Source organism: Salvelinus fontinalis, chromosome 3 (genome assembly GCF_029448725.1).
Source record: "Salvelinus fontinalis isolate EN_2023a chromosome 3, ASM2944872v1, whole genome shotgun sequence".
NCBI classification, from domain to species: Eukaryota; Metazoa; Chordata; class Actinopteri; order Salmoniformes; family Salmonidae; genus Salvelinus; species Salvelinus fontinalis.
Genome location: NC_074667.1, coordinates 16,684,368 through 16,828,546, shown reverse-complemented (window position 1 = coordinate 16,828,546; position 144,179 = coordinate 16,684,368). Strand labels below are relative to the sequence as shown.

General features: G+C 42.2%; 3 protein-coding genes and 1 non-coding gene across 6 annotated transcripts in view; 3 read left to right on the top strand and 1 right to left on the bottom strand.

Moving 5' to 3' along the window:
• The first annotated feature begins 47,591 nt into the window (after nt 1–47,591).
• angpt4 (angiopoietin 4) lies at nt 47,592–100,420 on the top strand. 2 transcript variants are annotated; one of them, XM_055907855.1, is made up of 9 exons: nt 47,592–48,355; nt 87,300–87,455; nt 88,878–88,999; nt 92,349–92,581; nt 93,684–93,796; nt 93,986–94,087; nt 94,382–94,548; nt 96,239–96,369; nt 99,405–100,420. In XM_055907855.1, exons 1-9 carry the CDS (start codon nt 48,038–48,040, stop codon nt 99,563–99,565), a joined length of 1,503 nt encoding a protein of 500 aa, XP_055763830.1. In that variant the 5' UTR covers nt 47,592–48,037; the 3' UTR covers nt 99,566–100,420. The 2 variants fall into 2 exon arrangements, with proteins under 2 accessions (XP_055763830.1, XP_055763831.1); XM_055907856.1 differs by lacking the exon at nt 47,592–48,355 and adding an exon at nt 82,485–82,915.
• trnaa-ugc (transfer RNA alanine (anticodon UGC)) lies at nt 57,591–57,666 on the bottom strand. Its single transcript has one exon. It is a non-coding gene; the product is annotated as a tRNA-Ala (tRNA).
• Nucleotides 100,421–126,311: 25,891 nt separating the features above from the next.
• Nucleotides 126,312–129,349, top strand: LOC129834449 (polyadenylate-binding protein 1A-like). Of its 2 annotated transcripts, none has more exons than XM_055899441.1 (4): nt 126,312–126,549; nt 128,028–128,268; nt 128,475–128,571; nt 128,717–129,349. In XM_055899441.1, the coding sequence occupies exons 2-4, from the start codon at nt 128,059–128,061 to the stop codon at nt 128,752–128,754; spliced, it is 345 nt and encodes a 114-aa protein (XP_055755416.1). In that variant the 5' UTR covers nt 126,312–126,549; nt 128,028–128,058; the 3' UTR covers nt 128,755–129,349. The 2 variants fall into 2 exon arrangements, with proteins under 2 accessions (XP_055755416.1, XP_055755424.1); XM_055899449.1 differs by having other exon boundaries at nt 128,684–129,349.
• An 8,349-nt stretch (nt 129,350–137,698) lies between these two features.
• LOC129840106 (14-3-3 protein beta/alpha-1) overlaps nt 137,699–144,179 on the top strand; it is a 9,593-nt gene continuing 3,112 nt past the window's right edge. The window contains exons 1-4 of the mRNA XM_055907853.1: nt 137,699–137,826; nt 142,369–142,669; nt 142,997–143,120; nt 143,572–143,735. Coding sequence (XP_055763828.1) covers nt 142,376–142,669; nt 142,997–143,120; nt 143,572–143,735 — 582 coding nt within the window. The 5' untranslated portion in view covers nt 137,699–137,826; nt 142,369–142,375. The remainder of the gene's footprint in view (nt 137,827–142,368; nt 142,670–142,996; nt 143,121–143,571; nt 143,736–144,179) is intronic.

The window sequence follows — 144,179 nt, the reverse complement described above, 5'->3', positions numbered from 1 at the left end:
AGCAGAGAGTTGTGATCAGGCGCACACTTTATTTGGCAGAAGCAACAGACGAACGCAACTGCGTCAAAAAACCTCCGGCCAATGGCAAAAGTGAAAAATGTCCTTCATGGAATTATCAGAATTGTACGGAAAGGTCTGCTCAATCCAAGATTAACCAATTGATTATAGATTTACCCCAAAAATGGAGGAGGCGGGTGCAGCAGGAAGAGGTAGGGAACTGGTCTGTCTGCCCAATATAAAGGATCAAAACTGTCGGAGGAATAAAAATAGCATAAATAGGAAAGTATACCAGTTTAATTTGAGGACCATGATTTTGACAACTGTGCCGTACAGATTGCAAAATAGTTGGGAAGAGATTTTTGATGTACCGATTCCATGGTACAGGGTATATGAGTTGAAATATAAAACAACGCAAGATTCAAGACTTTTCAGGTAAAGTTATTATATCGAATTCTTGCCACCAACAAAATGTTGAATATTCGGGGCATAAAATCATCGAAGCTCTGCAGATTTTGTTGTGAGGATACAGAATCAATAGACCATTTATTTTGGTATTGCCCTCAGGTAGCCTGTTTCTGGTCTTAGGTTCAGGAATGGCTGAAAATGCATAGCAATGATCTAAAATTGACCCTAGAAATAGTACTGTTAGGAGATCTAGAGAGACCGGGTCAGTCAATTACTAATAAACTAATACTCTTAGTAAATTTATTTGTCTTCAACTTGCAATCTGTGGATTCTATTCAATTAGATAGATTGAAATTGCACGTTAAACATCAAAGCATAGTTGAAAGATGTGTTGCGCAGAAACCCGAAGTGGGTGGCCAGCAGAGAGAGATGGGATGGGCTGAGGGAAGCTAAGGGTTGGTATGTGGAATTGGAGAAAAGTGGGAGTGGAGTTTCTGTGTGAGAGATAGACTGATGGTCAAAGATTTAAAAAAATTATAATAAATAAATAAAATGATAAAAAAGTACATTTGAATGACACAGAGTGGCAGTGGTTTTACAACTAATGCCGGGTTGCCTGAGGCTGATGCCATGCAGATGTTTGTACACACACACACACACACTCTCATTCAAATAAACACATACACACACACATAGTGCCAGACATGCACACAAACATATACAGTTGGCATTGCTGTTATGATTTTAGTTGTCCTTGATGTCCTTTGTTTTAAATGTATTTATTAAAAACAAAATGCATTGTTTGCTGTTTTCTTCTGTCTTTTCCTTTTTTCTCTTTAGTTCATTCTCTTGGTTGTTGGTTGGGGGGGTTCTTGGGCGGTTCTTGTGGTGGGGAATGGAATTAATTGTATTTTTTATTTATTTTTTATCCTGGGGAGGGACTGTGGGAGGGGTCTCAAATGGTTGAGGGACAGCAATTGAGGAACTGTGGGGGGGATCTTGGAGGGTTCAGGTTCACGTTTTTTGGCCTGGTGGTAGATCGGTCAACATGCCCTTGGGCAGGGCATTGACCCTGGATGCTTCTGTGTATCGCTCTGAATGGGAATCTGTTGGATAACTGGTGTGATGTATTGAGCGGCTTCACTGCAAGTATATTGTATGTTTCGAATATTAAAAAATAAAAAATAAAATATTCTCTGTTCTTATGAAACCAAGATTGAATACTTTGGCCTGAATGCCAAGCATCACATCTGGAGGAAACCTGGCACCATCCCTACGGTGAAGCTTGGTGGTGGCAGCATCATCCTGTGGGGATGTTTTTCAGTGGCAGGGACACGGAGACTAGTCAGGATCGAGGGAAAGATGAACGGCGCAAAGAACAGTGAGATACTTGATGAAAACCTTGTCCAGAGTGCTCAGGACCTCAAACTGGAGCTACGGTTCACCTTCAAACAGGACAACGACACTAAGAACACAGCCAAGACAACGCAGAAGTGGCTTCAGTATATCTCTGAATTGAGGCTGTAATCGCTGCCAAAGGCGCTTCACCAAAGTACTGAGTAAAGGGTCTGAATACTTATGTAAAAGTCATATTTCCCATTTTTTCATACATTTGCAAAAATGTCAAAAACAGTTTTTGTTTTGTTATTATGGGGTATTGTGTGTAGATTGACTAGGGAAAAAACAATTTAATCCATTTTAGAATAAGGCTGTAACGTAACAAAATGTGGAAAAAGTAAGGGTCTGAATATTTTCCAAATGCACTGTACATTTTACGGACACAGTATATTTTGTTATCTTCTTAGTTTTAGTCCCAGCGTTCAGCTCCACTCAACTCCTCCCATCTATCTCTAAACACCATCCAGTTTTGATCCAGTTTCTATTTGCCATATATTTTTCAACTGTACTGTGATTTTTCACCAAAGTTCTGAACCTTTCTTTCCTCATAGTTTCTAAAGATTTTAAATTAAAGATGCCATTTTTTGCTAAGAGTATTATTATATTATTGATCGACTATGACTTTTCAAATCACCCAGCAGTGTTATTTGCAGAGTTAGCTCCAGGTTAATGTTAAAATTCTTCAGCCATTCTTGAACCTGCGACCAAAAGCAAGCTTCATAGCTTCAGCTTCATGATTCTGTCTCTTTGTAGCAAAATATGCAGAGCTGGAATGAGTTTGTTTTAATTGACTGTTTTGTATCTTAATGTGTATTTAATATGTACAGTATATTGTCATTATTTATGATTACGTATACTTCCCTGTTGTATATGCTTGTTTTTGTATTGTGCATGGCTCATTTGTAGAAGAGACTCATCTCAATATGACTTCCCTGTTGAAATAAAGGTAAATAATAATGATAGAGCGCCCTTGCTTCGTTCATTCAACACATTCAAACACTCTTTTCCTTGCTACCCGTCAAACTTCCAGGTCATCAAACACGTACAGATTTGAATTTGCACCAAACTACTATGCAAACGTAGCCTCTGATGATACTGCTTAACAAATATATCATCCACATACAGTATTCATGTTGTGATGAGAATTGACCACTGGGATGCAGCATGCCAGTGCAAAAAAAAAAGGATGTTTAGAGGCCTTTTTGGGATACTGTGCATAGCTGTGTGTAACCATTGCTCGGCAGAAAACTACTTTAACCACCACAACCTCTACAACCCAGGGAATGTGGAGAGTAGGAATCGTATATTTTGTATCCCAAAACCTTTGTCTTAGGTTGAGGCATAAATATAAGTAACCCTCACGGTTTGCTGCAACTAAATGTATGGCATCCATATTAGGATATCTATGGGACAAGTATTTTTAATCTCCATCTCTAAGGACTGGTGTCCCAGACAGAGATTAAGCCTAGTCCTGGACTATAAAGCAATTAATATTTTCCATTGAGCATGTTTAATAGTCTAGAACTAGGCTTATTATGGGTCCAGGAAACCACCCCTAAATCATATATAGGGTCCCTCGCAGTACCAGTTATGTATAGTGACTTTGTTGGTCTGATTGAAAATTCCTAAACCCATTTCCTGTCCAACCGGCCCCAGGAAAGATTGCTTAAACGGCAGATCTGATCTCTGAGCCACAGTTCTGATTGGATGAGGGTCAATATAGGCAGCAAAGAGTCACTAAGAAGTCACCAAAACAAAAGCAAAAGCTGCTGCTTCTGGTGACTGACTGCTCTTAACAAACTAGTTCTACTTTTAAGGCTTACAAAAAGGTTTGGTGTCGAAATACACTGTCTGTATAGAAACTAAAGGTAAAATAACTTAACTTTTAAGCTATTAATAGATTTTTTATAAGGCATGTGTTAATGATTTGCTGAACATTTGCAAGTTATTTTACACACACATTCATTTCTCTAAAGTAGCTGCTGCCCACAGTCCACCCCCCATTCACGTTTCCCTCTTTACTCACCCTCTTCTGAACCATGATGATGTAGCCTATGTTTCCGCCTCATTTTTCTGAACAGCTGAAATAAAAACCCTGCAGCGATTTGAACAACCAATCCAAAACATACAGAATATGTTCTGTATGTTACATATAGTAACATTCAATTGCTAATTAGACTGCATGTCTGTATCTAGCTGCGTCCCACCTCTGGGTAGCCGAAAGTTCTAGGCAGCCGAGTGTGTATCCGGACCTGTAAAAAGAGTGACAATGGACACGTTCTTTTTGCATCACACGGTTTTATAGTTCTGCGATATACAGTGCATTCGGAAAGTATTCAGACCCCTTAGCTTTTTACTAATTTTGTTACATTACAGCCTTATTCTTTAAAAAAAAATCCCTCATCAATTTGCACACAATACCCTATAATGACAAAGCAAAAACAGGTTTTAGAAATGTTTGCAAATTTATTAAAACTTAAATGGAAATATCACATTCACAAAACTAAACTACTCAGTACATTGTTGAAGCACCTTTGGCAGCCTCAAGTCTTGGGTATGATGTTACAAGCTTGGCACACCTATATTTGGAGAGTTTTTCCCATTCTTGAGATCCTCTGAAGCTCTGTCAGGTTGGATGGGGAGCGTCACTGCACAGCTATTTTCAGGTCTTTCCAGAGATGTTAGATCGGGTTCAAGTCCGGGCTCTGGCTGTGCCACTCAAGGACATTTAGAGACTTGTCCTGAAGCCACTCCTGCATTCTCTTGGCTGTGTTCTTAGGGTTGTTGTCCTGTTGGAAGATGAACCTTTGCCCCAGTGTGAGGTCCTGAGCACTCTGGAGCGGCTTTTCATCAAAGATCTCTCTGTACATTGCTCCGTCCATCTTTGTCAATCCTGACTACTCTCCCAGTCCTTGCCACTGAAAAACATCCCCACAGCATGATGCTGCCACTACCATGCTTCACCGTAGGGATGGTGCCAGGTTTCCTCCAGACGTGACGCTTGGCATTCAGGCCAAAGAGGTCAATCTTGGTTTCATCAGGCCATACAATCTTGTGTCTCATGGTCTGGGTGTCCTTTAGGTGCCTTTTGGCAAACTGCAAGCGGGCTGTCATGTGCCTTTTACTGAGAAGTGGCTTCTGTCTTGCCTGATTGGTGGAGTGCTGCATAGATGGTAGTCCTTTTGAAAGGTTCTCCCATCTCCACAGAGGAACTCTGTCAGAGTGACCATCGGGTTCTTGGACACCTCCCGACCAAGGCCCTTCTCCCCCTAATACTCTGTTTGGCCAGGCGGCCAGCTCTAGGAAGAGTCTTGGTGGTTATAAAGTTCTTCCATTTAAGAATGATGGAGGCCATTGTGTTCTTGGGGACCTTCAATGCTGCAGAAATGTTTTGGTACTCTTCCCAGATCTGTACCTTGACACAATCCTGTCTCGGAGCTCTCCGGACAATTCCTTTGACCTCACAGCTAGGTTTTTGCTTTGATATGCACTTATACAGACAGGTGTGTGCCTTTCCAAATCATGTCCAATCAATTGAATTTACCCCAGGTGGACTCCAATCAAGTTGTAGAAACATCTTAAGGATGATCAATGGAAACCGGATGCACGTGACCTCAATTTCGAGTTTCATAGAAAAAAGTATTCAGACCCTTTGCTATTTAATAGAGTTGCAGATATTTCTAAAAACCTGTTTTTGTTTTGTCATTATAGGTTATTGTGTGTAGATTAATGAGGATATTTAAAAAAAAAAAAATACATTTTAGAAAAAGGCTGTAACGTAACAAGATGTGGAAAAGGGAATGGGCCTGAATACTTTCCAAATGCACTGTATGCTAATATCGTAGCAAGAGTAAATAGCTGCATGTAACTCAGCAGCTAAGCAGAACATGAAATCGCTAGACTGCCATTTTCTGTTGTGCTTATGTTTGTAATACTGACAACAAAGTATGAACATGCCGATAATGCATTTTGTGTAAAACGTAAAAATAACATGAAATCAAGCTTATGCTAACTGAGGCATGCAATGCAATAGTTCAAACAGTTGTGTACAACATGAAGTTTGTAGGCTACACTAGTTACCAGACAAAGGCGATCAAGGAGGGGGGAGTGGAGGTGGAGCAATCAGCACAGCAGCTAAGTAAGCAGCAGAGTGGGCAGTGGTGATTTTAGCACGTAAATCTTGGTGGGGCAAAAAAACAAACAAATGCATGCCAGCAAAGCCACTACAAAACAATACATTATTTGCACTATAACGGTGACAAACGGTGCCCACAAACTGTTAGGGTCTACATAAAGCTGTTTCAAACAGCAGAGTCCCAACACCTTACCACTGCTACACCTGGCTATCATCAGAGCCTGGTCTGGCACCAAAATAGTTCATTCAGCCTCATTTAATGCCTTTAAAAAAAACATAGGAGATATGGCTGACTTGCTGAAACAAATGTGGTTTCTACTGAAAATGAAGATGTTCAAACTATGGCATAAGGGAACAATAAGTGGATGAGAGGCAATCCTTCATTTCTATTAAGACATTAATGAGCGAGCTAGCACGGATGTAGTCCATATAACTACTTGTTCCGCACTTTTGAAATATACAGTGACAGAATTCCGAACATGGGCCGTTCTTACAGTATTCTCCCTGTACAACAAGTCAGAACTGTACGATAAATAAATGGGGCATATGAACAGCCAATATTCAATGATCACATTTCTCTAAAACAGGCTATAGGCTACATGTGCACCAACAGCAAACAGCTTACTACACAACACACACGTAGTATTACTTTCTTAGTTACAGTATACATATCTCCCTGGCGTATTACATCATTTATGCAGCAGCATACAAGACATTTTTGGACTCACCTTGTTGAGCGGTGCTCACTTGAACAGGAAGGTGGCGCGGCGGTCCTTCGTGGGCAAATTTTGTCAAACGTTGTCAAAGTCTGACATTCTCTGGATTTATGGTGCTTTCAAGACAAATGGTAATTCTGAAAAAAAAAGCTGAATCATGATGACATCAGTGATCTTCAGGTCGGAGCTCTAGAAAGAGGCTTGAGTTCCCGACTTGCAATTCCGAGTTGAGTTGAGTTGGATAACTGTTCAAAACGTATTTTCCCAATCGGAGCAAATTTTTTGGGGGAAGTTCCCAGTTGTCTTGAATGTGGCAGAAGTCATGCTGTATTGACAGCATGGCCAATGTTGAATGTTTATCCTTTTAAGCTTTAAAAGATACCTTTTAACCCAAACTTGGGACCACACACCCACTCCATTGAATAACAGGCTAGTGATTGCTTTGCAATGCTTGCAGTTAGACACCGATTCCTTCAAACTCATTGTTGAATTTGCAATTTCCAACTTATTGTGTAATGTTTATGTCCAATGGCCGATGAGCATCGATATGTTTTATCTATAATTTATCTTTATTTCTGTTCATATGACAAGGATTGATAATAATTTGCCAGTAGATTGTCGACTTGATTCATAATGGTGCGGGGGCGGCAGGGTAGCCTAGTGGTTAGAGCGTTGGGCTAGTAACTGAAAGGTTGCAAGTTCAAATCCCCGAGCTGACAAGGTACAAATCTGTCGTTCTGCCCCTGAACAAGGCAGTTAACCCACTGTTCCTAGGCCGTCATTGAAAATAAGAGTTTGTTCTTAACTGACTTGCCTAGTTAAATAAAAAAAGGTTAAATGTAAGTCGCTCTGGATAAGAGCGTCTGCTAAATGACTTAAATGTAAATGTAATAATGATGATGACTACTAGCTTGCTAGCTAAGATTTTGAAAGTATGATGTTGACATGATCAGTCCAATCAAAGCTACGGTAGATATGTCATTTGACTTAGTTTTATCTGTGGCCAATGACCTTGAGCCTTCTTGGATGGGCACTTCTGATGTAACTCTATGGCAGCACCCAAGGTGCTTGAATGTTTTAGCTCTACCCTTACATTGAGGTGACGTAGTGTCCTCATGAGTGAGAACACGAAGCCAATCACGGCGCAACTAGAGAACATTGCCAACCCCTACGCTCTGTATTTCCCAGCAAGCACTGAGCTTGGCTGAAACACCTGCATTTTGGAGCTGCCTTACTCAAAGCAAAAAAAAGACCAAGTTTGTATGCGACTTTGAAAAAATGTACATTGTTTGCAAACTGATGTGACACGCATTATTGCCAAAATAACATGCAAAACAGGCAACAAAAATAGGGTGGGCTCTGCCCCACCTGCCCAGAATGACGGATCGCCACTGGGAGTGGGCACTCAGCTATGTCAAAAAATTGGGATACAACAAGTGTAGACCTTCCTGGGAGGGGGAGGGGGGGGGGGGGGGTCAATGTAAATAGTCCAGTAGCCATTTGATTAATTGTTCAGCAGTCACATGGCTTGGGGGTAGAAGCTGTTAAGGAGCCTTTTGGTCCTAGACCTTGCGCTCCGGTACCGCCTGCTGTGCGGTAGCAGAGAAAACAGTCTATGACTTGGGTGACTGGAGTCTGACAATTTTTGGGGCTTTCCTCTGTCCATCATCGAGAAATGCCACAGTTCTAAATTCATTTCCAAACACATTTCTACAAGAGTAATCTATTTATGGATGTATAGGAATTATACATTGGCCAATTTCACTCCCCTTCATTAACCAGCCCACTGGGCATAAACTGGTAGAATCAATGTTGTTTCCACATCATTTCAACCAGATGTTGAGTCAAGGTGGAAAACTGATTGGATTTTGAGGGCATTTAAGGGCATTTAGGTTTTTTTCAACAAACTTTTAACCTAAATCGAATAACATGTTGATTTCATGTTGAATTCACGTTAGTTGACAACTCAAACAAATGTTAATCAAAACTAGACGTTGAACTGACAGCTGTGCCTAGTGGGAGGTTTCCATCCTACCTTTTTATACGCGTTAGAGCCAATTTATGCTTCATCTGAAAATGTGGTCGGAGGCGCCATATGGATGGTGTAGCGCAATTACAGAGCCTCTCGAGGCACGCAGAGGCCAAATTGAGCTCCGTTGCGGGGGCTCCGTATAGCTCCGCATTGATATGTTTGGTTGATGGTAGGTGGGGGCGGGAGGTCCAGTATAAACACAAACTCCCTTCCTTGATGATTCCCTTGACAACAGCTCTGCTCAGTGAAGCGCAAGAAGTATAAATGCCCCGACAGGCCTGATGGAAACAGCTCATTTATTGGTAAACGCTCCAAATGTCGACAAAACTATATACGCCAGACAAGGTGGGACCTTTGTGTCAGTAAAATGAATTATGCGAGAAATACCTGGTGGAAATGCCTTAATGCTCAACTATTAATAAAATAACCATCATTTCGAGGTGCACTTGGAGTTGCACGATGACACGTTGTGTGGTCCTCCCACTATGACTAGGGAAAGCACACTGTTTATTAGGCTACAGATCAAAATAAGTTATGATGAACTTCACAGGGTGGTGAAAGATCACGGTGATGAGCTTTATGCTCTTCTCCAGTAAATATTGAGGGTCTTATTCCGGTGACATGATCGATGTTTGGCTGCCGTTTGACAAATACAAATAATCGTGCTTTTATCCATAACAATCATGTAGCCTGGCCTACCCACACTGTATCTGCGAGGTGGTCGAGTTGTTGGCTAGAATGCACGTGCCAAGACCAGGGGCGTATTTATTATGGAAGCCGTATACCGTTTTAACCAAAAGGAAGCGAACAGAGCAAAATGAGAGTTTCTATAGGACATTCAGGTACGTCCCTACCCATTTCTTTCAGTTCACTTTTGTTTAAGAAACATTTTGCAACAGAATCGGTGGAATGAATACACCCCTGAGTGGGCACAGTTTGTGACCAAACTATCGGTAGAGTTGAAAATGCGATGGGAAAAAAATACTTTCATATGCACTACGTCATCACGCATTACTTTTTATCCCCAACAAGTCAGTTTGGTGGAAACACACCACAGGTGGGAATATGTGCATATTTTCTTTATGCGGATTTGAGAATATTTGCATGAAAATCTGTCGCCAATTGGATGAAAACCTAGCTATTGAGTAGCTAAATTCTTTTGACCCTACAGGGAAAGTTTTGTCCTCAAATTGATGGAGAATTTGTGGAGAGTTGATGGAGAGTTTGAGATTTCATAGATATGACGGGAACATGGTAGGTAAACGATGTCTATGTCAAAATAAACAATGTTGGGCCTCCCGGGTGGCGCAGTGGTCTAGGGCACTGCATCGCAGTGCTAGCTGCGCCACCAGAGTCTCTGGGTTCGCGCCCAGGCTCTGTCGCAGCCGGCCGCGACCAGGAGGTCCGTGGGGCAACGCACAATTGGGCTAGCGTCGTCCAGGTTAGGGAGGGTTTGGCCGGAAGGGATATCCTTGTCTCATCGCGCTCCAGCGACTCCTGTGGCGGGCCGGGCGCAGTGCGCGCTAACCAAGGGGGCCAGGTGCACGGCGTTTCCTCCGACACATTGGTGCGGCTGGCTTCCGGATTGGAGGCACGCTGTGTTAAGCAGTGCGGCTTGGTTGGGTTGTGCTTCGGAGGACGCGTGGCTTTCGACCTTCGTCTCTCCCGAGCCCGTACGGGAGTTGTAGCGAATAGACAAGATAGTAATTACTAGCGATTGGATACCACGAAAAATTGGGGAGAAAAGGAGATAAAAAAAATAAAAATAAAAATAAACAATGTTGTGAGACTTGGAGTCAGTGGTGGGGCATTGGTTTTCAAAAGGGGCATGGGGATGGAATAATCTCCCATGTCCCTTGTGGTGCAGCAGGACCAAGCTGGCTAGGAGAAAAAGCAACAGCTGAACACTGTTCGTATAACATCCCTATAATTGATTGCCTGAAGACTTAAAAAGGTGTGCAGCTCTCACTCTGCTGGAAAGAGCATTCTTGGAGATGGTTGCGAAATACTGGGAGTGACTTGAGCAGAGGTGGACGGAAAAGTAGGAGGGTTAGGAGTTGAGGAAGATGGCATGGAGTGTAGATGTGGGGGGGAAATGTGGAGGAAGAGTAGTGGAAGTAAAGGCTAAGAAGAAGACCAATGAGCCTTTGCAGGTCTCAGAGGAGAGCAGTGATGAGGGAATGTTGTACAGAGAGAAGTGGAGTTCAAAGTGTTGGAGAAATTTAAGGACAAGGGTGGAGTCACGGCTGTGAGTTCGATCACGTTGACTGGGGATTTGGAGAGTAAAGTAGGAGAGGTTGTGTCTGCTGAAGTTCTTTGTGATGGAAGTTTGGTGGTGATGTGTTTCGAAGCTAAACAGCTCGGGAAGGCTCTCAAACACAAGCGGGTATGTAAACGTGTGTTTGATAGTAGCCTGGGTGAAGGGAGTTATTACAGGAGTTCCAGAAATTGCTAACATGAAATAAATAAAGGGCCACTGGAAGGGTTCACTTATTGAGGCAAAGCGCCTCCAGATGACACAAGATGGGAAGAAAGTGGATAGCCTGTCAGTGCTACTAAGCTTTGAGGATCCGTTACTGCCAGAAGTTAGGATTGGGTATATGATCCGAAACCACCGCTGATCCCAAACCATTGCGTTGCTATATGGTATGTAAAGGAAAAATGAGGTGTGGGGGAGAACATGCATATAGGTAATGTGGAGACGGGGTCCAGTTAATGTGCAGTAACAGTGGGGGTGCCCATAGTGTGTCATATGGGGGCTGTGCAGTGATGAAAAGACAAGTGGAAATGCACCAGGTGAGGAGTGAGTGTAAAATCTCGTATGCAGAAGCAGAGAAGGTAGTTCATGCCTAAACAAGTGGGGCACCTAGAAGAGCAGGTATTCCAGGGCAGATCGGGATGCAGGTTGGCCGTGATGTAGGGAGCAGAATGGGGGAGAACACAAAGAGTGGTAGTAAACATGAGGAATGTTGTTACGTTTGTAACAGCAGCAATCAATTGCACAGAACAATTACAATCAAAGACTCGGAAGATGCAGCCAAAAGTGGATCAGGCAGTGAAGTAGCTTGGGAGTACAGAACTGATAGGAAAATGTGCAGGATGACCTCAATAAGATTGAGAATCAGTCCAGCTAGAAATCATGTATCAGGAATCTGCAAGGGGTAGTGATCGCTATCCTATAATGTGTACTGTAGGAATGAGGGTGGAAGATTCAGCAAGAAATTGATTGAGGAGATGGATATTTGGGAGTGGTGTCAGTTTCAGGCGTTGAGTGAACAGGAGCCGTCTCAGGTTGATCTCAGTTCAGATATAAACTCAGCAAAAAATAAACGTCCTCTCACTGTCAGCTGTGTTTATTTTCAGCAAACTTAATTAACATGTGTAAATATTTGTATGAACATAACAAGATTCAACAACTGAGTCATAAACTGAACAAGTTCCACAGACATGTGACTAACAGAAATGGAATAATGTGTCCCTGAACAAAGGGGGGGGGGGGTCAAAATCAAAAGTAACAGTCGGTATCTGGTGTGGCTACCAGCTGCATTAAGTACTGCAGTGCATCTCCTCCTCATGGACTGCACCAGATTTGCCAGTTCTTGCTGTGAGATGTTACCCCACTCTTCCAACAAGGTACCTGCAAGTTCCCGGACATTTCTGGGGGGAATGGCCCTAGGCTTCACCCTCCGATCCAACAGGTCCCAGACATGCTCAATGGGATTGAGATCCGTGCTCGTCGCTGGCCATGGCAGAACACTGACATTCCTGTCTTGCAGGAAATAACGCACAGAACGAGCAGTATGGCTGGTGGCATTGTCATGCTGGAGGGTCATGTCAGGATGAGCCTGTGGGAAGGGTACCACATGAGGGAGGAGGATGTCTTCCCTGTAATGCACAGCGTTGAGATTGCCTGCAACGACAACAAGCTCAGTCCGAGGATGCTGAGACACTGCCCCAGACCATGACAGACCCTCCACCTCCAAATCAATCCCGCTCCAGAGTACAGGCCTCAGTGTAACGCTCATTCCTTCGACGATAAACGCGAATCCGACCATCACCCCTAGTGAGACAACTCGTCAGTGAAAAGCAAACCCAGCGACGGTGGGTTTGTGCCTATAGGTGACGTCTGGTGAGGACCTGCCTTACAACAGGCCTACAAGCCCTCAGTCCAGCCTCTCAGCCTATTGCGGACAGTCTGAGCACTGATGGAGGGATTGTGCGTTCCTAGTGTAACTCGGGCAGTTGTTGCCATCCTGTACCTGTCCCGCAAGTGTGATGTTCAGATGTACCGATCCTGTGCAGGTGTTGTTACACGTGGTCTGCCACTGCGAGGGCGATCAGCTGTCCGTCCTGTCTCCCTGTAGCTCTGTCTTAGGCGTCTCACAGTATGGACATTGCAATTTATTGCCCTGGCCACTTCTGCAGTCCTCATGCCTCCTTGCAGCATGCCTAAGGCACGTTCACGCAGATGAGCAGGGACCCTGGGCATCTTTCTTTTGGTGTTTTTCAGAGTCAGTAGAAAGGCCTCTTTTAGTGTCCTAAGTTTTCAGAACTGTGAACTTAATTGCCTACCGTCTGTAAGCTGTTAGTGTCTTAACGACCGTTCCACAGGTGCATGTTCATTAATTGTTTATGGTTCATTGAACAAGTATGGGAAACAATGTTTAAACCCTTTACAATGAAGATCTGTGAAGTTACTTGGATTTTTACTAAATATCTTTGAAAGACAGGGTCCTGAAAAAGGGACATTTAGAAACAGTGAGTGATTGAGTAAGAGGAGCAATAGTAGTGGCTGCAAGACAGGTGATACCTTATGGTACAGAGGGGAGAAAGAGCAATGCAGTTCCCTGGTGGACTTAGGTGTAGAGAAGCTGTGAAAAGTAGGAACAGGGCTTTCAGAATTTTGAAAAGGTCTTATAATTACCAGCGCTTGATACAGTATAAACAAGCACAATCAGTAGTAAGGAGAACCATTAGGACAGCTAAGAGGGATTATTGGTGCCAGTTCTGTGGAAACATAGGCAGCACACTCCTGTGGGAGAGGTATGGGGAATGATTAAGAGGAAAAGTGGGGAAACTGTTGCAGTGAGAGACATGGAGAAGGCAGAGGTGTTAGCCCAGGCATTTGTGAAGCTGCATTACTCAAATAATCTGACAGAAGAGAGGCAGCGTGGAAGAGAGAGCGGGTCAGAGTCGACCATCCGAAGGTGCTGGATCAGAGAGAGATAGTGGGGATGCATTGAATGCCCTTTTACGTTGACTAAGATAAAGAGAGCATTAGCTAAAGCTGGGGTAACGTTTCCTGGCAAGGATGAGGTGTTACATCATGATGGCTCATCTCAGTGACACTGCAATGGGGAAAGTTTTGGGCCTTTACAATAAGGTGTGGCAGGAATGGAAACTGCCTGAAAGTTGGAAGCAAGCTGTATTGGTGCTGATACAGAATCCAGCATTGACATCTCATGTATGTAAACTTATGGAAAGGATGACAACGGAAAGGCTGACTTACTTTCTGGAGAGCAGAGGCCTAATGTCACCAGATCAAAGTGGGTTCAGAATAGACAGAGGAACGATTGATCCTGTAGTGTTCCTTGAGTCAGTCATGTGAAAGGCACAGGCAAATATGGAGGTGGTGGTAGCCGTTTTCTTCGATTTAGAGAAGGCCTATGATATGTGGATGGAATGCCTACTTATCAAACTGGATATCATGGTGGTTGGAGGAAGGGTTTTTAACTGGATAAAGGATTTTATTTTTGTATGATCAATACAAGTCAGGGTGGGGAGCTCTGTCAGAAAGTTAGAGGGAGGAAGGTTGGGGAGGAAATATACCTAAAAGCTGTACGGAAGGAGTCTGGAGAGGGTGGACGTTTAGGATCCTGGGGATTTGGTTTTACACTCCAATGACATTGGCGGAGCATGTTAACAGAGTAGTTGTCAAAGGGGGTCATTGAAAATGCATGTATACACACACACTACCGTTGAAAAGTTTGGGGACACTTAGAAATGTCCTTGTTTTTGAAAGAAATGCACATTTCTTGCCCATTAAAATATTATAAAATTGATCAGAAATACAGTGTATACATTGTTTATGTTGTAAATGACCATTGTAGCTGGAAGCGGCTGATATTATTATGGAGTATCTACATAGGCGTACAGAGGCCCATTATCAGCAACCATCACTCCTGTGTTCCAATGGCACGTTGTGTTAGCTAATCCAAGTTTATCATTTCAAAAGGCTAATTGATCATTAGAAAACCCTTTTGCAATTATGTTAGCACAGCTGGAAACTTTTGTCCTGATTAAAAAAAGCAATAAAACTGTCCTTCTTTAGACTAGTTGAGTGTCTGGAGCATCAGCATTTGTGGGTCCGATTACAGGCTCAAAATGGACAGAAACAAAGACCTTTCTTCTGAAACTCGTCAGTCTATTATTTTTCCTAGAAATGAAGGCTATTCCATGCGAGAAATTGCCAAGAAACTGAAGATCTCGTACAACACTGTACTACTCCCTTCACAGAACAGCGCAAACTGTCAATAACCAGAATAGAAAGAGTAGGAGGCACCGGTGCATAACTGAGCAAGAGAACAAGTACATTACATTGTCTAGTTTGAGAAACAGACACCTCACAAGTCCTCAACTGGCAGCTTCAATAAACAGTAACCGCAAAACACCAGTCTCAACGTCAACAGTGAAGAGGCAACTCCGGGATGCTGGCCTTCTAGGCAGAGTTGCAAAGAAAAAGCCATATCTCAGACTGGCCAATAAAAAGAAAAGATTAAGATGGGCAAAAGAACAGACACTGGACAGAGTAATCTGCCTAGAAGGCTAGCATCCTGGAGTCGCCTCTTCACTGTTGACGTTGAGACTGGACTTTTCAGTAGCTGGACAAAAATCTAATGTAAATAGAAAGGGAGAATGTCCACTCACCATTATACTGCTCCCTATAGGCCTATGTTTTCTGAACATCCTCTGAACCATTTTACAGATCAGATTGCATTCACACATGTCCAGAAGTTGTCACCAAAAACCAAAAAGGTGAATATCTCCAAGTTTGCTTGTTTATTTCATTTAATTTATTACAACCAATTGTTTTTTTACAACAAAGAATACATGTGAAATGTAATGATATCATAAAATCGGCAGGATAATAAAAGATAAGCATTGCTGCTGCCTTTGCATAAGCAACCAGCCTTTGTTATAGTAGGCCTAAGGTAAGGCTTGGGGTTTGAACATAAAAAAAAAAAAGGAAAACAAGCCATTTTTACAGGTTACAGATAACTTCTAAGTATGAGGTTCACAGATATTCACATAGGTTCTTATCTCTCGTTTCATGATGGGCATGGACACATAGCCTACATTATGCGCACTTCCAAAACGGGACCTGCATGCCTAAAATAATGTGGCCCTGCCTATAATGCATAGATAAAAAGGGAATGTCAGCTCACTGTTTTACTCCTCTCAAACTTGATATTTTAATAAAGCTTTGGTGATTAAGATTTATTACCAAGCGGTCTCAGGAGCAAAACTCTTTATCAGTCTTGACCACTTTGCGATTGCATTGAGCAAATAACACCTTGGATCATATTTTTAAGGAGACACGTCAAATATTTCCACCCAGCCCATCTGAGCGAAAGCATGCTGATATAAGACAGGAAAATTGCCGAACCTTGCGTTAGGGCTGGAAAATGCCAGTGCACCAGCTTTGACATGACGAAATTGCAAACTAATGTGCGTTTGACACTAGCGCCCCCTTAAGGCTTAAGAGGGTCAGAGCTGATAAGGAGTAAATTCAATTGAAGTGAACATTTTAAGAACACAATACTATGCTTTCTTGAATACAGTGCCTTGCAAAAGTATTCATCCCCCTTGGTGTTTCCTATTTTGTTGCACTAGAACCTGTAATTGATCTTTATTTGGCTTTCATGTAAGGGACATACACAAAATAGTCCAAATTGGTGAAGTGAAATTTTAAATATAACTTGTTTAAAAAAAATTGCTAAGAAAAAAATGGAAAAGTGGTGCGTGCATATATATTCACCCCCTTTGCTATGACGCCCCTAAATAAGATCTGGTGCAACCAATTACATTCAGAAGTCACAATTTGTTAAATAAAGTCCACCTGTGTGCAATCTAAGTGTCACATGATCTCAGTATATACACACACAACTGTTCTGAAAGGCCCCAGAGTCAGAAACACCACTAAGCAAGCGGCACCATGAAGACCAAGGAGCTCTCCAAACAGGTCAGGGGCAAAGTTGGAGAAGTAGGGGTTATAAAAAAAGATCAAACTTTGAACATCCCACAGAGCACCATTAAATCCAATATTAAAAAATGGAAAGAATATGGAACCACAACAACCTGCCAAGAAAGGGCCACCCACCAAAACTCATAGACCAGGCAAGGAGGGCATTAGTCAGAGGCAACAAAGAGATCAAAGATAACCCTGAAGGAGCTGCAGAGCTCCACAGCGGAGATTGGAGTATCTGTCCATAGGACCACTTTAAGCCGTACACTCTACAGAGCTGGGCTTTACGGAAGGGTGGCCAGAATAAGCCATTGCTTAAAGAAACAAATAAGCAAACAATTTTGGTGTTCGCCAAAAGGCATGTGGGAGACTCACCAAGCATATGGAAGAAGGTACTCTGGTCAGATGAGACAAATGTAGCTTTTTGGCCATCAAGGAAAACGCTATGTCTGGTGCAAACCCAACACCCCTCATCACCCGATAACACCATCCCCAGTGAAGCATGGTGGTGGGAGCATCATGCTGTGGGGATGTTTTTCCTCGGCAGGGACTGGGAATCTGGTAAGACTTGAAGGAGTGATGGATGGCGCTAAATACAGTGAAATTCCTGAGGGAAACCTGTTTCAGTCTTCCAGAGATTTGAGACTGGGACGGAGGTTCACCTTCCAGCAGGTCAATGACCCTAAGCATTCTGCTAAAGCAACACTCAAGTGGTTTAAGGGGAAATTTGCAGCTGTAATTGCCAAAAGGTGTCTCTACAAAGTATTGACTTTGGGGGGGTTGAATAGTTATGCACGCTCAAGTTGTTGTTTTGTCTTATTTCTTGTTTGTTTCACAATAAAAAATATTTTGCATCTTCAAAGTGGTAGGTATGTGTAAATCAAATGATACAAACTCCCAAAAATCAATTTTAATTCCAGGTTGTAAGGCAACAAAATAGGGAAAATGCAAGGGGGTGAATAAATTCACAAGTCACTGTATATTCACAGATGGATCTAAGGACCCTTAAACAGGGACAGGTGGAGCTTTGAGTGTTCCTGAGTTTAAGGTGGCAGTGAAAAAAGAGAAATTGATCATTTATCTGTTTACACAATGGAGTTGCCGGCCATACTCTTGGCTGAGTGGATGGAGGCCAGACAGGGTAGTCATCTGCTCTGTCTCCCATGCAGCACTGATGAGCAAAAATCCATTTGTGTCTCAAAGCAGACAGGATGTATTGTATGAGGTTTTGCAGTGCTGTGGTAGCATTTTCCAGTCATCTGGTGATTCTCATTAACTATACTGTTCTCTTTGAAAAAGAAAGAATAATCAATATAAGTTTAAATATTAGACATGTGTAAGCAGAATGAAGGCTGAAGCCCATGTGAGTATACCAAGCTGGATCAATATCAAATTGACCATTGGACATGTAAAAACAGAATGTAAGCAGAATGTTACACAGAATGTAAGCCCCCCCCCCCCCCCCCCCAGTTCATGTGGGATTAGAGGGCAATAAGGAGGTGTTTGTTCTCGCCAAACAGGCTCTCAAACATCCTAATGTTGAAATGGAATTGTCAATCAGTAAAGCAGAAGCCAAGGAGTTGATAAGAACAGTGGTTAAAAACAAGCAACAAGCAAGAGTTGTGGAACAGGGAGGGAAAGGTAAGACACCTGTATAAGTTTCAGGAAAGGGTGGGGCCAGGGAGGTTCTCAGGTCGAGAGAAAGGGGAGGAAAAATGTCAGAAGGCTGAGATACACAAGGCTCAACAGTACAGTGGTTCGTCCTTTAAAAATTGCAGCGTACTGTGGCGCAGCTTGCATTTTGTCGCAGAATTCTATGGCACGTTATTTAAGTGTGATCCACTGGTACCATTAATGTTAGTTAGGGCTAGTTTGACCACCAGAGGGCATCTTAAAGAAGCATTTGAGTGGTTGTACTATAGAATTTAAACCCTTTTTTTGTAAGAACATGGTATATGGGACGGATTTTAAGAAATGTTGCTTAACCTCACTAGGGTACACTAGCGTCCCACCTGGCCAACATCCAGTGAAATTGCAGAGCGCCAAATTAAAAAACAGAAATACTCATTATAAAAATTCATAAAACATACAAGTGTTATACATCGGTTTAAAGATTAACTTCTTGTTAATCCAACCACGGTGTCAGATTTCAAAAAGGCTTTACGGCGAAAGCATACCATTCGATTATCTGAGAACAGCGCTCAGCAGACAAATCATTACAAACAGTAGCCAAGTAGAGGAATAACACAAGTCAGAAATAGTGATAAAATTAATCACTTACCTTTGATGATCTTCATATGGTTGCACTCACAAGACTCCCATTTACTCAATAAATGTTTGTTTTGTTCGATAAAGTCCATGTTCATATCCAAAAACCTCCGTTTTGTTCGCGCGTTTTGTTCAGTAATCCACAGGCTCAAACGCAGTCACAACAGGCAGACGAAAAATCCAAATAGTATCCGTAAAGTTCTTAGAAACATGTCAAACGATGTTTATAATCAATCCTCAGGATGTTTAGTCATAATAATCAATAATATTTCAACCGGACAATAACGTCGTCAATATAAAAGGTAAACAAGAAAGGCGCGCTCTCGAGCGTGCGCATGAAAAAGCTCTGGGACACTGTAGGGTCCACTCATTCAGACTGCTCTTACTTCCTCATTTTTCAGAATACAAGCCTGAAACAATTTCTAAAGACTGTTGACATCTAGTGGAAGCCATAGGAAGTGCAATTTGAGTCCTAAGTCAAAACTACAAACATTTAAAAAATCCCACTTCCTGGATGGATTTCTCAGGTTTGCCTGCCAAATCAGTTCTGTTATACTCAGTGTCACGGGCGTTGAAAGAAGAGGACCAAGGTGCAGCGTAGTGAGCGTACATTTTCTTTATTTATATGGAAAGACGGCGAACAAAAATAAACATTACAAAACAAACCGTGAAGCTAAACGCCATTAACAAAGTCAACTTCCCACAAAGACAGGTGGGAAAAAGGGCTACCTAAGTATGGTTCTCAATCAGAGACAACGATAGACAGCTGTCCCTGATTGAGAACCATACCCGTGTAACGGATGTGAATGGCTAGCTAGTTAGCGGTGATGCGCGCTAATAGCGTTTCAATCAGTTACGTCACTCGCTCTGAAACCTTGAAGTAGTGGTTCCCCTTGCGCTGCGATGCTTCGTGGGTGACTGTTGTTGATGTGTGCAGGGTCCCTGGTTCGCGGTCGCGGCGAGGAGACGGACGTAAAGTTAAACTGTTACACCCGGACAAAACATAGAAATAGAAATAATAGAACACAGAATACCCACCCCAACTCACACCCTGACCAAACCAAAATAGAGACATAAAAAGGATCTCTAAGGTCAGGGCGTGACAGTACCTACTCCCAAAGGTGCGGACTCCGGCCGCAAAACCTAAACCTATAGGGAAGGGTCTGGGTGGGCATCTATCCACGGTGGCGGCTCAGGTGCGGGACGCAGACCCCGCTCCACCACTGGCTCACCCCACTTTGGTGGCACCTCTGGTGTGAGGGGTCCCTCGTCGCGGGCCCCGGACTGGAGACCGCCGCTGGAGGCCCCGGACTGGAGACCGCCGCTGGAGGCTTCGTGCCAATGGATCGTCGCTTGATGGCTTCGTGCCAATGGATCGTCGCTTGATGGCTTCGTGCCAATGGATCGTCGCTTGATGGCTTCGTGCCAATGGATCGTCGCTTGATGGCTTCGTGCCAATGGATCGTCGCTTGATGGCTTCGTGCCAATGGATCGTCGCTTGATGGCTTCGTGCCAATGGATCGTCGCTTGATGGCTTCGTGCCAATGGATCGTCGCTTGATGGCTTCGTGCCAATGGATCGTCGCTTGATGGCTTCGTGCCAATGGATCGTCGCTTGATGGCTTCGTGCCAATGGATCGTCGCTTGATGGCTTCGTGCCAATGGATCGTCGCTTGATGGCTTCGTGCCAATGGATCGTCGCTTGATGGCTTCGTGCCAATGGATCGTCGCTTGATGGCTTCGTGCCAATGGATCGTCGCTTGATGGCTTCGTGCCAATGGATCGTCGCTTGATGGCTTCGTGCCAATGGATCGTCGCTTGATGGCTTCGTGCCAATGGATCGTCGCTTGATGGCTTCGTGCCAATGGATCGTCACTTGATGGCTTCGTGCCAATGGATCGTCACTTGATGGCTTCGTGCCAATGGATCGTCACTGGAGGCTTCGTGCCAATGGATCATCACTGGAGGCTTCGTGCCATGGATCATCACTGGAGGCTTCGTGCCATGGATCATCACTGGAGTGAGGAGACGTATGGTCAGTCTGGTACACGGAGCTGCCACAGGGCTCACCAGGCTGGGGAGACATACAGGCGGATTAGTTCTGGGTGCAGGCACAGGACTCACCAGGCTGGAGAGACATACAGGAGGCCCTGTCCTTGGCAGAGGCACCGGATACACTGGGCCGTGGAGGCGCACCGGAGGACTCGAGCTTGGAGCCTGCACAACCCGTCCTGGCTGGGTGGTTATCTTCACCCTGCTGGAGGTCATTTTGCAGGGCTCTGGCAGTGCACCTCCTTGCACAAAAGCGGAGGTAGTGGTCCTGCTGCTGGGTTGTTGCCCTCCTACGGCCTCCTCCACGTCTCCTGATGTACTGGCCTGTCTCCTGGTAGGGCCTCCATGCTCTGGACACTACGCTGACAGACACAGCAAACCTTTTTGCCACAGTTCGCATTGATGTGCCATCCTGGATGAACTGCACTACCTGAGCCACTTGTGGGTTGTAGACTCCGTCTCATGCTACCACTAGAGTGAGAGCACCGCCAGCATTCAAAAGTGACCAAAACATCAGCCAGGAAGCATAGGAACTGAGAAGTGGTCTGTGGTCACCACCTGCAGAATCACTCCTGTTTTGGGGGGTGTCTTGCTAATTGCCTATAATTTCCGCCTTTTGTCTATTCCATTTGCACAACAGCATGTGAAATTTATTGTCAATCAGTGTTGCTTCCTAAGTGGACAGTTTGATTTCACAGAAGTGTGATTGACTTGGAGTTACATTGTGTTGTTTAAGTGTTCCCTTTATTTTTTTGAGCAGTATATATATATATGAGGTCGACAGAGATGGTGACGGAATCCAACCGGCATTGCTTTTCCCAGTCTGCAAGACGACGGTAAATAGTCTTTATTCTCGAATGTGGGGGGTATGATGTAAGTTATCTTTGAATTGAAGTTCTAAACGTGTTTAGAATATATCAATAATAGTAGCTTCGCTATTCCAAATATATTGTGGTTTACTTGTATGACCAAAATACAAGATGCATGTAACAGGTCCGAAAAGACCTGGGTAGGTGCATTACCGAAATAAAATATTGGCCTTAATGATCCGGGCCTTGCAAGCCGTGAGGGTTATTAACTTCTACTTCCTCCCAATCTCGGGTCCGGGAGCACCCCCATCAGTAATAAAGCTGACTAGCTTCTTGAGAATACAGGGGGTGCTGTTTCGCATTAGCATAATTGCCTCTACAGATTAAACTGCCTCTTATTCAATTATTGCTTTTACTATATGCATATAACCATATACCATTGGATAGAAAACAAGCTATGGTTTCTAAAACCGTTCCAATTTCGTCTCTGAGTGAAACACAGGTCATTTCACAGCACTTTCCCTGAGCCAGAAGAAGATTGCAAGATGTGTATGCTCGCTTCAACGCTCTGCCTATATATGGTCATGCCACCTATGACCCGAAACACACTTCATTCTTCTTCCTCTGGGTGTCAGGAAGTTGTCAGAGGAGAAATTTTTTGTTTATCTTGTACTGACGTGAAATAAGACCTATTTCTTTAGCGTGACCGACAACTTCCGGTTTCTGAAATGCGCGTTGTAGAGGTGCCATTGTCTTTTGTTATGCTGACGTTACGGATGAAAACTATCTCCGTCTCGAAGTTTGTTTGATACATGTGACCATATCACCGTAATGTATGTTTTTTCAATATAGTTTAATCAGATTATTAGAATTTTTTCGGGAGTTTTGCCGTGTTCCGTTCTTTGAGTTTTTTAACTTTGGACAGGGACCGTGCCAGTCGACCAGTACCCAGGCTAAATGAAGAGGGGAAGTTGCCATTGTGAATGGATTGAACGACTCATCAGGACTAAGGACACCTTGATCAACATTCTGATGAAAGATCAGCAATAGTAAGACCCAATTTACGATGTTATTTCATATATCTGTCGTGCATGTGAACTGGTCGGGCGCGTCCAGCTGGTTCTGGCTGGCCTAGTTATGCTAATTTAGCGCTACATTTTGTTTTCGCTATAAAACATTTAAAAAATCTGAAATATTGTTTGGATTCACCAGATGTTGGGCTTTCAATGTCTGTACGCTGTGTATTTTTTCTGAAATGTTTTAAGACAAGTAATTAGTTATATAACGTTGGTCTCTGTAATTGTTCTAGCTGCATCAGCACTATATCAGATTGCAGCTGCAATGTAGAACTGTGATTTATACCTGAAAAATGCACATTTAAAAAAAAAAAACTATGCTATACCATAAATATGTTATCAGACTGTCATCTTATGAATTTGTTTGTTGGTTAGTGGCTATCAATATCTTAGTTTAGCCGAATTGGTGATAGCACCTGATGGAGTAAGAAACTGTTGGAGTAAGAAAATGGTGTCTTTTGCTAACGTGTTTAGCTAATAGATTTACATATTGTGTCTTCCCTGTAAAACATTTAAAAAATCTGAAATGGTGGTTTTATTCACAAGATCTGTGTCTTTCATTGGGTGTCTTGGACTTGTGATTTAATGATATTTAGATGCTACTATTTAATTGTGACGCTATGCTAGCGATGCTAATCAGTGTGGGTGGGGTGGGGGGTGCTCCCGGATCCGGGTTAGGTACTCTGTAGAGGCTAGCATAGCGCCACAAGTAAATACTAGCATCTAAATATCATTAAATCACAAGTCCAAAACACCAGATGAAAGATACACATCTTGTGAATCCAGCCATCATTTCTGATTTTTAAAATGTTTTACAGGGAAGATACAATATGTAAATCTATTAGCTAACCACGATAGCAAAAGACACAACTTTTTTTCCCACCACTCTTTTCCTGCATAGGTAGCTATCACAATTTCGACTAAATAAAGATATAAATAGCCACTAACCAAGAAACTTCATCAGATGATAGTCTGATAACATATGCTATACAATAAATGTTTTGTTAGAAAAATGTGCATATTTCAGGTATAAAATCATAGTTTACCATTGCAGCCACCATCACAACTCTCACCAAAGCAACTAGAATAACTACAGAGACCATCGTGTATTACCTAAATACTCATCATAAAACATTTCTGAAAAATACACAGCGTACAGCAAATGAAAGACAAACATCTTGTGAATCCAGCCAATATTTCAGATTTTTTTAAGTGTTTTACAGCAAAAACACAATATAGCATTATATTAGCTTACTACAATAGCCAACCACACAACAGCATTGATTCAGGCCAACAATAGCGATACCGAATAAACTTGTCTCTTTGATTAATGCCCTCCTTACCCGGTCTGTGAGTTTTGGTGGGCGGCCCTCTCTTGGCAGGTTTGTTTTGGTGCCATATTTCAATTTTTGAATAATGGATTTAATGGTGCTCCGTGGTATGTTCAAAGTTTCAGATATTTTTTTATAACCCAACCCTGATCTGTATTTCTCCACAACTTTGTCCCTGACCTGTTTGGCGAACTCCTTGGTCTTCATGGTGCCGCTTGCTTAGTGGTGTTGCTGACTCTGGGGCCTTTCAGAACAGTTGTATATATATTGAGATCATGTGACAGATCATGTGACACTAAGATTGCACACAAGTGGACTTTATTTAACTAATTATGTGACCTCTGAAGGTAATTGGTTGCACCAGATCTTATTTAGGGGTTTCATAGCAAAGGCGGTGAATATATATGCATGCACCACTTTTTTTCTTTTCTTTTCACTTCACCAATTTGGACTATTTTGTGTATGTCCATTACATGAAATCCAAATAAAAATCTATTTAAATTACAGGTTGTAATGCAACAAAATAGGAAAAAAGCCAAGGGGGATGAATACTTTTTCAAGGCACTGTATGCATTAACCAAATGTTGACGTCACTTGGGAGGTATTTATTTATTTTATTTAACCAGGTAAGTTGACTGAGAACACGTTCTCATTTGCAGCAACGACCTGGGGAATAGTTACAGGGGAGAGGAGGGGGATGAATGAGCCAATTGTAAACTGGGGATTATTAGGTGACCATGATGGTTTGAAGGCCAGATTGGGAATTTAGCCAGGACACCGGGGTTAACACCCATACTCTTACGATAAGTGCCATGGGATCTTTAATGACCTCAGAGAGTCAGGACACCCGTTTAACGTCCCCCTATACAGGACAGTGTCCCCAATCACTGCCCTGGGGCATTGGGATATTTTTTAGACCAGAGGAAAGAGTGCCTCCTACTGGCCCTCCAACACCACTTCCAGCAGCATCTGGTCTCCCATCCAGGGACTGACCAGGACCAACCCTGCTTAGCTTCAGAAGCAAGCCCACAGTGGTATGCAGGGTGGTATGCTGCTGGCTTAGAGGCGATAGAGGCGATGTGGGGCATGCTCTCGTCTGTAGTGGCTGATTTGGGGTTGGAAGGACTCAATGTGTTGCAGGATTGGATTCATGATCAATTTTCTCGCTGAAGCTTTCTTTCCCCTCTGATCCTTTGGTGGAATCAGTTTAGTGGTGATTGACTTGCCCATCATCATGACAATCAACTTGTCATTTTTGGGGTGGTAGCCCAATGTTGTCAGAAAAAACACTTTTCACACCTGTTGTGCAGAACTGCTCTGGTTTGGAAGATGGTACACAAACGACCTGCTGTGTCGACTCTCAGTGCCAACAGTGACATTTTTCTTAGATTGCTGTGCCACCATGTGGAAGATGCATGTCCTCTTCTCCTTGTACTTCATCTCCCAATACTTTTCCCATATTTCCTTTTGCCTACCCTCTGAAATATTCTGAGTACATTGCCTCTGTCATTTGGGACCACATGGCTTACCCATTGGTAGAATCTTGGATTTCTTGTTTGATAGTACATCTGGAGTTTGTTACCACGGGTTCAGCTGCCACTTGTGCTGAAACATCCAACTCTGAAGGTGGATGATAATCCTCATTATCATCATTGGCAATTGATTTCTCATCTAGTAGACTGATGTCTAAGGAGTCAGAGACCACCCACTGGTTCTCTATTTCTTCAAATAGTGTTGACACTGTGACTTCAGTTGAAGGGGGTAGATCAGGAATCTTTGCTGGAATATGGCCCTCAAACTCAACTGAAATAAATAGAGCAACAAATCAGGGACATGCATCCTAATGATTATATTCTGTCATGGATGATAATAATTAATACTGACATTTTGTGGTGTGCAAACACATGATCATAATCCTTTTCAGTTATTCTATAATATAGGATTTAATCAATGTTGATTTTATCTTGTGCAAACATTATCATGATAATTTTCACTGTCTTAAGTCATCTATTCATTTCATACCTGCTCCCAAAAAGGCTCTAAAATTTGCATCTTTATTTACAAATAAAAAGAAATTGCATGGATGGCAGTGACAGGAAAAAAAACTAATATTGATGTGGTTGTACTGTCCTAATGCACCCTCACATGGCAACTTTAATCTGCATAGATACTAATCACCTAGGCCACAGGGATTGGTTGAAGTCATTTTGGCAAAACAGTTTTTTCCACATTCATGTAATGATGGCACTGAAGCAGACACATTGAGCACACATATTTGGCATGCCAAAGCTTGTTGTACTAATTATATATGCCAACAACAAAGGTGATGGATACAATTTGGGATTTTAACTTTCCTAAACCGGGACAGTTCCGCAACACTGGAATATAAAAGATGCACGTCCAACTGACCGTCAGCTGGCTAGAGATCGTGTGTGTGTGGTGTAACGTTACTGATTCACATAACTCATGGAATGTCAGAATATAGGGATTATATTAATTCTAGGTATAATAGATTGAAGCTATTATAAACTGCTGATCACCTCTTATGAAAGCATGTAGCACAAATCTATTGCTTCATGCTAATGCTAGCTAGGTATGTTTTGATATTTTGGTAGGGGCGTGTCAGTTTTAGCTAGGTAGCTGTTATTGGCTAGAAATCGTGTATGTTGTACTGATTCAAAGAAACCATCACATGAAGTGTCAGAAGAATAATCAATTGTAGGGCTAATAGATTGAAGTTAATATCAATTGCAGATCTCTTATGAGATAGTTAGTCTATGCTCACTAGCTAGTTAGTTAGCTTAGCTTGCTAGCTAGCTAATTAATTTTGAACTCAGATCTACTTAGCTAGCTAGTTCTTACCAGTGTCTGGATGTCGGTGTTTCAGAGTAAGTTCAACAATTATTTTCCCCCGAGAATGCTGTGCCATGAAGTTGTCCCTAGATAAGCAATGTATGTGTGTGTAGCTGTCAGTAAGCGTCATACAGGTTCGATTGCATCACTATCAGAATAAAATGATATGATACCAAGGTAAAACGCAGTAACTACAGCCAAGGGCAGGTTGAAACCAAGCTAAAAGGCAGTAAGTTCAGTTACCGCCATGTACCTTGGTTTCACAGTAACTTTTTGCAGTTACTGCTAATATGACCCCCATTTTCTCCAAACCACAATACAATAGAGACAGGATACTTGTACACATGATTAAGCATGTATTTATTGTAGCAAAAATGACATTAACAAATTTTCAACCAAATGAGCAGTTACTGCCTATTTGCTTGGAATGCAGAATAGTCAATCAGGTTTGATGATTGAATGTGATGAGATATCGTAATATCTGCTTGAGTCAGATTCTGTACCAAGAGGTGTCGAAAGATCTTTTCCCCAAGGGGTACTATCAAGAGATGCTCCTTGTGGATGACTGTGTCACAGTCAGCGTTAGGAGAAGCCAGTGTGGTCAGTGGCCACAATTGGTTGTTTTCCTAATCCATTAGTGGGACCAAACGACCCATCAAGTCTGCTCCGAGTAGCAGATGTTCAGTTTCGAGGCTGGTAACATACACAGGGTGAGCAAGCAATACGTCTTGGAAGTGTAGTTTCAGCATGAGTTGCATTGTGAGAGGCGAGGTAGTCTGAGTGAAACCTCGAAGTTCAGTGTCACATCATTCTGTTTTTAACCAACGTTTATCTGGGTTCAAAGCCCTTTTGATATCATTGAACAATGTTTGAGAGATGAGCGATATTGTCGAGCCTGAATCAATTAGCGCATCACAAGTTAAGCAGTCCTCCAGGACTGTTTTGATGTATGGCCTCTGAGTTGCGCTTTGTGGTCATATTCCCCACAAAGTGGAGTGAATGTTTACGAAGGCGTGATGTGTCATTTGTGTACGTGGTTAAAACATATCACTCATCGGAGTTTGAGTGGAATTGACTATTGCAATGTTTACCTGGTGCATCACAACATTTGAATCCTAGTCTGTAGTCAAAGCCCGTGGGCTTGTTTCTTGATTGAGCGGGCCCTGGATAGGGTTTCGATTGAGAGAGGGAGTAATTTGATTGTTTACGTTCTCACCAATGGAGTTAATTTCAGCGGACCTGTTGTCCGGCAAATCCATGCCTAGTCATGGTGACTTATCTTTTTCCATTTTCTCAAAATGTTGGCGCTTTTGTACTTCTCTTAGCAGAGCTTCTAGAGAGTATTGGTCTATGCGTCGGTCATTGAACCTTTTGTCACCCTTGTTACCCTTGTGCCTTGACACTTTGTGTGGGTTGGGTGCAAGAACGTAGCGATCAGATTGATTGTAGCGGTAGTCATTGCGCTGGCGACGTACTTTATATCTATTTTGTGGTAGATACCTTTGTTGTGCGTCATCTTTCAATGCTCCTATCCCTGTTAACGCACCCTCTAACTGGAGTGAGTGCTCCAGTTCAATCTTTAAACCCGAGATGTCAGGGCTCTTAGCGTGGCTCACTTTTGATGCCTCAAAAGCTGTGCTCGCAAGTTCTCTGAGTTGTAAGGTTGGCAGACCATCGTAAGCTGTGGGGCCCAAGTAGTTAATGAAGCGGGGATACATGTTCGACAGAAACATTTGTTTGAATGGCAATAGCTCTTCCATTCCTGTTTCAGTGAGTAGGCCAAAGTACGCTGAAAGAAGCCTATGATAATATGCTTGTGGGTGTTCCTTCCGAGCTTGTTTGACAATGTTAGCCAGCGAGCTGTTGTGTTTGCGAGTTGCCGAACCACTGAATTCTATTTTCAAAGCTGTGGCAAGTTTCACGTAGTCGTTTTGCATGTGTTGCTGTTGTAGACGGATGAACCTTGTCACTTGTCTATAAAGCCTGTTTGTACCCGTAGCCATCCAAGGAGCCTTCTATGTCTGCTAAGAAAGTATCAGTATCGTTTGGTTTCCATGGAACGGGGTCAAAAGTGCAGAAGTTTTAGACGATTTTGTCAAGGCGTTCCGTGCCAAATGCGCAGAGAGGGTTGTCTTCATCTTGTGGGGAAATTGGGTCCGAAAGGCCAAGAGGAGAAACCAAGCTTTGGCTTTGTTGGCGAGGAGGCTCCATATTACTCTGTGCCGATTGGCCAAGAGGAGAATACTGAGGGACACCTGAGAGAGGCAAAGTCTGAAACCTTTTTCCGTCTTCACTCCTTTGTATACTGAGCTCCGGTTGCTTGGTTGGGTAGTCACGCTGTAGCGCGTGACCGTTCTAGAATTCCTCCAGAAGGTACCTAAGGGTGGTATTCTGCTGCATAGCATTGTCCACTTATGCGCGTAGAGTACCTATTTTAGACACGTGAGTGTCGCACTGGCTCTGTTCGGCCTCATATTTATCTGCCATGGTTTACAGGTAAAGGTCTTGAGGGTGGCGTAAGAGAGTCAGTGATGAGATTTCCTCCGCTTGCTTGGAGATACATTTTTCCATTTTCTCACCTGGGTTCTCTCATCAATCATTTGATCAACGACTTCCGCTGAGTTCCGCTGTTTTTTCATCCAACTTGGTCATTGTGTTCATAAATTCATTCTAATTGATCGTGCTTGGTCTGCAGCATTTGGACTAGAATTACTGCTCATGCATGTTATCAAGTTGCGTGTTCCTTTTTGTAGATAATTGGTCAGATTTATCTAGTTTCCTGGTTCTCTCTACCTGTCCCTTCATGTCAACCGTTTCTTGCTCATGCTTCTGCTGCGGACTGCGGTACTGGACCGATGTCAATCTCTGCTGGAGGCCACACATCAGGGCTAAACTAGAGAGAACCTTTACAAGGCCTGTGCCTGATGGTTTATTTTGGAGGGTGTCTGATGCAATTTCTGCTGTTTTCATGCTTATGGCATAGTTTGGGTTTATATTGCGGCTGAGGTCAGCGATCAATCCTTCTACGGGTGAGGATTCACTAATTAGGGGGGGAATGGGGACCACCCCCTCTGATAGCTTGCACAATTATTTTTATATTTTTTTAAAGTTGGGTTTTGAGTCGTTGGAAGCTACAAAAATGATTTTAATCTATTTATAGACTGTCAGAAGGTGAGTGTAGCTGGTTCATGAAGTCAGGCGCAGGAGAGCAAAATGAGTGAGCAACTTACTTTACTCAAAAAATAAAGGCACAAGGTAAACACATACACTTGACCAAAAAACCAACTGTAAATATTACTCACGGGTGAACACAGCACCCGTTGAAAAACTAGCTATCATGAATCGAACTGAACATAGAAATAATCACGCACAACAAACATGGGGAAAACAGAGGGTTAAATACATGAACATGTAATTGGATAATGAAAACCAGGTGTGTAGAAAATAAAGACAAATCCAATGGAAAATTAAAGATGGATCACCGATGGCTAGAAGACCGGTGACGTCAAACGCCGAACACCGCCCGTACAAGGAGAGGGACCAACCTCGGCGGAAGTCGTGACATAGACGGTAATGATTCATCAATAATGGATCAGTAATGTGGGAGTTGGACTTCAATGAATTTGCAAAAGCAAATTATTTTTTCTTTTATTTTACCCCCTTTTTCACCCCAATTTCGTGGTATCCAATTGTTAGTAATTACTATCTTGTCTCATCGCTACAACTCCAGTACTGGCTAGGGAGAGACGAAGGTCGAAAACCATGCGTCCTCCGAAACACAACCCAACCAAGCCGCACTGCTTCTTAACACAGCGCGCATCCAACCCGGAAGCCAGCCGCACCAATGTGTCGGAGGAAACACCGTGCACCTGGCAACCTTGGCTAGCGCGCACTGCGCCCGGCCCGCCACAGGAATCGCTGGTGCGCTATGGGACAAGGATATCCCTACCGGCCAAACCCTCCCTAACCCGGACGACGCCAGGCCAATTGTGCGTCGCCCCACGGACCTCCCGGTCGCGGCCGGCTGCGACAGAGCCTGGGCGCAAACCCAGAATCTCTGGTGGCACAGCTAGCGCTGCAATGCAGTGCCCTAGACCGCTGCGCCACCCGGGAGGCTTGCAAAAGCAATTTTAATTGATTAAGCAATGTTAATGTTAAATCGAATGAGACAATAATATCTAATCAATTGAGATTGGTTGGATATTATTAATAAAGTGTATCCAGTTGTTACAAATGTGAGGAGACGTTGTCCCTCACAACGGATACATTGTTTTTTACAAAAAAATGACTGTCAATTCTTCACCACAAGGGGTCACTTACCCCTGAAAGCTGAAATCACACGGGACTCCCGCAATCATGGGATTTTGCCGTGAACAAAGGAAAATGGCTGCTCTTTCTTTGTTTGCTTAGCATCAAATGCAGAGCTAGCGGTTGTTGTACAGGAATCTTAACTTCCAAGCACACATACAGGGTCCCCTTCAATACACGACCAGTGGTTTACTAACAAAGTCTCGCGTTCAACCCAATAGGTGTTTTTTCTAGCGATGTTACCATAACACGCGGTAAAGAAATACTCGCCGTGGTCTACTCACGCTCCTGAAACGCGAGAGACAGTGATAGAACTTTGCTTTGGCCAAACAAATCTATTTCTCAAATTTCTTGAATCGGCTGGTACATATGGCCTAGCTCTTAGAAATTTTGTAATTCTCCCTACAACGGAGGGGAATCACACACAATCACTCTCAAAAATAATCCTGCCTACAGCGCTTATTGGTGTATAACTTTATCTGCTACACACTTCATATAGACTGAATTCAACAGCAAGGCCTAATTCTGTCTTAGATTCCTCGCACGGGGGCTCCAATATGTCATAACTTTACTTTCATTAATCTGATAAATGTTATTTATTTAATCCACTAACTATGTTTAATTGTTACCCAGATTTAAATGAATAATTTAACAATTAACTCATTAGGATTTGGGGCACCACGGAATAAGTTGTTTAGAGTGTTACCATCTCCCGAATTAAACTCTAATAAGGTCTTTACCTATAACATCGATAAACAGTCATCTTATTAATCATTATCAAACACTCCTTCTGAACAATCGTAACCTTCTTGGATCTGCAAAAACCCCAGCCTTGCGCATTATTCAGTACTACACAAATTGGTTTACTAATTTATTTACTAGCTAAATAAATAATAACACAGAATATACACACACACACTTACATGAGACAAAGGTCCCTAGTGGACTGACACGATATGACAGTTTGTTACAACATAGATGGAGAGGGGGTAGGGGGGAAGAGAGAGAAAAAGGGACACATTGTCACGCCCTGACCTTAGTTATCTATGTTTTCTTTATTATTCTGGTTAGGTCAGGGTGTGACGAGGGTGGGTATTCTTGTTTTGTATTGTCTAGGGTTGTTTGTAAGTCTAGGCATATGTAGGTCTATGGTGGCCTGAATTGGTTACCAATCCGAGACAGCTGTTTATCTCTGTTTGGGGATTCATATTTAGGTTTCCATTTTCCCTTGGGTATTTGTGGGTTCTTATGCTATGTTTAATTGCCTGTTTGCACTAGCCATATTAGCTTCACGGTTCGTTTGTTATTTTGTTCGTTTTGTTCAGTGTTCATTCTTTAAATAAAGAAGAATGTACGTTTATCACGCTGCGCCTTGGTCTCCTCCCTACGACGTCCGTGACAGAAGAACCCACCATAAAAGGACCAAGCAGCGTGAAAAGGAGGAGCAGCGTTTGATGGAGCAGACAGCATGGACATGAGACGAAATCCTGGACGGTAAAGGATCCTGCACGTGGAAGGAAATATTGTCAGGAGAGGATCGCCTACCATGGAAGCAGGTGGAGATAGCACGGGATGAACGGCGACGATATGAGGGGACACGTTTAGCACGGAAGCCGGAGAGGCAGCCCCAATAATTTTGTTGGGGGGCGCACACGAGGAGATTGGCTGAGTCATGTTGGAGACCTGAGCCAACTCCTCGTGCTTACCGTGGGGAGGGTGTGACTGGTCAGGCACCATGTTTTGCAGAAATGCGCACGGTGTCTCCAGTTCGCATTCATAGCACGGTGTGATCTATTCCAGCTCCTCGCATTTGCCGGGCTAGAATGGGCATCCATCCAGGACGTCTCCACGGCCCAGTGTATCCTGTTCCTGCTCCCCGCACTCGCCCTGAGGTGCGTGTCCCCAGCCCGGTACCACCAATACCTGCACCGTGCACCAGACATCCAGTGCGCCTCCAGAGTCCAGTACGTCCTGTTCCTCCTCCCCGCACTCGCCCTGAGGTGCGTGTCCTCAGTCCGGTACCACCAGTTCCGGCACCACGCATCAGGCCTCCAGTGCGCTTCCACAGTCCAGTACGGCCTGTGCCTCTTCCCCGCACTTGCCCTGAGGTGCGTGTCCTCAGCCCGGTACCACCAGTTCCGGCACCACGCATCAGGCCTCCAGTGCGCTTCCACAGTCCAGTACGGCCTGTGCCTCTTCCCCGCACTTGCCCTGAGGTGCGTGTCCTCAGCCCGGTACCACCAGTTCCGGCACCACGCATCAGGCCTCCAGTGCGCTTCCACAGTCCAGTACGGCCTGTGCCTCTTCCCCGCACTTGCCCTGAGGTGCGTGCCCTCAGCCCGGTACCAACAGTTCTGGCACCACGCATCAGGTTTCCAGTGTGCTTCCATAGTCCAGAGCTTCCGGCGACAGTACCCAGTCCAGAGGTTCCGGCGACAGTACCCAGTCCAGAGCTTCCGGCGACAGTACCCAGTCCAGAGCTTCTGGCGACAGTATCCAGTCCAGAGCATCCGGCGACAGTACCCAGTCCAGAGCTTCCGGCGACGTTTCACAGTCCGGAACCTCCAACGACGGGCCACAGTCCGGAACCTCCAACGACGGGCCACAGTCCGGAACCTCCAACGACGGGCCACAGTCCGGAACCTCCAACGACGGGCCACAGCCCGGAACCTCCAACGACGGGCCACAGCCCGGAACCTCCAACGACGGGCCACAGTCCGGGGCCTCCAGCGACGATCCCCAGCCCGGGGTCTCCAGCGAAGATCCCCGGCCCGGGGTTTCCAGCGACGGTCCCCAGGCCGGGATCTCCAGCGACGGTCCCTAGTCCAGGGTTTCCAGCGACGGTCCCCAGGCCGGGGTCTCCAGCGAAGGTCCCCAGCCCGGGGTCTCCAGCGACGGTCTCCAGTTCGGGGCCTCCGGCGATGATCCACAGTCCAGAGCCTCCGGCGATGATCCACAGTCCAGAGCCTCCGGCGATGATCCACAGTCCGGATCTACAAAGGCGGAGGGATCAGTGTAAAGATGGGGGGGGCGGCGTCCAGAACAAGAGCCGCCACTGATGGTAGATGCCCACCCGGACTCTCCCCTATAAATGCAGGTTTGCGGTCGGGAGTCTGCCCCTTTTGGGGGGGGGGGGGTACTGTCACACCCTGACCTTAGTTATCTATGTTTTCTTTATTATTTTGGTTAGGTCAGGGTGTGACGAGGGTGTGTATTCTTGTTTTGTATTGTCTAGGGTTGTGATGGTGACCTGAATTGGTTCCCAATCAGAGGCAGCTGTTTATCGTTGTCTCTGATTGGGGATATTTAGGTTGCCATTTTAGGTTGCAATTTTCCCTTGGGTATTTGTGGGTTCTTATTCTATGTTTAGTTGCCTGTCTGCACTAGCCATATTAGCTTCACGGTTCGTTTTGTTAGTTTTGTTCAGTGTTCATTCTTTAAATAAAGAACAATGTACGCTTATCACGCTGCGCCTTGGTCTCCTCCCTACGACGGCCGTGACACACATTCTATAACTATTGTCCCATTAACCATATTGTACACAAACCGCCACCCGCTTGGAATAAGAATGTATTTACGTGTGAAATGCCTTTGTTCGTCATTTGTCTTGGTCGGAACCAAACCTTCTCGGAAAGTTGTTGGCGTTCCAGCTGTATGGCTCTGATTGTCCGAAAGGGGTCTCCCCTTTCCCGTCTTCTACTGGTGTTCACTCTGGAAGATAACCAGCCATGTCGATGGTTCCCATTGGTGATGAGCGTAGTAGAAAAGTCTCCACTTAATTTCGCTTTTCTTGAAATCTGACTTAAGACAGCTAATCAGCTGTACCAGTGATTGTCTGAAGTGAGCTTCTCGACATGAGCTGCAGCTCTTCTAATGGAAGTTAAGTTCATTTCTTCAGCTCGTGTTGAGGTTCAAAGTTTCAACCATTTCCCCCATGCTTTTACCTGTAGAACCCCCCCCCCCCCCCCCCTGCCCCCACACACAGAAACTGACGCACAGGCACGCATTCAACACCCAAACGCACACAGACACACGCACACACGTACAAACACACACACACACACACACACCTTCAACATCTCAGGTGGGTCTTAGTTACACTCAATGCAATGTCATGTCGTCACCGTAACGATAAACTATAAAACCTTACCCACAAACCCCCAGCTAGGCCCAACGAGGAACAACCAATTTTACCCCTCATTGGGTTAATACATTTTAGGAGACGCTATTCATGGCCCAATTGCACTGAGTCCCATAAATGTGCATTCCCTAGAGGGAAGGCGTTGTTAGCAACACGAAGTAGAATATATGTCAGAGGATTAGTTGCCATAGGTTTAACACTAGACAGGCCTTGAGTATTATAGACTCTGTATGGAAGCAAATTCTTTCAGTGGATCAAACTCATGGCCATGTATAGTAAATTACATTTTTTTGGAGGAAATATGATATTGTTTCAGTGATGTGTATTGTGTGCAATGTACAGCTTGAAACACATGCAGGACCCTTGAAGCGATGTATCCGTTCTTGTCATGATTTTGATGGTTGTATTTATCATATGGTTGCAGGACTTGACTCTCTCACTTGCTATCTTTTTCTCTATCTACTCTCTTTCTATTCTTCTTTCTCATTGTCTCTATTCTCTCTGTGTCTCTCGCTCTGTGTGTCTCGCTCTCTCTCTCGCTCTGTGTGTGTGTGTCTCGCTCTCTCTCTCGCTCTGTGTGTGTGTCTCGCTCTCTCTCTCGCTCTGTGTGTGTGTGTGTCGCTCTCTCTCTCGCTCTGTGTGTGTGTCTCGCTCTCTCTCTCGCTCTGTGTGTGTGTGTCTCGCTCTCTCTCTCGCTCTGTATGTGTGTCTCGCTCTGTGTGTCTCTCTCTCTCTCTCTCTCCCACTCTCTCTCTCACTCTCTGTGTGTGTGTGTGTGTGTCTCGCTCTCTCTCTCGCTCTGTGTGTGTGTGTCTCGCTCTCTCTCGCTCTGTGTGTGTGTGTGTGTCTCGCTCTCTCTCTCGCCCTGTGTGTGTGTGTCTCTCTCTCGCTCTGTGTGTGTGTCTCTCTCTCACTCTCGCTCGGTGTGTGTCTCTCTCTCTCTCTCTCTCTGTCTCTCTCTGTCTCTCTCTCTCTCTCTCTGGACTTCCACTTACTTCCTGTCCCCACATAGATTGTGGCAGCAGGGACACATACACACCGACACACACTAGTCCAGTCTGTATTCTTCTCTGGACCTGCTTTTCATTATAGTGAGAAAGTATTTAAAAAGCCAAATTTTACTGGGAACAAACCAGAATTTGCTTCTCTGTCCCTATGTGTTTAGCAGCCCGACCTTGGGAATAGTGCCCTGCTTCTCATCCAGAGAAGTTTTCCTCTGGTGGTGCTATTGAGTCAAAAGGGGTCCCCTTAAATGGACAGACATTATTGTCCTGAAATTACCTCATTAAACAAAAAGGGCCAAACCTCCCCACACCCATGAGCAAGATAATATATTGTTTTCCTAAAACTAAGTTTTTGTGGGGTTTTATGAGATAAGAAATTGATTAATGTATGGGAACCTTACAGAAAACATTAAAGCAAAAATGTGACATAAATATTAGCAATTAAATATCCTAAATGTATCTTGTACAAACTAATAATATGATTTCCCTCTATGATCAGTCCTCGTGAAATTCTTCGGTGTAATGTCTGTACAACATCAGCTGATTCCAAACCCTAATAATAGTTATTTTTAATGAAATTGCACATTTTGTCTTGGGAGGGGTGTCCTTTTATTTTACAAACATGAATGTTATCTGGCAGGGCTTTGTATTGGAAAACATACGTGGGGTGTGCAAGAAACAATGGTAAATGTGTTCATTACTGTGGCTGATATCAGAGAAATAGGCTCCAATCTGGTAAGAAAAACAGAGATAAGATAGGATTTACGCAGGGCTGGATTTTCTATCCAGGAGTACATATGGCAACATTCTGTGGCAATTTAAGAAACCACCCCTTCATTTATTTAAGAGGAGCCCTGGGAGCTCTTTAGAACAACATGTTGATTGCTTGTTTAAAGACGCTAGTTGTTGGGATTTGTAATCAAGTACCTGTGGTCGATAAAAAGGTTAATCAAACAGCAAGAAATCCAGAAACACAATCACTATGAGACAAATATTTGATAGAAGGCGGTAAAAGCTGTCCTGGAGGGTGGGAGGTTTTACTTTAAAGCTTTAGGACCATAAAGCTGTCAGTTACCGCTGGCAACCGGGTTACCTCCTGTAGTCTGTACTGTTAAAATGTCAGAAACGTGTCTAGTGATCCTTCTGGTCTCTTCTTAGCAGCTGATTGGTCACCCAACAGGATGACCGATTTTTCTGATTGGTCAAGAGTGAGTTTGATGGCATAAATAAAACTTCAATGACATGTTGGTTATACAGTTGAAGTCGGAAGTTTACATACACTTAGGTTGGAGTCATTAAAACTCATTTTTCAACCACTCCACAAATTTCTTTTTAACAAACTATAGTATTGGCAAGTTGGTTCGGACATCTAGTTTGGCATGACACAAGTACTTTTTCCAACAATTGTTTACAGACAGATTATTTCACTGATAATTCACTGTATCACAATTCCAATGGGTCAGAAGATTACATACTTAACTGTGCTTAGAAAATTCCAGAAAATGATGTCATGGCTTTAGAAACTTCTGATAGGCTAATTGGCATAATTTGAGTCAATTGGAGGTGTACCTGTGGATGTACAGTCGTGGCCAAAAGTTTTGAGAACGACACAAATATTAATTTTCACAACGTCTGCTGCCTCAGTTTGTATGATGGCAATTTGCATATACTCCAGAATGTTATGAAGAGTGATCAAATGAATTGCAAAGTCCCTCTTTGCCATGCAAATGAACTGAATCTCCCAAAAACATTTCCACTGCATTTCAGCACTGCTACAAAAGGACCAGCTGACATCATGTCAGTGATTCTCTCGTTAACACAGGTGTGAGTGTTGACGAGGACGAGGCTGGAGATCACTCTGTCATGCAGATTGAGTTTGAATGTCACGGCCGTTGGAAAAAGAGGACCAAGGTGCAGCGTGGTGAGCGTACATTTTCTCTATTGATAAAAATGACGCCGACAAAACAACAAACACTACAAAAACTAACCATGAAGCTACAGGCTGTGCCCTAAACAAAAGTCAACTTCCCACAAACACAGGTGGAAAAAAGAGCTACCTAAGTATGGTTCTCAATCAGAGACAACGGTAGACAGCTGTCCCTGCTTGAGAACCATACCCGGCCAAAACATAGAAATAGAAAATCATAGAAACACAAAACATAGAATGCCCACGCCAACTCACGCCCTGACCAAACCAAAATTGAGACATAAAAATGATCTCTAAGGTCAGGGCGTGACAGTGGAGGCCGTCGCTGGAGGCTCCGGACTGGAGGCCGTCGCTGGAAGCTCCGGACTGGAGAACGTCGCTGGAGGCTCCGGACTGGAGAACGTCGCTGGAGGCTCCGGACTGGAGGCTGTCGCTGGAGGCTCCGGACTGGTTGCTCTTCATAATGTCATTAAATCCCACATGGACAACGATAAAATAGATTTCCATATCCTGGCGTAGAATATTTAGAAGCAGCTTAGTAATGTCATATACTCGAGCTCTGTTTCCTCCTATGGAGCTGCCCAAAATCACGTCTGGCGAGAAGGATGAGGAAATCCGCCCACTCCCTCGCTTCACTGGATTTGAAGAACCCTTTAAGGATGGGCAAGAGGCAGGATAACTTGATTCCATAGCTCCCAGCACCTTGTGCAGGCATCCTAGAGATGGGGAAGCTCCGCTCGATCCAGGGCAGCGATAGAAGGTTGTCGATATCGAGTTCGAAATTTTAGGGGAAGGAGTGGGCACAGCGGCCGCAGACACAGGTACCCCCAGCGACGAAGGTGCGGGAAGATCAGGCTCCAGGGCTGCGAAACTATTCGTTGTTTGCATCCGCTCCGGGCCTCTCATTGCGAATGTAGCCTGCTTTACGAGAGACCGCTGTCTTTGGCTTCCACGGCTCGTGATATGCGACCATCATTCATTGGCATGCTCTTTCGACTCCGCTATCAGATGTGGGAGGAAAGGCAGTCGAAGGCTTCGCTGGCGAACGAACTACGGGCAATACCGACCAGTCGGTCAACGACAAACGCCAAGGCAGAGATGCATCCAACAAGCGATAATGTCGCCCAGGCACCGGCGTGGAAAAGGTAAACATTCCAGTCTACGTTTTCCCCAGTTTCCTACATAGGCTGGCGACCTGCTTGTTAAAGGAAGCCACTTCAATTCTATAATCCTCAGCAAGCAAACAATTGCCGCGTTGGAACTCTGAGTGATCCAGTTTGTCCCGAAACAAAGCTTAGCAGATACAGCTCCTACAGCACTAAAACCGTTCATTTACTTTTCCAGACAAAAAGGGCTCCATTGCAATACTCATCGGGGACTAGCTTCGTTAGCTTGATGGCAAGCAGCTTAGCTAGCAGATTAGCTAGCTAAGGTTAGCGGCTCTGTCAAGCAGGCTTCAACCTGTCTGTTAAGCGGGATTCCAGGACATGAACGAGCGGTGCTAACTGTTAACTTCTCTGCGCTACGGATCCCTTTTACGGGATCATTTTCCTAAACAACCGCTGAATTGCAGGGCGCAAAATATTACAAAAAATATTTATAATCATGCAATCACAAGTAAAATATACCAAAACACAGCTTAGCTTGTTGTTAATCCACCTATCGTGTCAGATTTTGAAAATATGCTTTACAGAGAAAGAAATCCAAGCTTTTGTGAGTGTATCAATCAATGCTAGAACAGCTAGCCCCAAATTAGCATGGTCACAAAAGTCAGAAAAGCAGTAAAATTAATCGCTTACCTTTGATAATCTTCGGATGTTTGCACTCACAAGACTCCCAGTTACACAACAAATGTTATTTTTGTTCGATAAATATTACTTTTATAACAAAAAAACGCCATTTGGGTTGCGCGTTATGTTCAGAAAACCAAAGCCTTGTTCCATTCGACGAAAATTCCAAAAAGTATTTCGTAATGGTCGTAGAAACATGTTAAATGTTTTTTATAGTCAATCCTCAGGTTGTTTTTAACAAACATAATCGATAATATTTCAACCGGACCGTAACCTACTCAATAAGAGAGAAAAAGAAAATGGAGCGCTACCCTCTCGTGCGCAGGACCTAATCTGAGGACACATGACTACTTTTGAAAAATCTCGCTCATTTTTCCAAATAAAAGCCTGAAACTATGTCTAAAGCCTGGTCACAGCCTGAGGAAGCCATTGGAAAGTTTTGGAAACTTTGGAGTGTTTTCCATCCCAATCTGTGAATTATATGCATTTTCTACGATCTGGACCTGAGAAATAGTCCGTTTACCTTGGAAACGTTATTTAAGGGCTGCAAGCCCGAAATCGGCCGAAAATGACAACAGCTGCAGGGCGCGAAATTCAAAATCTATTTTTTTTAAATATTTAACTTTTACACATTAACAAGTCCAATACAGCATTTGAAAGATAAACATCTTGTCAATCCAGCCAACATGTCCGATTTTTTAAATGTTTTACAGAGAAAACACCACATATATTTATGTTAGCTCACCACCAAATACAAAAGTGGACAGACACGTATGGATATGATTATGAAGTATGAATTATGATTGAAGTAGCATGCACAAGCCAACCGAAATAAACTAAAACCAACCTAAAGAGCCCAGAAAAAACTACCTCAGATGACAGTCAAATAACATGTTACACAATAAATCTATGTTTTGTTCATAAAAAGTGCATATTTTAGCTATAAATCAGTTTTACATTGATGCTACCCAAAAATGCTAACACATAACTAGAGTCTGAATCCAGCCGGGAGTAGCCAGAGAAAATACATACACCAACGTCGGCTACTAATTACACCTCATAAAACATTTCAGAAAAACATATGGTGGATAACTAATGAAAGACAGATATCGTGTGAATAAAGCCAACATTTCCGATTTTTGAAGTGTTTTACAGCGAAAACACAATATATCGTTATATTAGCTAACAACATAAGCTAGCATAAGTCAGCACTAGGATTGGTCAAGCGCTAGCCTAGCACAGTTAGCCCACTTAGCACAACACAGCTCAACAGATATATGAAAAAGCATCCCAAATTGGGTCTTATCTTTCTTGATATTCCATCAGAATGTTGTAACGGGGTCCAATGTCCAGTAGAGTCTTTAGTTGGGTTCCAGAACGAATTATTTCCCTCTTTGGTTAGCTAGCACAATAGCATTGCGGCGCTACACAGCGTTTCTTCAAAAAATTCTTCCGTCGTAACACATCTAAAGTCCAGAATAAATTGCAATAATATAATTAAAGTATATTGAAAAAACATACTTTAGGATGATTTTGTGACATGTATCAAATAATATCGTAGTCAGGCATCATATTCAACGTTATCTAGCTTGTTCCAGAAGCCGAGACCAAATTATCCTTCGCGCCCGGATTTTTTTTTTAACTGCGCAGGTCTCACAAGAAGGTGTGTTATTCAGTCCATGGACGAGATATTCGACTCCTTTCAAATCTCACTTCCGCATTACAGCCTGAGGAAGGCGTGTGAAGTGTCCCTATGGTCCTAAGTCAAAGGGCCTTTTATAGAGAAGGTCTTAAAGAGACACATCGCATTTTGAAAATCTCAATTCGGCTGGGAAAATGGCTGTAAAAATATTTCTGTTCGACTTAGAGAAACAATTCAAACCTTTTTAGAAACTACAGACTGTTATCTATCCAACAGTAGTAAATATATGCATATTGGAAAATAAAAAGTTTCTTAGGAGGCCGTTTGAAAATGTGCACACATTTTCCAGTTTTTTCAATATTCAGCTTGCAGCCCAAACAGGTTAAAAAATAAATAACAAACCTAGCGTCAAGAGGTTAAAAGCTAACCATGTCACAGAATCGAACCAAAAACATGTTCACTATTTATATCTTACGAAGATTTGTTATTTTTTGTCAAAAACAACAAACCAAGTGTTTCTGGCATGCAGTGTTCAGCTTCGCACTCTGTGTGTGAGTATATGGTTAACGTGTAGAGAATGTGGACTGCCTTTACCCATGAGTGCTGTACAGCAACGCTGTACCCCATAATGACAAGTGAAAACATATTTTTAGAAATGTATTTAAAATTAAATACAGAAATATCTCATTTACATAATTATTCACACCCCTGAGTCAATACTTTGGGAGTCTTTGGAAGTCTCTAAGAGCTTTCCACACCTGGAAAGTGCAACATTTGCCCATTATTCAAGCTCTGTCTAATTAGTTGTTGATCATTACTAGATTTTCAAGTAGATTTAAGTCAAAACTGTAACTCGGCCACTCAGGAACATTCACTGTCTTCTTGGTTAGCAACTCCAGTGTAGATTTGGCCTTGTGTTTTAGGTTATTGTCCTGCTGAAAGTTGAATTAATCTCCCAGTGTCTGGTGGAAAGCAGACTGAACCAAGTTTTCCTCTAGGATTTTGCCTGTGCTTAGCTCCATTCCATTTCTTTTTTATACTGGAAAACTCCCCAGTCCCTAACAATTACAAGCATACCCATAACATGATGCAGCCACCACTATACTTGAAAATATGGAGAATGTTACTCATTGATGTGTTGTATTGGATTTGCCAACACACAAGACTTTGTATTTTGGACAAAAAGTTAATTGCTTTGCCACATTTTTGCAGTATTACTTAAGTGCCTTGTGGCAAACAGTGTACATGTATTCTGTACAAGCTTCCTTCTTTTCACTCTGTCAATTAGGTTAGAATTGTGGAATAACTACAATGTTGTTGATCCATCCTCAGTTTTCTCCTATCACAGCCATTAAACTCTGTAACTGTTTTAGTCACCATTGGCCTCTGGGTGAAATCCCTGAGCAGTTTCCTTTTTCTGGCAACTGAGTTAGGCAGGACGCCTGTATCTTTGTAGTGACTGGGTGTATTGATACACCATCCAACGTGTAATTAATAACTTCACCATGCTTCTTTGTGAGGTATTGGAAAACCTCCCTGATCTTTGTGGTTGAATCTGTGTTTAATATTCACTGCTCGACTGAGGGAAGTTACAGATAATTGTATGTGTGGGGTAAAGAGATGAGGTAGTCATTTAAAAAATCATGTTTAACACTACTATGGCACACAGAGTGAGTTCATGCAACTTATTGTGACTTGTTAAGCAACATTTTACTCCTGAAATTATTTAGGCTTGCCAAACAAAATATTTGACGTCAGAAAAATCTAAATGTTGCACTTCTGAACATTTCATTAGATATCACCATATATGATCATTGCCATGTGCAGTATTTTGCCATGGAGCGACAAAAAGTAAATGTCATATATTGCAGATTGACTACGAAATTACCAAGCTGTCGAGGTACCCCACCCTATAGTAAATTTTTTCTCTCATGTCTATAAATGCTACTGATTCATAAGAGCTGAGACCTAAAACGGGAAAATAAATCAGCCTTATCATCACACTCAGACAATCAAAACAGTGAGGATGTCATGCAGCTAGGCCATTTATATTATGGTACCCTCTCAAGTTACTGCCAGTCTGTGGTGAGTCTTTCCCCCCAGTGGTGAATGTGCAGGCGGAGAGCATTACGAATTGTAAGGCAGGTTATGACCCAGCCATTCACAATCCTTAAAGAATGGTAGAATCACAAGAGACACCACCTGGTGAAGTAAGTTTAGTTTTTTTCAAGAGGCCATCTTATCTTCTATTGTACCTCTACCTCAGAGGAGGCTGGTGGGAGGAGCTATAGTAAGACAGGCTCATTGTAATTGCTGGAATGGAATGAGTGGAATGAAGTCAAAACGTGGTTTCCATATGTTTTATGTGTTTGATACCGGTCCATTAATTCCATTCCAGCCATTATAATATGCCCATCCTCCCATAGCTCTCCCAACAACCTCATCTGAGGTACAGTTACAGTAGAAGATAAGATGGCTGCTTGAAAAAGACTAAACTTACTTCACCAGGTGGTGTCTCTTGTGATTCAGCCAAACGGGCCAAATGAGCTGTATCTAGCTACAAACCAAATGGAAAAAACACACTGCCGTGAAGCGTTCATCCATTTATATGGGTAAGAGTCTAGCTACATTTTCAGATATTAAACGTTTCTAAAGTCATTTTCATTGCAATTTAAAGTGTACTGCTAGCTAACGTTAGCTTCCTGGCTCACTAGCTAATGTTATGTGTATGATCTGTGTAGTAATATTATTCGTATCACAGAAATACTTTGCATTGCTGGTTATAGCCTAATGTTAGCTAGCTAGCTAATATTGAACCTAGTAGGTAAGCTTTAGCTACCTACAGATTCATACCACAGCATTTCATGCATAGTGGCTAGCTATGACAATCAGTTTGTACTGTAGCTATGGGTTGGGATTATTGTTCAATGTTTAGCTAGCTAGCTACATGTCTAAACAAAAGACTACACTTCGCCAGATGATTACATGACCCATCAAGTTAGTCAGGTGTGTCTGGGGTTGATTACTGCCATCTATTGTATTTCATGAACATGTGTACAATAGTCTAGACAATAGTGACCCATCCACTTAGCTAGAGGTGACTGGGGGATGGTTATAGCATTTCTTTTACATGACCCATCATTTTAGACACGTGTGTCTGGGTAAGCATCCTCTAATAATTAGAAAATATTATAATCTCTGGTTAAAACACACTATATCAAACAAAATCAAAGTTTACTTGTCACATGCACAGGATACAGAAGGTGTAAACGGTACAGTGAAATGGTTACTTGCATATTTGCATAGTAGCAATATCCAGATAAAATTGTGAAGAACAACATGACCTGAACCAAAGAGAGTACGATATAGGCTAAGGACTAGATAAAGTGTATTTTTACCTGGAGTTAAAAATATTGTAGGCTACTACTTTTATCACTTTTGGTCTTGAAATCTTTGGTTGTTTACTACACTACCTTACTCACTCTGTTTAGCACATGGCTTCACATGTGAATCCTTAAAGAGATGGTGGAGATAAGGCTTAAGAGGTGGTGAACGATGCTGAATAGGTGTAGACAAAGAAGACTTCTCCAGTAGGTGTAACAAAACATTCAAGGGCCATTTTCTCAAAATTAGGGTTACAAGTTTATCACCTTTCAAAGCAGAATTATTTTCCCATTGTTCCTCAACTGCAGTGTATGATACACAATTTTGTAGTGCTGAGTCTACACTTGTATCCAGTGTAAAAAACACTATTCCAAAAGACCGAATCGAGGCGGTCGGCCACATATGTAATATTATTGAGATTTAGGGTTACCAGGCATTACCAACCAACAAAATGAAAGGAATTTATTTTGAAAAGATGAAATTATCAAATTTATAATACAAACTTTGACAGATGCTGACCTACAGTCCACAACAGTAGTGGGAAAAGTATGAAATTGTCATACTTGAGTAAAAGTAGTGAACATCAGACAGTAAAATTCTACTTGAGTAAAAGTCTAAAAGTATTTGGATTAGAATATACTTAAGTATCGAAAGTAAAAGTATAAATCACTTAAAATTCCTTATATTAAGCAAAGCAGACGGCACCATTTTCTTGTTTTTACAATTTACAGATAGCCAGGAGCACACTCCAACTCTCAGACATTATTTACAAAAGATGCATTTGTGTTTAGTGAGTCCGCCAGGCCAGAGGCAGTAGGGATGACCACGTAATAGTAAAATAAATCACACTACTACTCCACAATCCCAAACAGAAAACCTGTGATTTATTTGGCAGATCTTGTCTTACTACCAGGGAGAGTTTGAACTGACAAAATGGTCAGTTGAAACAGTCAGACAGGAAGTCATATTGTGAAGGTGTTAACCTTTCACTCCATGTCTCAATCTGTTGCTATGAATGTGTCCTTTGGGTGTGATATAGAGACTCTGCTCTGCTCCCCAGACAGCAATCAAGGCAATAGAAATCCTACCTCCTCCTCCTTCACCTTCTCCTCCACATCCTACCACGATTCAGGCCACTGAAGATTGACTTGGAGTCAGCGCTGTCGGAGTGTGATTTGAAATAAGGGCTATGACTTCGCTGTAAAACAACCAAGTAAAAATCAACATAAAAAGACACCAAACAGCATGATGACCACCACATGCAAGAGTTGAAAAAGAATGCAGAATAAAATATATCACTAATGTTCCCACAGGAAAGGTGAAAGGGATAGTTTATGATTTTCACTTGCTGAAAGTCCTGATTTCAGTCAAAATAGAATATTTAAGAACCTTCACCAGGCTTCTCTCCCAGTTCTCATGAGAATCATTTTAGGCAGGGCAAAAAGTCACTCCGTGTGACCTCTCTCCCTAAGGACTGCAACAGCCGCAACATAAGATACAAGACAAACTATGCCAAAAATAAGGATCATGTAGAAAATAAATAAAGGGCAAAGAGGTGCATTATACGAAAAATGGTTTCACCAATGAGCTACATGCTATAGTATATTTGCTGACTACAGTAGAACTGGATGAGGGTGTATACTCTATTACAACTGATGTTGTGTAAGTTCAAGCTTCAACAAGTTAAACGTTTTATTCAGGAAATTGCAAAATTACAAATTTTAATTTAGCTGACTGATAAGCATATGCTAATTTGGCTTGCTCTCAAAAGTTTAGATGTATGTGAATTAATCAATACTTCAGAAAACAGTGAAAAGTGACCAAAAGTGCCTTAGGAAAAAAAAAACAACAAGCCCTGCTTCATGTGGATTTACTTTTACTTATGTATGTTTCCTAACCTGTGCTGAATCGGGGAGAGACCATACATGGCATCTTTAGCCCCAGAGTGGACAGAGCGGATTAGTGGAGCAGAGAGACGGGGTGTTCTAATAGACCTCCCTCAGCTCTCCCCCTCCCCCCAACCCTCAGATAAGAGGGGGCAGAACTATTTCCCTTTGGCCATTTCTGAAACTCGACCCACTGGAGTGGGATGGGAGGAAAGCATTTCTCCCTTTTTTTGGACATTGAAGATTGAGACTCATTTGGAGCTACTCCCTCACTCTCTCTCTCACTCTCTTGTTCTCTTTCTGTCTCTCTCCCCCTCCCTGACTCTTTCTCTGTGGCTATTTAGGGGTCAATGTTTGTGTCTGTTCACTTACGTAGCACAGGGGCCAGGGAAAGTTTAGAGGAAATAGGGACTCATTTGCTGTTGCAGGGACCTGCAGGGAGAAAAACAGGACTTTATCAAGAATAATAAGAACCAAAGCACAGTCAAAATACATCTAAATTAAGAAGAAGAGAACACAAGGGCTTCCTCTCCTTTTTCTGCTTGGAACCATGTGCATCCATATCTCAAGTGAGTGAGTGAGTGAAGTGGGGGGGAGGGGACACTTGTATCACACCTCGGCACAGGTGCTACTACCATGAGGAAAATCCTGTTGGGTTGGGGGCTGATGCTGGCGGCTGGGGTAATGGGGGCTAGCGTAGTGGGTGCTAGTGGAGGTAGAGGGCAGAGGCGCAGAGGAGAAAAGCGCAGGGGGCTCCATCGTGTCCAGCACGGCCACTGCAGCTACACCTTCATCCTACCAGAGATGGAGCGCTGTCAGGCCAGCCCGGACCAATACGGCAGCACCGACATGGTTCAAAGAGACACACCACCCCCTGGAGAGAGTGACTGGTCTGCACAGAAATTGCAGCACCTGGAGACGGCCATGGAGAACAACACGCAGTGGCTGCAGAAGGTAAGAGCAGATACCTGTACTTTTTATTTTATTTAACTAGGCAAGTCAGTTAAGAACAAATTCTTATTTACAATGACGGCCTACCCCAGCCAACACTGGGCTCTATGGGACTCCCTATCACAGCCGGATGTGATATAGCCTGGATTTGAACCAGGGACTGTAGTGACACCCTCTTGCACTGAGATGCAGTGCCTTAGACCGCTGCGCCAATCGGGAGCCAAATATATGATTCTGATATTGTGAGTTGAGAAAGAGGACCAAGAGCAAAGCAAAGTGCAGTGGGCCTCAGTGAGCAATGGTGAATGTAGACCACACGCAAGTTTCCCTTATTTTGATCACATAAAACATTAGCTTACAACTGGTGTTTTGGCTGAATCTCCCTGTGCTTGCTTCCAATTAATGAAATAACCAACAACAAAAGTTAAAATGGAATCCGTATAGAGGAGAGTGGGGTAAGTTGAGCCAAAGTGGTAAGTTGAGAGACCCTTGTTTCAAGGAAACCATACACAAAATGTATAATTTGACCAAATATTTTAGGTCTGTGAAGAAAAAAAACACATGGGAAAAGTGGTAAACAAGTTAGGTTAGAAAAACTGATTTTCAGCCAGTCAAATGGATTTATTGTGTCCGAGGTTTCATTACGCTTCTATCTAAACCAAAGTAAATCATTTAAACATTGCTCTATACATCAGTTGGGGTCTCTATAAGCTTAAGTAGGAGGTCCTAAACCTAGCATGAAAGTGCATCCTTGTAGTTGTGTTTGCCTTGGGGTAAGTTGAGCCAATGGTGGAACCATTGTGGCAAATTGAGTAAATGGCAAATTGAGCAAATTGAAGTATTTTCTTCCCAGGCGTAATGCAAGACATTATCGCTGGGAAATGAAGTAACAACAGGGCCTAGCTTATGTTAAAAAGGTTAAAAAGTATGAAGTGTATGTTAAGCCTGTGTTAAAATATGTTTAAAATGATTAAAAGACAAAAAAGTGATTGTGTGATTGTGTTGAATTGTGTTTGAGAAATAAATATAAACATGGTTTTACAAAGGTAGTGGTAATATTTCATTTAATACAGAAATGTATAGGCGGCTTAACTTAACCTGTCCCTTGGCTCAACTAGAGACCACTTTTGTTGTACAAGCTATGTTTTCAAAACTGTAATGTTTACATGAATTTTGATTATTTCCAGCTATACACAACATCATGAAATTTACAGTGCATTCTAAAGGATGGCATTCAGGCCATACTCCACTTTAGAATAAGGCTGTAACGTTACAAAATGTGGAAAAAGTCAAGGGGTCTGAATACTTTCCAAATGCACTGTATGTAGATATCTTTGTAAAAATAATATTATATTTCCCTTGACGGAGTGATGCTTAAAGTAAAAAAGGCTCAACTTACCCCACTCTCCCCTACGGTCTACATTCATCATCATTACAATGCTGCACAAGAGTAACAACGGTAATCAAGCATGAACAATGTGCACATTTTTTGTTACTGTGCTGCTTTTGAAAATCATATCTCAGGAGAATTACTTTAATGAACCAAATGAACGTTTCATTATTTCCACTATAATTGGCCCTATAAGTAAATTATAACTGTGCTCAACCAATGAGAAACCGACCCAGAAGAAGAAATGGAAATGAATTGCTTTGAAATAACTCAGTTCTAATCTATATTCTGCATTCTGGAGTGTGAACACCAGTTCAATTGGATTAATTGGGATTATGCTTATGGGGATCCATCGAACAAATTATGAAAAGAAGAATAAAGTACTGTGTGTGTGTGTATGTGAGTGAGTTTGAGCATGTGCAAATCGACTGTGTGCGTTGTACCTCCCACTTCGATAAAAACATGCAAAGGGTCAAATAAAAGAGCTCAAGACTGCCTCACCTCAACGGGAGAGAGGAGGATGACTCTTGACTTTCTGGGTTCACCATATCAAATCACTGCAGAAAATGGAGGTATTTTACCCAACCTTCAACAAAAATTTTACAGTTGTATTTGACTTTTTCCTACTGAATATCCTAACGCTCTCAATGCATCAGTGTTTGTGGAGAATAATATTTAATTTACATGTTTCCTTGTAAACACCAGTAAGTGAGGTAGTTAACAGCAGGTTGTTTAGCTTGCTGCCAAATGACTGACTTCAAATGAGGCTCCCATTCGTGGGACCCAGCCTGGTATGGACAGAGTGGAGTCTCCCTTTGATGTGGCAGAGTGCTCTTTCCCTGATAGCCAGCACGAATCACTGGCTACAGAAAGTGTAGATCGGCTCCAAAGAATGGGGAGAGAGAGAATGGAGAAGGCAGAAGCCATTTGAAGTTTCAGCTTTTTTTATGGCTGTGGTCCAAAGGCTTCTCTGGAAAAGAGCTCTGCCACCATCAAAGACACAGGGATCGGTGATTGTATGTCCTATTTGAAAGAGCTTGAGATATGGTCGGGCCCCAGGTTGTACTGAGTGAAGATTCTGCCACTTGCCAAGAGGGGAAATCACATTTACGATGTGCAAGCCCTCACAGTTAGAAAATAAATACAAATATTTAACTAGGCAAGTCAGTTAAGAACTAATTCTTATTTACAATGACGGCCTACACCAGCCAAACCCGAACGACACTGGGCCAATTGTGCACGGCCCTACAGACGGTTGTGATACAGCCTGGATTCGAACCATCTAGCACTGAGATGCAGTGCCTTAGACTGTTGCGCCACTCTGGATTCCCACCACCTCATAAGATGAGGGCTTTCTAGTGACATACTGTAATGGAACCATAAACTTTCAATATGAACATGTAACGTTCATGGATTGGACCAAAATGCAGCTTGGGTAGAATACATGTTTGATTTATTAACGAAAGACGAAGACGGAAAAACTCTTAACAAACGACGTAAACAGACCTGAACATGAGAACTTACAGACAACGAAGAACGCACGAACAGGAACAAACTAACAAACGAAACAGTCCCGTGTGGCACAAACACTGACACAGGAACAATCACCCACAACCAAACAGTGAGAACAGCCTACCTAAATATTGTTCTCAATCAGAGGAAACGTAAAACACCTGCCCCTGATTGAGAACCATATCAGGCTAATTGAACATGAACCCAACATAGAAACACATAACATAGAATGCCCACCCAGCTCACGTCCTGACCAACTAAACAAATACAAAACAAAGGAAATAAGGTCAGGAACGTGACAGAACATGGATATGCTTGCTACTTTGCACCTGCTGATTTCCCTGTCCTTCATTATAAATTACAATGCTCTTTAGAGTGTTGGGCCAGTAACCGAAAGGTTGCTAGATCGAATCCCCGAGCTGAAAATGTACAAATCTGTTGTTCTGCCCCTGAACAAGGCAGTTAAACCACTGTTCCTAGGCCATCATTGTAAATAAGAATTTATTCGTAACTGACTTGCCTAGTAAAATAAAGGTTAACATTTTTTTACTGGGACCACACACCATGCTATTTTAGACATTCTCTAATGTTTTCACAAAACAAGAAAGTCCTTATTTAACCAGTTGTGCTGACAGCCCTGTTTCGCAATGGCTTTAGTCATCAATCTAGCAAGAGGGCAATATTTTATTAATGTAGTAGTCCCCCCCCCCCTAGAAAAATATGACCTTTGGCTTTCACCTGGAATTGTTTATTTACAGTGCATTCGGAAAATATTCAGACCCCTTGACTTTTTCAACATTTTGTTACGTTGCAGCCTTGTTCTAAAATGTATTGAAATATTTTTTACCCTCATCAATCTACACACAATACCCCATAAAAACTGATTTTAGTATTTGTTTGCAAATGTTTATTTATTTATTTTTTATTTTATTTCACCTTTATTTAACCAGGTAGGCAAATTGAGAACACGTTCTCATTTACAATTGCGACCTGGCCAAGATAAAGCAAAGCAGTTCGACACATACAACAACACATAGTTACACATGGAGTAAAACAAACATACAGTCAATAATACAGTGAAAAATAAGTCTATATACAATATGAGCAAGTGAGGCGAGATAAGGGAGGTGAAGGCAAACAAAAAATATATATAAATAAATAAAAATATAAAAAGGCCATGGTGGCGAAGTAAATAAAATATAGCAAGTAAAAAAAAACACTGGAATGGTTGGTTTGCAGTGGAAGAAGGTGCAAAGTAGAGATAGAAATAATGGGGTGCAAAGGAGCAAAATGAATAAATACAGTAGGTAAAGAGGTAGTTGTTTGGGCTAAATTATAGATGGGCTATGTACAGGTGCAGTAATCTATGAGCTGCTCTGAAAGCTGGTGCTTAAAGCTAGTGAGGGAGATAAGTGTTTCCAGTTTCAGAGATTTTTGTAGTTCGTTCCAGTCATTGGCAGCAGAGAACTGGAAGGAGAGGCGGCCAAAGGAAGAATTGGTTTTGGGGGTGACCAGAGAGATATACCTGCTGGAGCGCGTGCTACGGGTGGGCGTTGCTATGGTGACCAGCGAGCTGAGATAAGGGGGGACTTTACCTAGCAGGGTCTTGTAGATGACCTGGAGCCAGTGGGTTTGGCGACGAGTGTGAAGCGAGGGCCAGCCAACGAGAGCGTACAGGTCGCAGTGGTGGGTAGTATATGGGGCTTTGGTGACAAAACGGATGGCACTGTGATAGACTGCATCCAATTTATTGAGTAGGGTTTTGGAGGCTATTTTGTAAATGACATCACCGAAGTCGAGGATTGGTAGGATGGTCAGTTTTACAAGGGTATGTTTGGCAGCATGAGTGAAGGATGCTTTGTTGCGGAATAGGAAGCCGATTCTAGATTTAACTTTGGATTGGAGATGCTTGATGTGAGTCTGGAAGGAGAGTTTACAGTCTAACCAGACACCTAGGTATTTGTAGTTGTCCACATATTCTAAGTCAGAGCCGTCCAGAGTAGTGATGTTGGACAGGCGGGCAGGTGCAGGCAGCGATCGGTTGAAGAGCATGCATTTAGTTTTACTTGTATTTAAGAGCAATTGGAGGCCATGGAAGGAGAGTTGTATGGCATTGAAGCTCGCCTGGAGGGTTGTTAACACAGTGTCAAAAGAAGGGCCAGAAGTATACAGAATAGTGTCGTCTGCGTAGAGGTGGATCAGAGACTCACCAGCAGCAAGAGCGACATCATTGATGTATACAGAGAAGAGAGTCGGTCCAAGAATTGAACCCTGTGGCACCCCCATAGAGACTGCCAGAGGTCCGGACAACAGACCCTCCGATTTGACACACTGAACTCGATCAGAGAAGTAGTTGGTGAACCAGGCGAGGCAATCATTAGAGAAACCAAGGCTGTCGAGTCTGCCGATGAGGATGTGGTGATTGACAGAGTCAAAAGCCTTGGCCAGGTCAATGAATATGGCTGCACAGTACTGTTTCCTATCGATAGCGGTTAAGATATCGTTTATGACCTTGAGTGTGGCTGAGGTGCACCCATGACCAGCTCTGAAACCAGATTGCATAGCGGAGAAGGTATGGTGGGATTCGAGATGGTCGGTAATCTGTTTGTTGACTTGGCTTTCGAAGACCTTAGAAAGGCAGGGTAGGATAGATATAGGTCTGTAGCAGTTTGGGTCTAGAGTGTCTCCCCCTTTGAAGAGGGGGATAACTGCAGCTGCTTTCCAATCTCTGGGAATCTCAGACGACACGAAAGAGAGGTTGAAAAGGCTGGTAATAAGGGTGGCAACAATTTCAGCAGATAGTTTTAGAAAGAAAGGGTCCAGATTATCTAGCCCGGCTGATTTGTAAGGGTCCAGATTTTGCAGCTCTTTCAGAACATCAGCTGACTGTATTTGGGAGAAAGAGAAGTGGGGAAGGCTTGGGCGAGTAGCAGAGGGGAGGGCAGTGCTGTTGACCGGGGTAGGGGCAGCCAGGTGGAAAGCATGGCCAGCCGTAGAAAAATGCTTATTGAAATTCTCAATTATAGTGTATTTGTCGGTGGTGACAGTATTTCCTATCTTCAGTGCAGTTGGAAGCTGGGAGGAGGTGTTCTTATTCTCCATGGACTTTACAGTGTCCCAGAACTTTTTTGAGTTTGTGTTGCAGGAAGCAAATTTATGCTTGAAAAAGCTAGCCTTGGCTTTTCTAACTGCCTGTGTATACTGGTTTCTAGCTTCCCTGAAAAGTTGCATATCACGGGGGCTGTTCGATGCTAATGCAGAACGCCATAGGATGTTTTTCTGTTGGTTAAGGGCAGTCAGGTCAGGAGAGAACCAAGGGCTATATCTGTTCCTGGTTCTAAATTTCTTGAATGGGGCATGCTTATTCAAGATGGTGAGGAAGGCATTTAAAAAAAATATCCAGGCATCCTCTACTGACGGGATGAGATCAATATCAATATCTAAATTTATTAAAAATACAAACCTGAAATATCAAGCTTGGCACACCTGTATTTGGGGAGTTACTCACATCCTTCTCTGTAGATGGGGAGCGTCGCTGCACAGCTATTTTCAGGTCTCTCCAGAGATGTTAGATTGAGTTCAAGTCCGGGCTCTGGCTGGGCCACTCAAGGATATTCAGAGACTTGTCCTTGAGTGGCCCGAAGCCACTCCTGCGCTGTCTTGGCTGTGTGCTTAGTGTCGTTGTCCTGTCTGAGGTACTGAGCGCTCTGGGGCAGGTTTTCATCAAAGATCTCTCTGTAATTTGCTCCGTTCATCTTTCCCTCGATCCTGACCAGTCTCCCAGTCCCTGCCGCTGAAAAACATCCACGCATCATAATGCTGCCACCACAATGCTTCACCGTAGGGGTGATGCCTGTTTTCCTCCAGTTGTGAATTTTGGCATTCAGGCCAAAGAGTTAAATCTTGGTTTCATCAAACGAGAGAATCTTGTTTCTCATGATCTGAGTCCTTTTGGCAACGTCTCAGCGGGCTGTCATGTGCCTTTTACTGAGGAGTGGCTTCTGCATGGCCACTCGTCCATAGAGGCCTGATTGGTGGAGTCCTATAGAGATGGTTGTCCTTCTGGAAGGTTCCCCCATCCCCACAGAGGAACTCTGGGAACATCGGGTTCTTGGTCACCTCCCTCAGTTTGGCCGGGTGGACTGCTCTAGGAAGAGTCTTGGTGGTTCCAAACTTTTAAGAATGATGGAGGCCACTGTGTTCTTGGGGACCTTTGTACCCTTCCGCAGATCTGTGCCTCGACACAATCCTGTCTCTGAGCTCTACGGACAATACCTTCGACCTCATGGCTTGCTTTTTCTCTGACATGCACTGTCAACTGTGGGATCTTATATAGACAGGTGTGTGCCTTTCCAAATCATGTCCAATACACTGAATTTACCACAGGTGGACCCAATCAAGTTGTAGAAACATCTCAAGGAGGATCAATTGAAACAGGATGCACCTGAGCTAAATTTTGAGTCTCATAGCAAAGGGTCTGAATACTTATATAAATAAGCTATTTCTGTATTTAAATTTTCATACATTTGCAAAAATGTCTAAAAACCTGTTTCCGCTTTGCTATTATGGAGTATTGTGTGTAGATTGATGAGGGAAGAAATCGATTTAATCCATTTTCAGAGTAATGCTGTAACGTAACAAAATGTGGAAAAGGTGAAGGGGTCTGAATACTTTTTGAATGCACTGTATAGTTATCTGGTTTAGGAACATCCACTCAAAATAATACACCTTCTTTACTATTTACCAAACATATCATGACATTAGTGATAGTCAAAATCTGTTAAATTAGTGAATGTCTAAATCAACATTTGGGCCATTTAAATAGTGTGCATCACTATTTGCCACGAAGCAGTCGAGCTGGATAAATGTTTTTCTAAGGGCCGCCCCTTTGACGTAAAGCTGCAGTGAAGTGATAGAAACGGATGGAGTGATGCAGCCAACCTTCAGAGGGAGGCAAAAACAAGTTAATTCGACATAGGACATTTACATGGTCCTAGGAAGGTCTGGATTGCTGTCTTCTGACTTATAACATTGTGGGAAATCAATCAAAAAAGTAATGTAAAGATACACACTACCAGTTAAAAGTTTGGGCACACCTACTCCTTCAAGGGTTTTTCTTTATTTGTACTATTTTCTACATTGTAGAATAATAGTGAAGACATCAAAATTATTAACATTAACAACACAAATTAACAACACAAATTAACATTTGTTAAACAAATCAAAATATATGTTATATTTGAGATTCTTCAAAGTAGCCACCCTTTGCCTTGATGACACTCTTGGCATTCTCTCAAACAGCTTCACCTGGAATGCTTTTCCAACAGTCTTGAAGGAGTTCCCACATATGCTGAGCACTTGTTGGCTGCTTTTTCTTGACTCTGCGGTCCAATTCATCCCAAACCATCTCAAATGTGTTGAGGTCGGGTGCTTGTGGAGGCCAGGTCATCTGATGCACCCCTTATCCCTCTCCATCTTGGTCAAATTGCCCTTACACAGCCTGGAGGTGTGTTGGGTCATTGTCCTGTTGAAAAACAAATTATATTTTCACTAAGCGCAAACCAGATGGGATGGCGTATCGCTGCAGAATACTGTGGTAGCCATGCTGGTTAAGTGTGCCTTGAAATCTAAATAAATCACAGACAGTGTCACCAGCAAAGACACCCCCACACCATCACATCTCCTCCTCCATGCTTCACGGTGGGAACCATTCGAGATTATCCGTGCACCTGCTCTACGTCTCACAAAGGCACATTGCATATTTGGATTCTTTAGACCAAAGGACAGATTTCCACCGGTCTAATGTCCATTGCTTGTGTTTCTTGGCCCAAGCAAGTCTCTTCTTCTTATTGGTGTCCTTTAGTAGTGCTTTCTTTGCAGCAATTCCATGAAGGCCTGATTCATACAGTCTCCTCTAAACAGTTGATGTTGAGATGTGTCTGCTACTTAAACTCTGTGAAGCATTTATTTGGGCTGCAATCTGAGGTGCAGTTAACTCTAATGAACTTATCCTCTGCAGTAAAGGTAACTCTGGGTCTTCCTTTCCTGTGGCGGTCCTCATGAGAGCCAGTTTCATCACAGCGCTTGATGGTTTTTGCGACTGCACAAATTTTCTACATTGACTGACCTTCATGTCTTAAAATAATGATGGACTGTCGATTCTCTTTGCTTATTTGAGCTGTTCTTGCCATAATATGGACTTGGTCTTTTACCAAATAGGGCTATCTTCTGTATACCACCCCTACCTTGTCACAATACATTTACATTTAAGTCATTTAGCAGGCGCTCTTATCCAGAGCAACTTACAAGTACATAATTCATACTTTTTTTTTGTACTGGCCCCCCGTGGGAATCGAACCCACAACCCTGGCGTTGCAAGCGCCATGCTCTACCAACTGAGCCACACGGGGCCAATACTTATAATTGGCTCAAACGTATTAAGAAGGAAGGAAATTCCACAAATGAATTTAAATGCATTCCAGGTGACTACCTCATGAAGCTGGTTGAGAGAATGCCAAGAGTGTGCAAAGCTGTCATCAAGGCAACGGGTGGCTACTTTGAAGAATCTAAAATCTATTTTGATTTGCTTAAAGCTTTTTTGGTTACTACATGATTCCACGTGTGATATTTCATAGTTTTAATGTCTTCACTATTATTCTACAATTTAGAAAATAGTAAAAATATAGAAAAACCCTTGAATGAGTAGGTGTGTCCAAACTTTTGACTGGTACGTATTTTTAAAAGTAATTATAGTGCCCAATTGCAGGTACTGACAGCATAAAGTTAATTTCTTTACACAAATCTTATGGGTTGGAGTTTGTTGGCAACCCCTAGAGTCTGAACGATCTCGCTCTCTTTCCATCTTGCCTTTGGAGAAGAGCACCCACAAACTTTGAAGCAGAAAGAAATGTAGAAACCAACTAGAAACCAAAGTTGTAAAGTATATAATTACTACTACAGAAGAATCAAGTGCTTAGATAATCAGTGTGCTGAACCAGAAGATAATTGGGAGTCTTTTCCTTTGATGGTGTGAACAAAGAATCATGGTGAGTTAGCTAGCTTTATGCTAGCTAAGTTCTATACCTGTCTTGATGAATAACTAAGGTGTACATAATATTTAGGATCTAAACCAGTAAAGATATTTACATAAGCATGAATGCTTTTGATATTGATGATCATTTTACAGAGGCTCGTCATCTGCAGCTTCTACAATCCTCATCATCACCTTATCTCTAGAGGGACATTTGACTGGTACATCGTGGTAGGAACTGAACTGAACTGAGAAAATTGAGTGCACTCACATTTCATTTTTATTTGTTACCCAGTTTATTATTTTGTATTATCATTTTGGAGAAAACCATGAATTGCGTCTGTGATACTTTGTTGTGCATTGAACTTTGAACATATGAAAACAGCAAAAACAAACTATTTCAATAATAGATCAACTTCAACTTCAAACGTATATCACTGAGTCCTTGTAGTATTCTTCCTTCACAGATTATCTGTTTGAGTATACTTTGCCAACGTCCCAGCGCTGTCATTCTTTATAGTGTACTTCAAACAGATTCTACCAATCTCTATATGACAGCTCTAATAATACTTAATAGCAATGATTCTTTGAATACGCAGAGTTTCTCCTCCTATAATAGTCCATTAACTAGTCCCTGAAGCCTTAGTTAATAGATTTTCTCTCGGTTCTCGTTGGTTTCATTTCCCTGCAGGGAGTGAATTGGAGTGATTATTGAAAATGGGAGGAAATGTTGGCAATAGTTTGAGAATGTTTTCACTGCAGGCTGTGGAGTTTATGGAGAGGGGAGTGCATTTGCAGTGTCTTTAATGACCTCGTAAAGGCCTTTGTTACGGGACTCCCCTCTAACGCCAGATCTCAGATCAGCCTCCGCTGATTACCAGCTTATCAATCGGAAGGATCTGACTTCTGCAGAAACACATCAAAAGCTCTTACAGCTTTAATTTGCCACATGTTGATGACGAGAACCCTTGTTCAAAGCCCCATACGTAATGCCATGCCCTTAACAATATGTGGAGTTCATTCTGGGAAAAGAATGAAGTCTTAGAGGGATTCTGCTGTAGTTTGTGTAATTTGTACAGTTTGAGAGGCTGAAAGATCCTACAGTAACATGTCTCATAATGGAAATTCAATCCCAGAGTAAAAGTTTAGAAGCTTGCTTTCCATGTGGCATTGTCAGACAACATTAAAGAAAGAGTGAGCAGATGGTGAAATACATATGATACATAACAATACGCCAACATTGTACAGCATTTGACTTTAAAAGTCTGCCCTTGTGGTTTGTTTGAATCCTAGCCTTAATCCAGTGTTTGCCAACGTCAGTCACAACCAGACGTTGGCTGAATTTCGACAGGCAGCCCAATTCTGATATTTTTTTCACTAATTGGTCTTTTGGCCAATCAGATCAGCTCTGAGAAATATCTGATGTGAAAAGATCTGATGTGATTGGTCAAAAGACCAATTAGTGTAAAAAAGATCAGAATTGGGCTGCCTGTTGCTGCCTGTTTGTGTTCATTGGGTTGGCTCAGATCAGTGGAGGAGGCCTCCATGTGCTAAATAAACATTTCTCCCATGATTATCATTCTTGAGGAAGTGTCTCGGAAATCTCCAAGACCGTGATGGTCGAGGGGGACTGCACTACCCGAGTGGTCGCCTGCAACGACATCAGTCAACATTGGAGTGGAAGGAACCATCCCCCTATCAGTCTCCCAGACAGTGATAAGGACGTCTCTTAACTCCCTCGTAAATCGTTGGCTTGAGTGTTGCTTCTGTCTCCGTTCCAACTGGTTTATGTTCGAACCATGACCGACAGAGTCAGGCTGGAGCTTCTATGGTTGTCTCTAAAGTCAGATAGATGTTAATGCATATGTGACTGTATCAATGATAATACTATAAAATGGTGATACAATACTGTCTGTAATATCTGATATTCATTGCTCAAAACTAAACTGTATCTTCTGTTTGTCATTGTACGCTGGCAAGAATGAGGGTTTATACACGCTGTCTGGTCTTGCCTTATGTCTTTCTGCTTTGTAAAGTCCTTTAGCTTTTAAACAATGCTAAAATAGCCAAATACATTAGCAACCCCTGTGTACACTGGTTCACTAATCAACCAACAGATTTCCCATTGTACAAACATAATTCATTTGCCTTTTCTATAGAAACGTTATTGAAGGAAGCAGTTGGCCGAAACAGAAACATATTCAGGACAAAAAACATAACTTTCCCATTATTTCCTTGACAGCATCGTCGAGGACTTGGAAGCAGACAAGGCCTGACATTGCTCTACCAGAATCCGATCTGAAATCAGATATATTAGCTCTTAATCAAGCACGTAATCTGGAGTCTATGCCTGTAATGCCTGGAGATCACATGTAAATAATGTAATGCAAGAGGCCTATGTCTCTGTGCAGGCTGGGTACCATAAGGATGGATTGGAACAGAGCATAAGGTAGGCCTATCAGTATGTTTGATGATGCTAGCTCCCTACACAGACACAAACTTGGTTTGTTGCTTGGATTTAAAAGTTAGACTTTGGTCAGTGTGTAGTTTACCTGCTATTACTTATTCCCTTTTAGAGAGGCTGAGGTTGGTAGACACAAACTGTGTTTTCTGCTTGGATTTAAAAGTTAGACGCTGCTCAGAGTATAGTTTAACTGGTATTTCTTAATGCCTGTTTGATGGTGCCAAGTGACACCCCCTCCAAATTACTCTGACACCAACTCCAAGTGACTCTGACACGACTTCCAAGGATGTGTGACGTACATGTGGGGGTTGGTAGCCCAAAGGCAGACAGTGTAAACTGTAAATAATCCTGTGTCATGTTAATAGGTGTCATGCTAATGGATCTGACACCATGGCTGCATCCCAAATGGAACCCTATTCTTTAATAGTGCACTACTTTTGATCAGAGCCCATCTAAGTGCACTATGTAGGGAATAGGGTGCCATTTGTGCCATTTGGGACGCATCCCATGACTCAGAATAAAATTTGTGAAGATTCAACTACCAGCAAACAGTGCGTCTGCCAAACAGTGAGGGTCTGGCATCCAATCAGACTTTGACAACGATACTAATATTTAATCATTCATTAGAGTAATGCAAACGCACTTGCTCTTGGATAGATTCTCGTTTCGTTTCATGAAGACAATCTATCAACAACTGCTTTGCCTTCCCCACTTGCCAGGTACAATAAATACAAATGGTATTATGTTAGTGTCGTTTTTTTTATTTTATTTTACAGTATGATCCATTGTTGGTGAAAGACCATCAGCAAGCCTATTCCCTACTGGAAACTCCTATACTAGGAGGCTCTGGCCAAAGGGAACAACTGTAGTTGTTTTCTGTTAATGTATTTCTCCAGTGTATCCCTGCTTGTGATTTTATGGATGGTGTACTGCAATTTTGATTTTGAGAATGCGTTTTAGGAGACATTTCTGAATTCCAAATGACTCTATTGAGAGTTCAAACTGCACATTACTGTGATATTATGAAGCATTAGATGGATTCAAATAGCTGTTTTTACAAGACATGACACTCTGGTTGAAGAAAAGTAAAGAACACAGGAACTGAACACCATCATTTGGCCATTACTGTAGCAGAACATTCTTCCAGGGCTTTAAATAACAGATATGCTATAAACTAAGTGGCCAGTTAATTAGGTACACCACCCCATTCACAAAAAATGGTTAGCTCCTACAGACATTGAGTCAGGTGGCCACGTGAGGCATCGAGGCATTCAGTTACTGTTCGATTGAACGTTAGAATGGACAAAACTGTCACGCCCTGGCCTTAGTATTCTTTGTTTTCTTTATTATTTTAGTTAGGTCAGGGTGTGACATGGGGAATGTTTGTGTTTTGTTGGTTTTGGGTGTTTTTTTATGGTAAAGGGGTTGTTGGGTATAGTATATGGGTTTGTGTGGAGTACATGTGTCTAGTGTTGTCTATGTATGTTTAGTTGTCTAGGAGAGTCTATGGTTACCTGAATGAGTTCCCAATTAGAGACAGCTGATTTCGGTTGTCTCTGATTGGGAGCCTTATTTAGGGTCTATGTAGAACGTTTGTAGCCTGTGTGTGTATGTGCACGACGTTTATTAGCTTCACGATCGTTTGTTGTTTTTGTTAGTTTGTATTAAGTGTTTCGTGTTTATTTTTCGTCATCTTGAAAAATAAAAGAAGATGGCTTATTTTCCTAAAGCTGCGTTTTGGTCCATCAATCCTCCACACGATCGTGACAGAATTACCCACCATCGGACCAAGCAGCGGAAAACAAAGCAACAGCAGCAATGTCAAGACTCCTGGACGTGGGAGGAAATTCTAGACGGGAGAGGACCCTGGTCACAGCCAGGGGAATATCACTGCCCCAAGGCAGAGATGGAGGCAGCACGGCGACACGGGAGGAAGCCCAAGAGACAGCACAAATTTTTTTTTGGAGGGGGGCACTTGGAGCAGTCGGCGAAGTTGAGGGGTGAGTCTGAGTGTGTCGAGGAGTTATTGGACAGATTGGAGGAGAGTGAACGAAGGGGAGATTATGAGACATTCGAAGAGTTGTTGACGAAATTGGAGGAGAGTGAAGAGAGAGAGCTGTTGGTTTGGCAGAGTATGCAATGCATTCTTCCTGAGGAGCGTATTAGCTGTCCGATGCCACCTGTGTCAGTTCCTCGTACTCAGCCTGAAACTTGTGTTAAAGTTCCGGAAGATTTGATGCCGGCTATACACACCAGGTCTCCAGTACACCTTCACAACCCGGTGTGTCCTGTTCCTACTTTTTGCACTCATCCTGAGATGCATGTCCCCAGCCCTGTACCACTAGTTCCGGCACCAAGCACTAGGTCTAAGGTGCGTCTCCAGAGCCCTTTACGCACTGTACCTGCTCCCCGCACTAGCTTTGAGGTGCGTGTTTCCAGCCCATTACCACCAGTGCCTTCACCACGCATCAAGCTTCCTGGGTGTCTCCAGAGCCCTGTTCTTCCTCCACGTACTAGCCCTGTGGTGCGTGTCTCCAGCACATTACCACCAGTGCCTACACCACGCACTAAGCCCTCTGTGTGTCTCCAGAGTCCTGTACGCACTGTTCCTTCTCCCCGTACTCGCCCTGATGTGCGGGTCCTCAGCCCGGTACCACCAGTACCGGTACCACGCACAAGGCCTATAGTACGCCTTGAGAGTCCAGTGTGCCCTGTTGTTGCTCCCCGCACTAGCCTTGAGATGCGTGTCCCTAGCCCGGTACCACCAGTTCCGGCACCACGCACTAGGCCTAATGTGCGTCTCCAGGGTCCAGTATGCCCTGTTCCTTCTCCCCGCACTAGCCCTGAGATGCGTGTTCCCAGCCCGATACCACCAGTGCCGGCACCACGCACTAGGCCTAATGTGCGTCTCCAGGGTCCAGTATGCCCTGTTCCTTCTCCCCGCACTAGCCCTGAGATGCGTGTCCCCAGCCCGGTGCTACCAGTCCCGGCACCACGCACCAGGCCTACAGTGCGCCTCAGCCGGCAGGAGTCTGCCGTCTGCACAGCGATGACTGAACTGCCCGTCTGCCAAGCGCCATCTGAGCCATCCGTCTCCCCAGCGCCATCTGAGCCATCCGTCTCCCCAGCGCCATCTGAGCCATCCGTCTGCAATGAGCCTGCAAAGCCGCCCGTCTGCCATGAGCCTGCAAAGCCGCCCGTCTGCCATGAGCCCACTGAGCCGTCCGCCAGACAGGAGCCGCTAGAGCCGTCCGCCAGACAGGAGCCGCTAGAGCCGCCAGCCAGACAGGAGCCGCTAGAGCCGCCAACCAGACAGGATCTGCCAGAGCCGCCAATCAGACAGGAGCAGCCAAATCAGTCAGCCAGCCATGAGCAGCCAGATCCGTCAGCCAGCCATGAGCAGCCAGATCCGTCAGCTAGCCATGAGCAGCCAGATCCGTCAGCTAGCCATGATCAGCCAGATCCGTCAGCTAGCCATGAGCAGCCAGATCCGTCAGCTAGCCATAAGCAGCCAGATCCGTCAGCTAGCCATGAGCAGCCAGATCCGTCAGCTAGCCATGAGCAGCCAGATCCGTCAGCTAGCCATGAGCAGCCAGATCCGTCAGCTAGCCATGAGCAGCCAGATCCGTCAGCTAGCCATGAGCAGCCAGATCCGTCAGCCAGCCATGAGCAGCCAGATCCGTCAGCCAGCCATGAGCAGCCAGATCCGTCAGCCAGCCATGAGCAGCCAGATCCGTCAGCCAGCCATGAGCAGCCAGATCCGTCAGCCAGCCATGAGCAGCCAGATCCGTTAGCCAGCCATGAGCAGCCAGATCCGTTAGCCAGCCATGAGCAGCCAGATCTGTCAGCCAGCCATGGGCCGTCCCTCAGTCCGGAGCTGCAGTCCCTCAGTCCGGAGCTGCCATTCCTCAGTCCGGAGCTGCCATTCCTCAGTCCGGAGCTGCCATTCCTCAGTCCGGAGCTGCCCCTTACCCTGGTGCTGCCCCTGACCCTGGTGCTGCCCCTGACCCTGGTACTGCCCCTGACCCTGGTACTGCCCCTGACCCTGGTACTGCCCCTGACCCTGGTACTGCCCCTGACCCTGGTACTGCCCCTTAGTCCGGAGCTGCCCCTTAGTCCGGAACTGCCCCTTAATGCAATGGGGTTAATGTGGAGGGGGGTCATTTGGAGGAAGCCTAGGAGGTGGTTAGGGACTGTGGTGACGTGGGGACCACAACCAGAGCCGGAGCCGCCACCGTGGATGGAAGCCCACCCAGACCCTCCCCTAGACTGTGTAATGGTGCGCCCGGAGTTCGCACCTTAAGGGGGGGGTTATGTCACGCCCTGGCCTTAGTATTCTTTGTTTTCTTTATTATTTTAGTTAGGTCAGGGTGTGACATGGGGAATGTTTGTGTTTTGTTGGTTTTGGGTGTTTTTTTATGGTAAAGGGGTTGTTGGGTATAGTATATGGGTTTGTGTGGAGTACATGTGTCTAGTGTTGTCTATGTATGTTTAGTTGTCTAGGAGAGTCTATGGTTACCTGAATGAGTTCCCAATTAGAGACAGCTGATTTCGGTTGTCTCTGATTGGGAGCCTTATTTAGGGTAGCCATAGGCTCTCATTGGTTGTGGGTAATTGTCTATGTAGAACGTTTGTAGCCTGTGTGTGTATGTGCACGACGTTTATTAGCTTCACGATCGTTTGTTGTTTTTGTTAGTTTGTATTAAGTGTTTCGTGTTTATTTTTCGTCATCTTGAAAAATAAAAGAAGATGGCTTATTTTCCTAAAGCTGCGTTTTGGTCCATCAATCCTCCACACGATCGTGACAAAAACGAGTGACCTAATCGACTTTGATCGTCTGTGCCAGGCGCACCGGTTCCAGTATCTCTGAAATGGTCGGCCTCCTGGGCTTTTCACACACAACAGTGTCTGGGGTTTACAGAGAATGGTGCGACAAACAAAAAACGTCCAGTCAGTGGCAGTCCTGTAGACAAAAACAGCTTGTGATGAGCGGTCAAAGGAGAATGGCAAGAACTGTGCAAGCTAACAGGCGGCTCAAAACAGTGGTGTGCAGAACGGCATGTCGGAACACACAACTCGCCGGTCCTTGTCACGTATGGGCTATTGCATCAGACGACCACACCGTGTTCCACTCCTATCAGCTAAGAACAAGAAGAAGCGGCTCCAGTGGGCACGCGATCACCAACACTGGACAATTGAGGAGTGGAAAAAATATATATTGCCTGTTCTGACGAATCATGGTTCCTGTTGCGTCATGCTGATGGCAGAGTCAGGATTTGCCGCCCCATGCTCCCTGTGTCAACGGTACAGGCTGGTGGCAGTGGTGTAATGGTGTGTGGAATGTTTTCCTGGCACACGTTAGGTCCCTTGATAACAATTGAGCAACAGTTCCATGCCCCAAATAATTCAGGTTGTTCTGGAGGCAAAGGGGCATCCGACACGGTACTAGATACCTAATAAACTGTACACGGAGTGTATATCCATTTTCAGAAATGTTGGTAAATTAGCTTTTATTGTTAAAAGAACTAATGAAAAAGATTGGTTTGTTTTGTCACTAAATTTCACATGCTGTTGTGCAAATGGAATAGACAAAAGGTGGAAATTATATCCAATTAGCAAGACACCCCCAATAAAGGAATGGTTCTGCAGGTGGTGACCACAGACCACTTCTCAGTTCCTATGCTTCCTGGCTGATGTTTTGGTCACTTTTGAATGCTGGCGGTACTTTCACTCTAGTGGTAGCATGAGACGGAGTCTACAACCCACACAAGTGGCTCAGGTAGTGCAGTTCATCCAGGATGGCACATCAATGCGAGCTGTGGCAAAAAGGTTTGCTGTGTCTGTCAGCGTAGTGTCCAGAGCATGGAGGCGCTAACAGGAGACAGGCCAGTACATCAGGAGACGTGGAGGAGGCCGTAGGAGGGCAACAACCCAGCAGCAGGACCGCCACCTCCGCCTTTGTGCAAGGAGGTGCACTGCCAGAGCCCTGCAAAATGACCTCCAGCAGGCCACAAATTCAAAAGTGACCATTCAAAAGTGACCAAAACATCAGCCAGGAAGCATAGGAACTGAGAAGTGGTCTGTGGTCACCACCTGCAGAACCATTCCTTTATTGGGGGTGTCTTGCTAATTGCCTATAATTTCCACATTTTGTCTATTCCATTTGCACAACAGCATGTGAAATTTATTGTCAATCAGTGTTGCTTCCTAAGTGGACAGTTTGATTTCACAGAAGTGTGATTGACTTGGAGTTACATTGTGTTGTTTAAGTATTCCCTTTATTTTTTTGAGCAGTGTATTTTAGATTTTATATTGTTCAAAGTAGCCACCCTTTGCCTTGATGACAGCTTAGAACACTCTTGGCATTCTCTCAACCAGCTTCACCTGGAATGCTTTTCCAACAGTCCTGAAGGAGTTCCCACATATGCTGAGCACTTCTTGGCTGCTTTTCCTTCACTCTCCGGTCCAACTCATCCCTAACGGTTGAGGTCGGGTGATTGTGGAGGCCAGATCATCTGATCAATCAATCAATCAACCAATCAATCAATCAATCAAATGTATTCATAAAGTCCTTTTACATCAGCACATGTCAAAGTGCTATACAGAAACCCAGCCTAAAACCCCAAACAGCAAGCAATGCAGATGTAGAAGCATGGTGGCTAGGAAAAACTCCCTAGAAAGGCAGGAACCTAGGAAGAAACCTAGAGAGGAACCAGGCTCTGAGGGGTGGCCAGATTTCTTCTGACTGTGCTGGGTGGAGATTATAAGAGTACATGGCCATTTAAGGCCAGATTGTTCTTTGAGATGTTCAAACGTTCATAGATAACCAGCAGGGTCATAACCAGCAGGGTCAAATAATAAAAACAGTGGTTGTAAAGGGTGCAACAGGTCAGTACCTCAGAAGTAAATTTCATTTGGCGTTTCATAGCCGAGGATTCAAAGGTCGAGACAGCAGGTGCAATAGAGAGAGAGAGAGTCGAAAACAGCAGGTTCGGGACAAGGTAGCACATCCGGTGAACAGGTCAGGGTTCCCTAGCCACAGGCAGAAGAGTTCAAACTGGAGCAGTACGACCCGGTGGACTGGGGACAGCCAGGAGTCATCAGGCCAAGTATTCCTGAGGCATGATCCTATGGCTCAGGTCCTCCGGGAGGGAAGGGAAGGGAGAGTGGGAGAGAGAGAGAATTAGAGGGAGCATATTTAAATTCACACAGGACACCAGATAAGACAGAAGTATTATATCAAGTATAACAGACTGACCCTAGCCCCCCGGCTTATAGACTATTGCAGCATAGATACTGGAGACTGGAGATTGAGACCGGGGTTGGGTCGGGGGACACTGTGGCCCTGCCCTGACGATACCCCCAGACAGGGCCAACCAAGCAGGATATAACCCCACCCACTTTGCCAAAGCACAGGCCCCACACCACTAGAGCGATATCAACAGACCACCAACTTACTACCCTGAGACAAGGCTGAGTATAGCCCATGAATATCTCCTCCACCGCACGAGCCCGAGGGGGCGCAAAACCGGATAGGAAGATCATGTCTGTGACTCAACCCACTCAAGTGACGCACCCCTCCTAGGGACGGCATGGAAGAGCACTAGTAAGCCATTGACTCAGCCCCCGTAATAGGGTCAGAGGCAGAGAATCCCAGTGGAGAGAGGGGAGCCGGCCTGGCAGAGACAGCAAGGGCAGTTCGTCACTCCAGTGCCTTGCCATTCACCTTCGCACCCCTGGGCCAGACTACACTCATAGGACCTACTGAAGAGATGGGTCTTCAATAAAGACTTGAAGGTTGAGACCGAGTCTACGTCTCTCACATGGATAGGCAGACCATTCCATAAAAATTGAGCTCTATAGGAGAAAGGCCTGCCTCCAGCTGTTTGATTAGAAATTCTAGGGACAATAAGGAGGCCTGCATCTTGTGACTGTAGCGTACGTGTAGGTATGTATGGCAGGACCAAATCGGAGAGATAGGTTGGAGAAAGCCCATGTAATGCTTTGTAGGTTAGCAGTAAAACCTTGAAATCAGCCTTTGCCTCAACAGGAAGCCAATGTAGAGAGGCTAGCACTGGAGTAATGTGATCCCATTTTTTGGGTTCTAGGCGTGTTTAGCACTAGCTGAAGTTTATTTAGTGCTTTATCTGAGTAGCCGGGGAGTAGAGCATTGCGGTAGTCTAATCTAGAAATGACAGATTCGTTTTTCTGCATCATTTTTGGACAAAATGTTTCTGATTTTCGCAATGTTATGGAGATGGAAAAAAGCTGTCCTTGAAATATTCTTGATATTGTGGCGTACAGCAGGTCAGCCACCAGGGGGAGACTCATCGAGGCCTGGTAACAGACGGAGTATACATCACGAGGCGATGGCTCCATCTGCTGGACGTGCCAGGTCTCGACGGGCTCTCCGGCCAGGACTAATTGGGGCTGATTGGGGATTGGTGAGTAATCAAGGGCTGATTGCTCACCAGCTGTACAACTCCCATGAAGCTGCCAGAAAGGAAGCACATGGGGGAGAGACTGGGGGAGGAAAGGACTCCCGTATAGTTGGGGATGGTACCAGAGGTAACAGGAGGGAGTTCATTTTTTGATTGCCACAGGATTCAGCAAGACCCGGAGCCCATAAGACGGTAGGTATCCCATAGAGGGTCTCTTGGGGAGACCTATTTTCTTTTGGACTATTATTTTAATAAACACCTTTGAAACTGAGCTAATCCTACTCTGTCCATGTCTGATCTGTGTAAACGTTTTGACCCAACCCCCTGGTCTGCCACAATATGTTTGTCAAAAGAGAGATCAGGGTCCAGAGTAACGCCGAGGTCCTTCACAGTTATATTTGAGACGACTCTACAAGAATCAAGATTAATTGTCAGATCAAACAGCAGCTCTCTTTGTTTATTGGGACCTAGAACTAGCATCTCTGTTTTTTCTGAGTTTAAAAGTAAAACATTTGCAACCATCCCTTCCTTATGTCTGAAACACAGGCTTCCAGGGGGTTGAGGTCAGGTGATTGTGGAGGCCAGGTCATCTGATGCACCACTACATCACTCTCCTTCTTGGTCAAATAGCCCGTACACAGCCTGGAGGTGTGTTTTGGTTCATTGTCCTGTTGAAAGACAAATGATAGTTCCACTATGTGTAAACCAGATGGGATGGCGTATCGTTGCAGAATGCTGTAGTACCATGCTGGTTAAGTCTTTCTTGAATTCTAAATAAATCACTGACAGTGTCACCAGCAAAGCACCCCCACACCATCACACCTCCTTCTCAATGCATCACGGTGGGAACCACACATGCGAAGATCATCCGTTCACCTACTCTGCGTCTCACAAGAATGCCAAGAGTGTGCAAAGCTGTCAAGGCAAAGGGTGGCTCCTTTGAAGAATCTCAATTTTGATTTGGTTACTATATCATTCCATATGTGTTATTTCATAGTGTTGATGTCTTCACTAATATTCTACAATGTAGAAATGTCACGGCCTGACCATAGAGAGGCTTTTATTCTCTATTTTGGTTAGGCCAGGGTGTGACTAGGGTGGGCATTCTAGTTTCTTTATTTCTATGTTTGTGTGGTTCCCAATCAGGGGCAGCTGTCAGGCGTTACAGAACTACCCACCACCAAAGGACCAAGCAGCGTGGTAAAAAGGATGAGTGGACATGGGAGGAGATCCTGGACGGAAAAGGACCCTGGACGCAGGTCGGGGAGTATCGCCGTCCGAAGGAGGAAATAGAAGCAACAAAAGTGGAACGGCGACTTCAATTTTTTGGGGGGGGAACACGGGGACATTGGCAGAGTCAGGGTTCAGACCTGAGCCAACTCCTCGTGCTTACCGTGGGGAGCGAGTGACCGGTCAAGCACTGTGCTATCCGGTTCTGCTCACCATGCCTTCAGTGCGCATCCACAGCCCGGTGCGCTCTGTGCAAGCTCCCCGCAGTGGTCGTGCTAGAGTGGGCATTCAGCCAGGACGGATTGTGCCGGCTCAGCGTTCCTGGCCTCCGGTGCGTCTCTTCAGCCCAGGTTATCCTGCGCCAGCTCTACGCCCGGTGTCCCCGGTTCGCCAGCCCAGCCCAGTGCGGCCTGTTCCAGCTCCCCGCACTTGCCGGGCTACAGGGGGTATCCAGCCAGGACGAGTTGTGCCAGCTCTGCGCTTCAGACCTCCGGTGCGCCTCCACGGTCCAGTGTGTCCTGCGCTGGCTCTACGCACTATGCCTCCAGTGCGCCGTCATAGCCCAGTGCGTCCTGTGCCAGTTCTCCACTCTCACCGAGCTAAAGTGGGTATCCAGACAGGATGCGTTGTGGCAGCTCCACGTACCAGGCTTCCAGTACGTCTCCTCAGTCCGGTGAGACCTGTTCCGGCTCCACGTACAAAGCCTCCAGTGATGATCCATGGCAAGAAGCATCCAGTGATGATCCATGGCAAGATGCCTCCAGTGATGATCCATGGCACGAAGCCTCCAGTGATGATCCAATGCACGAAGCCTCCAGTGATGATCCATGGCACGAAGCCTCCAGTGATGATCGGTGCTATGGTTCCTCCGGCGGTGATCTGCAGCCCGGTTCCTCCAGTGAAGGTCCATGCACCAGGGCCGCCACCAAAGCGGAGGGATCTGCGGGCAGAGAGGGATCTATGTCCCGTACCGGAGCCGCCGCCATGAAGGGATGCCCACCCGGACCCTCCCCTTTAGAGTCAGGTTTTGCGGCCGGAGTCCGCACCTTTGGGGGGGGGGGTACTATCATGCCCTGGCCACAGAGAGCCTTTTGTTCTCTATTTGTTTTTTCACTTTGTTATTTTGTTCCAGTGTTTTGATAAATAAAAAAATCATGAACACTTTTCAGGTTGCACTTTGGTCCACCCCTTCCGACGACAGGCGTTACAAGAAAATAGTAAAAATAAAGAAAAATCCTTGAATGAGTAGGTGTGTCCAAACTTTGAACTGGCACTGTATATTATACACACCTAAAATATATGAATAAAAATTGGAGAACGGTAATATTTTACACACACATTAAAGTACCCATAAGCAATCATTTCTGGTTAAAAAACACAGATATAAAAAATGTGTGGATGTAACGTTTTAGAAATAAACTTCATGTATTGCTTATAAGATGTCTTTATCATCATGATTCAAAGAAATATATGAGCAGTTGACATCTTCACAAGGATCTGACATTATGTAACAGTAATATGAGTTTAATCAGACTAAAAATAACACAGGTTTTAACATAATCCAATAGTTTGCAAACAGTTGTTTTCTGTCACGCCTGCTCCCGCTCTTCCCCCTGGCGCTCGAGTGCGCAGCATTACGTACTCCTGCCACCATCATTACGCACACCTGCCTTCCCTGTCATGCGCATAAGCAATTATTGGACTCACCTGGACTCAATCACCTCTGCCATTACCTCCCCTTTGTCTGTCTGTTCCCCCGCTCTGTTCCCCGATTCAGCATTGATTGTCATTTGTCCTTGTATACCCGTGTGCTGACGCTGTTCCTGTCTTGTTTCATGTCTGTTCCGATTAAATGTTTGACTCCCCGTACCTGCTTCTCTACTCCAGCGTCGGTCTTTACAGTTTTCACTCTGCCAGGCTACCATAGCATGGTATCCTCTGATTTATTTACCACAAATACTATGTTGTCGTTCAGACCATTTCTGGATCTGTACTCATCTTTTCAAAGATGATGGTGTTTCTCATAAACTCTAACTACCCCTCACTCTTTTCACTCTTTAAGCTCTCTTCCATTGAAGTTTACTCAGTCTTAGCCTTCGCCTTAGCAGTGTCTATTAAGCATTGTGTGTTTGTTTATGTTAGCTTATGGAGAGGAATCTTTGCACTTGCACTATAGCACTGCACTTTCCCTTTGCACAGGGTCAGCCCCCGCCTTGCGATTGGCCGGAGCATGATTTCAATTGCTAAGTAAACATGGTTTGCTTCAAGCTGACTTGTAACTTTGATAATGATAATTAATGCTGGAATCTGGTTCAGTCAAATATGGTCTTAAAACCTGTCTAGGATCAGCGTGGCGCTAGCGGCACCCCCCCCCCCCCCCCACTGAAAAACCAGTGCCGCGAAATTCAAAAAAAATATATTTTTAAAATATTTAACTTTCACACATTAAAGTCCAATACAGCTAATGAAAGACACAGATCTTGTGAATCCAGTCAACATTTCCGATTTTTAAAATGTTTTACAGGGAAGACACAATATGTAAAGATGTACATCTATTACCTAAAAACACATTAGCATAATCCACCATCTTTTATTTGTCCACCAACACCAGTAGCCATCACCAATTCGGCTAAACTAAGATATTTATAGCCCCTAACCAACAAAAAAACTCATTAGATGACAGTCTGATAACATATTTATGGTATGGGATAGGTTTTGTTAGAAAAAAGTGCATATTTCAGGTAGACTTCATAGTTTACAATTGCACCCACCATCACAAATGGACTAGAATAATTACAATGAGCAACGTGTTTACCTAACTACTAATCATCAAACATTTCGTAAAAATACACAGCATACACGAATCGAAAGACACAGATCCTGTGAATACAGACAATATTTCAGATTTTCTAAGTGTCTTACAGCGAAAACACAATAAATCGTTATATTAGCTTAGCACATAGCAATTAGCAGCCCAGCATTGATTCTAGCCAAAGTGAGCGATAAAAGATATTAATTTTTTCACTAACCTTCTCAGAATTCTTCCGATGACACTCCTGTAACATCACATTACAACATGCAGATACAGTTTGATCGAAAATGTTTATATTTAGCCACCAAAATCATGGTTAGACAATGTGAAATGTAACTCAGCTGGTCAGAATTTGTCCTTGCGCCACTTAGACAGTGATCTACTCTTATACATAAATACTCATAAACGTGACTAAAAAATATAGGGTGGACAGGGATTGATAGACAATTTAATTCTTAATACAATTGCGTTATTACATTTTTTAATTTATCCTTACTTTTCAATACAGTTTGCGCCAAGCGAAGCTACGTCAAAAAACATGGCGTCCTAAGCCACTAAAATGTTTCGACAGAAACACGATTTATCATAATAAAAATGTCCTACCTTGAGCTGTTCTTCCATCAGTATCTTGGGCAAAGGATCCTTTCTTGGGAGAAATCGTCTTTTGGTGGAAAGCTGTCCTCTTGCCATGTGGAAATGTCAACTGCGTTCGGGATGAACTGAAAAGCGTGCCCAACTTTTCACATCGTTGCAAAAATAAATGTCCCAAAATCGCACTAAACGGATATAAATTGCTATAAAACGCTTTAAATTAACTACTTCATGATGTTTGTAACTCCTATAACGAGTGAAAAGATGACCGGAGAAATATAACAGGCTAAACTAACGCTTGGAACAGGAGAGGGTCGGTGTCTTCCACGCGCGTTACGCAGCAAGAAAAGACTTGCTAGCTAAAGGTTTTTTTCATTTGTAGGGCCTGTGAACGAGCAATCGACCCCGTTGGAATCGTCATCACGTAAAGGCATCCAGGGGAAGACGTAAGAAGTGTCCGTATAGTCATAGCAACGACAGTGCCCTTTTAACTGACTTCAGAAAAGTGGCCAACATTTCTCAAATCTGACTCCATGTCAGGGAAATTGCTGTAGAATGGGCTCTGTTCCACTTAGAGACAAAATTTCAACTCCTATAGAAACTATAGACTGTTTTCTATCCAATAATAATAATAATATGCATATTGTACGATCAAGGATTTTGTGGGAAGCCGTTTAAAAAATTAGCCACATTAGCATAAATAGTCTAAACAGCGCCCCCATCCCCAACAGGTTAACCTTCCACCTCATAAGTTATTCAAAGTGAAGGGATAAAATGAAACCGTTTTGGGGTACTGTTTGCTTTGCTCTTAGTTTCTCCTCTAAACAAACCGAGATTGTAGTGATGGTGTCCTCAGTGTGTCTCATCATAAAATTTTCACAAACTGTTTTTCCTATGAATGTTGATTTGTTAGTGACACTCTTTGTAATAAAGAGGTGCGCCTAAACAGATACGAACAATGGAGAAGAGGATGTGTCATGCCTTTATGTCCGTACATATTTTTTAAATAGATATTTTGGTAACACTTTACCTTAACCTCTTTGGGCTGCAGGGGCAGTATTGAGTAGCCTGGATAAAAGGTGACCATTTCAAACGGCCTCGTACTCAATTCTTGCTCGTACAATATGCATATTATTATTACTATTTGATAGAAAACACTCTCTAGTTCCTAAAACCGTTTGAATTATATCTGTGAGTAAAACAGAACTCATTTTGCAGCAAACTTCCTGACAGGAAGTGGAAAATCTGAAATCGATGCTCTGTTCTAGGGCCTGCCTATAAATGTCCTTGATATTTATTAGTATACATGCACTTCATACGTCTTCCACTTGATGTCGACAGGCAGTGAGAGAAGAAATGGAGTGTATAACTTGATCTGGGGTCGAATAAAAGCTCTTTGTATGACGTGTCACCAGTTTCCTGTTTTCTGGGGCGTGCGAGAAGGGACCTGGTATTGTGAATAGCTGTCGTTATAGACGACTAATATCTCAGGCTTTGATTTTATTTGATACATGTGACAATATCATCGTAAAGTATGTTTTTTCAATGTAGTTTTATTAGATTATTGAAATTTTTCCGGGACGTTAGGCGTGTTGCGTTGTGTGCCTTTGTTCAGGGAGGAGAGCTTTGCGCTACTTTGCTAGCTTTCCATGCTAATTGACTGGAGAAGAGGACATTCTAAATCCAAACAAAGATTGTTCCCGACAAAGGACCCCTTGTACAAAATTCTGATGGAAGATCATCAAAAGTGGGACCCATTTTATGATGCTATTTCATATATCTGTCGAACATGTTGTACTAGTAGTTTGCGCCCAGATTTTGGGGACTCTCTCGCTATAACTAAGCTGGATGTCGTAATTAAGTTATTTTTAGAATTCTAACACGGCGATTTTCATTAAGAACTAGTGTATCTATCATTTCCTATACAGCATGTATTTTCTAGTAACGTTTATGTATAGTTATTTGGTCAGAATAGTTGAGTGTCATAAAAATATCTGCACATTCTGGGAAAAAGATGCTACGTTAGCACAATGTATAACCACTGATTTCAGCTCTAAATATGCACATTTTCGAACAAAACATAAGTGTATTTATAACCTGATGTTATAGGACTGTCATCTGATGAAGCTTATCAAGGTTAGTCAAAAATTATATATCTTTTGCTGGTTTGTTACGATCGCTAACTTTTGCTGCTGGTAAATGGCTTGTGTTTCTGGCTATTGTGGTAAGCTAATATAATGCTATATTGTGTTTTCGCTGTAAAACACTTAAGAAATCGGAAATATTGGCTGGAATCACAAGATGCCTGTCTTTAATTTGCTGTACACCATGTATTTTTCAGAAATGTTTTATGATGAGTATTTAGGTATTTGACGTTGGTGTCTGTAATTACTCTGGCTGATTCGGTGCTATTTCTGACGGTAGCTGTGATGGTAGCTGCAATGTAAAACTGATTTATAGCTCAAATATGCACATTTTTCGAACAAAACATAGATTTATTGAATAACATGTTATAAGACTGTCATCTGATGAAGTTGTTTCTTGGTTAGTTTGGTTGGTTCTTGGTTAGTTAGGTTGATTTTGTGCATGCTACCTGTGCTGTGAAAAATGTCTGTCCTTTTTTGTATTTGGTGGTGAGCTAACATAAATATACGTGGTGTTTTCGCTGTAAAACATTTTAAATATCGGACATGTTGGCTGGATTCACAAGATGTTTATCTTTCATATGCTGTATTGGACTTGTTAATGTGTGAACGTTAAATATTTCAAAAAAATATATTTTGAATTTCGCGCCCTGCACTTGAAGTGGCTGTTGTCATATTGTGCCCGGCTTCGGGCTTGCAGCCCAAAGAATTAAAGCCGACAGGTACAGTAAATGTAAAACTTCTTATAAGCATGTAAGAAACCCCTTGTAATGTCTCACTCCTATTTCATAATGATCCCGACTAAATAAATAAGCTATTTTCAGTCTATTCAAATATTATTAACCCAATAAGCCTAATAAGACATTGTATGGGTTCATATAAATGCTTATAACAAGTCAGTTTAAAAAGATGTAACTGAACTGTCACTTCTCTATCAGAAATGTTCAAGAATTGCTCAAGAATCTATGTCAGACAGTAAAATGTTCATGCATCAATACACAATGTGCCAATATGAACATACATATTGCAACCATATGCATGACGTGGAAAACATTCAATATAGCCTTTAAGTCTATCCCATCTAATCCATGCAATTTATATAACAGATCTACCAGTCAGCAATTGTATAATATGGATGATTCTCTACAATTCAGAGTAGATCAACATGTGTTAACCTGGACAAAATTACAATAAAATATTTCAAAAATGCAATATTTACTTTAAAACTTTCTTTCCTCTTATTTTACTGCATATTTATCAATGAACGTGATGGATTATTTTATGACTACATCTTCTGATGGTGGGTCATATTTTCAGACCATCTTTTACATTCGCTGGATTTTTTTTACCTTTTTATACAGTATATTATGTCTCTGACTGTTTCTTTGAATTTTGGGAATCATTTTACGCTTCACTTATATCCTTTCACAACTCTTTGAAGCGCCTTCAACTCTGAGAGGGTCCCAGAATGATAAAGCCATTAGTCATGGCAATTTTAACTGAACAAGCTTTTTAAATGCTGCATGGCAAGCCATTGGAAGAGCTCTATATGGCAACATTATGGCTCATTAACATATTCCATTCTGTAAGGAAGATTCTCAGACCAAGAACTGGACTCCAGTCCTTCCGATCATGTTGAATTACACAATGAATGAATTGTGGCCACATTCCAGAGTATGATGTGCATGTGGCTTCAATGTTAGGCTCCCTTTTAAGATATACTGTCATATTATATGATGAAAGTGCTGTCGAACATGCACATGCTGTAAGATGTGAGATTTATCTATGTCCAAAAGGCCAAGTATTTGTCTCTAACATGGACGTGTGTTATCAGTGGCAGAGCTAAAAAGTCAGCCTCTTTTTGATGAAAATAACTTATTTCTATGAGGGTTATTGGCAGGCAAGGAGCTTTCCGTAGCCATGGAAATAGTATGATCAGATGGGGAGTGTTGCAGTGGCGACATCGGAGTTGGGGGGGTTGAGGGGTTGGGAACGGGGGGAGATTCACAGTTCATTTGGCAGAGCGCCAGTCTGCTCACAACCATGCAGGGTCTCCAGAGACCCCATACAGGGGTCCCTAGAGACCTCCCTCTCCATACCCTGGAGCCAGGCCAAGTGCCTAAAACATTCCCTTTTTATCACAGAGAACCAACAAGCCTTGTTCAAGCTCTACCATCCCTGGCAAGGTCTCCTCAGCAGGACAACAGAGAGTTGGACAATGAAACCCCATGGCTGATGTTGGCCACACTTTATTTGTGTAGTCCGGATAGCCCATCTGTAGATGCTCTACATACGGTCATACTATCAACAAACTATCTGTTGATAAGCAACTGCTTGCTAAGGTTATGGTTAGGGTTTGGTTTAGACTAAGGGTTATGGTTAAGTTTAGGGTTAGGATAAGGGTTAAAGTTAAGGGTTAGGGTTAATAGAAATGTTAATTGAAATGTTACTGATAGTCTGTAGATAGACAGATAGTCTACAGATGGACGACCCAAATAAAGTGTTACCCTGATTTTAATTAGATAGACAGATCTAGGTTGACTTTGTCCCGTTCCTTGTTGTCAACATGATTTCTAGTTCAGTGTGTAATGTAGTGCCACTCTGGGGGAAAGTGCACTTACCTGAGATGCTACCCAGGCTAATTGAGCATGTAACATTAGTTCAAGACACAAGGCAAGGTAAAACAGCGTAGAGATGTTGGATCTTAATTTGAGCCAGTTTGCTACAGCAGGAAATGTGAATTATTATGTGGATTATAATTAATGGAAATGTCTGTATGGCTTGATACATTTTTCTTTTGTCAAGTCTGACATTTCAAAGTGAAAATTACAAACTTTAGAAGCCTTTTTAAAACTCAAATGCACTAGTACTTCGCATTTCCTGCCTTGCAGGGAAATTCTCAGTAACAAAATAGTGATAAAATTAAGATCCTGTCACGCGGGACTAGGTGGGTGAAGGAATCAGACGCAGAGAGTTCCACTGGGGAAAAGTGCTCTTTACTTCGGCACACAAAATGATAAGCCCAACAATACAGGGCGCGGACAACAACGTGACAACCCAAAAAACACAGGGTGCCAAGTATAAGAAAATAAATCCACCTCTACCTAAAACGCACACACGTAACATAAAGACAATCCCGCACAAAACAAGGGCGGGTCCACCTATTAAAAATAGGGAAGCTCATTAAACCAAACAACAGAAACACAGGTTAAACTAATAAGAAAAAACAAACAGACAAACGAAAAAGGGATCGGTGGCGGCTAGTAGGATGGTGACGACGACCGCCGAGCACCGCCCGAACAGGCAGGGGAGCCAACTTCGGCGGATGTCGTGACAGATCCTACATCTGTAGATGGACAGACTCAACAGTACCTGAGTTACAAAATGTTGTTAATCTTAGATGTCCGTCAAATGCCATCTGTGAAAACACATTGACAACGGAATTTGTTAATAGCTAGTATTAATAGTCATGTGGGGGCTATTTATTATCATAGTTAATAAAATAAGTAGGGCTACATGTAACGTCAAATCCCTGTGTTTCAAAAATGAAGTAATCTGTGTGCCAAATCAAATGGCTTGAAATAATAGGTCTTTGATTAACAAGATTGATAAACAGGACCTTATGTGTTTTGGGTTTGAACTCCATATGCATATACACAGTATCATCCCCTATGGTCATCTTAAAACCATATCCTCCCAACCAGGGTTTGAGTCTAGCTGATTACATGTAATCTGATTACGTAACTGTAATCAGTTACATGTAATCTGAGTTAAAATGTTTTTACTGTAATCAGTTACGTTACCAGCAAAATTATTTGTAATCAGATTACAGATACTTTCGAAAAACTAGATGATTACTTCTTTGATTACTTTTAAATTTGGCAAGGATGTTTTTGCGAAAAAATACATCGACACCTGTCTGTTTTCTCAATGACATTTATTTAATTATTATAAAAAGGTGGAAGTTGGGGGCCTCCCGGGTGGCGCAGTGGTCTAGGGCACTGCATCGCAGTGCTAACTGCGCCACCAGAGTCTCTGGGTTCGCGCCCAGGCTCTGTCGCAGCTGGCCGCGACCGGGAGGTCCGTGGGGCGACGCACAATTGGGCTAGCGTCGTCCGGGTTAGGGTGGGTTTGGCCGGTAGGGATATCCTTGTCTCATCGCGCTCCAGCGACTCCTGTGGCGGGCCGGGCGCAGTGCGCGCTAACCAAGGGGGCCAGGTGCACGGTGTTTCCTCCGACACATTGGTGCGGCTGGCTTCCGGGTTGGAGGCGCGCTGTGTTAAAGAAGCAGTGCGGCTAGGTTGGGTTGTGCTTCGGAGGACGCATGGCTTTCGACCTTCGTCTCTCCCGAGCCCGTACGGGAGTTGTAGCGATGAGACAAGATAGTAATTACTAGCGATTGGATACCACGAAAATTGGGGAGAAAAGGGGATAAAAAAAATTTTAAAAAAAAGAAAAAAAAAGGTGGAAGTTTAAGTTTGTTCCACCTGAGCATGTCTGACAACAAGTCAGAGACTACTATGATGACACACCAAATACGTTTGATGGATCCTCTTTGTCTTCTTCTAATGCCTCTTGAGTAAAGTAATCCAAAAGTAACTGAAAGTAGTCAGATTATGTTACTGAGTTTGGGTAATCCAAAAGTTACGTTACTGGTTTCAATTTTGGACAGTAACTAGTAATTGTAATGGATTACATTTAGAAAGTAACATACCCAACCCTGCCCCCAACCAGGCATTCATATAGTACAGTATGCGGGTTATGGCCCTGCACCATAGCAAATAATGCCTTTCTCACGCAACCATCACCTACTTCCCTCTTCGGGTAACATTTGCCATGAATGGAAGCTGAGGAGGACAAAGGGGGTCTGAGATTGATGTATTATTACACTGGTCTTTGAAACAAGGCACTGTAGGCAAGAGACATAGAGGGCACAAGGCAATGCACTATATACGGTGCATTCGGAAAGAATTCAGACCCCTTGACTTTTCCACATTTTGTTACATTACAGCCTTATTCTGAAATTACTTTTTTCCCCTCATCAATCTACACACAATACCCCATAATAACAAAGCGAAAAACTGGGTTTTTAGACATTTTTGCAAATGTATTAAAAATAAAAACTGAAATACCTTATTAAGTATTCGGACACTTTTTATGAGACTCGAAATTGAGCTCAGGTGCATTCTGTTTCCATTGATCACTCTTGAAATGTTTCTACAACTTTATTGGAGTCCACCTGTGATAAATTCAATTGATTGGACATGATTTGGAAAGGCACACACAGGTCCCACAGTTGACAGTGCATGTCAGAGCAAACACCAAGCCATGAGGTCGAAGGAATTGTCCGTAGAACTCTGAGACGGGATTGTGTCGAGGCACAGATCTGGGGAAGGGAACCAAAACATTTTGGCATCATTGAAGGTCCCTAACAACACAGTAGCCTCCATCAATCTTAAATGGAAGAAGTTTGGAACCACCAAGACTCTTCGTAGAGCTGGCTGCCCAGCCAAACTGAGCAATCAGGGGAGAAGGGCCTTGGTTGGGGAGGTGACCAAGAACCCAATGGTCACTCTGACAGAGCTCCAGAGTTCCTCTGCTGACATGGGAGAACCTTCCAGAAGAACAACCATCTCTGCAGTACTCCAGCAATCAGGTCTTTATTGTAGTGGCCAGACGGAAGCCACTCCTCAGTAAAAGGCACATGACAGCCCGCTGAGACTTTGCCAAAAGGTACCTAAAGGACGCATACCATGAGAAACAAGATTCTATTCTTTTATGAAACCAAGATTGAACACTTTGTCCTGAATGCCAAGCATGGAGGAAACCTGGCACCATCTCTACGGTGAAGCATGGTGGTGGCAGCATCATGCTTTGAGCGTGATTTTCAGCGGCAGGGACTGGGCAACTAATCAGGGTCGAGGGAAAGATGAATGGGTTAAAGTACAGAGAGATCCTTGATGAAAACCTGCTCCAGAGTGCTCAGGACCTCCGACTGGGGCGAATGTTCACCTTCCAACAGGACACCGACCCTAAGCACACAGCCAAGACAATGCACGAGTGGCTTTGGGACAAATCTATGAATGTCCTTGTCTGGCCCAGCCAGAGCCCGGACTTTAACCCAATTGAACATCTCTGGAGAGACCTGAAAATAGCTGTGCAACGATGCTCCCCATCCAACCTGACAGAGCTTGAGAGGATCTGCAGAGAAGAATGGGAGAAACTCCCCACATATAGGTGTGCCAAGCTTGTAGCTTCATACCCAAGAAGACTCGAGGCTGTAATCGCTGCCAAAGGTGCTTCAACAAAGTACTGAGTAAAGGGTCTGAATACTTATGTAAATGTGATATTTTTAATACATTTGCAAACATTTCTAAAAATCTGTTTCTGCTTTGTCATTATGGGGCATTGTTTGTAGATTGGTGAAGGGGAAAAAACTATTTAATCAATTTTAGAATAAGGGTGTAACGTAACAAAATGTGGAAAAAGTCAAGGGGTCTGAATACTTTCCGAATGCACTGTACATGTTGACAGAGCTAGAGAAAGGGCATAAAACAAGACCTTTAGCTTGCTTGCAGTACCCATTGTTGACTTTGTCCATCTGGTCCTGATTTGGCCCTGGATGAGTGAGATGTTTGTTGCAGCTTGTTTGTAGGGGATTAGCAACCTCCCCCTGACCCTCCCACATACCCAGAGAGTGTTGCGAGGCTTACACAGTACAGTCATAGTCATTATATATTTTAGGTTGCAGCAACAGAACAGTACAATGTGATAGGAATGGACTTGAATGCTGTGTACACTAAACAGATAATATTCTACATAACAATATGTTTTTGATTACCTGTTATTGTGGGAAGTTTTCAGCTAGAGGATTGTGGTTAATGAAGAATCCAGAGTGGTCACTTTTCATCAGGAATTAGATGTTGCTTGGCACCACGTAAAATGGAAGGTATGTTTAGGTCAATATTAGCATAGCCCACTTCCATACATAAGACCCTAAAGCTTTGTAAACACGCTAGCTCTTCTCAATCATCAGTACATCATTGTATCTTGTGCTTGCCAACTGCCACCTGGTGTGGAGTAATTGTTTTGCCCTTCTTTACTCAAACATCCATGGTAATAAGAAATACCCAAAATAAGAGTCGCTAAACTAATTTTGAAGGTTGTAGCTTCAGTGGTTGGTCATTGTTTGATTTTCAGTGTGTGGTGGATGATAATGTACTAGAGTTAGATAATCATATAAAATTAAAATAAGTTTAGCCCAAATTAGCCCTCCACAAAACTCCCACAACTTCATACAATTAGATTCAAACCAGCATACAAAAGATGCTGAAAGTGCTTCTCTAACTGAGTGATGAAAAAGAGGGACACTTGAACATTCAACAACATGACTCTCTGTAAAAACTATGCTGTCCTATGAACACAAATTAAACAATATTTTAGAAACCATTATACATAACAATAACATTTACATAATGTTGTTGTAGAACACTCTTTAAGAGTGACATTTGAAGGAGGACAATATTTCGATCTGTCCAACATAAACATATTTGGTTTGTATTGAGGTTAAAGGTTAAACTGAGCAATGTTCAGGGGAGTTTTCCATGCATCTCCCAGATGATACCAAAACATCCACATTGTGGACTTTCAGCGATAAGAATGCTTCATGCTGTGTTTATCAATTGGAATATGTTTGTGCAGCACCCAAGATGGCTCTGTCCGTATTCTATAGTAACATCTTTATCCCATATCATGTAGAACCAGCTTATCTTTTAAACCTATCCATTTTCTCTCTATGAGACATAAAAAGAGAGGAAAAAATAACACCTTTATGAAACCAGCCATGAGACCTTTGAGTGTTGCAGTATCATTCATAACAATCATCTTAACACATAGTGCTAACACAATGACGTCATATCTGTATTCAGCCATCTTTATGCACTTTTGCTATTGATGTCCTTGTAACGTGTTGAGTAACCTTGCCTGAGACCAGAATAGTTACGTTAGCTCCACAAACTAATGCAATGGCTTAAGCTCACAGTTATAACCAAACCAGATCTTGGCCATGAAAAGGCCAGAACTTTCCCAGCAAGATAAATGCAGCTCACATTCATTCCAAAAATGGGCCAGCAACTACAGGAAGCTGTTCGGGCCACTTACCTCAAGCCAGATCTGGCCCATAGGAAAGTGTGAATATCCCACATTCAGACAATATCTGAGCCATATGATGTGCACTGACCCATTTGTGTCACAAAACAACCAGATATGCCCCGCAGACGTTTGCTGTCTGGGCTTATTACTTATAACAAAATATGTCATTGTAGCTGAAGGTATAATGTGTGGTATTGCAATTAGATGATGCAGACAAGGGGTTTAATGTCAAAGCTGGAGGCTTTAATATATTTTAAATTGATACAGTCATAGTCTACAAAATCAAATCAGCCTACCTGAAATTTGAATGACTCTAACGACTAAGTGTCTAAAATACTTCCCTCGATTCCACCATGTCTTCATGAATACCAGTGAACACATAATGCAACATTAGTTTTTAATCAAGTTATTGGAATATCCACTCTTATCCCAATTAATCTGAGGTTTAAGGAAACCCCTTCTTACCACACTTGCTCATCTTTATTAGGAAATTAATTATTCAAATCTATCTAACTTTCCTAGTTTAACGGAGGCCTTCCTCCATGCCACTGGAAATGAATTTAGCAACAGAACCTCAGGCCATTGCTTCAGTCCTTGTTTGGGCTTGTCATATGAGAGTGAAGTGATGGAGGATTAAAATGGTTTTACTACTAATAGTTCTACTGGAAAGCAGTCAAGAGCCCAGGAGCAGGAAGTTATTTTTCAGCCGAGTGGAGTGGTTGACTTCAGGCAGCAACCTAGACAGAGGCAAACCCCAAAGATATTAAGGATTTGGGGGGATTACAGAGAAACATGTGCGACTGGCCAAGGACACTGTATGTGTTTTCACTTTGGACTCAATTGCAAAATGTCTTAAGTTGGAGAACTTTTGTTTCGGTTACCCTGTGTCCCCAATTTCAGGAATTGTCTTTTCAAATGTAATAATCATACGATGAATTATAGCAAATTAATTCTGAGAGTATTTACAACGGTGTTTCACAGTTCACGACAAACCTGGCTTCAAATAGTATTAGAAATCTTTAAAATACTTTACCTGTGCTTGATTGAGTTTGCCTTGTACAATGGAACCAATCGAATAGTCAAAAAAAGTACAAACTCACCCATCTGGCACCCCAGACACGCTCGAGCAAACACTCTTTATTTGAACCCAGGTATGCGTGATGGTGGTATGAATCCATGCCTGTTTACATTTTTTGATGTACCCTAACGGTTAAAAAAAATCTAATCTAGGCCTATCTCTAATCCTAACCTTATCTAGTTTCCATGCTTTACTCTAAATCACTAACTAATCCCTAACCCACCCCTAACCATTCGCTAACCACTCACTTACTTGCTAAATTGGACGTTTTGAATATGCAGGTTTTTGGCAGTGTGGCAGTGATTTTCAACTAATGTGTGCATTCTTTGAGTGATCATCTTGATGTGTTCACTTGTCATGCAATGAGACCATTTGGTATGACTGTGTATGATTTACCTGTAATGTCTCACTAATGCTGGGATGGAGATTTATTGTATGTGATACCAGCCTTCACAACAGCTTGAAGGTTACAAGTAAGTGCTAATAAAATATGGGTCGTCAATTGGGTGTGGCAGGGCAGTCACCATACCCTAGCAACACCAACAGTTTAAAATAGGCTACTAAAATCATTACAATCTTGATAAATAGACAAATATAATTTAGCGGTATTAGTACGACTGACTTTAGGACCATGCAAACACCTGGGAGCGGGAGGGAAGGCTGTTTGTATGGCTGGCTGGCTGGCTTTATGGAGAGCCCATCAACTCAGCTGCAGGAAACTTCAGCTGCAGCTTCTCTCAAAACAGAGCAGATGCTGAGCTAGTGCGTAGCAGATAATTATTGTATGACATGGGTTTGTAGAATGTTAAGTCCCCCATTGACTGAGGTGAATGAAGCTACATCAACAAGGTGATAATGGCTGGAGTCAATTTTGCTTGTTTTTGCTGTTCTCAAAGTTTTTAAATTGTGTAGAAATGCAGTAAATGAGCTTCAATTTTATAACAATTCCTTGGAGGGAAATTCCCTGTCACACTGCCATACCCTAGGTTTAGCTTAAATGACTCCCCTGCAATAGTTCCAGACACACTTCTATGCAGTTGGTACCTAGTTCTTTATCAGTGCCAGTTCCCTTTTTTATTAGGGCTGTTTGGTCACACAGTCACTCCGAGGTACTAGGATCAGAAAGAACGAGACATCTGGTTTAAATTAACAGCAGTTTAACAGACCCTTAGAAAGTGTAGCTGTGTTCCCAAACTCATATTATGGGCAGGTCTTGTGTAATTTTAATCCAAAGGCAGGAAGCAAGGGTCAATTAACCAGTAAAAGCACACTGTGTCTTTGGGGAACCAACAAAAAAACGTGACCTTTTTGTTTCTTGTTAATGTCAATTAATTTCCCCCCACTAAACCTCCGGTCCCTGCCATGGCTGAATCAGGTGGAGTTATTAGCCATTGCAAAAGTAATTAGAGTGTCAAGGGAACCTTGACAAGGAAAATTGGCCATATTCCATCTACTTCCTCTCGTCGTTTTTGTTTTGTCAACAAACCAAGGGCACACTGATGCCTGTGAATAACTTTAAAACGCTATCACTCTAATGTTCTACTGACCACATTAGAAATATACCCCAGGGATTCCTGTGTTTGTTACAGTTAAGATAAATGTATCTGCTCCCTCTGTTTCTCAGTATTTTCTGATATCGTGGGGACCGAGTATTTATTTGTGCTGAGTTTGAGTTAGAGGCCACTTCTCCGCACCTTTGCTGGCACCAGTGCATGTTCCCAAAGAGCCCAGGTCATAGGATGACTACAAAGAGGGATGCAGTATGTCTCTTATAACAAACAGCCTGTCCTCACCCTGGGGTGCTCAGGCATTGTGGTTATTTAAAGCAATGTAGAAATTTGTGCCACTCTGACTGAACTCAATGACTGGAAATGTTGAGATTTCAGATCATCTGTCACTGTATGTGAGAGATAAAAAATATTTTAAAATATACATTTTTCACAACAACCTTTTCCTAATTTATGCATAATTTGTTTCCATACTTACCCTCCAAAATATGGAACAATTACTGCACAAGGTTGGAAGGTAAACTGAAATTAATTTACTGTAGAATACAAAAACCTGGGGCTCTAGAAGTTAAACATTTGTTTTTGTGTGTCTGCAGCTAGAAAAGTATATCCAGGAAAACATCAAGATGGAGATGGGGCATATTCAAGACCATGCAGTACACAACCAGACTGCTACCATGCTGGAAATCGGAACTAACCTGTTGACTCAGACTGCAGAACAGACCCACAAGTTAAACGCTGTCGAAGCTAAGGTAATGGCTACATCTGAGTTATATGTGATCATAATCTCAAAGATGCTTCTTAAATGAGATGTTCTATAAAACTAATTAACAACAAGTTTATGCATGAAACAAAAACTTATACTCTAAAAAAATATATCCACTATGGAACTTAAGTTGCTAATAGACGTTAATATTAGGCTTGAATGTCTGCTGTTTGGTTCAAATGATATACACTACACAAAAATATAAGCACAACATGTTAAGTGTTGGTCCCATATTTCATGAGCTGAAATAAAAGATCCCAGAAATGTTTGATACACACAAAGTTTATTTCTCTAAAATGTTGTGCACAAATTTGTTTGCTTCCCTGTTAGTAAGCATTTCTCCTTTGCCAAGATAATCCATCCACCTGACAGGTGGGGCATATCAAGAAGCTGATTAAACCGCATGATCATTACACAGGTGCACCTTGTGCTGGGGGGACAATAAAAGGCTTCTCTAAGATGTGCGGTTTTGTCACACAACACGTTGCCCCAGATTGGCATGCTGACTGCAGGAATTTCCACCAGAGCTGTTGCCAGAGAATGTAATATTAATTTCTCTACCAAACGTTGTTTTAGAGAATTTTGAAGTACATCCAACCGGCCTCACAACAACATATCTTGTGTATGGCGTCGTGTGGGAGAGCGGTTTGCTGATGTCCACGTTGTGAACGGAGTGCCACATGGTGGGGTTATGTTATGGGCAGGCAGGCAGGCATAAGCTACGAACAATGAACACAATTGCATTTTATTGATGGCAATTTGAATGCACAAAAATACCGTTACAAAATCCTGATGCCCATTGTGAAGGTATCTGTGAGCAGATGCATATCTGTATTTCCAGTCATGCGAAATCCATAGATTGGGTTCTAATTTATTTATTTCAATTGATTGATTTATCATATGAACTGTAACTCAGTAAAATCTTTGAAATTGTTGCATGTTGCGTTTATATTTTTGTTCAGTATAATATAAATCAATTTATTATCTCATGAAACCACACCAATCCTTAGTTTTAGGCAAAATGTTTGCTCATTTGTTTAGGGAAGATTGCCGCTCTCTGTCCAAGGTCATTTCTGGTAAATATTTCTGTCCAATTATAGGACCCCTTTTGGCTCAAGAACACCATCAGAGGTAGAAGTTCTGCATAGCCTCATAATGCTATTTTGTCTCTCTGGACAACAGAATAAAAATGTATTTTTTTTCAACATTGCTCACAAGTTGGTGGAATCTGTTTATTTGGTAACACGTTATTTATATTTGTGACATAGTAATCATTAAGGAAGGGATAAAGGATGACGTTCTGTACATTACCTTGGAAATAATTGACAATGCAGTGAGACGAGGCTTTATGAATGCTACATATCACCACTCTAAGTAAAGTGCTACCGTTTATTGTCATTATGTGTAGGTTATGAACCAGACATCAAGAATTGAGATCAAGTTGTTGGAGAACTCATTATCTACAAACAAACTGGAAAAGGAATTATTGGTACAGACTTCTAAAATCACTAAACTGCAAGACAAGAACAGGTACAGTATAACATTTTGATATCTGCATAAATTTGATATTTCCTCATTAAGACATGTGGTACAATCTCAACTGAAATAGCTGTTACAGATTTCTGCAGCTTCGAGCTGAAAATAATGTATGTTTAAAAGAAATATCAGTGCAAAGAACCATATTTGAAACCATAACATTATTCCTGTACTGAGGAATCTTGGACAGTGCATGTTGCAGTAAAATGTATGTAATGAGAAATTCAAAATAATGCTTAATAACTACAATATAAACAAAACTCTCAAAAGTAAACCCCTGGCAAAACAATTTTTTTATTTTTTATTTCACCTTTATTTAACCAGGTAGGCCTGTTGAGAACAAGTTCTCATTTAAAACTGCGACCTGGCCAAGATAAAGCAAAGCAGTGTGACAAAAACAAAAACACAGTTACACATGGGATAAACGTACAGTCAAAAAAAAAACAAGCCGGTGTGAAAAGTACCAGCGGCACGATTACGTCACTTCCTTCTTCTTCGATGAGGTTTAAGGGCGGTTGGCATCCAATGAATGTTGCATTACAAACTTACACCATATTATATTCCTTGTCACATGTTGCAGAACACACCAGGACCTCATGCACTACTGTGGCGAACACGCCAAGTACGACCCTCTGCTCATGGGCATCCCTGCCTCAGAGAACCCCTTCAAGGACAAAAAGCCCTGCGCTATATTGTAGTGAAGGCCTTTTTATTTATCTGTTTGCTTCTTAATGTTGCCTGTACAAGTTCTCATTTACAACTGCGACCTGGCCAAGATAAAGCAAAGCAGTGTGACAAAAACAAAAACACAGTTACACATGGGATAAACGTACAGTCAATTACACATGAGAAAAATCTATGTACAGTGTGCAAATGTAGTAAGGTTAGGGTGGTAAGGCAATAAATAGGCCATAGTGGCGAAATAATTACAAGTTAGCATTAACACTGAAGTGATAGATGTATAGATGATGATGTGCAAGTAGAGATACTGGGGTGCAAAGGAGCAAAACAAAAACAAAAAAATATGGGGATGAGGTAGTTGGGTACAGTTTTCATTGAGAAATGTGACAGATAGATTTCCCATAAAAGTTCTGGATGTAACAGATAGACTGATGTAATTCGTCTTAAATGAGAACATGGGGCTCACAGCTGAATCTTGTTTTGCACTCTGTTTTGGGTACACCGCAGTCCATATGGGGTACTGTAGACAAATATAATGGGCCACTACATCCTACGGAAATTGACTATAAGGGGATCCTTTCTCAGCTTCTTGATCACCATTACAACTGAAATGGTGCCCATAATCAACAGCAGCAGGCCACAGCAACATAAAAATAATTCAGTGCTCATAAATTTGCATTAGGAATAATCATAATTTTCACAATTTATGTTGCTTTGCAATGGTCAGCATGTTACATTTATAATTTTGCACAAATTTAGTTTGGCTCTGACATCCACTACTGTAAAGCTATGAAATCACTCATACGGTATGCGGTATAGGATAATGATACAATGGGTTTAAGTCTATATACCTCAACTCAGATCTCACTGTGCCAATCTAAGGGTTTTGAATGCCCAAGTCACTTAGTGTTGCTATAACTATTATTTACATGGTTCTTGGTATTTACATAGTTTTTACATTGTTCCGGTATAATTACAGTGAATGTACAAATTGTTACATGTAGGGATTACAACAATAATATCTGTGTGCAGTTTTAACCAAACTCATAATTACCCTGCTAGGATCTTACCCTTGTTTGAGATCTTTTCATATACAGTATGTGTAACGTCAATGTGATGTCTATGTATGAATGTCAACAGGTTTACTGAGCTATGCATATAGTTACATTATGCCTGTATCACGTTTTAAGGTATGACCCAGGTGCAAACACTGTTAAAGAAACAAAAGTTTATTCTTTAAACAGGGGTAGGCAAACGACAGGTCAGGTCAGGCAGAGGTCAGTAATCCAGAGTAGTGTGGCAAATGTACAGGACGACAGGCAGGGTCAGGGTCAGGGCAGGCAGAACGGTCAGAAACGGGAAACTAGAAAACAGGAGCAAGGAACAGGGGAACAAAATGCTGGTAGGTTCTACGAACAAAACAAACTAGCAACAGACAAACAGAGAACACAGGTATAAATACACAAGGAATTAAGGGGAAGATGGGCGACACCTGGAGGGGGGTGGAAACAAGCACAAAGACAGGTGAAACAGCTCAGGGCGTAACAACCTGCCCATGTAAATACATTGTTTTAGAAGCACAATTCAAGGTCAGCCTTGTTTCACTCCAACAGCAGTTGTGAAAGATGTAATTGAAGCAGGTTACATCTTTATAAAACCACTGACATACACTTACCTGCCTGTTTCATCCACTCTTTGAGCTAAATTTAGAATCAGCAGATGTGTGCTTTGGCCAAACATTCAGTTGCAGTGTTGTTCATCTAGTGCTATCTTCACTTTGCTATCCTCTCATCAAGTTACATACATTTAGCTTGTTTCAATGTTTAGTCAACCAGAGTCCACATCTATTTTCAGCTACGACCCTAGAGCATAGGTTTATCTACTCGATGGTTAGTGTTTTTTTGGAGTTACTTACAGATGGAAGCATTGGAAGTTAATTAGTTAGCTTGGTTGTCAAGAGACTACGGGGCCTGTTCAAATACTTATTTGTGTAACGGCTCTTGTGTGTAGAATGAAGAGTGGACCAAGGCGCAGCGTGGTAGGCCTACATCGTCTTTTTATTGATGACACCAAAACAAAATAACAAAGACAAAAAAACAAAAGTGAACAGTTCTGTCAGGCACAGACACTAAACAGAAAACAAGATCCCACAAAACCCAAAAGGAAAATGACAACTTATATATGATCCCCAATCAGATAGACTACCTCTGATTGGGAACCACACTTGGCCAAAAACAAAGAAATAGAAAACATAGACTTTCCCACCCGAGTCACACCCTGACCTAACCAAACATAGAGAATATATAAGGATTTCTAAGGTCAGGGCGTGACAATTTGTTCTTCTATCATTGTGATTATCACCTTAAATGTGGTTATTCTGGTAAAGCAAGGGTTCAAGTTTACACCAAAACTATAGATTAATGATTAATCAACATAGGGCAGGTACAGTAGGGAGGTAGAATGCTTTATCAAAGCACATAGAATATCATTGAAAGTCAATAGACATGCAGTTCACATGTTGCTGATAGTTTGTAGAGCATCTACAGATGGACTATCCAAATAAACCCCCGGCCCCTTTTGCTGAGCAATTTAGAGAACAAGCGACAAAAGAAGGCTTGATAATCAAAATACTACGAAATATACTTTTCAACTATCTTCTCAGTCATTTGGAGAACAAGGTGCAGGTGTTGGAGTCACAGCAGCGGGACGAGCTGGAGGACATGAGGGAGGAGAAGAATAGGCTACAAGGATTGGTGAGGACCCAGATGACAGCCATCGAGGCTCTAGAGAGACAGCTGAGGGTGGCCAGCACCAACAACTCAGCCCTGCAAAGGCAGCATCAGCAGCTCATGGAGTCGGTCCACACGCTCATCAACATGGTGTCTACCGGTACAGGTAGGAACACATTCAGAAGCTCAGGTTTCGTCAAATGCAGTTGCTTTCTGATAAGTCCACACTCGGCTGAAGAGATCAGAGTCGAACAACCTTTTGTTGTTTTAATTGGTTTTTCGACAGAACAGTATGAAGTTAGGGGAACAGACAATAAAGCAGGAATGACGGGAAGGAAGGCCACAGACAGCGACCGAACCAAGGCTCAAACCACATTGCAGCGGTGGTCCGGGAGTCGAGTGTTATAACTCAACCAGACTCCGGCACTCTGTAGAAGTGTCAATTCAAATCCAGTACACTCCAGTGTCTAACTCCAGATAGATAGAATGTTCATAATGTCATTGTGACAACTGTCTACAGACAGACAGTCGGTAGACATGCTGTAAACCCCAATTAGTGCACACTTTCACGGCAATGAAAAGATCAAACATTATCAAACATCAACACATACGTCCCTTCTGGGGAAATAGAATCCACTGATGGATCCGAGCCAGTTCCTCTCTAGAGTCACAGCTTAAGGCTGGGTTGGAGCTAAAGACGTGGCTTCTTTGTTTGATGGGTCAACATGAAAATGTAAAGACTTTGGGTGGGCCACAATGTGTACAAGTTTGGAGACCATTGCACATTCATAAATTCAGATGGAACTAACATTCTGGAAAATTGTGCGGTCTTAATGACATCCAGTCGTTAATGATACAGAGAGCGAGAGAAGGAGATAGAGAGAGAGGTGGTTGGGAGCTGTCTTCATGATGTTTTTGGCCGTGTTGAGTCAAGTCTTGGATTCACTTCACATGCTTCAGAACCACACACTTTGATAACTCCCATTTGAACTTCCCAATCAACATCTTGCCTGAGTAGGACATGTCAGCATCTGTTTCTGAAGACATTCCCAACTCAAATGAGACTGCTTTCAACTATTGTCATAAGATGGTTGTCTACCCTTTGTAGATTTGAAACAAAACACTTATTTGTGGCTTTGTTTCAAAATGTGTGTGTGTGTGTGTGTGTGTGTGTGTGTGTGTGTGTGTGTGTGTGTGTGTGTGTGTGTGTGTGTGTGTGTGTGTGTGTGTGTGTGTGTGTGTGTGTGTGTGTGTGTGTGTGTGTGCAGGGAAATTGCTGAGAGACCAGAGGTTTTGTGATTGTGCAGAAGCCTATAAAGCAGGACACAACATCAGTGGAGTCTACCACATATACATCAGTAACATGACAGAACCCACCCAGGTGAATAAATAACACTGTCATCATCCTCGCGATCCATCCTGAGTATACTGCATGTTTCAATCCAACTCTTAAGTTGTCAAGTTTCTCTTGTCAAGTTTTTCCAAGTGCAGCTGATAGATCAAAGTTTTATGAGTTGTGCCTCTGTCGTTGCTGAGTACAATGACTAGATTTTAGTTATTGTTTCACCAGGTGTTTTGTGACATGGAGACTAGTGGTGGAGGTTGGACATTGTTCCAGCGCAGGGTCAATGGCAGTGTGGACTTCCAGAGAACATGGAAGGAATACAAAATGGTGGGTACTCCTGACATCCTCCAACTTTGGAATTCACAGCTGACGTTAGGGATGTTACTGTACTGTACCTACCTGTGTTAGATTTGTTGTGCAGGTGCTGAGAATAATGTTCTTGTCCCTGTGTAAAATGTTTTCCCATTCATCCATTGGACAGCTTGGACACCTATTCATCCATTGGCAGACCAGTTCAGATGCCAAGAGCTGACAAAGCATCAAACATGGACTACTTGAACTTAAAATATAGATGTAAGATGCCCTTGTGTAATGGTGTGATCATCCGATGTTTGTCTGTAGGGTTTTGGGGACCCTGCGGGAGAGCACTGGCTTGGGAATGAGCTGGCGTTTCAGATGACCAGTCAGACCCAGTATGCCCTGAGAGTGGAGCTGAGAGACTGGGAGGGGAACACACCCTACTCCCACTACGACAAGTTCCAACTGGCCAGTGAGAAACAACAATACAGGTACAGTACTCTACCTCATGACTTCACCATGTCCATATGGAAAACGTTTGTTCTTTCTAACATATTGTTCATGGCTGAACACAATTTTTTACTTTCCACATAGCTGTGGGAAGTAAGGGTGCTGAGGGTGCTGCAGCACCCGCTGAAAAATCTTAATAAAGAGCAATATTTATCAAAAAATATATAACAATTAAAGATAATATTATTTTTTCACACAAGTAGTGCATTTGGCCTTTACTAGTATTAGCAGACCGATAGAACAGTATCTTGCAGGATTCAATAGCTGGAATTGTAAAAGTTGTTGCCCTGCCCCTTTCTCTGCAATTGTAATTCTAATTGAATACAGAAATAACAACACCCTGTCCTCAAACACATCAAAAGGTGAAAAGTTATGGACATAAGACACAAAACATCCACATCAAATTAAATATTTTTCTTGATCAAATAACATGGAAAACAACCACTTTTGTGCAGTATTAATTTACCATCCTTACAAACGACTTCATGTAAATGTACATTACTGTGTTGTACATAGGCTGGTCATCTAGGTTTGTACCCGTAGACTTTCCATCACCATGAAGAAAAACTATGCACACTACAGTAATTGAGTACATTGAGACATCAAGTGGTTTTTGATGATGTGGCTCAGTTGGTATTTAACTAGGCAAGTCAGTTAAGGACAAATTCTTATTTACAATGACAGCCTACAGTGGCAAAACCCGGACGACACTGGGCCAATTGTGCGCCGCCCTATGGGACTCCCAATCATGGCCGGTTGTGATACAGCCTGTAATTGAACCAGGGTGTCTGTGGTGATGCCTGAAGCACTGAGATGCAGTGCCCAACGTGGGGCTTTCAATGCTAGGGTTTTTATATTCCACAAGTAAACACTCAAATACATTTGGTTTAAATGTTTTTACAAAAGTAGTGTACTATGCCTTTAGTAGTCCTGTATTAGCGGACCAATATAGACTTCTTCAGATTTAGACTTCTTCGTGTGCAGGCATTTTTTTCTCCTGCATCCCTGGGAAAAAATGGCATGACCTCCCACTCCCAAACTACTTCCTAAGGCTATGGTCGTACGAGACGGATTGTAGGGACTTGATCTGGCTGGCTGACAGGCGAAGTGTGTGGGAAGTGGCAAGCAAAGCCTTGAAGTTTGTCAGCTTCACTTTGTTCAAGGTCAGGAGTTTGTGATGAGGTGTGTGGTGACAAATGCCTGAACCACGAGTAACACTGAGTCACAATGTCGATGTGGTAATTTCTTTATCTGACTCAAAGGACCACAACAAATAAAACATATAAGCCAGAGCTAGGCTGCTAGTATAGAAATGGGGAACAGTCACAGGATTTCTGGCAAGAACTATGCAAATATGTACACAGTTCAAGTTTACTATGTCTTTGTCACCACAACAAAACTCATTGCACATGAATAATCCTGGATCCAATGATATAGGAATAAATATCAATGTTGTTATTAATCATATATCGCCTTTCCATTACAAGGAAAATAATACAGTGCTTATTGTATATCTGAAAGCCATGTAAAATTACTTTGAAAAAAGTCTACAGCTTCAACTTTCCTCACAATATTATCTCATAGCTATTTTCTTGTATGGAATGAATTCAAAATGTGATTTTGGCATCAGAAATCCATCAGTCCCAGTCAAGCTGACTTTCCCATCTGCAGGCTGTTCCTGTGGGGCTACAGTGGAACAGCAGGAGAGCAGAGCAGCCTGGTATCGCATGGCACCAGCTTCAGCACCCGCGACGCCGACAACGACAACTGCCTGTGCAAGTGTGCCCTCATGCTGACTGGGGGTAAGAGTTAAAACTTCTCCTCCATGAGGGAATTTAGGGCATTATGTTATGTGAAAGTGACATACAAGCAGTAACCCCTTTTCTTACAGCTAGCTGACTTGAGGCATGCTGCCAGTATGACTTCTAACTCTGGTAAATTAATAACATAGCTAATGCCTTTCATGTCATGACATAAATATATAATGTTTTTGTTTTCATCAAATTACATGGGTGTCAACATGTCATAACATGCCATCAGTTTTTTTATGACGTGTTGTGACATGAATTATGTTGACCTTGCAGCAGTGTTATGACAAGAACAACACAGTATAAGCTCAAGTAAAGTTAATCAGTTGTTTTAATTGTTAAGTACCTTGGTGTGACATATACAGTGGGCTCTGAAATTATTGACACCCATCATAAAGATTAGCAAAAATGACAGTCTATAATAAATAATTGAAATACTGAGCTATATTGTATTTCCAAAACATTACAATTATATTATTTTATACTAATTCAATTGCTCATTAAAATTGATTTTGTTTACCAAGGAATATTTTTTTCTTCTCAAAAACTTAGTGGACAAAATTATCAACACCCCTATTTTCAATACCTCACCAGCTAATGGCAGTGAGCCTTTTTATAAAATGTTTTATGATATTGGAGAACACGTTTGGAGTGATATTAGACTATGCCTCCATACAGAATCATTCCAGATCCTTAATATTTCTTTGCCTGTGCTTATGGACTGCCCTCTTCAATTCAAACCACAGGTTTTCAATGGCATTCAAGTCCGGAGACATGCAAAATGTTGATTTTGTTGTCAATTAACCATTTCTTTGTGGATTTTGATATGTGCTTGGGGTTATTGTCTTGCTGATAGATCCACTTGCGGCCAAGTTTCAGCCTCCTGGCAGAGGTAACCAGGTTTTTTAAAGTTCATGATGCTGTTGACCTTAACAAGGGCCCAAGGATCAGTGGAAGCAAAATAGCCCCATAACATCAAAAATCCATCACCATATTTTACAGTAGGTATGTGGTTCTTTTCTGCATATGATTCCTCCTTTCGACACCAAAACCAACCACTTGTGTGCATGGCCAAAGAGCTATATTTTCATGTTATTCAACAAATGTAAACGGCTGGAGTTTGCTAAACGGCATTGGCACTTGGATTGGAACCGGTGCTACTGTAAGATGGCATGAAAACAGAGCTCTTTTGGCCCAATATGTGTAAGGCCTGGGTGTCGGAGTGTGAAGTCAAGCACAGGAAACAGCAGGTGCAATAACAAATGTTCTTTAATGAACACAGAGAAACTAGGCCACCCTACTAACACACTGGGTGTACTCCTTAAACAACCCCAGACACGGGGGAAACGAACACAGTCCAGCAAACACGATGCACGAAACAAACACCACTACTCACTAACAACAATCCCGCACAAAGAAACGTGCGGGCCGGCTGACTAATAAGCCCAACTAATTACACCCTAATACAAAACAGGTGAACCCAATAAACACATAGGGAGGGGGAGAAAAGGATCAGTGGCAGCTAATAGGCCGGTGACGACGACCGCCGAACGCCACCCGAACGGGAAGGAGAGCCTGCCTCGGTCGAAGTCGTGACAATATGTCCTCCAATCTCATAAAACATTTTAGAAAAAGGCTAAGTGCCGTTATCCTCGACAGGTTAGTTATTGAAAGTTATTATAGAAAACAGGGATGTTCATTTTAATCCCTAATTTTTTTGTATATATATATATTTTACTTAAACAAAATCTATTTTTCGGAGCAATTGTATTAGTTAGTATAAAATAATATATTTCCCAATTTTATTGAGCGTACAATATACTGTAGCTCAGTATTTGAATTATTTATTTTATACAGTAATTCTTGCTTATCTTTATCAAGGCGTCATCTTTATCAAGGCTGTCAATCATTTCGGACCCACTGTAAATCCCTACATACTAAAAATATGTTTTTCAGGTCTACATGTTTGTATATAATTATTAGTTTGTTTGTGGTACTATAGTATTGGTCAAATACTGATTTAAAGGGTCACACATCATTTTATTTTACTCTGAGATTCATGTGCTTTTTGTGTAACACCCTGATAAACTCATTGTATTCCATACAGCAGTTTCAATCTGAATGGCTTACTTTCTTCTTGACTCCCCACTGGGCACAGACGTCATTTCAACTTCTAGTTTTAATTTACTCTGGGTTGAGTTGTCAACTAATTTCAATTCAATGTGAAATCAACCAAAAAAGTTCACCCTGTCGTTGGATTTAGGTTAAAAGTTGGGTGAAAAAAATCAGAAGTTCTCTTACGTTGATGAATTATTGCAAATCCAATCAGTTTTCCACGTTGATTCAACGTCATCCCATATACATTTTTTGATATGTTTTTTTATATTTAGCCCAGAGCTAAAGACAACAAGACAAAGCATTAACGCAATTTGTGTGATCTTCACCAGATACAAGCATTCCAGCTCCTATCTCTTAAGTGCTATGTAAAACACATCCTGCCTCAGTCATACAAACTCCAAGATAAATAGCGTTTTAATACTTGAACTTTGATTGATTCTGAAAGTTGTTTAAGTTAATTGCTCCAGCACAGCTGGAACCCCTTTCAAAATGTTTGAAACTATAGTCATCCATAATCAAACCACTTATGGATACAACCTCTTGACACATGCCATCCAAAGCAAACAGCAGTGAAGTGATATTAGATTAATCAGAGATAAATTTGCAGTATCTCTCTGAGGCGTGAGTGTGGTTCTCATAGCAGGATCCATGTTTGCTTTGAAATGGAATAAGAACCGTATGCCCAGCAGGTTAGCACACCACTACCATGAGTCAAAACACCACATTTGGTGAGAGAGAAAGAATTTTGTTGGAAAAGGGGGAAAAAATGCTTAATTGAGGCTTAAGGACTGTGTGGCAAGCTGTTCACAAGTGTCGGTTTCACTTTAATTGCTGTAACCATTTTGCTAACACAAAGACATATCTCCCTGAGTCCATCCTGCTATAACCCAACCATTCTTTCTGTTCTTTAGGTTGGTGGTTTGACGCTTGTGGCTTGTCCAACCTCAATGGCATTTACTACACCGTGGGCCACAACATCCGCAAGCTGAACGGCATAAAGTGGCATCACTTTCGGGGACCGAGTTATTCACTTAGTTCGACAGCCATGATGATCCGACCATCCGACTTCTAAGACCGGACAGTCATTTGGAGAGGAGAAGGGCTGTGAATGGGAAAGGGAGAGACATTTCTTTGCCTCATTGTCTCCAGGACAAAGACAAACAGGTGTAAATGTACGTTTTTAATAATAAACAATCAATCAGTCACTGGATGACTGGGTGTTATTTAGTACAAGCGAAAACGTTGGGAGTTAGCAGAAGAGACCAGACTGATAGTCTCCATCACTTGGCATCTTTATGCAGTGTAGATCTGGCCTCAGCTCTTTTTAATATATACTATAATGTGCCAGATTCGCAGTCCTCTGATGTCTTGCTTTACCACAATGTACTAGTGATGTCAAAAATACACAACATACATCTACACAGCTCCCTCACACCCTCAGTGTTTATTCAAGAACATTCTGAAGCCGTCATCATCAAGACAATGTCAAATGAATATATAGGAATGTTTCATATCCATGAGCCAAAAGGACTATTTTAAATAAACCATAGATAAAGACACCAAGACAAAGAAATGGAGGACATTTTGGCCAGAATGTGCCAGAATATTTTATGATTGACAAGATGTGATATGGACAGATCATACTGTGAGGCCTGCTTATGAAATATTTCAACGTTCCTACTTTTTTTTGCAAAATTGTATTTGCGTACTGTAAATGTGAGCTAAACTTTGACTTAATTGTTTTGCATAACTGGATTATATGTTTAAAGTTTGAGTTCATTGCTCTGCCATTTCGTGTGAATCTGTTAATATTTCCCTAAGCTTGTTTTTTCTATTAAGGATATCTCCACAGTCACACATGAGTTAAGTGTGCATAAAAGGAACGTAATTCACACATTTCATCAAATAAACGGCTGTTTCAAATAGACGCTGGGTATTTAGGAATTGTTTATGAGGTTACCATGAATTACCATGACTATTTTAAGGTCTCTCCAGAGATGTTCGATCGGGTTCAAGTCCGGGCTCTGGCTGGACCACTCAAGGACATTCAGAGACTTGTCCCGAAGCCAATCCTGCATTGTCTTGGCTATGTGTTTAGGGTCGTTGTCCTGTTGGAAGATGAACCTTCACCCCATTCTGAGGTCCTGAGCACTCTGGAGCAGGTTTTCATCAAGGATTTCTTCATCTTTCTCTCAATCCAGATTAGTCTCCCAGCCCCTGCAAAACATCCCAACAGCATGATGCTGCCACCACCATGCTTCACCGTGGGAATGGTGCCAGGTTTCCTTCAGACGTGACGCTTGGCATTCAGGCCAAATAATTCAATCTTGGTTTAATCACACCAGAGAATCTTGTTTCTCATGTTCTGAGAGTCTCAGTTGCCTTTGGCAAACTACAAGCCGGCTGTCATGTGCCTTTTACTGAGGAGTGGCTTCCGTCTGCCCACTCTACCATAAAGGCCTGATTGGTGGAGTGCTGCAGAGATCGTTGTCCTTCTGGAAGGTTCTCACATCTCCACAGAGGAACTCCGGAGCTCTGTCAGAGTGACCATCGGGTTCTTGGTCACCTCCCTGACCAAGGCCCTTCTTCCCCGATTGCTCAGTTTGGCTGGGTGGCAAGCTCTAGGAAGAGTCTTGGTGGTTCCAAACTTCTTCCATTTAACCTTTCACGAGTATCTACCCTGGGTCCGGGAGCACCCCCCACCCCCCCACACTGAGTAGCATAGCCTAGCATAGCGTCACAATTAAATAGTAGCATCTAAATATCATTAAATCACAAGTCCAAGACACCTAATGAAAGATACAGATCTTGTGAATAAAGCCACCATTTCAGATTTTTTTAATGTTTTATAGGGAAGACAAAATATGTAAATCTATTAGCTAACCACGTTAGCAAAAGACACCACTTTTCTAACTCCATCAGTTTCTTACTCCATCAGGTGCTATCACCAATTCGGCTAAACTAAGATATTGATAGCCACTAACCAAGAAAAAACCTAATCAGATGACAGTCTGATAACATATTTATGGTATAGGATAGGTTTTGTTAGAAAAATGTGCATATTTCAGGTATATATCATAGTTTACAATTGCACCCACCATCACAAATGGACTAGAATAAATACATAGAGCAACGTGTTTACCTAATTACTAATCATCAAACATTTCGTAAAAATACACAGCATACACTAATCGAAAGACACAGATCCTGTGAATACAGACAATATTTCAGATTTTCTAAGTGTCTTACAGCGAAAACACAATACATCGTTATATTAGCATACCACATATGCAAACGTTACCAGAGCATTGATTCTAGCCAAAGAGAGCGATAACGTAAACATCGCCAAAATATATTAATTTTTTCACTAACCTTCTCAGAATTCTTCAGATGACACTCCTGTAACATCACATTACAACATACATATACAGTTTGTTCGAAAATGTGCATATTTAGCCACCAAAATCATGGTTAGACAATGACAAAAGTTGCCCAGCTGGTCAGACAATGTCGTGCGCCATATTAGACAGTGATCTAGTCGTATACATAAATACTCATAAACGTGACTAAAAAATATAGGGTGGACAGCGATTGATAGACAATTTAATTCTTAATACAATCGCTGATTTACATTTTTTTAATTATCCTTACTTTTCAATACAGTTTGCGCCAAGCGAAGTGGAAACTGGAACTGGAAACCTGCCTGGCGCTTCAAAGTGTCTCAGAAATAAATGTCCCAAAATGCGCACTAAACGGATATAAATTGCTATAAAACGGTTTAAATCAACTACCTTATGATGTTTTTAACTCCTATAACGAGTAAAAACATGACCTGAGAAATATTACTGGCTACACTAATGCTTGGAAAAAGAGCAGGTCGGTGTCCACCGCGCGCCCGATGCAGCTGGAAAAGAGTTCCTACCTACAGGTTTTTTTCATTTATAGTGGCTGTGATTGCGCAATCGATACCATTCAAATCGTCATCACGTAAAGGCATCCAGGGGAAGACGTAAGCAGTGTCCGTATCCTGATAGCGTTCACAGTGGCCTTTAAACTGACTCCAGATCAGGGGCCAAAATGTGTGAAATCTGACTCCATGTCAGGGAAATTGCTGTAGAATGAGTTCTGTTCCACTCAGAGACAAAATTCCAACGCCTATAGAAACTAGAGAGTGTTTTCTATCCAATAATAGCAATAATATGCATATTGTACGAGCAAGAATTTAGTAGGAAGCCGTTTAATCTGTAATGCAATTATGCTAATGAGAAAACAGCACCCCCTGTAGTCGCAAGAAGTTAAGAATGAGGTCACTGTGTTCTTGGGGACCTTCAATGCTGCATACATGTTTTGGTACCCTTCCCCAGATCTGTGCCTTGACACAATCCTGTCTCGGAGCTCTACAGACAATTCCTTCGACCTCATGGCTTGGTTTTTGCTCTGACATGCACTGTCAACTGTGGGACCTTATATAGCCTTTCCAAATAATGTCCAATCAATTGAATTTATCACAGGTGGAGTCCAATCAAGTTGTAGAAACTTCTCAAGGATTATCAATGGAAATAGGATGCACCTGAGTTCAATTTCGTATCTCAGAGCAAAGGGTCTGAATACCTATGTAAATAAGGTAACTTTTCTAAAACTGTTTGCTTTGTTATTATGGGGTATTGTGTGGAGATTGAGGAGGGAAAAAACGTGTAGCCCACGATCAGCTCCTTGGTCTTGCTGACATTGAGTCAGAGGTTGTTGCTCCGGCATCACACTGCCAAGTCACTGACCTCCTCCCTGTAGGCTGACTCAGCATCGCCGGTGATCAGGCCTACCACTGCAGTGTCGCCAGGGAACTTGATAATGGTGTTGGAGTTTTGCGTGGTCACACAGACGTGGATGAACAGGGAGTACAGGAGGGGACTAAGCACACATCCCTGTGGGGCCCCTGTATGAAGGGTCAGCGTGGTGATGTTGCCTAAACTCACCACCTGAGGTCGGCCCATCAGGAAGTCCAGGATCCAGTTGCAGAGGGAGGTATTCAGACCTAAAATGCTAAGCTCGGTGACGAGCAAGTATAGTGTAGAGAATCATTGTACCATTTAAACTGCTGTGAAATATATTTTCCATAACCAAAAATATTGTATTGTCAGCTGTATGTAGCTGGTGTACAAAACTGAAATTAAAAGACGCAAAACGAAACTTCAGAATGGGAAGCATAGAAATAGAGCACATAGAACAGATATACCGCTTCTTAGACTTGCTTTCAATGACAATGACAGATCTATAAATCACATTTCTATGTGAACTTGGCCGGGTCACCCAAAAAGTTGCATATAGCAGCTTTAAAGGGTTGGCTTAAGATACATGTATTGAAAAACCTATTGACTGAAAAGTCCCCAAGAAAATCTTTTGGCCTGCAAGTTTGAGGGTTTTCAGTGGTTGAATGAAATGTATTCAGAGCACGCAAGGTAGCCACATCTGCAGAGCGCGTTACGCAACTGAATTAGGTAAGTCTGAATACCAAATCCTGAGAAGTGCGTATGAAAGGCGTGCGTAGGAAAGGTATAAAAGTCTGAATTGGCCCCTAAGTGAATTATTCCAACTTAACTTTTGAGATGATGCACTTTATGAGTACTTAGTATCAGATACAGTAAATGGCCAAAGCTTTGTTTTACAACTAGGGTGAGGTACATTTTCGCATTGAGTTACAGTTGAAACACGTTACTTTCTTGCAGGGAGTGTCTATGTTGTGCCAGTTTTTCCATATGTTTGCCAATTTTGTGCAACGTTAATTAGCCCCATAACTCTTCAACTCTTAAAACCTCTTAGGGATCCCTTACGGCTAGAATCCCGTTACCGGGATCGATTTGACAACATCCGGTAAATTGCAGAGTGCGAAATTCAAAAATACTACATTCGTAATATTAAACATTCATGAAGATACAAGTGTTTTACATCATTTAAAAGCTTAACATCTTGTTAATCCAGCCGCTTTGTCAGATTTCAAAAAGGCTTTACGGTGAAAGCATACCATGCGATTATCTGAGGACAGCGCCCCGCATACAAAAGCATGAAAAACATTTTCCAACCAAGCAGATGCATCACAAAAGTCAGAAATAGCGATAAAATAAATTGCTTACCTTTGAAGATCTTCATCCTTTTGCAATCCTAAAGGTCCCAGTTTCACACTGAATGGCCGTTTTGTTTGATAAAGTCCTTCTTTGTTTCCCAAAAATGTCAGTTTATTTGGCGCGTTTGATTCAGAAATAGACCTGTTCCAACTCATCCAACATGCCTACAAAGGATCTAATAAGTTACCTGTAAACTTGATCCAAACATTTCAAACAACGTTTCTAATCCAACCTCAGGTACCCTAATTTGTAAATAATCGATAAAATTTAAGACGGAACAAACTGTTTTCAATACCGGAGAAAAACAATGAGGAACGCGTTCTCATTCACGCGCACCAAAACACTAGAGTCCACCTGAGTGACACTTAGAAAGAATATGAATACTTCTTCATTTTTCAAAAAAAAAAACATTGAACAATTTCTAAAGACTGTTGAAGCCATAGGAACTGGAAGCCATAGGAACTGCAATCTGGGTCCTAATAATTAGGCTTTCATAGAAAAGCATTGGAAAATCCAATGACCTCAAAATAAATGATTCCTGGATGGATTGTCCTCGGGGTTTCGCCTGCCAAATCAGTTCTGTTATACCCACAGACATTATTGGAACAGTTTTAGAAACTTTAGAGTGTTTTCTATCCAATACCATGAATATGCATATCCTAGTTTCTGGGCCTGAGTAACAGGCAGTTTACTTTGGGCACCTCTGTCATCCAAACTTCCGAACCTCCGAAATAAGTTTTAATTGCAGTGTGACAGTGAGGCGGCCCTTACATTATTTTATTGTAACATTTGACAGCTATGTTATCACTTTTGTATTGTTAATATTGTCATTGATTTGAATGAAAAGCAAAAACATAAATGTGAACTCATGTTAATGCCAGCTGTGCTAATGTATGGAACTTAATTATTAGGCTCTTACGCCATTGTGCTGATGCAGTATTCTCTTCACCATCAGTACAGAAGTAAAATATTTGGAAACATAGGCCTATAAAAAACAAGGAGCACTGAATTAAAGGTATTATACTGTAAATTGTCTCTTTGTACAGCAATATTCCAGTGAGTTGTTTTCTCATAAGTGCACATGATAAATCTTTATTTGAACTGTAACATTTGAACCTGCCAACAATATGTCATATTAAGGAGGATTATGGCATGGTTGATTGCAAAGAGCTCAGCAGGGTTGTAAAGACATGTAATGTATTCCTCTGTCTTAAAAAGTGGTTCCATTTGTTCGTAAATTATTTTGTACAAGCCAACACAAACAGAAGCATATGAAACATTCCCTGTTGAAAACAGTTAAGACCCAAAAATCTCCTTAACACACAAATTCTATCTCTCTCTGCAGCTATAAAATGTTTACTTGTAACATCTCAGTCAAATATTGATATCGTTTTTAAATTGGAAAATAATTGTTTCTATGTTCTTTGTTGCGGTGAAGATGACTGCCTTTGCTAATAAAAACAGTATTATGACATTGAATGTTTGCTTTTTTACTTGTGTGTTATAACTATAAAAACAAAAGCATCAGTACATTTTTATTTTCATTTATATTTTGTAAGTCAAGATCATTTGCAATGGTCATTAGTGATGAACATTTTGATTGACACTAAAGGGCTTTGTTATCATTGAAACAAGGAAAATGCATCTTATCGATGATTGCAATTCCATGTTGGCAGAGCCTTTATTTCACGGATCCCGTCATCTTCTCGCTCAGAACTTGAACAATACCAGGTCTCTCTATTATGTAGCTCTCCAATGTGTAGATGGAGGGGATATCATCCATGTGGAAGTACTTAGGCTCCATTGATTGTATCTATCCAGTGCTTTTGTTGTCCCAATTGATTAACTTTTTTCATGTGTTAGATAATTTATCAAAGGACTATTGACAAAGAACAAGTCATTTTAGTAGCATTAGACTGAATTGTCCGTCTCATTTTTAATTCTGCCTAAACATATGAAAGTTGGTTTGGTTTCTCAAACTTCAACCGTTCAAGTAGTACTGTTGGTGAGTTCTTTTATGCACATTTATGCAAATTTGTATGTTTATAGTGGATAAAAGTTTTGAAGAGTTGGAAGTTAGGATAGCTTGAACATGTGAAAGTTAGTTTGGTGTCTCTAGCTTGACCTTTTAGATCCCAATATAATTCTAGAATGCTGCTGTAGATTACTGAGAATTTTCAAGATAAAGCTCAATTTCTCACACATTTCAAACAAACAGACATATCTCAAAACAAAGAACAAATTACAATGACAAGTTAACTTAGTTTTAAAGAGCACAACCTCTTCTTTAATATGACACCACCATCCATGGAAACGTAGGCTCCCCTTTCTGGTGTGCTCTCCCTCTTCCTCTCCCTCTGCTTCCTACTCTTCCTCTTCCTATTCCTCCTCTTCTACCTGGATTCCTCCTCTCCATGTTCCTCTTCCTCTCTATATTCCTTTCCCTCCACTCTCCTCTCTTTCCTCTTCATTCTCCTCTTCCTCTCTCTGTCCATTCCTCCCTCCACATCTCTATCCCTCCAATCATCTCTAACTCCTCTTCCTCCCTGTCTTTTGCTGCTGAGCCCTGACTCTCCATATTACTTCCCTCACTTTCACTGAGCTAGAGGAACAGGGAGAGAAAGAAAGGAGCGGAGCAACAAATAGGATACAATTGTGATCAGGAACATAATCTCTCTCCCTCTCACACTGTCTCTCTCTTCCTTCCTCTATTTTCTCAACCATACACATACCCACTTCCTAATAATCACCTCTGAGAGGTGTCCATAATAATTCTGTGATACAGTTACACGCCTCCTATTCCACACACACACACACACACACACACACACACACACACACACACACACACACACACACAGTAAACAGTATCATCATGATGCTATACAGCACTTTCAATCAATCAATTAAAGTTATTTTATGAACCCCTTAGTGGCCAGATTGTTTCTCAGTTCATGGTGTGCATATGTATGTCAGACTGATGATTAATCAGACAGGATAGATTAGACAAAAATTGAATGAATATGTTCATAGATGGGTCAGATTATAACTATAAAGGATATAAAATGTACACACACCTCAAGACTCATGATCAAATTACTTTTCATAGATGGTAAGAAGTCAACATACCCGTAGCCAAACTAGTTTAGAATAATTCTTCATCTATAATAATTCTTCATCAATGGGCGTAGTTTGCTGGTTGTCTTTGTATTTATTTTTTATTTTTTTACCGTTATTTTACCAGGTAAGTTGACTGAGAACACGTTCTCATTTGCAGCAACGACCTGGGGAATAGTTACAGGGGAGAGGAGGGGGATGAATGAGCCAATTGTAAACTGGGGATTATTAGGTGACCATGATGGTTTGAGGGCCAGATTGGGAATTTAGCCAGGACACCGGGGTTAACACCCCTACTCTTACGATAAGTGTATGGAGGGAGTGAGACGATAATGGTTGCGTTCGTAAATTCCCTCTGGCTATCTAATCAGATTTCAGCACACTGTCATCTGAGTGTGCCAGAGCGCAGAATAAGTGACGAATTTACGAAAGCTCAACATCCATTGAATAGGGCCGGTGTCAGTAAACGTCGGCAAAAAAAGCGTAATGAAATTGTTGCCAGCAGCATAGTTACAGTCACCGACGCTCTGGATAACATGAAAACAGCCTAACCAGCTCTGTTATGGCGAGTAAAATGGTCAGAGTGAGGTGTTCTCCCATTTGTATCTAGAAGTAGCTAGCAAGCTAGCCAACGTTAGCCAGTTAGCTTGGGTGCTTGACTGCCGTTGTGAGGTCAGAACTGTCGGATCAACCGTACTCCTCGACCAGAGCATCCAGTGTGTGTTCTGAAAGCTCCGAGAGCGAAACGCCCTGAATTCACAAATGGACAATATAACAACGCTTTGAATTTAGGAACGCCCAGAGACACTCTGAGCGCACTCTGCCACTCCAGGTTGAATTTACGAACGCACCCCAAGTGTGACAGCATCGCGAACGAAGCACAATGTTGCCTCCAGACCAACTACAGAGTTCGCCCATGTTAGCTAGTAGATTAGTTACGAAGCTGGGACAGTTTCCAAATCAATTGCATAGGTAGAAACAGGACATAACAAGCAAACTTGGTCCCGTGTGGCTCAGTTGGTAGAGCATGGCGCTTGCAACGCCAGGGTTGTGGGTTCATTCCCCACGGGGGGACCAGGATGAATATGTATGAACTTTCCAATTTGTAAGTCGCTCTGGATAAGAGCGTCTGCTAAATGACTTAAATGTAAATGTAACCTGTTAGCTGGCTATGTAAACAAATCACTGCAACTCAATATCAAATGACCCAGCTATCAATAAGGAATCGGCCCAGAATCGGGTGTCAGACTAGGCCTGGAATCAAAATGAATGACTGCCCAGAATCGGCCCAAGTACATCCGGCCGTTTCCGTCTATCGGAATTCAGCTGATTTTGCCGGCATCTTAACAGAATCCCCCCAGATGCGGCCCGATGCAAATTTAAATAAATGTATACAATTTAGTAATTTTACATTTTAAATTACTATTATACATTTTATACATACAAATTATACCCATCCACAAAAAACTGTTTGTGTCAGAGGAAACACCATACACCTGGTGGCTGTGTCAGCATGCATGCACTTAGCCCACCACAGGAGCCGCTACAGAGCATTTGGACAAGGACATCTCAGATGGCCAAACCCTCCCCTAACTCGGACTACGCTGGGACAATTGTGGGTCGCCTCATGGCTGTGCCCAGCATCTGTAGCAACACAGTTTGCACTGCGAAGCAGTGTCTTTGACCGCTGCGCCACTCAGGAGGTTCTATTAAAAAAGTTTTTAATGCTTATCAATTGCCTTGCACAAAGTATTAAAATACTAAAATACTACACAGGACTGTTAAAAAAATTCATTTATATGTTAAATGTATTTTTTTTACCAAAGAGACAATGAGGAAAATATGGAAAAATAAATAAATAATGAAATGTTAACTATATAAAGCAGCCCGTGTAATCATCTGCCAGAGAGTAGCATTTGGGCCGGATAACTCTCACCGGAATTGGCCCAAGCTCAATCCCTGCATCCTAGCTATAAGTAATACTGCCGAAGGTGGCCCAGACTCGGGCCACATGAGCCGAGTGTCCCGACTCTCCAGATCCACTGTGCTAGCTGGGGAGCTCCACTGCGCGGGCATCTACAGTGGTTCCTCCTTTAAAAGTTGCGAGCTTACGCCGCAGGACTTAGAGGTACAGACAGATTATTTCACCTATAATTCACTGTATCACAATTCCAGTGGGTCAGAAGTTTACATACACTAAGTTGACTGTGCCTTTAAAGAGATTGGAAAATTGCAGAAAAAGATGTCATGGCTTTAGAAGCTTCTGGCTAATTTACATAATTTGAGTCAATTGGAGGTGTACCTGTGAATGTATTTCAAGACATACCTTGAAACTCAGTGCCTCTTTGATTGACATCATGGGAAGATCAAAAGAAACCAGCCAAGACCTCAGAAGAAAATTGTAGACCTCCACAAGTCTGGTTCATCCTTGGAAGCAATTTCCAAGCGCCTGAAGGTACAACGTTCATCTGTACAAACAATAGTACGCAAGTAGAAACACCATGGGACTACGCAGCCGTCATACGCGCTCTGTCTCCTAGAGAATAACGTACTTTGGTGCGAAAAGTGCAAATCAATCCCAGAACAACAGCAAATGAAGATGCCAGAGGGAACAGGTACAAAATTATCTTTATCCACAGTAAAATGAGTCTTATATTGACATAACCTGAAAAGCCGCTCAGCAAGGTAGAAGCCACTGCTCCAAAACCGCCATAAAAAAAACAGACTACGGTTTGCAACTGCACATGAGTACAAAGATTGTACTTTTTGGAGAAATATCCTCTGGTCTGATGAAACAAAAATAGAACTGTTTGGCCATAATGACCATCGTTATGGTTGGAGGAAAAAGGGGGAGGCTTGCAAGCCGAAGAACACCATCCCAACCATGAAGCACGGGGGTAGCAGCATCATGTTGTGCGGGTGCTTTGCTGCAGGAGGGACTGGTGCACTTCACAAAATAGATGGCAACATGAGGGAGGAAAATTATGTGGATATATTGAAGCAACATCTCAAGACATCAGTCAGGAAGTTAACGCTTGGTCGCAAATGGGTCTTCCAAATGGACAATGACCCCAAGCATACTTCCAAAGTTGTGGCAAAATGGCTTAAGGACAACAAAGTCAAGGTATTAGAGTGGCCATCACAAAGCCCTGACCTCAATTCCATAGAAAATTTGTGGGCAGAACTGAAAAAGCGTGTGCGAGCAAGGAGGCCTACAAACCTGACTCAGTTACACCTGCTCTGTCAGGAGGAATGGGCCAAAATTCACCCACCTTATTGTGGAAAGCTTGTGGAAAGCTACCCGAAACGTTTGACCTAAGTTAAACAATTTAAAGTCAATGCTACCAAATACTAATTGAGTGTATGTAAACCTTTGACCCACTGGTAAGGTGATGAAAGAAATAAAAGCTGAAATAAATCATTCTCTCTACTATTATTCTGACATTTCACATTCTAAAATAAAGTGGTGATCCTAACTGACCAAAGACAGGGAATTTTTACTGGGATTAAATGTCAGGAATTCTGAAAAACTGAGTTTAAATGTATTTGGCTAAGGTGTATACGACTTCAACTGTATACAGAAAATAAACAGTACACTACACTTCCTATGCATATCTAACTCCCTTCATCTGTATTAATCTGAGGAGGTTCTCCCAGCCATGTGGATGATTAAAAACAGGGCAGCAAAGTTTGTTTGTCACCAGAGAGGTTTAGAGCATATTATTATTTGCCTGTGAATAACCAGACCTTCATACAAACTTTCTATGCTGAATTCTTGACGCACAACCGAAGATGCTGCCATGTCCTGCCAGCACGCCCACAAGCTAGCCACTCAGGCGGAGAATGACGCATGGAAGAGGGCGAGAGACGAGATGGGAGTAACAATCCAGGCTATTTGCTCTGAGACCGGCATAATGATGTAATGAAACAAACAGGGAGCAGGTTTCGAACCCTCAACATTCTAGCCCGAAGTCCAGCACGCTATCGACTGTGCCCAAATGTATTAACTGGGGTTGGGGCCGATTGTTGCTAAAAACACTTTATCTATTGGAGTCTTTAGCGAGTGGAAAGGGGAAAAACTATTCTTCGTTTTTTCACAAGCATAGCAGGCTGTGAATTCTGCTAACAATGTTTCTAGGATGGGCTTTTAGCTGAACAATAGACTATTCAACCTTTATAAAAGAATTGACTCATAGCCAACCTAGGTTTGAACACCCCCACAATTTGAGCTAGGTGGGAACCCCCCCCCCCCCCCCAACTTACAACAAATAATTTATATCTACCTTTCCACATCCACATCCACCTACACACATATCTACCTACACACAGTTAATGTTCTGAAAACAAATATATATACACTACTGTTCAAAAGTTTGAGGTCACTTAGAAATGTCCTCGTTTTTGAAAGAAAATCACATTATTTGTCCATTTAAAATAACATCACATTGATCAGAAATACAGTGTAAACATTGTTAATGTTGTTAATGACTATTGTATTGCAGATTTTTAATTGAATCTCTACATAGGCGTACAGAGGCCCATTATCAGCAACCATCTGTGTTCCAATGGCATGTTTGTTTGCTAATCCAAGTTTATCATTTTAAAAGGCTAATTGATCATTATAAAACCCTTTTGCATTGGCTTGAGGGGGCTAGACACCCTTTTCTCATCTGGACTGACCACCGCAAACTGGAGTACATCCGGGCAGCGAGGAGACTGAACCCTCACCAGGCAATGTTTTTCACCCGTTTTGTGTTTACCCTTTCCTACAGACCAGGCTCCAAGAATGTTAATAACAAACTTGTATGCCATCTGTAAATACAAATACAATTGTTAAATTACGAGCCTAGTTGGTTTAGTTACAGAAAAAGCAAGGAACCTTCCCTTTAGTCATGATTGGCTGAGATGATGAAGGTGTTGGAAATAACGAGACAGCCACATGGACTCGGAGGTGCTCGTGGTGGCACTAAGGGAAGGGGTTATACTTCTTTGTCTTCTACCACACTACATCCATGTCCTGCAGCCACTGGACATAGCATACTTTGGACTTTTAACTTCTTATGGCTGGGTGGCAGTATTGAGTAGCTTGGATGAAACGGTGCCCAGAGTAAACTGCCTGCTACTCAGGCTCAGAGGCTAAGATATGCATATTATTAGTATGATTATTTGGATAGAAAACACTCTGAAGTTTCTAAAACTGTTTGAATGATGTCTGTGAGTATAACAGAACTCATGTGGCAGGCAAAAACCTGAGAAAAAATCCAACCAGGAAGTGGGAAATCTGAGGTTTGTAGATATGCCTATCCAATATACAGTGGGATATTGGTCATATTGCACTTCCTAAGGCTTCCACTAGATGTCGCCCGTCTTTAGAACCTTGTTTGATGCTTCTACTGTGAAGAATGAGGGAAGGAGAGCTCTTTGAGTCAGGTGTCTGGCACGAGCTGAACATGCGTGCTCACATGAGAGCGACCTGCTTTCCATTGCATTTCTGAAGACAAAGGAATTCTCCGGTTGAAACATTATTGAAGATTTATATTAAAAACATCCTCAAGATTAATTCTATACATCGTTTGACATGTTTCTACGAACTGTAATGGAATTGTTTGACTTTTCGTCTGACCTGTGCATCATGAATTTAGATTACTGGACTGAACGCGCGAACAAAATGACGGTATTTGGACATAAATGATGGACTACATCGAACAAAACAAACATTTATTGTGGAACTGGGATTCCTGGGAGTGCATTCTGATGAAGATCATCAAAGGGAAGTGAACATTTATATTGCTATTTCTGACTTCTGTTGACTCCAAAACATGGCGGATATCTTTATGGCTTATTTGGGCTCTGAGCGCTGTACTCAGATTATAGCATCATGTGCTTTTTCCGTAAAGTTTTTTTGAAATCTGACACAGCGGTTGCATTAAGGAGAAGTTTATCTAAAGTTCCATGTTTAATACTTGTATCTTTTATCAATGTTTATTATGAGTATTTCTGTAAATTGATGTGGCTCTCTGCAAAATCACCGGATGTTTTGGAGGCAAAACATTACTGAACATAACGCGCCAATGTAAACTAAGATTTTTGTATATAAATATGGACTTTATCGAACAAAACATACATGTATTGTGTAACATGAAGTCCTATGAGTGTCATCTGATGAAGATCATCAAAGGTTAGTTTTTAATTTGATCTCTATTTCTGCTTTTTGTGACTCCTCTCTTTTATCTGGAAAAATGGCTGGGTTTTTCTGTGACTAGGTGCAGACCTAACATAATAGTTTGGTGTGCATTCGTCGTAAAGTCATTTTGAAATCGGATGGGATTAACAACAAGTGTATCTTTAAAATGGTGTAAAATACTTGTATGACTGAGGAATTTCTATTATGAGATTTCTGTTGTTTGAATTTGGCGCCCTGCACTTTCACTGGCTGTTGTCATATTGATCCCGTTAACGGGATCTCAGCCGTAAGAAGTTTTAAAGGCTGAGTTCTCCAAGGTAGCTGGAGACCTCAGCCATTTTGTCCACTCCTACATGGTAAGCAAATGAGAATTTCCAGAGAATTCCGCTACCCGTAAAAGCGCTGCAAGGACATGCACTACAGTGGGTATAGAAAGTCACCACCCCCTTTCAAAATGTTCACCTTTTGTTGCTTTACAGCCTGGAATGAAAACCCATCAAATTGGACTGTCCTGCTTTGTTTATACACAGTAACCCACAATATCCACATACTTTCTAGTAGGCTTAAATTGAAGATATGTCAAAAAAGTGGCAATATCGTCCGCTATTATTCTCAGCAATTTGTCATCCAAGTTGTCAGATACCGCTGGCTTGTCATTGTTGATAGAGAACAATATTTTTTTCACCTCTTCCACACTCACGGAATTCAACATTTGGCAATATCAGTCGGTTTTGTAATGAATTCAATGATTCAATGAATGATGGGACTGAGTTTACCTTTTCTGGAAAAATGTCATTTAACCTGTCTAGCGGAACCCCCCCCTCCCCCCCCCCACATTCCACTGAAATATTTTTTTGAAATATTTAACTTTCACACATTAACAAGTCCAATACAGCAAATGAAAGTTAAATATCTTGTGAATCCAGCCAACATGTCCGATTTTTAAAATGTTTTAAGTGAAAACACCACGCATATTTATGTTAGCTCACCACCAAATACAAAAAAGCACAGACATTTCTTTCACAGCACAGGTAGCTTGCACAAAACCCCCAAATAGAGATAGAATTAGTCAACCAAGAAACAACTTCATCAGATGACAGTCTTATAACATGTTATACAATAAATCTATGTTTTGTTCAAAAAATGTGCATATTTCAGGTGTAAATCATAGTTTTACATTGCAGCTACAATCACAAATATCACCAAAGCAGCTAGAACAACAACGTGAAATACCTAAATACTCATCATAAAACATTTATGAAAAATACATGGTGTACAGCAAATGAAAGATAAACATCTTGTGAATCCAGCCAATATTTCCAATTTTTTAAGTGTTTTACAGCGAAAACACAATATAGCATTATATTAGCGTACCACAATAGCCAACCACACAACCGCATTCATTCACCGCAAAGGTAGCGATCGCAAAAAAACAGCTAAATATATAAAATTATTCACTAACCTTGACAAACTTCATCAGATGACAGTCCTATAACATCATGTTACACAATACATATATGTTTTGTTCCACAATTTGCATATTTAGCGGTACAAATCGTGGTTTTACAATGTGAATACGTAGCCAAACTGCACAAAATTATCCGGATATATTTCTGACACTGACCTAATCTAATCAAAGAACTCATCATAAACTTTACTAAAAAATACATGTTGTACAGCAAATGAAAGATACACTAGTTCTTAATGCAATCGTCGTGTTAGAATTCTAAAAATAACTTTAGTACGACATGCAGCTTAAGTTATAGCGAGACAGCGCCTGCAATGAGGGCGGAAAATAGTACTAAACATTTTCCACAGAAATACGAAATAACATCATAAATGGTTCCTACTTTTGCTGAGCTTCCATCAGAATGTTGTACAAGGAGTCCTTTGTCCAGAATAAATCGTTGTTTGGTTTTAGAATGTCCTCTTTGCCTGTAGAATTAGCAACCAAAGCTAGCCAAGTGGCGCGAAGTTGTCCATCTTCACCAAACGCAGAGAACGGAAAACGCCAAAACTCACGATAAACGTTCAATAATCTGATAAAACTATATTGAAAAAACATACGATGATATTATCACATGTATCAAATAAAATCAAAGCCGGACATATTAGCCGTCTATAACGAAAGCTTTTCAGAAGGCAATCCAGGGTTCCTTCCCGCGCCTTGCTGGACAAAGGAAATTTGGGGTCACGTCATTCCAAGAGCTCTCGTTTGACCTCAGATCAAGCTAGACACCCCATTCCACCTCCCACTGACTGTTGACATCTAGTGCAAGGCGTATGAAGTGCATGTATATCCATAGATTTCAAGCAAATGAATAGGAAGGCCCTGGAACAGAGCCTCGATTTCAGATTTTTCACTTCCTGACAGGAAGTTTGCTGCAAAATGAGTTCTGTTTTACTCACAGATATAATTCAAACGGTTTTAGAAACTTGAGAGTGTTTTCTATCCAATAGTAATAATAATATGCATATTGTACGAGCAAGAATAGAGTACAAGGCCGTTTAAATTGGGCATGATTTTTTCCCAAAGTGAAAATAGCGCCCTCTATCCCAAACAGGTTTTAAGGTCCTCCAAAGCATTTTACTTTCATTCTTTGTCATTTATCTTTGCTTCATAGTGTAGTTTATTCTTCTTTTATTTCAGTTTAGTCACATGATTTTTCAATTTGCAGTACGTTTGCAGCCAGACTTATTACCATTGCTTTTCCTCATCCCCCTCAACCATAACATTTTTCAATACCTCATCAATCCACCGGGATTTCACAGTTTTTACAGTCATTTTCTTAACCTAATATCTCTAACGGTCACGCCAGCGTGAGTTTTTTATGCAATTTTTTCAAGTCACGCTGCCTGCTTTTATTTATAAGCTGTTTTAAACTTATCTATTTCAAATTATTTTCGAACAAGTTTTATTTTCTAAGAACAATTTGAATTGAGGTGTGTTCTGCCTCATTAATTCACATAAAAGTAAGCCATTTCACTTTTGCGGACAATACATTTCTTGGCCATTACAAACTTTCCCAAGCACTTCCCCATTGTTTCTGCAGATCAAGTATGCAGACATTTGCGTTCAAGTGTGCAGGACCTGCACAAAGTTTTTCACATTTTCCGGCTGGTGCCCACTTCTACTTCATTGTTGTTTTCATTACTACATGATAATAACTTTTGGACATGCGTGAGGTTCTATCAAAGTAAGTGCCTTATTATGTTATAATAGTTTCTGTATGTCTTTATGTGGTTTCTACTGTAGCTCACTGTATGGAGCATAATATATATGTTTGTATTCCTTATAACCGCGAACACGCAAGGTAAGGTTACTAATTTTATAACCTTTATGGTGTTATACTCAATCGTGCTTATGTAGCTAGCTATATTCTTCTATTAGCTCTGTAAACAATGCTAATTGCATCAGAGAAGTATTAGCTTGTTGTCTTTTGAAGCTACCCTGGCCTTATGACCATGGTTTGTTTTCATTTGGCCTGTTTAGCATAGCTCTGTTCTGCCCTGCCCCTTGTGGAGCACAACAATTACTGTTTCTTACTGTTATATAACTCATGTGTGATTTTGTCAATGCAAATTATTATTTTTATAGCAGTGTTATGTCACTTCTTTGTACTATTGTTTTATTGCTATATCCTGATATTTTATTCTAATTACTAATAATTCATCTTTATACTGAACTTTCAGAAACCACATACACAAACAGTATTGAACATTATTTGCCAATATCATTCAAGCTGAAGATTGAGGCCAGCTTTTGTATGCTAGCACACACTCCTTAACAGTTTTACTGGATGAAAACACAGCAAGAAAACAAATAGGCATATATGTATTTTATTGAAGTATTGGTTGAACAAAAACAACTTGTTTTACTAGAGAAAAAAAACTGCAAGAAAAGACTGACAATTTATGAATATGTATAACCCATATTTCATATTCATGCTGTGATTGGAACAACTGCATTTCCACCCCCCACCTGTAAAGGCATAGTATCATGGCAGATCACCGGTCAAGTCACCTGTCTAGTCAGTCAGTCAGTAATTGCTGCAGATGTGCTCAATAGTGCTTGAGCATATGCTACTCCCCAAACCATAGTGAAACACATACAGTTGAAGTCAGAAGTTTACATACACCTTAGGCAAATACATTTAAACTCAGTTTTTCACAATTCCTGACATTTAATCCCAGTCAATGTCTCAGGTCAGTTAGGATCACCACTTTATTTTAAGAATGTGAAATGTCAGAATAATAGTCGAGAGAATGATTTCAGCTTTTATTTCTTTCATCACATTCCCATAAGTTTACATACACTCAATTAGTATTTGGTAGCATTGCCTTTAAATTGTTTAACTTGGGTCAAACGTTTTGGGTAGCCTTCCACAAGCTTCCAACAATAAGTTGGGTGAATTTTGGCCCATTCCTCCTGACAGAGCTGGTGTAACGGAGTCAGGTTTGTAGGCCTCCTTGCTCGCACACACATTTTCAGTTCTGCCCACAAATTATCTATAGGATTGAGGTCAGGGCTTTGTGATGGCCACTCCAATACCTGGACTTTGTTGTCCTTAAGCCATTTTGACACAACTTTGGAAGTATGCTTGGGGTCATTGTCCATCTAGAAGACCCATTTGCGACCAAGCGTTAACTTCCTGACTGATGTCTTGAGATGTTGCTTCAATATATCCACATAATTTTCCTACCTCATGATGCCATCTATTTTGTGAAGTGCACCAGTCCCTCCTGCAGCAAAGCACCCCCACAACATGATGCTGCTATCTCCATGCTTCACGGTTGGGATGGTGTTCTTCGGCTTGCAAGCCTCCCCCTTTTTCCTCCAAACATAACGATGGTCATTATGGCCATACAGTTCTATTTTTGTTTCATTAGACTAGAGGACATTATTTGTGTCGTGCACAAAGTATATGCCCTAACTGACTTGCCAAAACTATAGTTCGTTAACAAGAAATTTGTTTAGTCGTTGAAAAACGAGTTTTGATGACTCCAACCTAAGTGTATGTAAACTTCCAACTTCAACTGTAGATGTGTGTCACAAGCTAAATACATGTTCTATGTCAACCTCCTCTGCTACCTTCTCCTGGTACCAGACAGGCAGACTTTGCAGTGCCTCCGTGTGCGACTACCTTGAGCAGAAGATTGAGGGGTTTCGCAGGGAAAATGCTGTGCAGTGAGGCGTAGGGGATTGTTTGCAGCAGGACGGCCCACAGTGTGGTTCTACACCAGCAACTCTCTCATTAGGTTTCTTTTGATAGGTCATTACTTTACCTATGGGGGAGAGAGAGTGGGGAGGATGAGGGAAGGGAGAGGATGATGAGGTAGTGAGTAGGTGGGTGAGATATTGTCACTATAATTGCATAATGGAACTGTATGTGATTTGTATGTGACTTAATTCCAAAAATTGGACATACAGGGGTACCGGCCAAGGGTAGATGAAAATGTCACAAGTGAGAGTGCATTAAAATGTACAAATTCACAGCGCCGACTGGTCCAAATAAGAGAGGAGAGGCTGCCAGATTTGCTAAACTTAAGATAATTTATTGCTCAGACTATATCACATTCTTTCTAAGTGTAGAGTGTTTACCAACTCGCTGAGCCATAATTTGGTAGAGGGAGCTATGAGACTGTGTAACGGCACAGACGAGGAGAGGCGAGAAGGATCTGAGGACCAATGTGCAGCGTGGTAATTTTCCATGATTTAATTCACACAAAACAAGACACTATACAAAATGACAAAACAAACTAACCGTCACAGTCCTATCTGGTGCAGAACACAAACACAGAGACAGGAAACAACCACCCACAATCCCCAACACAAAACAAGCCACCTATATATGATTCTCAATCAGGGACAACGATTGACAGCTGTCTCTGATTGAGAACCATATTAGGCTGGACACAGAAACAGACAAACTAGACACACAACATAGAATTCCCACCCAGCTCACGTCCTGACCAACACTAAACAAGCAAAACACATAAGAACTATGGTCAGGCCGTGACAGTACCCCCCCCCCCCCCCCCCCCCCCCCCTAAAACTCAAGGGGAGGGTCTGGGTGTTCATCTGTCCGTGGTGGTGGCTCCGGCGGTGGATGAGGACACCACTCCACCACTGTCTTTGTCCCCCTCCTTAGCGTCCTTTGAGTGGCGACCCTCGCCCACGACCTTGGCCTAAGAATCCTCCCCAAGGCACCCACATGATTCAGGACAGAGAGGTAGCTCAGGACAGAGAGGTAGCTCAGGACAGAGAGGTAGCTCAGGACAGAGAGGTAGCTCAGGACAGAGAGGTAGCTCAGGACAGAGAGGTAGCTCAGGACAGAGAGGTAGCTCAGGACAGAGGGGCAGCTCCGGACTGAGTGGCAGCTCCGGACTGAGTGGCAGCTCCGGGCTGAGTGGCAGCTCCGGGCTGAGTGGCAGCTCCGGGCTGAGTGGCAGCTCCGGACTGTAGGGCAGCTCATGACTGTAGGGCAGCTCATGACTGTAGGGCAGCTCATGACTGTAGGGCAGCTCATGACTGTAGGGCAGCTCATAACTGTAGGGCAGCTCATGATTGTAGGGCAGCTCATGACTGTAGGACAACTGGAAGGCAGCTCATGACTGGAAAGCAGCTCATGACTGGTGGGCAGCTCATGACTGGCGGGCGGCTCTGGCAGCTCCTGACTGGCTGGCGGCTCTGGCAGCTCCTGACTCGCCGGATATACCGGACCGTGCAGGCGTACTGGCTCCCTTGAGCACCGAGCCTGCCCAACCTTACCTGGTTGAATGCTCCCCGTAGCCCGTCCAGTGCGGGGAGGTGGAATAACCCGCACTGGGCTGTGTTGGCGAACCGGGGACACCATGCGTAAGGTTGGTGCCATGTACACCGGCCCGAGGAGACGTACTGGAGGCCAGATATGTAGAGCCGGCTTCATGGCACTTGGCTCAATGCTCAATCTAGCCCGGCCAGTGCAGGGAGGTGGAATAACCCGCACCGGGCTATGCACACGTACAGGAGACACCGTGCGCTCTTCCGCATAACACGGTGTCTGCCCATACTCCCGCTCTCCACAGTAAGCATGGGAAGTGGGCGCAGGTCTCCTACCTGCCTTCGCCACACTACCCTTTAGCCCCCCCCCCCCCAAGAAATTTTTGGGGTTTCTTCACGGGCTTCCAGCCACGCTTCCGTGCTGCCTCCTCATACCACCGCTCCTGGGCTTTAGCTGCCTCCATCTCCTCCCGAGATCGGCGATTCTCTCCAACCTTAGCCCAGGGTCCTTTACCCTCCAAAATGTCCTCCCATGTCCAGGAGTCCTGTGTAGTTGGCCGCTGCTGCTGCTGTCGCTGCCCGTACTCACGCTGCTTGGTCCGAGTTTGGTGGGTGGTTCTGTAACGGCAGTCTAAGTCGTCCTCCTCCTCAGACGAGGAGAGGCGAGAAGGATCTGAGGACCAATGTGCAGCGTGGTAATTTTCCATGATTTAATTCACACAAAACAAGACACTATACAAAATAACAAAACAAAACAAACTAACCGTCACAGTCCTATCTGGTGCAGAACACAAACACAGAGACAGGAAACAACCACCCACAATCCCCAACACAAAACAAGCCACCTATATATGATTCTCAATCAGGAACAACGATTGACAGCTGTCTCTGATTGAGAACCATATTAGGCTGGACACAGAAACAGACAAACTAGACCCACAACATAGAATTCCCACCAAGCTCACGTCCTGACCAACACTAAACAAGCAAAAGACATAAGAACTATGGTCAAGCCGTGACAGACTGTAAGAGATTGGTTGTTTTTGGGGATTGGTTCATCTGTTTAGGGTTTCTGAAACTCCCAGGACGATCAGAAGCGGGTCTGGGTTAATTGAAGTCTCCAGAGCTTCAGAGAGGATCCTAAAAATTCCACACCAATAACCATACAAGTTAGAGCATAGGGCAAAGCAGTGGAGTAGTGTACTCTCCACAGTATGACATGTATCACACATAGGGGATGTATCAGGAAATATCCTATGCAGTTTAGTTATGGAATAGTGTAATCTGTGTAATACCTTGAATTGTATGAGACAATGTCTGTAGTTAATGGAGCAGGTGTGGATATGCTCCAAACTAACTTCCCAGTCTGCCACAGAAATCTGCCACAGTCAGTCCCTAACTCTTCCTCCCATTTTTCCTTAATGGCATCTGTAGAAGGTGTGCTAACAGATTGAAGAGCTTCATATAGACGAGATATCAGTTTGCCTGAGGTGGGACAAATTTTAATGCATCCGTCAAACATGGAAGGTTTAACATTTTCTAACAAATCAAGAATAACTGTATTATTATATTGGGGTTCCGTTACATAGAGGAGAAGGTCATCTGCGTATATATAAATCTTATTTAGAGTATCTTCAGTATTACAGCCGTGTATTGCTGCATGAGATCTGATCGCCTGAGTGAGAGGTTCAACATAGTCTCTAATCTGTAGGTATCTGAAAAAGGTATTTTGGGGAAGATAGGTTTCCCTCAGCAAATCAAAGGAGGCAAAGGTCCCTTCTAAATATAGATCCCTTATGGTATTTATCCCTAGCTCTCCACATCGCTCAAAGGTGTTATCAAGGTTAGAGGGGGCAAAGGAGGGAATCCTCGCCATAAGGAGCAGGAATGATATTGGTCTAAGGACAAAATGGACCTTGATTTGCTTCCAGATATGGACTGTTATATGTATAATAGGACTGTTACTATAAAGTGAAATCTCCAAATTGACAGGGGACAAAATCACAGTGCCAATAGAGAAGGGGTGGCAATCCTCCTTCTATCTTGGACTTACAGAGGTGTTTTTTTTTAACCTATCCTCTGTTTTATAATCCCAGATGAATCGATTGATAATTGAGTCCAGTTGTTTATGAAAGGACATAGATATGGATACCGGGATGTTCTGGAATAGGTAGAGCAGTTGTGGGAGGAAGGAAATTGGGAGAGTTCTCCAAAGTTGTATGTTTGCCTTGAGTTTTGCATCAGATGGGAAATTCTCTTTAAAAAGAGAGGAGTACAGCCTGAATTCAAAATTGATTCAACAAAAAAATGTTTTAACCCATCTACACACAATACCCCATAATGGCAAAGTGAAAACATGTTTTTAGAATTTTTTGCAAATGTATTGAAAATGAAATACAGAAATACCTCATTTACATAAGTATTCACACCCCTGAGTCAATACATGTTAGAATCCCCTTTGAGCGCAATTACAGTTGTAAATGTCTCTAAAAGCTTTGCACAACTGGATTGTACAATATCTGCACATTTCTCTTTTTAAAATAATTCAAGCTCTGTCAAGTTGTTGTTGATCATTGCTAGACAGCCATTTTCAAGACTTGTCTTAGGTTTTCAAGCCGGTTTAAGTCAAAACTGTAACTACAGTAGGCCACACAGGAACATTTAATGTCGTCTTGGTAAGCAACTCCAGTGTATATTTGACCTTGTGTTTTTAGGTTATTGTCCTGCTGAAAGGTGAATTTGTCTACCAGTGTCTGTTGGAAAGCAGACTGAACCAGGTTTTCCTCTAGAAAAACTCCCTAGTCCTTGCCGATGACAAGCATAACCATAACATGACGCAGCCACAATCATGCTTGAAAATATGAAGAGTGGTACTCATTTATGTTGGATTGGCCACAAACGCTTTGTATTCAGGACATAAAGTTAATTTCTTTGCCACATTATTTTGCAGTTTTACTTTAGTGACTTTTTGCAAACAGGATGCATGTTTTGGAATATTTTTATTGTCGACAGGCTTCCTTCTTTTCACTCATTTAGGTTAGTATTGTGGATTAACTACAATGTTGTTGCTCCATCCTCTCCTATCACAGCTATTGAACTCTTTAAAACCTTCTTAGGGATCAAATCCCTTTAGCGGGATCGATTTGACAACATCCGGTGAAATGGCAGAGCGCCAAATTCAAATTATATTACTATAAATATTAAACTTTCATGAAATCACACATGCAATACACCAAATTAAAGCTACACTTGTTGTAAATTTAGCCAACGTGTCAGATTTCAAAAAAGCTTTACGGCGAAAGCAAACTATGCTATTATCTGAGGACAGCACCCCATCAAACAAAGACAGACAATCATAATTCAACACGCCAGGCGCGACACGAAACTCAGAAATAAAGATATAATTCATGCCTTACCTTTGACGAGCTTCTTCTGTTGGTACTCCAATATGTCCCGTAAACATCACAAATGGTCTTTTTGTTCAATTAATTCCATCGTTATCCAAAATGTCCATTTATTTGGCGCTTTTGATCCAGACAAACACCGGTTCCAAATTGCGCAACATGACTACAAAATATCTCATAAGTTACCTGTAATCTTTGTCCAAACATTTCAAACAACATTCCTAATAGAACTTTAGGTATTTTTTAACGTAAATAATCGATCAAATTTAAGACGGGATAAACTGTGTTCAATACCGGAGGAAAACAAAGTGAAGCTAGCTTTCAGGTCATGCTCCTCTAACAAACAGTACACTTCACTCGACCCTCGTTCTGGACAGCCCTACTTCTTAATTTCTCAAAGGAAAAACATCAACCAATTTCTAAAGATTGTTGACATCTAGTGGAAGTGATAGGAACTGCAAGTAACTGCCTTAGAATTCTAGATTCCCATTGAAAACTCATTGAAAAGAGAGTGACCTCAAAAACAAAATTCAGGCTGTAACAAAACAAAATGTGAAAATAATCAAGGGGTGTGAATACTTTCTGAAGGCACTAACAGCAACATTCACACAAAAAGACACAAATACTATACAAGATTTACAACAAACATTTCACAAGAATTTCATGTTATTTAAAAGTAATGAAAATTCTCCTTCAAGGGACACTATTAGGTACTAAACATAGTAACCATGAGGTTTAAGCAGGAAGAACAAGTGCCCATGGGTAACAACCATCAACATTGTGCAAAAGCCATTCATGAAAGCCATTCATGGTAACCTACACTCTTTAAAAAATGTACTCGCGAAAGGCAACATCTCTTTCAAACAGCAGCCACCAAAAGTAAAGTCGATATACCGGTATAAACCAATCAGCATCACTCAAACCTGGTTGAACCCACAATGTTTAATGCTTCGTTTCCGCAGACTGCTAAGTAAACAAAACAGTGCCTTAACTTTGTCAAACGATGTCTCCATAAATTTCCCAGGGGACGATTGATTGTACAGAGATTACTATCACTTCTCAATGGACAATGTTTCTGTATAGTGGCGATAGTCTCGAGTGCAAGATGAATAACGTTTTCTTCAATAAAGAGAACTATATCAAATAGGGATGCACAATATATCGGTGAACATATCGGAATCCGCTGATATTAGCTAAAGATGCCAACATCGGTAGCGGCCAATGTCTAGTTTAACGGCCCGATGTGCAAAACCAGTGTCAAAGCTGACGTGCATACCTATAGAACGTAGATACATGACGTCATAACATCGCGTAAAATGTTGCACTATACGTGCAACACAGCATTCCTAAACTAGCCCACAATGTCTGCAGTGTGGATTGAGCAGTAATTTGAAAGAGTAACACAATTTCAGCGAGACAACTCAAAGGCGAAATCCATTAAAGCCAAGAAAATGGAATTCATTGCCCTTGACAATCAACTGTTCTCTGTTGTGGGTGATGTTGGCTTTCGTCGACTGGTCGAGCACCGGTACACACTACCAAGTGTGCTATTTTATAGATGTTGCCCTACCGGAGTTACACAGTAATAGCGTCACTGCTATTAGCTTCACGACATACATACTATGGGATGCCGTTTGGGTCTTTGCGTGTCAAAAAAGATACAGTAGCACTGTCAAAGCTGTACAAAAAAGTCTGCAAAACACCAGCCACTAACAATGTGTTTACAATACCGTGTTGGTAATAAAGCATAATTTGTTCGACCGCAACTTCTGGGGTAGGTAGCTTCAGCTTGGTACCTAGCTAGCACCAATACAACCAGCCTGAAAACAATGACCAGTAGAACCTGCAGTCATTTTCATTATTCTTAGCAATGATTTAGGAATCCTTGTTAGTATTAGCTAGGTTGCCACTTGTTGTTCGCCTATTGAAATTGAACTTCAGTTCATGAAAATAAATACCTAGTCAGCAACTTAACCCTGTTGCCCAAAGCTAATGTTATAAGCAGCCAGCTAGCTTTATTTGGCTAGTGAGGTTAGTGTTGTGAAGCTAGCCACATTAAGGATTAGGCAATATAGTGGAACTGGCGGTTTGCCTTCAAAATAAAATTATGTCATTGACAGTAATGCAAATTAATACAAATTGTAGAATTATGCCATACTTTTATTTTGAAGGCTAACCGCAAAGTGCACTATTGTGGCTAATCCTTATTATGGCTACCTTCACATAGATGGGTCCGACCACCATTAATCAAATAAGAACTGTTTTATAAATTAGGGTTGTTTTCGATGATGACACCTTTTGCTATATAGTTAGCTAGCTAACTATAGCTACTGAAACAGATGTTGTGTTATTAGACACGTCAAATAGTGTTATTTGACGTGTATCTTTTTTGACACGCAGAGACCCAAATGGCGTTCCATAGTTGAGAAGGAAACCACTGAACAAATGAACAACGAAACAGTACAGCAAGTAAGTGAAAGAAATAGGTTTTGATTGTGTTTTACTGGTAACGGGGACATATGTAACTGCCAACAAAATAACTTTTTGGTCAGTGTGTGTGTGTGTGTGTGTGTGTGTGTGTGTGTGTGTGTGTGTGTGTGTGTGTGTGTGTGTGTGTGTGTGTGTGTGTGTGTGTGTGTGTGTGTGTGTGTGTGTGTGTGTGTAACCTTTATTTAACTAGGCAAGTCCGTTAAGAACAAATTCTTATTTACAATGACGGCCTTGGACGCTGGGCCAATTGTGCGCCGCACAAGGGTCTGAGTACTTATGTAAATAAGATATCAGTTTTTTACTTTTGATATATTTGCTAAAATTTCTACAATTCTGTTTTTGTTTTGTCAGTATTTTAATTTTATTTAATCCATTTTATAATAAGGCTGTAACGTATATTTTTTGGGGAAAAGTCAAGGGGTCTGAATACTTTCCGAAGGCACTTTATCTGTAAGACCCCTCCGTCAAGCAGTGATTTTCAAACACAGATTCAACCACAAAGACCAGGGACTCGGACCACGCAGGGCCAATTGTGTGCCGCCCAATCACAGCCTGGATTCGAGCCAGAGACTGTAGTGACGCCTCTAGCACTGAGATGCAGTGCCTTAGACCGCTGCGTCCGTGTGTGTGTGTGTGTTAACTATTTAACTGTACTAGAACGCTTAAAGGGCAGCTAAAATTGTAAGTATCGGTCATATCGGTGCATCATTAGTATCAAAAATAACATCAAACAAAATGGAGTGATGGTAATTCAACATCCTTTGTCAAAATATAGATTGATAAGATTAGAGGGAAACGTTTGCTGCTGTTTAATGACAGTTTATAATTGTTGTCATTCCCATTCTTGACTATAATAGTCCTCCCATGAAATTTAACAGAGTTTTCATGAAAGCTGAAGAGCTTCATTAACACTATAATGTCGTTAACAAGTTAAGACTGCAAAAACTGAAAACAGCAATCAACTTACAGGTTAGTGTCAATGCAGTATCAAGACATTTTTGTGCGGCCTTGATAACCTTTCAGTGATAAAGCATTGTTGATGTAGGCCTACCACAACTTGATTTGACTGTCTCCTGCATTTGTACATTTTGGTTCTTTCCATACTCCTTCAGAATTATTATATTCCTCTCCATTCCGGAGCACATCCACATCCACCTTCCGTTGAATGATGTGATGTCCCAAAAAACCCAAACCCATTGTTGTCGCATAAAGGTGTATTGAGATCGCAATGTTGCATCTGTCCCATTATGGCATCTGTGAATGCACGGGCAGCGCAATTGAGACTGATACAACGCTAGTCAATAAAGATGAAATTGCATTGATGCAAAATTAATCATGATCCAATGATCATCACAGAAGGTGAGTAATGCCATACATTATTGTCACTGTCTAGATATGGAATAGATTTCAGTATCTGTGAGTCCAGTGTCTCAATGGAGTGTATCTGACCTCTTCAGGCTGTGGCTAAAATTAATGGGGAGGAGCTGAATGGAAGACGGGTCAGTGTGGTCCACTCAGAAGAAAGGAGAGCGCCGGACAGAGCCGATACACGAGTTTGAGCAGATGAAGCAGGACGATCACTGGGATGATGAGCGTCTTCACAAGGAGTTTTCCCAGTTTTGGAACGATTACGAGTGCAATGGTGATGATAACAGAGGGTGGCCGCAGCAAGGGCTTCGGCTTTGTCTCAACGGAGGGGTGCGTATATCTGATGATGCAGCCCCTCATACCTAAATGATCCCATAACATTTACAGTCTGTAGTTGTAAAAATACATTAGTGATATAACTAGCTATAATCACATCTTTAATCGTGAATATCTAGTTCTCAGCATTGTACAAGTAACGCTACAAGTACCCAGGCAGTGTACAGAACCCATTGCATCATATGATTGCCTTGCCATAGGCCCCCATGCAGCAGCCTGCTGTCCATGTCCAAGGCCAGGAGCCTCTGATGGCCATGCTGGCAACTGCTTGTCCTCAGGAACAGAAGCAGATGCTTGGTGAGTTTGGCATCCTTCTGTTCAGTTCACTTTATTAGCCTCATACTGGAATTTTGCAATCCTCCAGTGTAAAGTACTAAATGATGGTCTGTTTTGTTCCCCATTTCTCGAGGTGAGCATCTCTCACCCTGATCACGCTCCTCAGTCTGGCTGGGAAGATCACAGGCATACTTCTGGAGTTAGACAACTACGAGCTGCTCCACCTAAGTCCCCAGAGATCTGCAAGGTGGATGAGACGGTGGCTGTGTACCAAGCTCGCTAAAGAGGCCATACAGATAGCTGTCCCATCTCAACTTGAAACTTCCTTTACTGAAAAAAGTAGAAGATAATTTAATTGAATAAACCACAAACTCAATATAGAGGTCCAAAGAGACAGTTTTTTGTTTAATGACTGTCCTGACTTGATGGGCATTAATTGGGGCTGACCCCGGTCGAACTTATGTCTGTCAAATCGCTCTGCAAAATTACAATATTGTGAAGGACACTCAATTGTTTGCCAATAGTACATTTTTTAGGCCACTGTAAAGTTATTACATTATGTATTGGTTACCTATTGAAATAATGGTAAATAATTTTAAGCAAGGTCATAGAGAAATGTGTTACTTGTTTAATATATTTACTGTTGCAAGAAAAAGGCTTTTATATCAACAAACAGTTCAGTGGAAATGTGAATATGTAAGACTAATCACTCTTTCAACTGATTATTGAAGACGTCGATTAATTCCGCAGTTGATGCAAACCATACAACAGATCAATGTAAATAAACTGTTCTAATATTTTTGGTATTAGATTTATAACCCGTCATTTTGCCTATCTTAACACTTGACATTGTGCTCATAATGCCCCCAATTCTATATCAGTGATACTTGTGCTATTTCTTTTAACAATATCAAAATGTGAAAGTTTTCATGTTGAAGATGATCTTATTAGCAGAATTTGGCAAGGCAGGCTAAGTTTAATCGTGAAAGAAATAAAATACCATAGCCTCTAGTACACCCTGCTGGCTGTTTCATAGCATCACAGCACCACAGTCAAGAGCACCATTATAGTGGTTGTCTTAACGTTAAAAGGGATAATTTGTGATTTTGGCTATGAGGCCATTTATCTACTTCCCCTAAGTCACATGAACTTGTGAATAAAAACTGCATGTCTCTGTGCCCAGTATGAAGGAAGTTAGAGGTAGTTTTGCGAGCCAATGCTAAGTAGTGTTGCATCCCTGAAGTATCCCTTTAACCAGACTGCTAACCTTATACCTAACCCTAACCTTAAATTAAGACCAAAAAGCTCCTTTTTGTTTTCATACATTTTTACAATACTGTATAGCCAATTTTGACATTGAAGCTTGGCCATCTAGTGGGATCCACTCGTAGGTCATTGATACGAGTCCATTGCAAACACTGGTATAAAACATTTGTACCCAAGACTTGAGGCTTATCATCTGCCCGGTACAGTGAAGAGCACACTTCTCCAGCGTGCCAGCGGCCATCGAAGGTTAGCATTTGACCACTGAAGTCAGTTACATCGCCGAACTACAGTCAGGTCAAGACTGACTGCAGTCGAGCACGCAGATAAGCTTCCCTGAGATGGTTTCTGTCAGTTTGTGCAGAAATGATTAGGTTGTGCAAACCCACTGTTTCATCAGCTCTCCGAGTGGCTGGTCTCAGATGATCCCGCAGGTGAACAAGCCGGATGTGGAGGTCCTGGGCTGGCGTGGTTACACGTGGACTGCGGTTGTGAGGCCGGTTGGACGTACTGGCAAATTCTCGAAAATGACGTTGGTTGCGGCTTATGGTAGAGAAATGAACATTAAATTCTCTAGCAACACCTCTGGTGGACATTCCTGCAGTTAGCATGCCAATTGCAGGCCCCCTCAAAACTTGAGACATCTGTGGCATTGTGCATTTTAGAATGCCTTTTATTGTCTCCAGCAGAAGGTGTGCTGTGTAATCAGCTTCTTGATATGACACACCTGTCAGGTGAATGGATTCTCTTGGCAAATCCGTGATTGACTGTAGACCCTGCCACATATGTCTCGTGTTTGAGCCGTTAAATTGCGACTCTACTTTGTCTCTATATTGACACTTTGCTTGTTTGATTGCCTTGCGGAGGGAATAGCTGCACTGTTTGTATTCGGTCGTGTTTCCGGTCACCTTGCCATGATTAAAAGCGGTGGTTCGCGCTTTCCGTTTCATGCGAATGCTGCCATCAATTCACGGTTTCTGGTTAGGGAAGGTTTTAATAGTCACAGAAGGTACAACATTTCCGATGCACTTGCTAATTAACTCGCTCACCGAGACAGCGTATACATCAATGTTATTGTCCGAGGCTATCCGGAACATATCCCAGTCCACGTGATTGAAGCAATCTTGAAGCGTGGAATCCGATTGGTCAGACCAGCGTTGTATTGACCTGAGCACGGGCGTTGTGGACCTATTGGGGCGGTATGCAAATTGAAGTGAGTCTATGGTGGCAGGTAAGGTGGAGGTGCTATGATCATTGACTAGTCTCTCAAAGCAATTCATGATGACAGAAGTGAGTGCTACGGGGCAATAGTAGCCAGCCAGCTAATGTCTCCCTGTCAGGAATGCCATACCACGGTGGGTTGCCCTTAGTTTGAAGATGTAATGATGTTGTTCTGATTTAAAGAAGCAATAAAACTGGCCTTCTTTAGACTAGCTGAGCATCTGGAGCATTAGCATTTGTGGGTTCGATTACAGGCTCAAAATGGCCAGAAACAAAGAACTTTCTTCTGAAACTCGTCAGTCTATTCTTGTTCTGAGAAATGAAGGCTATACCATGCGAGAAATCGCCAAGAAACTGAAGATCTCGTACAACGCTGTGTACTACTGCCTTCACAGAACAGCGCAAATTGGCTCTAACCAGAATAGAAACAGGAGTGGGAGGTACCGGTGCACAAATGAGCAAAAGGACAAATACATTAGTGTCTAGTTTGAGAAACAGACGCCTCACTAGTCCTCAACTGGCAGCTTCATCAAACAGTACCCGCAAAACATCAGTCTCAACATTAACAGTGAAAAGGTGGCTCCGGGATGCTAGCCTTCTTGGCAGAGATGCAAAGAAAAAGTCATATCTCAGACTGGGCCAATAAATATAAAAGATTAAGATGGGCAAAAGAACACAGACACTGGACAGAGGAACTCTGCCAAGAAGGCCAGCATGCCACCATTATTCTACATTGTAGAATAATAGTGAAAACATCAAAACGATGAAATAACACATATAGAATCATGTAGTAACCAAAAAGGTGTTAAAAAAATCTAAATATATTTTAGATTTTAGATTCTTCAAAGTAGCCACCCTTTGCCTTGATGACAGCTTGGCACACTCTTGGCATTCTCTCAACCAGCTTCACCTGGAATGCTTTTCCAACAGTCTTGAAGGAGTTCCCACATATGCTGAGCACTTGTGGCCTGCTTTTCCTTCACTCTTTTTTGTATTTTTTTATTTTTATTTTACCTTTATTTAACCAGGTAGGCAAGTTGAGAACAAGTTCTCATTTACAATTGCGACCTGGCCAAGATAAAGCAAAGCAGTTCGACACATACAACAACACAGAGTTACACATGGAGTAAAACAAACATACAGTCAATAATACAGTAGAAAAATAAGTCTATATACAATGTGAGCAAGTGAGGTAAGATTCGGGAGGTGAAGGCCAAAAAAAAGGCCATGGTTGCGAAGTAAATACAATATAACAAGTAAAACACTGGAATGGTAGATTTGCAGTGGAAGAATGTGCAAAGTAGAGATAGAAATAATGGGGTGCAAAGGAGCAAAATAAATAAATACAGTAGGGAAAGAGGTAGTTGTTTGGGCTAAATTATAGATGGGCTATGTACAGGTGCAGTAATCTGTGAGCTGCTCTGACACCTGGTGCTTAAAGCTAGTGAGGGAGATAAGTGTTTCCAGTTTCAGAGATTTTTGTAGTTCGATCCAGTCATTGGCAGCAGAGAACTGGAAGGAGAGGCGGCCAAAGGAAGAATTGGTTTTGGGGGTGACCAGAGACATATACCTGCTGGAGCGCGTGCTACAGGTGGGTGCTGCTATGGTCACCAGCGAGCTGAGATAAGGGGGGACTTTACCTAGCAGGGTCTTGTAGATGACCTGGAGCCAGTGGGTTTGGCGACGAGTATGAAGCGAGGGCCAGCCAACGAGAGCATACAGGTCGCAGTGGTGGGTAGTATATGGAGCTTTGGTGACAAAACGGATGGCACTGTGATAGACTGCATGCAATTTATTGAGTAGGGTTTTGGAGGCTATTTTGTAAATGACATCACCGAAGTCGAGGATTGGCAGGATGGTCAGTTTTACAAGGGTATGTTTGGCAGCATGAGTGAAGGATGCTTTGTTGCGGAATAGGAAGCCAATTCTAGATTTAACTTTGGATTGGAGATGTTTGATGTGAGTCTGGAAGGAGAGTTTACAGTCTAACCAGACACCTAGGTATTTGCAGTTGTCCACATATTCTAAGTCAGAGCCGTCCAGAGTAGTGATGTTGGACAGGCGGGCAGGTGCAGGCAGCAATCGGTTGAAGAGCATGCATTTAGTTTTACTTGTATTTAAGAGCAATTGGAGGCCACGGAAGGAGAATTGTATGGCATTGAAGCTCGCCTGGTGGGTTGTTAACACAGTGTCCAAAGAAGGGCCAGAAGTATACAGAATGGTGTCGTCTGCGTAGAGGTGGATCAGCCTCACCAGTAGCAAGAACGACATCATTGATGTACACGGAGAAGAGAGTCGGTCCAAGAATTGAACCCTGTGGCACCCCCATAGAGACTGCCAGAGGCCCGGACAACAGACCCTCCGATTTGACACACTGAACTCTATCAGAGAAGTAGTTGGTGAACCAGGCAAGGCAATCATTTGAGAAACCAAGGCTGTCGAGTCTGCCGATGAGGATGTGGTGATTGACAGAGTCGAAAGCCTTGGCCAGGTCAATAAATAGGGCTGCACAGTGTTGTTTCTTATCGATGGCGGTTAAGATATCGTTTAGGACTGTCACGTTCCTGACCTGTTTTCTGTTGTTTTTGTATGTGTTTAATTGGTCAGGGTGTGAGTTTGGGTGGGTAGTCTATGTTATGTGTTTTCTATGTTGGGTTAATGGGTTGCCTGGTATGGCTCTCAATTAGAGGCAGGTGTTTGGCGTTTCCTCTGATTGAGAGCCATATTAAGGTAGGTTGTTTCACATTGTTTGTTGTGGGTGGTTGTCTCCTGTGTCTGTGTCTATGTCTATGTTGCGCCACACGGGACTGTTTCGGTTTGTTTGTCCGTTCGATCGTTTTGTGTAGTCAGTTTTCCTGTTTGTGCGTTCTTCGTGTATATGTAAGTTCGTTAGTTCAGGTCTGTCTACGTGCGTTTGTTATTTTGTAATTATCAAGTGTATTTCGTGTCAGTGTTCGTCTTGTCAAATAAATCATTATGTATTCATCACCCGCTGTGCCTTGGTCCACTCTCTCACCGAAAGACGACCGTTACAGCCAGACAGAAGCCATTCCTCAGTAAAAGGCATATGACAGCCCGCTTGAAGTTTGCCAAAAGGCACCTAAAGGACTCTGACTATGAGAAACAAGATTCTCTGGTCTGATGAAACCAAGATTGAACTCTTTGGCCTGAATGCCAAGCATCATGTCTGGATGAGACCTGGCACCATCCCTACGGTGAAGCATGGTGGTGGCAGCATCAGGCTGTGGGGATGTTTTTCAGCGGCTGGGAGACTTAGTCAGGATCGAGGGAAAGATGAACGGAGCAAAGTACAGAGAGATCCTTGATGAAAACCTGCTCAATGGAGCTCAGGACCTCAGACTGGGTTGAAGGTTCACCTACCAACAGGACAACAACCCTAAGCACACAGCCAAGACAATGCAGGAGTGTCTTAGGGACAAGTCTCTGAATGTCCTTGAGTGGCCCAGCCAGAGTCCGGACTTGAACCCAATCAAACATCTCTGGAGAGACCTGAAAAAGCTGTGTAGTGATGCTCCCCATCCAACCTGATAGAGCTTGAGAGGATCTGCAGAGAAGAATGGGAGAAACTCCCCAAATACACGTATGCCAAGCGTGTAGTGTCATACCCAAGAAGGCTTGAGGCTGTAATCACTGCCAAAGGTGCTTCAACAAAGTTCTGAGTAAAGAGTCTGAATACTTACGTTAATGCAATATTTCAGTTTTATAATGTTAATAAATAAAAATTTCTAAAATACTGTTTTTGCTTTGTCATTATGGGGTATTGTGTGTATATTGGTAAGGGGGGGGGAAACTATTTAATCCATTTTAGAATAAGGTTGTAACGTAACAAAATGTGGAAAAAGTCAAGGGGTCTGAATGCTTTCTGAATGCACTGTATACACACAAAAATATAAACGCAACATATAAAAATGTAAAGAATGTATTGATCCTTGAGAGCAGCGGAGTCCCATGTTGGCGGTTTGGTGTTGTTTTCCTCGAAGCGGGTGATGAAGGTGTTTAGCTTGTCCCGGAGCGAGGCATTGGTGTCCAGACAATCCGTGGTTGTCTGGAATCCCTGCCACATATATATTATGTCTGACTTGTTGAATTGCTACTCCACTTTGTCCCTGTACTTTCGTTTTGCCTCTTTGATTGCCTTATGGAGGTCATAGCTGGTCTGTTTGTATACGTCCATGTTCCCAGTCACCATGTCGAGGTTCAATTAGGTGGTTCAGTTTTTGCGAATTCTGCCATCTATCCACGGTTTTTGGTTTGGATAAGTTCTAATCATCACAGTAGGAACAACATCCTCTATGCACTTCCTGATGAACCCAGTCACCAAGTCAGTGTATATGTCGATACTATTCTCAGAGGCAACCTGGAACATTTCACAGTCCGCATGATCAAAACAATTTTGAAGCATAGATTTCGATTGGTCAGACGAACGTTGAACAGTCATTAACATGGGTACTTCCTGCTTAAGTTTCTGCCTGTAGGTGGGGAAGAGCGGAATGGAGGCATGATTTAATTTACCGAAAGAAGGGCGTGGGAGAGCTTTGTAGCCGTCCCAGAAGGGAGAGTAGCAATGATCCAGAGTGTTCGTTGCGTGTGTAGCACTGGAGTGTAGCACAGGAGGCGACCTGGAACATAAATCATGCCTCCATTCCGCTATCATTTCGGTAGTGATTTCCTCACATTGTTTTTCCTTTATTAATATCTTCATCGACTTGATTGATCGGAAAACATTTACATTTATATATTATTCACGTAATCTTCTCTCAGATCAACTCTTTAGTGATTTGGATGGGAGGCCCCCAAACAATAAACTCTCCTTCCAGACTCACATTAAGCATCTCCAATCCAAAATTAAATCTAGAATCGGCTTCCTATTTCGCAACAAAGCATCCTTCACTCATGCTGCCAACATACCCTCGTAAAACAGACTATCGATCCTTGAAATCGGCGACGTAATTTACAAAATAGCCTCCAACACTCTACTCAGAAAATTGGATGCAGTCTATCCCAGTGCCATCCGTTTTGTATATACTACCCACCACTGCGACCTGTATGCTCTCGTTGGCTGGCCCTCGCTTCATATTCGTTGCCAAACCCACTGGCTCCAGGTCATCTATAAGTCTTTGCTAGTTAAAGCCCCTCCTTATCTCAGCTCACTGGTCACCATAGCAGCACCCACCCGTAGCATGCCCTTTGGCCGCCTCTCCTTCCAGTTCTCTGCTGCCAATGACTGGAACGAATTACAAAAGTCACTGAAGCTGAAAGCTCATATATCTCTCACTAACTTTAAGCATCAGCTGTCAGAGCAGCTTACCAATCATTGCACCTGTACATAGCCTATCTGTAAATAGCCCATTCCCATATTGTTCTTTTGCTCCTTTGCACCCCAGTATCTCTACTTGCACATTCATCTTCTGCACATCTATCACTCCAGTGTTAATTGGAAATGGTCATTATTTCGCCGCTACGGCCTATTTATTGCCTTACCTCCCGAATCTTACCTCATTTGCACACACTGTATATAGATTTTTTCAATTGTGTTATTGACTGTACATTTGTTTATTCCATGTGTAACTCTGTGTTGTTGCTTGTGTCGCACTGCTTTGCTTTATCTTGGCCAGGTCGCAGTTGTAAATGAGAACTTGTTCTCAACTGGCCTACCTGGTCAAATAAAAAAAGTAAAACTAATAAAATGTCAATAATATACATTCATTTGAACTCTGAGGTACGAGTTTCCGACATGATGTAAACGCGGCAAATTTCCAACATGATATGAACGCAGCATAATATCTGACTGTCAACTGTCTCTTGGAGACAGTAACCACAGATTATCCATTGTATTGACCAGCTACTCCACACAATGAAAATAAATGTCTTCAAAAATGGAAGGCAGTCGGGAGGAGGCAAGATCAGGTGGGACCATCATAGCCAATATTCTGTGTGGACAACAGGCACAACGGTTTCCTAGTTACCACAGCCACAAAGTCAAAAATGGCTATCAAAAAATGAATGACAACAATGTGCTTTTGGGTTTTTAATTTAAAAGTTGGGCATATGGTTAGCAGTGTAGGTTAAGGTTCGTGTTAGGTTTAAAATCATATTTTAGAAGGGAGATAGTAGAAATAGGCGGGGTTTATGACTTTGTGTTCGTGGTAGTGACGATCAGGCACAAGTCTGATACAAAGTGTTTTTTTCTCAGTTGCCAGGATGTCACGTGTCCTACTTATAGCGATACACTCGTAGCTACCTTAATCATTACGAAACTTATATTACATCAAGTAAGCCACACGTAGCAAATAAGACATACATTTTTTTATTACAAAATTTGACACTCCATTGGCCTCCATACAAAAACTCCTCGCTTGGTGAGCCAAAAAAAAAAAGATTTTGGGCCCAGTTATCCCTCTTGTGTAGGCCGTCATTGTAAATAAGAATTTGTTCTTAACTGACTTGCCTAGTTAAACAAAGGTTAATTGTAAAAACATGTTTTGCTTCGCCCTCTTCTCTGCAGTAACTATGGTGACCATATACGTCATTCTATAGTGGTTCCCGTAGTCTTTATGACGTCAACGACCCTGTACAACTCTCTGAAAACCCCGGAGTGCTGTTACCATAGATATTGGCGGGGGAGGGTGGGGTTTAGAGGAAGCGGAAGTGGAAGTGTCAGCGCAGGCGGAAGTGGTACTGCCCTGAACATCCCGAGCAGCGAACCGAGGACAGCTTGATACTCCCATCGTTCAGAGAAAAAAAAAGCAAGATTCAAAATACATTCTAAATGTGAGTTTACTTGCATAAAGTCGATTCTAGTATTATTTCATGGGTAAGGTAAAGCATTTTGGGCCCATAACCCAACAATGGCTCAAATCGCTATCTATGGCGGAAGGTGCCTATTGTGGTTTGGGGCTGGGTACAATGACTTAGGCCGAGACGTGTGATTGAATGGCGAACTAGAGCTCACAAACTAGCTAGGATTTAGATTATTGTAAGCCAATAGGGGAGATCGGCCATGCAATATATGAATCAAAAAGTGTTCCATAATGAAATGTGTATAGAGACTGAAAAACACATTTTGCCAGGCTAACGTTCCCATCCTGGTCGTCGTGAAATGAAGATATCTTACCAGCGCTAGCAAGCTAATGCTAACTTGACGCTATCTCCAGCGAATTTTACTAGTGACTGGACTGCAATACACAGGCCTTTGCGATTCGTGAACAATAAAATAAAACTGGTGCTTATAACGAATTAAAATGACATTTTAGTAAATCCAACTCATTGGTTGCATTCAATTACGCTAGCTAACGTTAGTTGGTTTGCTAACGGTATCGCTCCATCTTAAAATTCCGCAAGGGAATGCGACAGAGGGCGTAGCTAGCCAACTACCAACATCTCCAATGGACTGGAATATAGCACGCTAGCTAGCGCCTTAGCAATGAGGTTGCCTACGGATCTTATAGGGCAATGCAGCAGTATTTCCGCCATGGACGTTCCATTGCTAAATCCGTGATTAAAGAATAGCAGGTTGTCATGTTATCGGTTTTATATCGATAATAACTAAGACAGTGGCAATTAAGACGTTTGGCCTTGGTATTTTAGGATACCATACTGTCATAGTATTCCAGGCATTGTAAATAAACTAACGCAAGTGACAAATCAGAGTCAAAATTGACTTAGCGGTCATAATAAGCTTGTAGTTAACATGGCCATAATAATACATTGGTTAAACAATAGATCCTATTAATTATATGCGTAAAACAATATAGCTAAGATCCCCTGCGGCGTTGTCACTGAGTACTGTGACCATTTCATGTTATTTTCTATTGGTGTCTAGTGCATTAGAAACATTCATTGCTCTAGGTGTAAGTCTAGAGCTGTGTTTCACCTCAAATTTAAACAAAGTGATAAGGTTAATTTCCTATAATGGTTATTTGTTACAGTGTTTCCCAAATTCGGTCTTGGGGTTCTCCTCGGGGACACATTTAGGTTTTTGTTCTAGCAGTACACAGCTGATTCAAATAATCAAATCTTGATGATGAGTTGGTTATTTTAATCAGTTGTGTAGTGCTAGGGCAAAAACCAAAATGTGCACACGGGGACTGAGTTTGGGAAACCCTTGTTTAAAGATGGTCTTCTGATTATAGCCTAAAACTTCCTAGAGCCCCAATGGGACTTGATCGACAGTTGAAAGCGTTTAGCATCTGCAAGATGAATTTACGATTTCGCCAGCCTTTTTCACAAACACACTGCTAGGGCCTAATAATGTCTTAGCAGATGAGGCTGCATGGATGTGTATACTTGCCTACGAGTGGGTTTATGCCTACAACGTTTTTATAATAATAATCTAGCCTTCCTTGTCATGTGTAAATGGCAGGGCATAACATTTACTTTTTGGTACACCAGCCACTGGGACAGGTAGATTTTAAAAATCTACCAGCCTCTCATATTTTTTTTTACCAGCCAACATATTTTTTCACACAAATTTCACCAAGAAAACACAAACGAACGGATGAGCATGCTTTGTAATGTTTCTAAAACAAATTTATTTTTAATAAGAAGTAATGTGGGTTATTGTTTTTCTTTTTTTGTGATGTGTTCTTTATCCAAAATATCACAGATTAGACAAATGCCCCTTTAAGGGCGTAAGGTTACCGTTGTAGTGCGACTCGTGTCATGTTTGTGCCTGTGAGATTCTGACTAGTAGAATAAGCGTTGTCTTCTCTTCCCTAGCAGTTAAAGCTCAAACATAGAAAAACAACCTAGCATGTGAACAAAACAATGTAAATAGCAAAGAAACACAAGGACAAAGTCTCACTTCAGCAGATGTTTGGTTTAGACCAACTTTTATGCCTGTGTGCTGCACTTCTAAAAAATTAAATAAAAATGAATCTTTCAATCTGCTCTTCACGTGCGCACAGCCCCCAGCCTGGCAGTGTTGCAGAGCGAGGTGGAATAGGCTATATAGGATTCGTAGTTTTTATACTTTGTGCAATTAATTTACCAGCTATGAAACAAAACGGCAGAAATACTTTGAAACGGCTACTGCATAATTTATTTTACTATAAATGTGATCATACTTATTTCTATTCACAAATGTGAGTGAAATACTCGCACGGTGGAGCCCTAACCACCCGCCAACGTGGCCGGTGAAATAGACATTTAACCCGCCAACGCCAAAATCTACACGCATTTGGCAGGTAGCGGGTGTTTATTTTAGGCCCTGGTAAATTGACTGGTCAGGCTAGGTTCACCAGGTGTCCAGTAGAGGGCGCAGCTACTCCAAGAATTCACTGAGGTGAAACCTGGCTTAAAAACGAATGAAGCCGATGCAGTAAAAGACACAATCTGATTATGCTTTCCTGCAACACAAAGCTGTTGACTGACTGGCCTAGCCTATATAGACATTCAGATCAACAATAGAGCTATCTTCATTGTCATGGATGTGTGTTTAGCTTGGCTAGCGTATCATGTCCAAAAATGGTGTTGATATAGGCTAGCCTACTATAGGTTGAACATTGCACACATTCACACCATATGGTGTTCTCCTTGCTATAACCTATTGCATATGGAACTTTAGTGTAGCTTACACTGCTATTATTTATTAGGCCTACACTATTAGTGGTTGTATTGTGAATCGAAGAACAGGCAACACTTAGTAAATGAATAATATGAAAGGAGCATCTTGGAGTCACTCAGACCAAAACACAGGCTATATGAAAGGCGTAATACAGAAATGTTCATCACTACAATGAATATACCGGAAATTACGTAGATGTGTACACTTAATTATACAAGGTTTTATATGCATCTCGATTCTCTACTTCGTCACATTTTCACTATTTCACTCGAGGACCAGCAGTGGAGGCTTTCCTCCTTAAAATAAACGTATATTTGACAACACACGATGTCTCAATACAAAGTTATATGTGCCTTTATTTTTTTTTGTAAAAGTACATGGATGTGTGTTAAATGGATGATCAAAAACATGTAATTTGGTCATGTATACTACCGGTCAAAAGTTTTAGAACACCTACTCATTCAAGGGCTTTTCCTTATTTTTCCTATTTTCTACATTGCAGAATAATAGTGAGACATCAAAACTATGAAATAACACATGGAATCATGTAGTAACCAAAAAAGTGTTGAACAAATCGAAATATATTTTATCTTTGAGATTCTTCAATTAACCACCCTTTGCCTTGACAGCTTTGCACACTTGGCATTCTCTCAACCAGCTTCACCTGTAATACTTTGCCAACAGTATTGAAGGAGTATACATATGCTGAGAACTTGTTGGCTGCTTTTCCTTCAGTCTGCGGTCATGCTCATCCCAAACAATGGTTTGAGAGAATGCCAAGTGTGCAAAGCTGTCAAGGCAAAGGGTGGCTACTTTGAAGAATCTCATATAAAATATATTTTGATTTGTTTAACACTTTAGATTGGTTACTACATGATTCCATATATGATTTAATTGTTTTGATGTCTTCACTATTATTCTACAGTGTAGAAAATAGTAAAAAATTAAGAAAAACCCTTGAATGAGTAAGTGTTCTAAAACTTTTGACTGGTAGTGTATGAGAAAACCCTTTAGAATTTTGTATGATGTCAGTAGCCTAGTCAAAGGCAGCATTATGCTAAAATGTATCGACACTCTCCATTTTAGACCATAGGTAACAAATTAAACCAAGAATTTGAATTGTTTAACAATCTGCCTCTGGTGGCCTAATGGAACAAATGCAATTGGATGGTGGCTCTACTGTTTAAGGTCTCTGATAGGTTGTTATTTTGTTACCAGATATAATTATCTGCTCAGCTGGTTAATTTGGCCAGGTTCACCTATGAGAAAAGCTAGCAGCTAGCCATTTTAGACCAATGGTTTAAACTGTGGTCTAAGCAAGGTTCACAAGTATAGCCCCTAAGGAAATATCTTTGGAGTAACTCCTGAGTGGTATCTGAAAGGTTTTTCATGTTGACATATATTGTTCTGATTTTATTAATCAGTTTTAATACATAGCCTATTGAATAATCAGTAATTGGGCCAAATATTAGTACATACTTCTCTCTCAGTTAAGGGAGGGCCTCATTTCTGATATATAGACAACCCGATAGCATGTCCAGAGATGTCCGGGATTGATGTCAATTCCATTTCAATTCAATCGGGAAGTAAAGTGAAATTAAAAAGCATTGAAAGGCAAGTTTACTCAAGTTTATTTAATTTCAGTCATTGTCAATTGACTGAATTGACAATGATCCCAGTGTTTCTCAATTTTATGATGGCTATGTTGCTTGCTGTGACTATGACCACAACTCTGTGCCCTTTCACAGCCTCGACATGGACAAGAACGACCTGGTACAGAAGGCTAAGCTGGCCGAGCAGGCCGAGCGCTATGACGACATGGCGGCGGCTATGAAGGCGGTGACGGAGCAGGGCGGTGAGCTCTCCAACGAGGAGCGCAACCTGCTGTCGGTGGCCTACAAGAACGTGGTGGGTGCGCGTCGCTCCTCCTGGCGTGTCATCTCCAGCATCGAGCAGAAGACCGAGGGCAACGAGAAGAAGCAGCAGATGGCACGCGAGTACCGCGAGAAGATTGAGGCCGAGCTGCAGGACATCTGCAAGGACGTGCTGGTGAGAGAGCGCTGCCGCTTGCTACTCCCTATGGGCCCCCCTCGCTATTAAATGAAGGGTCCCGTGATGTTATGGGGATGAGTGTAACACTGGGGCTTTATTTCAATTCATTAATAGTCCTGTTCATTTAGAGTCCAGGCAATTTGGGAATGGCCTACAGGAATTTTTCATTAGGCATTCTGATTGTGAGCTGGAATGAATTTGACCCCAACGCCAGGTTACAAAGCATAATCTATTTTGGGTTCATCTTTTGTTTGGTCCTGTGTGTTGAAAGGGCGGACTTGAGTTGACTGACACCCAACCAACCTCTCTTTTTTTCTGTTTTAGGCACTCCTCGACAATTACCTCATTGCCAATGCGACTCAGGCAGAAAGCAAGGTGTTCTACCTTAAAATGAAAGGGGACTACTACAGATATCTGTCTGAGGTGGCATCTGGAGAATCAAAGAAGAGTAAGTTGATCATCTCTGTTCAATGGGAAAGCTTCTGAGTCACCCATATTCGTTAATCAGCCACTTTTCTTCAACCTCTGATTTTCATGGAAATAAGCAAAACCTCCAATTTGATGTCCTCATAGTACTTTTATTTAACCTTTATTCAACTAGGCAAGTCAGTTGAGAACAAATTCTTATTTACAATTACGGCCAAGGAACAGTGGGTGTCCCTTGTTCAGGGACAGAACGACAGATTTTTACCTTGTCAGCTTGGGGATTCGATCTAGCAACCTTTCGGTTACTGGCTCAACGCTCTAACCACTAGGCTATATGCCGCCCCATAAGATCTAGACAATGTTTAATCAGTATCCATTATACAGGAGATGGGCTGTGAAATGAAACATGAATTCACTTCAACAAAAGCATTATGCCGTTAATTAATTGGACCTCTTCTCCCTCTCTGTCACAGCCACAGTGGAGAACTCCCAGCAGGCCTACCAGGAGGCCTTTGACATCAGCAAGAAGGACATGCAGCCGACACACCCCATCAGGCTGGGGCTCGCTCTCAACTTTTCTGTCTTCTACTATGAGATCCTCAACTCCCCTGAGCAGGCCTGCAGTTTGGCGAAGGCGGTGGGGCACCGTTATACACTCTCTCTCGCTCAAACACACACACGTTCCTCCATCACACAGCAGCGCCTGTGTGATCAGTATGAGTCTGGCCTAATTGAATCAATACAGAGCACAAACACGCTCCTCCTGCTCAGCTACACTATAGATACAAAAGTATGTGGACACCCCTTCAAATTAGTGGATTCCGCTATTTCAGCCACACCAGTTGCTGACAGATGTATAAAATTGAGCATACAGCCATGCAATCCCCATAGACAAACATTGGCAGTAGAATGACCTTACTGAAGCGCTTAGTATCTTTCAATGTGGCACCGTCATAGGATGCAACCTTTCCAACAAGTCAGTTTGTCAAATTTCTGCCCTTCTAGAGCTGCCCCGGTCAACTGCAAGTGCTGTTATTGTGAAGTAGAAATATAGGAGCAACAATTGCTCAGCCGCGAAGTG

Coding starts and splice junctions, on each gene's coding strand:
- angpt4 (XM_055907855.1), top strand. CDS start 48,038: ATGAGGAAAATCCTGTTGGGTTGGGGGCTGATGCTGGCGGCTGGGGTA. Junction 87,456..88,877: donor TAAACGCTGTCGAAGCTAAG/GTAATGGCTACA, acceptor CATTATGTGTAG/GTTATGAACCAGACATCAAG. Junction 89,000..92,348: donor AAACTGCAAGACAAGAACAG/GTACAGTATAAC, acceptor CTATCTTCTCAG/TCATTTGGAGAACAAGGTGC.
- LOC129834449 (XM_055899441.1), top strand. CDS start 128,059: ATGGAAGACGGGTCAGTGTGGTCCACTCAGAAGAAAGGAGAGCGCCGG. Junction 128,269..128,474: donor GGCTTTGTCTCAACGGAGGG/GTGCGTATATCT, acceptor GCCTTGCCATAG/GCCCCCATGCAGCAGCCTGC. Junction 128,572..128,716: donor GGAACAGAAGCAGATGCTTG/GTGAGTTTGGCA, acceptor CACGCTCCTCAG/TCTGGCTGGGAAGATCACAG.